Source organism: Meleagris gallopavo, chromosome 2 (assembly GCF_905368555.1).
Source record: "Meleagris gallopavo chromosome 2, MGAL_WU_HG_1.1, whole genome shotgun sequence".
Taxonomy (NCBI): Eukaryota; Metazoa; Chordata; class Aves; order Galliformes; family Phasianidae; genus Meleagris; species Meleagris gallopavo.
Window position 1 is genome coordinate 91,045,046 of NC_139405.1, and position 144,179 is coordinate 91,189,224.

The 144,179-nt window shown below is 37.6% G+C and overlaps 3 protein-coding genes across 10 annotated transcripts; 1 reads left to right on the forward strand and 2 right to left on the reverse strand.

Moving 5' to 3' along the window:
- Positions 1–12,224: 12,224 nt before the first annotated feature.
- SH3YL1 (SH3 and SYLF domain containing 1) lies at positions 12,225–54,044 on the reverse strand. Its single transcript, XM_085217950.1, has 10 exons — positions 53,900–54,044; positions 43,691–43,801; positions 42,617–42,730; positions 42,109–42,173; positions 39,216–39,328; positions 37,030–37,158; positions 35,959–36,103; positions 35,111–35,180; positions 34,355–34,411; positions 12,225–12,773 (listed from the first exon to the last, which is right to left on the reverse strand). Coding segments are annotated over exons 1-10 (1,005 nt in total). The 5' UTR covers positions 53,901–54,044; the 3' UTR covers positions 12,225–12,573.
- A 100-nt stretch (positions 54,045–54,144) lies between these two features.
- ACP1 (acid phosphatase 1) lies at positions 54,145–75,901 on the forward strand. 2 transcript variants are annotated; one of them, XM_085217951.1, is made up of 6 exons: positions 54,145–54,292; positions 67,577–67,650; positions 67,931–68,044; positions 72,193–72,254; positions 74,620–74,725; positions 75,590–75,901. In XM_085217951.1, exons 1-6 carry the CDS (start codon positions 54,250–54,252, stop codon positions 75,665–75,667), a joined length of 477 nt encoding a protein of 158 aa, XP_085074077.1. In that variant the 5' UTR covers positions 54,145–54,249; the 3' UTR covers positions 75,668–75,901. The 2 variants fall into 2 exon arrangements, with proteins under 2 accessions (XP_085074077.1, XP_031408117.2); XM_031552257.2 differs by lacking the exon at positions 67,931–68,044 and adding an exon at positions 67,762–67,875 and having other exon boundaries at positions 54,146–54,292.
- Positions 75,902–79,061: 3,160 nt separating this feature from the next.
- Positions 79,062–91,141, reverse strand: ALKAL2 (ALK and LTK ligand 2). 7 transcript variants are annotated; one of them, XM_085217959.1, is made up of 7 exons: positions 91,006–91,141; positions 90,349–90,502; positions 89,702–90,030; positions 87,254–87,307; positions 87,062–87,142; positions 84,937–85,002; positions 79,062–79,736 (listed from the first exon to the last, which is right to left on the reverse strand). In XM_085217959.1, exons 3-6 carry the CDS (start codon positions 89,958–89,960, stop codon positions 84,938–84,940), a joined length of 459 nt encoding a protein of 152 aa, XP_085074085.1. In that variant the 5' UTR covers positions 89,961–90,030; positions 90,349–90,502; positions 91,006–91,141; the 3' UTR covers positions 79,062–79,736; position 84,937. The 7 variants fall into 7 exon arrangements, with proteins under 7 accessions (XP_085074085.1, XP_085074081.1, XP_085074079.1 ...); XM_085217955.1 differs by having other exon boundaries at positions 90,349–90,537; positions 91,006–91,129; XM_085217953.1 differs by having other exon boundaries at positions 90,349–90,537; positions 90,948–91,090.
- Positions 91,142–144,179: the final 53,038 nt, after the last annotated feature.

Here is a 144,179-nt window from a genome sequence, read left to right on the forward strand (position 1 = left end):
GGATAATTTTGCTATCAAAAATTACAAACACTCTCACTTAAGTGTCATTTTTCTTGAGAAAGCTTCCAAGTTGTAACTGGATTTCTGACTTGACAGAACACTTCACAGATTTCTAGCAATCCTGGAGTGGGGGCCTTGCTAATCTCTGAGTTGCACCCATTTTAGTATATATCCTTTTGGCTTTAAGGAAAAAGGATGAGGAGAAATAAGATAATGTTAAATATCATTAGGAACTCTATAGAACAACAGATTTATCTTCTAGTTTATCCTTAGTTTATGGGAGCAAGCAGACTGTTCAGTTCTTTTACTATCTTCCTCCCAAATAACACTCAAAATAAAATGAGGTTAACACACCAAATGCAAACATTAGAAAAAAGTAAATTTTGGTATAAGCCTTCTGATACAATTTTTCACGCTCTCTGTTCTATGTTTGCTTCCCAAATTTATCCCTTCCTGTCTGGTCCAACTCCGTATTTTCTTACACATTCCAGCATTACCTGATAGTGACACAGCTGCTCTTTTTTACTGAAGCAGAGTAATAACACTGTGTTAGCTACTCACAGACTTATTTATCTTCTCTATTTATCTGGATTCACAGGATCTTCTTCCAGTAGTGCCCTGTCCCTTTCCCTTTGTGCCACACAATTTTGGATTCCTTCTGCCTGATGTACATCAGGAAACTGGTATTCTGGGAAGTTATGGGAAGTAGTGTCCTGACTGGCTTCTCATATTGCCCCAATGATATTAATGTAATTCAGAACATTTAAACAATTAGAAAACAAAACAAAACAGAAGATAAAAGAATGGTAAACATGGGCACAACCTACACTCTTGACTTAACAGAATGCACAGTTGTTCTTGCTGACATTGATGGTATCTTCCCATCTGTGGTTTGCCTGGAGCTGTGATTGTTCTAACTCTATGGGTGTTGACACATTAGCCAACAGCTCTGTAAATTAAATACCCTTTACCACAAACTCTTCAGATGCATTCAGTGAGGCAGCTCATTTACTAAAAGAAGAATGTCATTAGGCATTCAGTATGAAGTTAACAAATTCCTAATGATTTCAAGAGCAATTGGATCAAAACTTTTCAGCATATGAAATATTCCAATCTAGTTTCCACTTATCTTGCATTTCAGCATTTCATCATTTATTTCAAAGGACAACCTTGGAAAGAGAGCAAAAATAAGTTTTGTTTTTTTTTTTTTTGTGATGACAACTCCCTATATAGTGTGCATATACAAGTGCTGCAGCCACTTTCACAGATGTTTCAGGTTAGATCTCTCTAGAACCAAAGATAGGATACTTTCATATAGCATGTGTGCAAAATTGCTCCTTCTAGCTAACAGCCAGCACCGAAACTTGGCCAACTATAAAGTGCCTTTGCTCAACTTGGTGTGGTGCTCTGTTGTCCTTAGACCCAGTAAGCACTAAACTCTGGTCATTTTTAGAGTATCCATGACATATTTTCACAGCTCCTGTCATCTTTCACGTAAGCCAGGTAATGACTTCCCAAAGAAAATCATCACGTACATGGCACAGCTTTGCACAGGGCTTCATTCTACTAGAGGGAAGAGCTACTGCCTTCACTACTCTTCCCCCACCACGTTTCCACAGTTCTCATGCTTATTTTAAATTTTTTTTCCCCTCTTTCCCATGTCCTTGTTTCTTTTTGATAACATTCATTTAATTATAAAAAATATAAAGAGGCCAAAGGGTTGCTCTTAGAATAATGGATGCCTAGGACAGCTGGGGTTTACCCAAGATGGCAAGTCTTCTCAAGGATACGGCTCCAATTATTCCGTGGGTGCAGAGTAACATTACATCTTTTGCAACTTTGACATTAACTTCCTGGGAAATTCTGATCTGCAAGTATGTGCTCTGCAGCAATATGAGAAGTATTCCTGCTCCACATTCAGTATGTGTCCTTGCAGTTTTTAACGTCAGTGTTGAAATTATTTCCAGGAGCTGACTGCAGAGGAAAGCTTAGTAGACACGAATTTACTTTCACTTTTGCCAACACCACTGAGACCACAGGGAGCTCACATGTTACTGTGCTGTGCATTAAGTAAGTTGCTAGCCCAAAGCCACCTGTGAAAGCACTGCACATGAGCAGTAAGTCGACCATTACTGCCAACTCACTAACACAAGGAATGTAACAAGTGTTGCAGAAATAGATTTCCATCAGTCAGAAGTGCTTAAACTCAATTTCTTTCATGGATTAGTCTTTGAATTGTTTGAAACACAGCAAGTTCCTCACATTGCTTGTGGGGAAGAGTAAGCAGCAAGGCTGACTCAAGCAAGGGCTTGTCTCCAACAAGTGGTGGATTCATGAATCAGACAGATTCCCAGCTTTGGTCACTCTGCCCAATGCTTTGCCATTTTCTCAGCCTTTGTTTTCTGGTTCTTGTTCACTTCTGTTTGTGTAAAAGGTGCGATCAGAAAATAAAGAGATTACACTTCATCTCCTGCCATTATCTCTGGTGTGAGCGCTGAATGTAAAACCTGAATTCAGTAGTACAGAAAGACAGGTTGCCAATCTCTGAGAACAAACATACCATTTGCTCAGAGAAGATATAAGGTTAACAGGGGCTTCTCACATTTTTACACTGATATTACCAAATCACTTTATTCTCAAAAGGAGAGTTTTTCTGTTCCAGTTCATTCTTTGGCTTTCTTGTTGAGTACAGTAACCTGGAACTTTGTTTAATTTATGAATATATACAACCCTTTTTATGATTGCAGGCAACTTATTTTTCAGTTCTGTTTTGAACTCATGGGGTAACACCAGTGAAATGGGAAGCAGCTAATGACTGCTTGTTCTGTTGTAAATTTTGCCATTTTGTCTGTTCTCCCTCATTTCTCTTTAAGCACCTTTTTTTCTTTCTTCCCCCACATTGCAATTAATGCTGAAAAACCTATAAGACTAGGAAAGTCTACTTTTTTATATAAACTACTTTGTTTAAGTCTTATAATTCCTAGAAGGAATTACCCAGGCACTCAAATTAAAGTCAGGCCCACATCATATCTACACCCTGAGTTTTATCTGGCAGTGTTCAAGTATTTTGAAAGTCATGGGAAATGAACAGACCTTGAAAAAATATGGATATCCCAAATGTTGATATCATTGCTATAAACTTTTTCATTGCTCTGGTATTTGGAGTACTCAACACTGTTTAATTTGGGCTATTAACATTCCAAATGAAAGTAGCAAGAACTCCACCATGAGTTTATCTTTCTTTGAGTAATCTTAACATGCACCTAAGTCTCTGGTTAAGTTTCCAAGAACCCTATGTCATGGCTATATTTCACAAGCACATTATCTAGCCTGTCTGCTTTAGCCATTTTACTTACACTGCCTAAGTGGCCCCCCCTGGAAGCACCTACCTCTCTCCAGTGACTATGTAGGGAGTTTGGTCTTACAATTTTGCTCTTTTACATCAGAGGAAAATTAGATGTTAGAGCAGACAAAACCAAATTATGCCAATACGTCCAACAGCATCAAGTTAGAGTTTTGATCCTTTAAATCTTATTCATGCAAGTAAATCATGGTTGTGGAGTGGAAAAGAGAAGCTGTGTTATTAAAGGTCACGGGACCAGGGCTTCAGAGTATCTATGGCTTTGAATTCCCATGCTCAAGCCCTTTCCTCTGTTGCTATATTTCAGCCAATTTCTAAGCAATATTTTCAGCATAATAAAATCCTGAACTTCAAAGCAGGCTCTTTCTTTTGAAACAGATGTAGTGAAAGCACAGTTACAAAAATAAACATAAACTAATAATGTAATGATGGAAAGGGCAAGATTCAGTATAGTTTAAAGAGGTTCAGTTCAGCATTATCTCTTTGCTACAAACTGCATATAAATACACACACACAGAGGCATTAATAAAAACTGCTACACAGCTTTATACAAAATATACCTTTAGCTATCCAGTCCCTTCACTTTATTGCGTGCTTACGCAGTACATGCAGTAAAGCCTCCTGGCAATAATTTAATAATTCAATGAATACTTACAATAAAGATACCAAAGAACAGGATTTGAAAGGGTCTTCTTTCTCAGCACCAACAGTTTCAGCTGACTTCACTGTAACATTTTCTTTAACATTCAAGCCTGACACATTAGAACAGTAGAACATAGGGAAAGTCTGCATTTTCTTGACTATAAGCAATTACTAGGCTGCTATTATTGAAATACTAGGATGACAGAACTACTTCATAGGTTAGAAGATAAGCTGTAAAATATTGCTGAACAGTAGAAGTCTCAAGGAGCTCAACCACGTGATATGCATTTGAAGAATGTTTTACTTTTCTTCAATTTATTTTAATTATCTTTCAACCTTTTTTCCCACACTTGAAAAATCCCACATTAAAAAAAAAAAAAATCAAAACACTTTCTATTTTAAAGAGTTTAAAAAATGGGCAATTCCTGTAAAAGGGAGTATTTCATGGAAAGTTCCATTCTGCTGAAATACTTCGTTTTGTCAAAACCAAAACCAACAGATGTTATTCAAAGAATCAGAAAAGAACACATACTAAGAAATGAGAAAATTGCCCTTTCAGGACCCAGGAGTTGGGATGCTGGCCTCCATATACTTCTTAATACTTGTACAAGGGCACATCCATTGCTATCACTGTTTCAGTTATTTAGGTCTGCCCCTGGTATGCACATAGCTGTAAGTCTGGGAGAAGGCTCAAGTGAAAATATAATGCAAGGAAAAATATCTGTGAATGGCTAATGTAAGTGCTTACAACATGCTATATTTGTACTACTTAGTCTGATAGAACTGAAATTCACAAGGTGGAAAAAGTGGATATGAATAAACATTAATTAACACATGCCCCTTCCCCACATAAGTAGAGGAATTCCGTAAGCATTTCACTAACATATATCCACTTGTTTCACAAAGCATAGGCACCCCTGCAGTCCTCTAATGTCTACTGCAGTGTGTGGAACATATCACTTGAGGTCAGCTTGTTCCAGTGCAACATCTTGCAATAGATTCTTTGTAGTTATCTTTGGCCATTATTTGAGTGGAACTTGGGAAGGTTTCATCTCATCTCATTTCAGGCTGCTTTTTCCCTTATGAAACATGCATGGGGCACTCACGGCTTCCTTGTCTTGAGTTTGTGCTGACCTGATCTCCTGAACTAAAGATTTGTTTAAAATATATTGGCTACTACTACTATATTACTACTAAAGTTAATTTTGACATAAAAGAAATGTATGTAATATTTCTGTAATATTTTATCTATCTTTAACTCATTGCTCTTAGTAGGAGTTTGCCATTGAATTCTTTTCAGAAGTACTGGGCTACACACAGTATTATTTTACACAGATATGCAAATCAAAAGATTCTGTAGAAAGAAAAAGGCATAAAAATTAGATAACCTGCTATAAACAACTTCAGATAAAAGTAAAATGCTAGATTTAAATAGGACGACGCTGTTGCAGGATGCCAGCTGTGTTGTACAGCTTTCTCCAGGACAAAAAAGCAAGGGCCAAAAGGATGGCATAAAATTCCTCGGAGGAACAAAAGTGAAGTGAATACTTTGTGGCTGCTGGAGAGGATATTGAAGGAGAGGAGAAAAGGAAAGAGAAAAAATGCAGCCAGGCACTCTGACAAGCACAGAGACAATGCTACACCGAATATACAGAACATGTAAGCAAAGGATAAAGAGAGATGAATAAAGATTTCTTGTCTTTTTAACCTTTCTCTAAATTAGCAAGAGACTTTGAAGAAAAGTAATTCTGCATCACTGGTCATAGGTCCATGGATGAAGAGATATTTTCTGCAGTGTCAAACTGAGCTTTGTTTATCTTGTCTTTCCATCTGGAAATAAAGAAGTGTAACCATGGGTACAGTTTAAGATTAAACAAACTGTGATGATATTCTCAGTTACAGAAGGATGAGAGAGCAGGCTTACTCTGGAGCACCAACAAATGCTTCCCACTATTTTCATTTATCTCACTGACATGCATATTCTTTCTTTAGGCTTTCAGGTTTCAGGTCACACTCCAGAGGAAGAATTCCCTTTTCCTTCCTCATTCAAAAAATTACTAAGGGATGTAATACTATTTCAGAGCCAAGGCACCAGGAGAAATTCATCACATTGTTAATGCTTTCTTTTGGTAAGAATTGTCTTTCACTGCACCGTGTAAATAGGCATAAATACAGATCAAAAAGGATTACTTTTTAATGGAATCTGCAATCTATATTCAATTCTTTAGGCATAAGGAAAATACCTGTACAGGAAGAACATATCTCTGAAGTTCACTAGAGTACAGGACAATTGTAGAAGAGAGAAACAGACATCTGAAAATCCACTTCCTGAAGGAAATCTGAAAGGTGCCTTGAGGAGAACCTGAACATTTTATTTGCTTCCAGAAAAATTGAGAGTCTTTATCTAATATAAACTTAGATGGCAATGGTCCTGTAGATTTTACAAGATATTGTAGAAGAGTTGGACTAGATGACCTTTCATTATAATCCAGCAAGGAACTCTGTCTCTGATGGAGGTGCATGACTTTCTTTAAGAACAACAGCCCAGGCTTTACTAGGGAAGAATGAGTCTTTATCTATGTGACAGAAATCCTAGTTGACAGCCCTGTTTATGCTACAGAAAATAATGACTGCTGACAGTCTCAAAGACCACCCAGTGGGTTATTTACATTTGAAACATTTGAAATCAACTCTGTTTAGATAATGTTTCAGTTTTGCATCTGGCTTGCCTGCACGTGTTGCTTGCATGCTGTATTGAAGTTAGTACATCTTACTGGAACTGTAATCAATAATGTCCAAGTTTCATACTGTCAGCCAGGTTCCATTAATGTGAAACTGCTGAGTTTCATGTTATACATTTTGTTCATTTGGTTTTAAGAGCCCAATTGTTAACAGAAACCTCTTCATGTTTAAAAAACTGGATTTTTAAAAATGTAAGTGAATACTATTTAGGCTTTTTATTCCAACATCACCCTCAAGAGAGGAATATAAATATAGTTTTTAATATTATAAGATGTAAAAGAAAGAAATTCCAGGCTGAGTTCCTCAGTCTTGGTATGTCCACTGTTGTTAGGTATTAAATTAAGAGCCCTAGACTAAGATGGTCAATATAGCAACTTATGATTTGAATAATTCTAAGAAAAAACATCTTTTCATGAGATCTGTATTTTCTTCAGTTCAGGCAGTTCTCTTCTTAGCTTAATATCTTCTACTTTTTTGTTTTGCCAACAATATTTCTAAACTGATCGAAAGAATAACCCGAATGGTGCCTTTTAATCTAAAAAAAAGTTTTGGACACAATTGTCTCTATGGAGAGTCATCAGTTGGATATATACATTTTTATCTAGCACTTATGTTAGTACCAAAAAAGGCAAAGATGAAATAAGATATCTTGGATTTGTCAAAACTAGCAACAAATACTAATATCTCACGTTAATTCCTGTATTTGATGTAGATATGAACTGATGTTGCTTTTAATCACATCTTTCTTAGATTTTCCATTCTTAATTCTTACTGGCAGTGATCCACAGTTTCAGTTCATGTTCCAGTTTGGAAACTCTCACTAACAGGATTTGAAATTTTGTCTTCTTGCTCAATTTAGTAGGTCATGGAGAAAAAAAACATACTACTGAAATGCAAGATGAGAACATTCATGCAGAGAGATCATTTGGAAGACTTGCGAGAAAATGATATAAGGATAATAGTTTCAAGGAACAAGTCAGTCTTCTCTACTGCGGGCTCCAGAATTCACTTTAGAAGGCTTTTCATGTAACTACTCTCTCTTGACTGATCACTTTGGAAAAACAGAGATCTGTCTAGGAAGCATTCTTAAGCCTACAGGAAAGTAGGTGGCACTAACCTAGGTCTATTTTCCAAAATAAAAATACTCTCTAGATGATCTGTTGGTTGGTGCTGAATACTCTTCCCCTACACGTTCATTTTTAATATTTATCAGCAATGAATGCTTTTCCACAGAGGCACTGTCCCTGGAAATCTATGTATTAGAAACAGCCTTGCTACAAGAGGAAAATTCTTGACATCATGATAGAGTCTTACTCAAGCCAAGGTAATGTTACAAACACTCAGAGGACAAAACAAGGAAAAAGCTCTAGGGTTTTATGTTTTATTTAGAAAATTATTTTAACATTATCTAAAGAGCAATTGTGACTAGATGTCTTCGAAAAGAGAAATATGTCTCCTTCAGCTGTCACATTCATGACCATACATCAAGCTGCCTATACAGGAAGAGATGCTGGGCATCACAGAGAAATCTGCAAAGGTCACGACCGCTTCACAGCTTTGAACATTGGCTTAGAACATGTGAGATGTTTGAGACAGCTTTTCAAATGACAACATTAACTAAACAGAAGAAGACATAGATGATAACATAGATGAAAATAATTAGAATGGACTGATGCAAAATAGGTCTGCTTTCTGCTAGTGTGAGTTAATGGAAAGGTAAATTAAGACACAGGCTTGTGTGCATGATGGAGATGGAGAAAATATAGTTTGGATGGTACTCAGAAGCATATAAATACATCGATAATCTTTGTACTACACTGTAATTTGAGTAGCAGCCTAGCTCCCAGTAAAGTCAGCAAAGTAACAGAGATTTTCAGAGAATGCAGCATTGTTTAACGCTTAAAGACTAGTTCAAAGCTATCAGAAGAATCCAAATGATTTCAAATCAGCTGGAGCATGTCCAAGTATTTTCAGCACTGCCACAAGGGGACAAAGGTTTAGCCTGAAAAGCATGTAATCAGATATGCAAAAAGATACTATAAGTACAATTTTAGGCTGAGAAATCTTAAAGCAGATTGTCTTGGTTCACGCTGTAAGAATCTAATGATTGACAAAAAAACAACCTGGAATAAGCAATAAGTGTTCCAAGTTTCTGGCTTAGCTGTGCCCTACGTTTTGACATCAAATATGAAAGAAGAAAATTGGGAACATGAAAATACAAGAGTCGCATTAAAGTAAATACCAAGCTGAGAGGAAGTAATATCCTGAGACAGGTTTCAAAAGGTAATGGGGCAGATCTAGTTTCCAGAAAAAAGGATCACCACAGAATGTATATCTCAAATTAAAAACATTATTTTAACAGCCATAGTCTCTGCTTAAGAAAAGTTCATTTTGCCCCAAAATATCTGTATGAAATAAAATCTTAAGGAATAGCATCTACTGAAGAGATTTGATAATTCATCAAGGATGTCCTGAAACAGCTGGAACTGTCAATTGGTGACAATAACTTTGCATCCAGGTGCTTTATTTCTCTCCCTCAATAGCATCATCTGAATTTATTAGGAGAAATAACATAATAGAAAAAAAAAGCCCAAAATGATGTAAAACTCTCGGGGAACAGAACAACGTTCATTTTCAAGAATGATGTGAGAACGCAGGCTGCCAAAGCCAGCTATCTATGTCTTTCTTTCTTTTCCCATCCTCCTCCCCACCTAATTAACTCTTTAGCTGTACTCAAACATTTAGAGGGAAGTCACAAGAAGGTTAGGCTTAATTCCTGGTTCTTCAGGCAGGTAGATCTTCCATGTTGTACATAGCTGTGTTTATCTCATCTAGGCAGTGCCTGGCACTATTTCTCAAGCTCTTGCAGATTTTTGCATAAAACAAATTCTCAAGATGAAGGCTAGAAATATGCATAAGTCTGCAAAGAGAATTTGGCTTTTCCATAAGGTTAAATGGAAGGTGAATTTTGCCATGCTTCAAATATCATTGACAAGAATCAAAGTCAGTTTTTATAAGGCAGATTCCAAGACTCATCTTAGTGAGGCAGATGGCAGAATTCCTCTGAAGTCTACAGCTACAGAAATTATTACTTCTACTGTTAAAAATAAGACCTAGTGAAAGAATTACAGTAAGGATTGCAGATATAAAAGAACGCTTGGATATGAATTCAGCACTAAAGTTAGCATGCGCTAGTTCATACACTTCTGACATTTAGGCAAGTATTTGCACTTAATTTTGGATGAAATGAACTAAAACCCTTTCAGAAGACTGCAGCTTGCTATTTTTTCTTACATTTCTTATGGCATGGGAAAAACCCAAGAATTTTAATTTGCAATATTTCTAACTCAATTGAGAGCAAGAACCAATTAAAAACTTGGAAATGGTTTCCCATGAACTTTTGGACTGAAGTGTTGGATAAATTTAGATTCTTGAAAAAAAAAAAAAATTGACTTCAAAATGTTCTGACCAAGTTTTTTAGAAATGGATGCTTTGTCTGTACCCAGAAAACACTGAAGAAAATTCTACAGTTCTACCTTTCAAAAGTTCTGTGGATCCCCATATCTGCAACAAATCAACATAGGAAGATGTACGTCAGTTCCCTGTAGACAATCCTGTTACAGGTTTACTGCTGAGGCTACATCTTTTTTTTCTTCCTCTTTACAACCAGATAGACATAAGCTGTTTATGGAATTGGTAGAAACGTACACAATATGGTTTTAAGACTGTAAAGTTTGATGTAATTGGTGAAAATCTGGTTTCAGAATTTGTACAAGCAAGGTTAGAGCTAGTGTGAAATTTATAGAGCTTTTAAAAGATAAAGTAAGTCATTTTTCAAGATGTTAGTACTCAATACTGATGACTTTCTTCAAGATTTCTGATGGTAAGAATACCTGCCATCTGACCCCCACAGCATTAAGGGAAATAGAAGAGAAAATCACTGAGGATGATTGATTCAGTTGGACTGATTGTCTGGAATATGGAAGGTACCTGTATTATATAAAAATTACTGCTGTCTGATTAACAGTGCTTGGGCAATAAGAGTCATTGCTTTACACATTACAAGATGATGAATTGGACCTGCTCAACACCACAGCAGATACACTGCCTGTAATCTCTGCACTCATTATTAAGTATCCCCTACTGTAGAAGACTTGCTGCAGAAAACCTGCTATATACCTACTTTTCCATTATAGCTGTCTTAGTTTAGAAAATGATGCAAGACTGCTTTTTACTGTAAAGCCTGTAACTATAAACACTTTTGGGATTAAATCTTAGTCCACTGTCACAGGCTGATCTAGTTTATGTCAAAGTCATATCGAATCAGGCAGTATAGTTTTGTATTGCTTCGAGTTTTCTTTTTGACAACAAATATAATTCCTTGCATTAGGCTAATCACTGAGTTTTCTCTCCTATACTGCATTTAGAGGAAGAAAAAAAATTTTGAAGTATAAGAGACACTCCTCATTTAATATTTTCCTTTCACATTGGATTTAGTAATTAATTAGTGCTATACTCCAGAGTCTACAGACTATCACGAACGCTTAGATTAGACAATCCTCATTTTTCCTGAAGCAGTCAGTCCAGGAAACTGAATTTACATAAACAATAATAAGATTTTATATATAAAATATACACATAAAATCTTTTTATGTGCAAGTTCATAAATTCCAAGTTTCATGGAAGCAGACACTTGAGTTAACAAGCTGTAACAATCCTATACAAAGGCAACTATGCTGGCTGAAAAAACAGCTAGCATTCTAAAATAACTACTGAAGTACTACAGCACAATTCTGCTACTGGATGCTTCAGCTTATACTGGATAACTGAAGTGTGATTTTTTCCATATGGAATATCTAGCTTTGGGGTCCGTACTCAGAATGAAGTCAAAATATGAGAGCTACAGTGCTACAAACATTGCTAATACTACATATATTCTACAAAAATATCTTCTTACCAATGATTTATTCATAATTTACCCTACTGCTTCTTTAAAGATAAACAAGATCAAATATCAAATATAAAAAAAAACAAACAACCTTAAATGAGAAGAAGCAGGAAGAATTATATAAGATCATTTATTAGCCAGAAGGGTGTTCTTTGTTGCATTTCCCATCTGCAAAACAAGTTCCTCTAGGAATCAATAGACATCATAAGCCTGTATCTTTTTCTGGCAGGTACTATTCATGCATTTTATTTAACAAACTTCTATAAGAGCTTAAATTCTTCAAAGATGAGGGCAATACAGGAGATGTTATTAGAGAAGTTGAACTGCATAGCTGATACTAAGCTGTTTGAAAGAAAGATATTTGTGTGTGTTTAACAATGACAAAAACTGAGGACTAGACATAAAGTAGTTGCTAAGAAAAACTGCAATGCTAGAAGTACTTTTAATATCAAGTAAAGGTAAATTCCTATGCCATAACTGCAAAAAGTATCTGTGTGTTTAGCAAAAGTGAAGAATTCCAACTCAGATAGCTTGATGCAGATTTCAGAATATTTATTACAGAAAGAGACATATCTAGTTTTAAAATATTTGTAACTTTTCCCTCATTTGAAAAATAAAAGTATATAGCATGACAGAATTGAAACTAGACACAAATGGGAGTACTTTTCATACAGCAACATGACTCAAAAGTGAAACTTCACCATAAACTGACCATCACCTAATAATTAAGAAATAAGCTTAAGGGAAAGCTAAGGCCATTAAATGTATTTCAATGTTATGCTGGAATAGTCTTGAACCTCATTTAGCTAAAATCTGAAAAGTTAAAATACATGTTTCAGTGTAAATTTATTGTTGCTTCAACATTTTCTTCTATATAGATTTAGTCATTACTTATGGCAACATAATTGGCTGGAAAGATGCCAGTTTGTCCTCCTATTCTTCCTTCCCACCAATCAAACTGTGAACCTGTTTTGGTTGTGACTATGATTTTGTCTCCAGCTTTGAAAGTCAAGTCACCCGGCTGTTGTCCTTCAAATGAATAAAGTGCTGTTACTTCTACTGGATGGCTTGTGGAATTACCTGCAGTGAAAGAAATCAAATAAAATAAAAATTACTAAATTGCACAGACAATAAATCCTTGAATAAAATATTCGTAAAAGGCAGAAGAAAAAAACAGTAACAAAGATATCAGAATAATTTATCCAAAATGTATAAACTGCAAGTGAAAAAAACCCTTGGTTACCCCTTTTTCTAGTAAGGGCAAATTGGATTCCAGCCTAACAGCACTATGCTTAAGTCTATGCACTATGCACTAAATAAAGATCAGCAGTTTTCTCTGTACGATTCACACAGAGAAAAGAGAGATTGAGAACAAAAGTGTTGTGTTGGAGAAAGTTCAAATAATTCCTGAAACAACTTTAGGTTTTTGTTTAGTTTTAGTATGCTTTCCCTGTGACAGTTTCTTGGCAGAAAGTGCAAACTTAAAGCAGGGATGTTAATTTTTTAATCAATATTCAAGATACAGAATAGTAAAATTCAAAATATTCACAGCACATCTCTTCTCCTTCCACTGGGTCTACAGTATTTAGGATTTTAGTATAACTAGCATGTTGTAAAAAAACCCACAAAAAATATGCTAGCAGAAAGAATGGATTATTGCTTGATGTCTTGGAAGTGACTTGGCTTGCACAGTGGCATTTTAGACCAGTTATACAAATGGTTTTTATTCTCCTGTAACTCCTTCAGTTCTTGGTGTTGGAATCATATCATGAAACTTCTGATCTAGTTTGGAAGTCATCTATCATTATCCAGTCTCCATTCATTTTAAAATTTTTAGGCAATTTCTCAACATTTCATACTATTGAACCTGTAGTATAAATGAACATCTTCAATTTGGTAATAATTGTTTACTCTCAATTCCTTTAACTGCATGAACTGTAGGAGGCAGTCACGTTGGTTTAATATTGACTTACTTTAATCCCTGGCCTTATCGTATCCCAAAGTGAAAATAAGTACCCCAGAGCTGCAATGGAAGACTAGTTAAGAAGAAGTAACGAAGATCTCTACACAGCTATGTGGAAATAATTCAGGACACATTCTTTATATTTTATATGGACATGGTGGCTGCACAAATGGTCAAACATGCAAAATTAAAGGTATTCAGCATTAGCTGCATCTGCAAGTAATGTTTGTTGGCAAAACTCTACTGCAAAAGCAGAAACCCATGCTCCTCTTAGTCTACAAATTTCAAGTAAAGAGCTGGAAGAGATCATGAGAGACGTACCTCTAAATGTTGTTTGGTCAGTCTGCCCTCAGCAATCAATAGCCCCAGAATTGTTTTTCTGGTTGCTTTTATCAATTCAAAAGATAGAGGAAAAACCCCACTCAAAAAAGAATGAAAGGAGAAGATGACGATAACAAATATATATGGAAAAAGCATAGCTATTTTTTCCATTTTGCTGATATACAAGAGCTGCTTTGAAAGTAATGTCTCTACATGTGTATCCTTCCATACATGCAAAAACCTGAAAGCACCACAACTCTTTATGAACACTGATTTCCAAGTCCTTGCCCCATTTGCTACCTACTATCATTTAAAAGCATTATTAGCTTTATTACTGTTAGCTATTTTATAATATTTCCTAGCAGCCCTTTTTCATTTTTCTCAAGATTTTAATCTCTGTGCCTTATTTATGCATGTTAACAGTGTAAACTACATATAATACATACTTACTGTCTTCAGATTGTGGCATCTTCTATCTCATATTTATATGGGGCATTCTAACAAAGGGGTATCTTCAATGAGTGCAGTACTATGAAAATCTGCCAAATCTGCCACGTGTTATAAGGGGGAGCTGATTCATGTTCTTGTCTCCATGCTGAAGCTGTACATAATCTCTGGTGGATACTTAGCATACTGTATTACAATAGATGCTATATTCTATGGATATTCTATTCTATGGAGAAAGTGACTTTTTCAAACTCCACTATAGTTGATTTTTAGACCACACTGTCAAAATCTAAATTGTTTTAAATGAAACTGTTACAGATACACTTGAAGGTTCCTGAATACAAACACTGAAATCACATTCGCAGCTCACACAAGATGGTGCTACAGTGCTACACACAGAGCATGATACTAAAATCACTGAGATTTATGAGTATGCATACTGGATTACACTGTGGAAATTCCTTAATTAGTGGTATCTGAATACACACAGCAACCTTCTACAAGCAAAGTGGTCAAAACAGAACTACAGAAATTTTTGGTTGAAGATCTGTTACTGCAGTAGCCAGCACAGATATCACTGTTTTTGTAGGACAGGGACACTGGCTACGTTTATACTAATTAGCTAAAGAGTGCAAGAGTCTTTGACATTGAGGCCAGCTAGCAGAGACCAGACACACATGCAATAGTAAATGCTAGAGCCACATCTGATCTACAGTCTTCTAGACTAAAGTAACTCCTCAATGGCATCCATCAATTCTCTTGAAAAGCGCTAGGTGAGAATAATGCGAAAGAACTTTCAAAGAACATAACCATATTGGTAACTGAGTTATAGAGCTTGGACCAACGCTGCTTAGTTTACTACTAGGTACAGATATTAACTTCACATTCTAAATCATATGATATCACATGTGCCTGAATGTCTGATGCTGAATAATTTGCAGAATTATACTAAAAATGTAAACTGCTGCTTTTGGCCACTGACACAGTAATAAAACTGAAATAATTTTCATGTGTTTGAGGTTAACGGTGAGTTTGCTAGACATCCACCTTGTAAAATTAGCTAATTGTTAGCAATTACAAAGCTTGCAGGATCTTGTGTGCTCCTGTACAATAAAACCTATAAGTGAATTAACACAAACTATTTCTGCTGGTTTTGAATTCACCTAAACCATAGTAAGGGAGCTTGCAAAATAATAGCCCTATGATTCAACTATCATTCCAGATCAGTCAACTGACCAAGGATACTGATGACTGAGAGAGTACTGACTAAGAGGTAATCAGTGATTGTCCATATATTATGCATTTTCCTTTTGGGAGTGGAAACTAGATGATCTTTAAGGTCCCTTCCAATCCAAGTCACTCTATGATTCTATGATTCTACGATTTGATAAAGTCTCTGCTTTGATAAATAAAACGTGGGTCTGTTTTTTTTTTTGAAGCTGAAACAATGTAAAACAGTTTTCATTGGTAGGCAACATACCATATGAACGTGCAATAGTCTAGGTAGTTTTACTACCTAGGGGACAGTTTTACTACTAACTGGGGCTGTTTAGTTTGGGGAAAAGGAGGCTGAGGGGAGACCTTCTTGCTCTCTTCCAATATCTGAAAGGTGCTTACAGAGATAGCAGGGTTGGTCTCTTCTCACTGGTGACAGGACAAGGGGAAATGGCCTCAAATTGCACCAGGGTAAGTTTAGGTTGGATGTCAGGAAACACTTCTTTACAGAAAGGGTTGTTAAGCACTGGAACAGGCTCTGCAGGGAGGTGGTTGAGTCACCATCCCTGGATGAGTTCAAAAACTGTTTGGATGTGGTGCTCAGGCACATGATTTAGAGGAGGGTAGTTAGAGTTAGGATAGTATGGTTAGGTTGTGGTTGGACTCCATAATCTTTAAGGTCTTTTCCAACCTGTCAATTCTATGATTCTATGATTTTTCCTTGAAAGTGAATAATCTTTCTACCCCACTCAGAATTTCTGTACAACTTGTATAATGCATTGCTAAAGCTTTTGTCACTTAAAATCAAACTGAATGAGTAACACATTCAACATACTAACTTCTACTTCCTTTACATTATGTAAAGAAAAATAGGGAGAAGTGACTGGAACTGCCACACAAAATACTGAGGTTGGATGAGTTTCCAGCATTAGAGATGACAGAAGTTGTATATTGCTGGCATAAAAGCTCTGCCAAAAAGTATCATCTTACAGAGAAGCTCAAATAGAGTTCTTATTGGTTAAATGGACACCTAGGTAATTAAGCAACCACATGAACTCTTCTTGTTCTGTAGAAATTAAAAAAAAAAATAAAAATCAACAGATGAAATGATGGAAAACAAAGGATCTAGGCAGATGCAAACATCTATGCTTTGAAAAACAAGTATATCAAGTGTCACAAATATTTGTTACCACTAGTATATAGTGTTCACAGGGATTGAAAGCCTCAGTTATTGCTTGTGAACTTAGGATGAGAGCTGTAAAAGTGAACAGATACAAATTTTAATGGTTCACCTATTATGGAACACACTGAGCTTTTATTAGAAAGGATTATTATTGTGTTTATAATAAAAATTCATGAAAAAATACAAAGTAGGCTGAAGAACTAGGTTAATTTTTTGGTCCTGCAAATGTTTGAGTAAAAATTAAAACTGATGCCAGCAGCAATGAAGATTTAATTGGTTTTAGTGGCCATCTTTAGCAAACAACTTGGAGAACAACATCTGCTAAGATACAATTTTAAATGTAGATAGTGTGTGTATATATAGGTTGAACACAACAAACTGCCTGAATGATGCTTGTCCAAACTACCATATTAAAAAGGAAGATTATCACTTGTTCCCAAATGAACATGTTAAACCATAAGACGATCATTAATTTGATTCAACAGCAAGAGAAAATCTTCACAAAGACTTTTGAAACAAAGAAGACACCTTAAGAAGTATAAAAGCAGCAAGAAAATTTGCAGTAGCAGGGAGAAAGTTTGGACTGGAAACTTCAGTATTCAAAATCCAACTCAATTCCACTAGAAGCCACCTTGTTGGCATCTGTTCAGGCCAGATTGAGCAGCCTTGTCATTGATACTGTGACTATCCTGCACTCATCTATGGGGGTGACAGCATAGGCGTATCACTTTGTGCACAGCTGGCCTTATGGTGGGGCTTTCTTAGATATCAGTGGGTAGTAGAGGCCTGCACAAACACACACACACACACAACTGGAATACCCACATCTCCAAAAGGAGGCATAGGAAAACATGCACTGTGTACTTTATATGCATGCATGCCTGTAAATGCAATTAAGAATTTGGATGGTTAATCATAAAAGAGCATTTAGGACTTCGAGGTATTCATTAATATGTTGCAGTTGTCTAATGTTGTAGTTCACTTGGTGTAATGCTAACACTGATCATGTATTACCAGCAATCTGTCATTAATGAATTAATAAACCTCTCTGATCGTGGTTTTGATTTAAGCTATATTAACTGAGCAGTTGTGCTCTGTGACAGTTCTTGCATGTGTCTGCGCTCACGGTGAAGACTAATGTTCAAACTGAATGGCTCATGGCCATTGCTGAGTTTTAACAAATAACTTTAATTAAAGAGCTTGATTTAACTTCTGGTCTAGTAAGGTGGACAAGTATGCACTGTGGTAATAAAGCTAGGATGAGAGTGTAATTCTAATTAAAATGCTAAGCTCACTAACAGTCCCATGAGAAGCCAGGATGGTTATTCTTTCTGCAGAAATAAATCAACTTACCTAAGACTGAAAGGGTGACCTGCCTATTGGTAGAGCTAAGATTAGGTCAGAGTTTAATAAAGTAAGGGCCAAAAAAGTAAGGGTGCACTAGTGGATAAACAATATCAAGAATGAGATGAGGCATTATATTTCTGCTTTTGATGTGCACACAATGCTGAGAGCAAGATTTGGATTCTTGCATAGAGAGTAGGAGCAACAAGTTAATTAGGGATCATTCTGAGATAAATATGTTACAGCATCACTGTCAAAGCTTTAAAGGTGAAATCTGAATTTAGTTACAGGACTGGGCTAGCAACAGTTATTATATTTTCACGTTAATTGTTAATAAAGGTTTAATAGATCTAGTTCTTATAGTGATTACTGCTGCCCTTTCTCCTTCATATTTTGAGAATTAAGGCATACTAAGCAATATTTTGGATAAGAGTTAGGAACCACAAACAGAGACACATTTTCTGTTGGATCTATCACATCCCTTTAGAATGTAGACAGCACAATATGGAAAAAGAAATATCCCATAGAAATTTCTGAGGACATCACAGTAGTGCTAATGACAGGGATAACTTTTAAATTAGAGTTAGATCTCAGGTCAGTAGAAACTAAAGACCTAACATTTTGACTTAAGGAACGCAGCAAAACTGGGCTATGATAAGGCTAAAAGATAGATTCAGATAGACTTCAGTTTGAATTAGCAGGTGAACCACTAAGTTCACCTAAGTTCAATCTGTAGTATTCACAAGAACAAGATCAAAGCTGGATCTGACAGGGGTGTTCTTTCACTTCTGTTTGAGCTCAAAGACATTCTTAACTTAAAGGAGGATGATACAAGAAAAGTGACAGGGAAGGAAATTAACTTTGAAGTAAGAACTCAGCCTAGATGAGAGTAAAGGAATATTGAATTTGCAAAGGTCAGAGAGAAGGATATTGCAACAATTGAATCATAACAGAACAAAAGTCTGGACAAAAGTGGAGATGGAAAGAAAAGGCTGCATCTTTGAAACGGTATTCAGAGAACAACCTATAGGAAGGTGAGAACTGCTGAAGAAAATTTGGAAAGTGATTCGGAAATCACTTGCTCTGTAGCAACCAGCAACAGACAAAATTTCAAATTCCATTTTAAAATTTTTAGCTTGAATTCAAATAAGTGACACATTAAGGCAAAAAGAGATGGATCTGGAAAGGGTTGTTATGAGGTTTTTGCACAAAGCAGTATCTATCAACTGAAAAGAGACAGAATAGGTAACTGGTTGGGAAGTTATAACAGAAAACATGGAGGACTGATAAGGAGGATCTCTCAGAGACACTGGAACGATAGATGTAAAGGCAGTTACAGACACAGTCATACAATGGAATATAAAGAGCACCAACATTACAAAAAGTTCTATCAGGTTAAGGCAGGATGCAATGTGATGTCTAATACATGCTTATAAAGGGGTCACTGAAATCTTGTAAGTAGCAGTTATATTTACATTAGAGAACGGACAGTACCAAATACAGAATCACTTGGCACCCATTACCTTTCCCAGGTCGAAATCATACCAGGGACCTACTAACAATGCAGTAGAAATGACTGGATTTCAGTGCAAAAAGCACACTCCCTAGCAATATTTCATTTATCAGCATAACTGGAGTCAGTAGTTTTAGCTGGGTGCAAGAGAAACTGCTTTAAAGAGGGTCCAGCATAATACTGAAGAATTCCAAATAGAAACATAAAAGAAGATTAGGTAACAACAATATCGTAGGGGTTGGAAGGGACCTCCAGAGATCATCGAGTTCAACCCCCCTGCCAAAGCAGGCTCCCTACACCAGGTCGCACAAGTAGGTGTCCAGGTGGGTCTTGAATATCTCCAGAGAAGGAGACTCCACAACCTCCCTGGGCAGCCTGTTCCAGTGCTCCGTCACCCTCACCGTGAAGAAGTTCTTGCGTGCATTTGTGCGGAACTTCCTGTGCTGCAGTTTCTGGCTATTTCCCCTTGTCCTGTCTCCACACACTGCTGAAGACAGCCTGGCCTTGCCACTCTGCCCCCCACACCTTAGATATTTATAGACTTGGAAGTCTTCTTTTCTCAAGGCTAAACAGACTCAGTTCACTTAGCCTTTCTTCATAGGGGAGATGCTCCAGGCCCTTCACCATCTTTGTGGCCCTCCGCTGGACTCTTTCCAAGAGATCCCTGTCTTTTTTGTACTGGGGAGCCCAGAACTGGACACAGTACTCCAGATGAGGCCTTACCAGGGCAGAGTAGAGGGGCAGGATCACCTCCCTCGACCTGCTGGACACGCTCTTCTCAATGCACCCCAGAATGCCATTGGCCTTTTTGGCCATGAGGGCACACTGCTGGCTCATGGCCAACCTGTCGTCCACCAGGTCACTCAGGTCCCTTTCTGCAAAGCTCCTCTCCAGCAGGTCATTCCCCAACCTGTCTTGGTGCATGCAATTATTCCTCCCTAGATGCAAGACCCTACACTTGCTTTTGTTAAACCTAATCTGGTTTCTTACTGCCCAGCTCTCCAGCCTGTCCAGGTCTCACTGAATGGCAGCACAGCCTTCAGGTGTGTAGTATAGTCAGCAGTGGATTTTATTAGATGTAAGATAACCTTCAGAGAGATAAGATTAATTTAGCTGCATGCTCCCACTTTCTGAGGCATAGGCTAGTGTTGTGAGACGTTAAATCTCCTTTTGGCCCATCTTTTTGCCCCCAGAAAATCCTCAGAAAGACTATTTCAGAGCCCTATTCCCCCAGTAGGAGGCGGCATCAAGTAACACAGCTTCAAATAATTCACTACTGGTTACATTCTTCTTTTTGCCAAAAATAGATTTTGGCTAGAAGTTTTCTTTCTTGTTATTTACCCTCATGCTTCTTTGGTCAATTTTTTTTTCCATATCTCCAAATTGTTACAGTAAAAATAACTTAGCAATCTTACATCACTGACTTCTTGCTCCTGTCACTGTGCTTATTTTTCTCTGCATCTGTTCAATTTATCTTAATTCCTCAAGACAATGAGTAACCAGAATATTCCAGGTAAGGTAAATTCCAAACGTAAACATCACTTCCCTACCTTCCCAGTAAGATGCCTGTAGGTAACTGACTGTTACGAGCAGAACGAGCAGAACTGAATGAATACAGTGCAGATTTTGTGGAGATCATGGATTTATTTTTGAATGTGAAAGTTAAAAAAAAAAATTGAGATGAATCAGCACAGAAGACTGTCAGAACAGATCTTCTGATGAGGAGATAAAGTTATGAATGAACAAATCAGCAAAGCAAAAAGAGGAAAAGCATGGACAGCAGAGAGCACTGGAGAAACTGGATGCCACAAACTGCTGAAATGAGAATGAGAGAAGCATTTGCGACAAAGAAAGACGGGAAGGCTGAGTTGAGTGCAGGCCACAGAATAATACAGATAAATAGCACAACACAGAGCTAAGGGATCAAATGTTTTTGAAAGAATGACAGTGGTATTACCCAGCTAACAATGAAGACTGAGAGAAATCAAAAGAAAAAGGATATAACATAGTTAAAACAAACTTCAATATACAGCTAAAGATTGTGAATGCCAGTGGTATATTCCACATATCAGATCTCTGAAACTAGAGCCATATAACGTAATACAATGTTGAACACAAAAAATTAACTTATTAGTTTGATGATCATTAATCCAAAAAAGTCATCAGTTCCATACACTATTTTGACAGTAGTAAGTTTCAAAAGAGGAATGTCTATGCACAATAATGAGGCCTGTTCCAAGGTTACAAAAGAGAAAAAAAAAGGAAGATAACAATCCTAAGGCTGGGGAGATGCAAGATTAACAATAGAAAGCCTCTGCTCTCCGATCATAAGAAGAAATACCAGCATGTTAATTAAATGGTGAAGCTATTCCAAGGAGAGAAAGAAAATAGGCCTAAAACTAACTTGTTGATATTAAATTAGAAAATAATTAAAAGCAGTATTAATCAGGAAACCAAAGAACTAATTATGCTGGACCACCAACATGGACAGAGACATAGGAATGCTCATTGTATGACAAAATGCTATCTCTTCATCTCTCTTTTCTCCAAGGAGTTATGAAGCTGAAACTAAGTATAGTGATAGTGCATTTTTTCAGGACCAGAATCTGAGCCTTTGGTTATACACGATTATAACAGAATGGCTTAGGTTGGAAGGGACCTTAAATATCTTCTAGTTCCAGCCCCTCTGTGCTTTGGACCACCCATCAGTGCAGGCTGACCAGAGCCCCATCCAACCTGACCTTGAACATCCAGGGACGGGACATCCACAGCTTCTCTGGGAAATCTGTTCCAGTGCCTCACCATCCCTTTTGTAAAGAATTTCTTCCCAACATCTAGTCTAAATCTCTTCTCTTTTAGTTTAAAACCATTCCCCCTTGTCCTATCACTCACAATCTACGTGTGTAAAAAATTGGTCTCCTTCCTGCTTATAAGCTCCCTTTAACTACTGGAAGCCTATCAAGATGTGTCCCCAAAGGCATGTCTTCTTCAGACTGAAAAAGCTCAGCTCCCTCAGCCTTTCTTTGTAGGAGAGATATTTCAACCCTCTGATCATCTTCGTGTCTCTCCTCTGCACCCATTCCAACAACTCCACATAGTTTTTGTGCTGGGAGCCCTAGGCCTGGATGCAATACTAAAAAGGGGGCCTCACGAGCCAGAGTAGAAGGTGACCTGCTGGCGACCTGTCTTTTGATGCAGCCCAGGGTACAGTTGGTCATTCAGGCTGCAAGCAAACACTGCTGGCTCACATTAAGCTTTTGCAGATCTTTAGTCTTGGTATTAAGTAAAACAGCACCTCTGAAAACAGTTTATGAACAAAGTTATGCCCTGTAGTGATTTTGGTGAAAAGTGCCAGGGCAAGTCTAGGAAGCATTGTAAGGGATCGGAGAGCATGTGTAAGAATGAAATAAGGCTTACCGTTGGATTCTGAAGGAACCATTAAGTATTCCTATATGCCAGTTTCCTGCAAGCTGTCTAGTCATCTAATTTTATGTAGCACATGCTCTACATCACTACTGAATTTCTGAATTTTGGAATTGCTGTTAAGTGAGAGATTCAAAACAGTGAACACAAGTTTTAAATTCAAGTTATAAAGAGTCATATTCTAATGTTTTAGAAGAAAGAAATAATTAAATACAGACTTAGATGACACTAGAAAAGACTGCCTTAGAAATAGTTTGATTGCCTAAAATGCATGCATGCATAGTCCTACATGTGTCCCCCCTAGAAACAAAACAATGGAAATGATTTGTTTATTCTAGGACAATAATAAAAAATGCACAGAATATTTCTGAAAACACAGAAGATATTCTAGGATGCAAAGAAGCAAAGCTACAGAAGTATGTAATTGTATGTTTATCACAGTGCAGACAAAAGTCTGTTGTTACAGTGGATTTTTCCACTCAGAGTTTATAAAAACAATCAAAACTATGAAAACTGCAACAGAAAACAGTATTCTTTTATGGAAACAGAAAATGGATAGTTTACAGTTGACATGACTACCAGTTTGAATATTACCTCATACTTAAAAAAAATCTTTCATAATTCCTATTTTAAAAAAGAGAGAGAAATAAAGAAAAAGGATTGGCTCATTTGGTTACTAGAATGTAAACAAAGAGAAATAAAATATTGCTATAGTGAGGTTACAGAATACTGAAGCACCACTGCCTCAAAATATTTACTTTATGATCATATGCAATAATAAAAACATGACAGATACAGTATATTATTTCACATGACTTTTGGAAAAGTGTCATCTTGAATTAAAAAATTTTCAAGTACAGTTGACTGGATGTGTATGCTTCATAATATTTTATGGATGTAGAAGTTTAGTGAAGTTAATACTCCATCCTTTGATAATATTAGAACTCCAAGGCTTTGCTATTCATAATAACTACTGTTTAAGTAATGTCAACTTTGGCTCAGATCTATAGGTGATGTTCGGTTTATGTTCATAGCTAGGTAGCACAAAATCTAAGACAGATTCCTGCGTTATCTAGGTTAGAATATCATGTTTAGAAGAAAGAAAGCACTTTATAATGTTAAGACTCACTATAGGGCAATGATCATTCTCTGGATTTAATACCAAGCATAGTAAATGATAGGTTGAACGCAGCAGCATCTTTGAAATGTGAGAATTCTTCTATGTTTAAAGACAAGACAGAAGCGAAGTAAGAAATACTGAAAGGGGAGATAAAAGGAAGTGCAATACAAGTTGCCGCACAGAGCTAAAGAGGACCTTTGGGGCTCTTTTGTCCTGACTTTGGAGCCATGACAACTAGACGTCATGGCTTTCTTCCTTCAAGACAAAATGAAATATCAAATGGAGGGGCAACAAAAGAGAGTAAAGCAGAAGCATAGAATCACAGGATCGTAGCATGGCTTGTGATCATCTAGTTTCAACCCCCCCGCTATGTGCAGGGTTGCCAGCCACCAGACCAGAGCCCGATCCTTGAATACCTGCAAGGATGGGACATCCACAACTTCTCTGGGTAACCTGTTCCAGTGTGTCACTGCCCTCTCAGTGAAAAACATACTGCAGTATGTTGCATATTGCAATTATCTGAAGAAATTAACTTTTCAGATTCTGTCTGGCAACAAAACATTTCATATGTTAATGTCCACTTACAAAAGAGTCTCTTTAAAGCACTCATTCACAAGGCAAAACAGTAGCTCAACTGTATATTAAATGCTACAAGTCAAGAAAACAATTATTTCAGTTCTTGAAACATACCAGTACACACATTAGTTTCTTTTTTAACTTATTGCAATTTTCTGCATTTAGACTACCTCTCTAAGCCTTTAACATGAGAAGAAAAGGTTTTAGCTGAGTTTCTAGAGCAAAACAAACACAAGAAAAAATTAATTTAGTTGTTTCTTGACAAATTATAATCCAGTGTTTGTTCTGGACATAGATAGGAGCTAAATGCTGGAAGTCAGAAATCTTACAAATGAAATCTCAAGTGTTCTATCTACATTGAAGTTCTTTTGTTCTGGATTCTTTCTTTATTTTTTGTTTTTAATTTTCCTAAATGTAGGGTCACCTTAAAAACCGTCAGCATGCACAAAACAAGAACCTCAGATCTCACTGAACAGATGCCTGAGAAGGCCTAAATATGCACGGTAGAATTGACATTTTATATCTACAGGTACTAAGCTGCTATAATCAGATATAAGCATAAGTCTTCCCATACAGATACTTGAAGTATGTCATATGCCACCACTGATCCAATTAATCTCCAACAATGTTCATCTGACGAAAGGTCAGGAAATATGATATTCAGCAAATCACTCTCAGAAACAAATATTCCCTTGTCTGAGCTGTTGTTTTACCTCAAACTATGGCCTCCCTTAAGTAAACAAAAATAGTTGCCTTTCTCTATGCTTTGATAAAAAAACTTAAGATTCTCAAAGTATTTTAATTCAACACTGAAATCAGAAAACATTTGATGTCCACAGAAGCATTTATTTGTGCCACCAGTTACACAAATACTTTCTGAAGGGGGAAGGCAGGCCACAGCTTCTCTGCTTCATTCTAGTACTTGTAGACAAAGAAATGACTCCTATCCAGACGATTCAATGTCTATTTTATTATGGCAGCTGTAGATTCAAGAAGTTCAAGCTTTGATAATAGCAAGGAGAATTTCTTTAGTATCTCTCATGATTAAAAGTACTCTCCAGTCCTGGAAAAGATGACAAAACTAAGCCTGAAGCCCTCATCCATTTTCACAAGACTTGTCTGAGCAAATTTTATTTAGAGCTAGACATTATCTATTTGTTCAAGTAGGTACTTTGCCCAAGTTTTTGCTTTCTGGTGTTCTTTCTGGTTACAAAGCCCTCTAGTTGATTTTGGGAATAATTTAAATATCTCCATCAACACAACAACAACAAAAAATGGTGATGGAAAAAATCATCCAGGTTTAAAATTACATGTTAAAGAGAGCACAAAGCAAAGCTAGACACAGACATAGACATAGCCTACAAAGTACGCTATTCTCAGTTTTGCTCCAGGGACTCAATTTCTATTTCTTAATAGAAATTCAGCAAGAGATGAAAATCTGTATGCATGGAATTGATGTATTATACTCCAACAAACCCCCCAAAGCCCCCAAAAAAGCACTCAAACACTCTGATCTCTTCCACGTCAGCTGGAAACAGACTATCTCAAAGCAGCAGCTTCTATAATATCACCAGTTTCTGCCACATCTAACAGATAAAACCAATGGTTTCATTGGTGGTTGAAGACCTGACTATATTTAAAGTGTAAGTTACTATGCAAATTTAGCTCATTCAGTACGAAACACTGTTCACTGTTTTTGAGTTTCTGGCCTGCTAGGGAACATGCTGGCTCATCATCTTCCTCTGCTGATGGAATGTTTCTATCTTTGTTTCAGCACACTCAGCTTTTGCATTAAAGAAGTGTTTTTTTTGTCAAGCATCTGTGGATATATTTAATATTTAGGATATAAAAAAAAATCCCCTGCTTCTAAGAGTCAATTCCATAACATTTTTGCTGATTACTTAGATTTTTTCTGCCTTTTCAAAAAATATTTAGATTTTCATTCAAACTGAAATGGTCAAATAAACTGTATCGATGTCAAGGGCTTTTACTATGTTCAAGATTACATTAATGCAAATAACGCCTTTTCTGAAATCATACAGCATCACAGAATCACAGAATTGTAGTGGTTGGAAGGGACCTCCAGACAAGAAGTTCAACCCCCTTGCTAAAGCAGGTTTCCTACAGTAGGTCCTACAGGAAAGTGTACAGATGGGTCCTGAATATCTCCAAAGAAACTCCATTACCTCTCTGGCCTTCCTGTTCTGGTGCCCCGCCAATGACAGTAGTGACAGTAAAGAAGTTCTTCCTTGTATTAGTATGTATGGAACTTCCTGTGTTCCAGTTTCCACCCGCTGCCCCTTGTTCTACTGTTGCTTGCCACTGAAAAGAGTCCGCTCCCATTGACTCGACTCCCACACTTCAGATATTTATAAACAGTTATGTGATGAGATGCAATGCTAAGCAAAACATTCACATTCTGAAAAGCACAGTAAAGAGAACTGATCAATGTTTTATTCAGGTGAGTTTGACTGTTTAAGAATGATACGCACATTTTTTATTTTGTTGACAATATATCCCACATTTCTGCAACACATGCTGAGTGTTAACATCTCAACCTGAATACAGTGTCTCTTCATTTTGCTTATTAAATCTCTATACTGTTAGATTCAAAAGTTCTGTCACTGAGTTATTAACACGTGCACTGGTTCACCTGATATAAAGATTATCTTCAACCTAACTCTGGAAAACAACTCACAGCCTGAAAACAAATAAAACCAACAGCAAGCCCAATCTCATTCTATGTCTACAGAGATTCTATGGTGGGTATCTTCGAAATACTGACTTTTTTCTAATTTGACATAGAGACTTTTTTTTTTTTTTTTTTTTTTTTTTTTATGGTAGTTTTGCAAGACTGCTGCTATCAATTCCTAAAGGTACTTTAAATCCTGCTTGGTTTCCATTAGAACTAATGAAGCAGAAGCTCCCATACTCCCAAAGGTTTTTTATACATAAATAGATAGAATAGGAATTTAAATTTGTTTATCCTACTACTACTACTACGACAGATTAAGCATATATATCATAAGCATGCTAAAACATCAGCCTGTTTGTTTTAGTAGGGCCTCAGACAAAAGGCTTTAAGCTATACCATTTAATATCTTTAAGTTCACATGAACAACTTCGCATTTTAACTGCATCAGAATGATTACCCTAATGCTGTTTGCTGCTTAAAAAAAATATAAGCATAAGCTACACTGAGATTTTCCTGTAATTTTTGCTCTAATTTTTATTCCTATTCATTAAATAAATGCCATAAAAAAAATACTGCTCCTTATTCCAGTCATATTTAGCATTATAGTTCTCCACCAACGCGTGCACACATGTCAGGAAGGCACCAATTTCATCCCAACACATATGACCTCGATCTCTCATGCTCTGTTGTATTTTGAGTTAGTTGACTATACACAGTGAGTTATTTACTTCAGCACAACCAGAAAATTCCTGCGCACTACGTTTTCCTCTCAGCTTGCCACAACATAAGCCATAAGCAGCTTGATTATCTGACTTACTACATTCACAATAGTATGATCCTAGAAAAGTGATTCAGAGATAAAAATAGCCTAAAAAATAATTTCCTGGGATTTCCTGGGTTTGGCTAGTATTAAGAAAGAGCTCATAATAGCAAGGAAGTTAATACTTTGGGGACCACCAGATGGATGTTTCATTATTTCAGTAACTAAATATAAACATGTCACAAGCCTTGTCATGAAGAAAACAGAAAAATAGACCAAGTTTAGCTAAAAGTCTTAAGAGAAAAAAAATTACCATAGATAATTTCCAGGGGGTTAGGCCTTCATGACATTGTCTACTGACCTAGTAAACATGAGCTAATGACAGACATCACATATTCCACTATGCAAAAAAGTTCTGAAACAAATATCTATTAGTCTGAGTTCTACCAACAGAAAAACCAAAAATTCAGATATTACACACAGAAAAATGAACTGGAGACGAGAGAAATATTTGAATTTTATTACTGCCAAAACTGGAGATAATACTTTTACTTTGAGGTATTTAGTCTTACAATAAAAATGCCCAAGTCAAAGGATTTGAACACACTTAGATTTTTCTTGTGGTGTACTGTCAGGTTTTTTGTCTGTTTGTTTTTAAATCTGTGGATTTCTAAATGTGGAACTATATAACTGATGTAAATAGTTACATGATAGATTTCCAGTTAAATTTGAGCTGGTACTAGTTTTGTTAAATCAAAGAGAAGACTATCACATAAAAAAAAAAAGTGATTGCTTCAATACACATTCAGCAAAGTAAGCCTGTTTTGAAGTTGCAAGCGCACTGACAGTGATGCTCTCTTTCAGAAGCTCTAAATTGTTACTCTACACTGTGTAGAGCTCAGCAATACACATAATTAGAGGTACTAATGTAGACACATCTAGAATGCTGTCACAGTTCCACTGTTTTATCTTCTTTCTGCATTTTAACAGTATCATCCTACAGAGTAGAATGCACACAAAATGGCAAGATTTTAAGTGTGATAGAAACTGAGGTGTAGAGCAGGCATCCAAGTACAGTAAGTAAAACAGGAGGTCACAAGAAAAAATTTGATACTGCGCTCAGAGAGCTGCAGAACAGATTTTAACTGTGTATCTCAGAAGCATTCTGTTAACTCTTAACTCATTTAATTTTTTTTACTTAATTAACATACATGTAACTGGCCATAGAAAAGGCCATAATATGCGAACAAAACAAACAAATTATTATACAGATCCTAAAATTTCCTTGTCAAAATATGCTTAAGGAGGTATGACAGTTTTTTTTTAGAATTGTCACACCAATCAAATTTTCATAGATTGGCTCAACCAGCTGGAATTCAGAGATTACTGAAATATACATTGAGATCATCCAGAAAATTACAGAGAATTGCACCAGGCCTGATTTCTGGAGAACTGTAAGAATGAAAAGCAGCACCTCTGAGAGGGATTTAGTAAATACAAACTGAGTTTGCCACAACTTCATGGTACTACCTACTCAGAAAGGATTGATACAGCCTCAACTATTTTAACATGGATTAGCAATAAATAGAAAGACGTAAATAAATAAATGGTAAGGAGTAGAGTTTGGCTTAAATTCATTATGCTTTTTAGAAGTCAAAATCCTACTGATCTCAGTGAGTTTACATTTTGCTATTTGTAGTACTATTTAAAATTTGAGATGAAAAAAGAACATGATTTAGCTCATCAATCTGTTTAGCAATCAGAAGAAAGATCAAGAAAGATCAAGAGTTGATTTGGTTACAGCAGAAGTGCCCAAAAGGTAAACTCTCTGGGCAGGAAAGAGCCCTAGTGAATACAGCCACAATAAGCATCATAGATAGGTATTTATTCAGCACAAAAATCAAAAGAAGAGGGCATAATTTCCCAAAGATAAAATCAAAAATATTTGGTTCAAGTACTTATGAAAGGTAAGAAACCCAATGTGTCTGAGAAAAATGTTAAAGAACAGGAACAAAAATACAACCAACTAAACCAAACAAACAAAACCACCAATGAACCAAATCTCAAACTTAGGATACATGAGCACAAGTTTTCATGAATTTCTTAAGCAAATCGTAGAACTGTTATGAAGATGTAAACTGTATTATTGCTAATTATGATAAAGTAATTATTTTGTCACAAATGGAAGCACTTTTGTTAGTAGAAAAAAATATATATTCTTAAAGCACTGCAACAGTAAGCCCACTGTTCATAAACATTCCTGAAAGGGAACACATTACTGAGCAGAGGCAGAATGAAATGCTAAGCAAGTATGCATTCTGAAGGTCAGAGAATTCATGCATCTGAACTGTTTCATACTAACTTATGATGACTGTAAATGAACAGCGAAGGAATAATGTTTAGAAAGTTTTCGTTGTTGTCTTAAGGAAAATGAATTAATACACTCATCCCAAGTCCTATATCAATTCTGTTTCAGCATCTTGGCCAATTTAAGTGATTTTCTTCCATACACGTGAACCAGTCTTTGTTTCAGATTAGCTGAGATGAAGAAAAAGTGACAAAAATATTGACTTCTGATCCTGAACAAATTGCCTGTTAATTATTTAGTTTTCACCAAAATTTCCTTCTTCTACCAGTTCAGTTGAAAAATGGCTGCAGTGTTTTCAGAATTGTACAGCATTCAGCAATCTGTTTGGATGACAGCCAGATAAAGTAAGAGACCATTCATTTACAGTTTTGATTGCCTGCTGTTCTGTAGCATAAAGTCAAATAGAAATAATGAGAAAAGAACGCACTATAAAAAGAATCTAACATCTAGGAGTAGGTATCATTCAAGTGTGACAAGCTAACAACCTTAAGTTTCTTCAAAAAAAAAAAGTCATAGTAAAATAAATTTTTATCCCAATTCTACAATGCTCAAGTAGTCCCCTGAAGAGCCATGAGTCAATTAGATTACAGACGTGGTACAGAACTCTACAGAAACCTTCTATCCAGATAACCTAAACTACATTATGCTTATAAGACTTGGAAGAACCAGTAAGCTCTTTTATTATTTGTATGTAACATACATGGGACAAGCAGAAACATAAAGTTACAAGTCCCTTAAGCTATAAGGGTAGGAGCAAAGAACCTTCATAGAGATGAGCAAATTTAATTTAGCCAAACAGTTTGAAAAAAAACAAAACAAACCCAAACAAACCCACACCAAACAATAAAAACAAAATAAAACCTCTATTCCTCAACTACTGTAAAAACTTTACTCCACTGACTTACAGTATCAGCCGTGTTTTCTTCCAGAATTGCAAGAGGTTTCTGCAAATTATTATTCCTCTTTAAATAGAATGTGTGATATTTCCAAGTGCATGGAAAATTTTAAAGCGTTTCTGAATCTTATTTTCCAGCTAAATGCATTAACTTAAGTATTATTGAGTTACATAAAAACACTCTACTTGCATCTCAGTCAAGTATCACACTATCAGTTTAGAAAAAACATGTTTTTCCATCCATTCTTCTTGTGTTTGAAATAAGCAATGTAATACAACCTTTTTAGATAATTCAGAACTACATAAAATATAATTAAAAATGTCTCATCTGCAAGTCTAGCTCCCCTTTCATTTAATGAGATGGGTGAAATGTTTCAACCTTTCTTCTACTTTCATAACAGTTGAAAACAGAAAACTTCTGACCAGCACAGCCTTCCTGTCACCCTCTTCCCTAACCCCAAAAAAGGAAAAATGAAAAGGCACTTGCCTTGTATGTTACAACACAGAGAAGTTTGTTGCTCATTATCAAAACCTAACCCTGAACTAACATTATACCTATAATGAAGCTTCCTAAAGATTAGTTCCATGCATTCTTCCATTAGCCGTCTAACAAGTGTATTATTTTTTTAAATGCAATTATAAAGATGCAAGAAATGTTAAGTGTTTTTTCAGATCGCTGTGGAACATCCATTGCAGCCACTGATCCTCCAATGAAGTCTGTATAGTACAAGATCTGCTAGGCAGCACTATTAAAATCATCTGGACTATAAACAGGAAGAAACAGATTACTGACAGGAGCTATGGCTTTAAGGAGGCTTTTACCCCATCACACAGCATAAACACACCCTGTATTTCTGTAGGAAAAGGGACTGCAACTCTTTTCCAGACTCCCATCAATGTGCATTTGTACCAGATCTGGAGATTGGTGGCCCTGCCTGTGGCAGGGGGTTGGAACTTGATGACCCTTAGGGTCCCTTCCAACCCAAAAACATTCTATAATTCTATGCATTTAAGGCTTTGGTATTAACAGACAGAGGAGAACTGACTTCTTCCTTGTTTTAGCCCTGTAATAAGAACAATCCTTTATAGCCTATAGAAACATAAACAATACTTTGTAGATTCAGATACCACTCGAACTGTTTCCAAAGAAATTAGAACCTGCAATACAACACAAAATATGCCACATCTAGCTTGTAAGAAAAATGAAATTTACCATAAGATATTTCTTGAAGAAAGTGCTTTTTACAGAAAATTCTACTTCCTCTTATGCTCTTTAGAGATAGCTTTGTGAATTTTTAGAAATTCGTAGGAATCCTCGGTAACAGACTGACTCAGTCTACATTTTGATTTCAAGTCATCTGTAAACTCATCAACTATGAGCTATAGAAGATTTTTACCTTCTCACTTGTGTTGAATAGAACACTCCCTTTAATGTAGCAAATGTATGTTTGAGCTTTTTCGCTATTGCTGGAGAAACTTCTCAGTTGGTCAGGGTTTTATGAAGACCTGCAAATTTTAATTGGCCAGAAGACCAATTTTTTTTTTTCTTTCTGGATGACAGCTGCTGAGTATTCCTTTCCTGGGAAAAACATCATTTTTTTCCCAGGAAAAGCTTTACAGCATGACAGAAAATTTTTCTTCTCAGAAAGACGTTAGGAATTTGCAGAAATAAATTGATGGCTCAGCCTAAGTTCCTGCTACGTTGGTCCCATCAACACATACATACCCCAAAAGCAGGTATGGAGAAAAGATAACAGGGAAGATTATGAAGACAATAACACATAATTGATCTCATTTTTAGTGAAAATCTGTAATTGCATGAATTGAGAGACTAAAAATACAATCAAGATTTTGGCATTCAGACAAGACAGGATAAGTACTGTGTTAAATGACAACACTCTACCTGAATCAGACTCTTCTGTGATCAGTTATCAAGTTTGATTAAGTAAAAAGGAAATCATTTCACTTTATTTTCTATTGGTGTATGAAATATGTGAAGACATGTACATATCCATACACACACATACATGTCACATAGAATGTCTCAGCCTTGGTTTTTATCCCAGCCAAAACCACAAAAACATTAACTTATCAACAGGACAGTACATTGTATCAAGCAATTTGCCTCATTGACTTTCAAATAGCAGTCTTTGCTTCGTGAAAGATGGGATTTTTGATGGGAGAGACCACTATGGCAGCTCCATGAAGATTACTAGTTCAGTCATAACATTTTCCCTAATGAATCACAAGTTTCCAGTTGATGGGCCCCACAAGAGTTACACCGCAAATACTACAGAGTAAGATTCTCTGTTAGAGCTCAGACTGCTCCTGCTTCAAAGTTAAGAGGGCTAAAACATAACAGTGAACAACTAATAGATCTTTGGCATAATGCAGAGATATCTCACAAAAACCTCAAGGACTATAACTGCAAGAGAAATTATGCTTATGCAAGCATAATCAGATACGATCTGTGGAAGTGCTCCTTAATTAAAACTGGAGTTATACTACCTTACATAAGAGGTTGGGCACAAGCTTGTTAGATCAGCTTTCTTCTTCACTTCAGTTAGGTGGCAATGTAAAATAGCTTTGTTGTTTTCAGTGTATTTTTCAAGGTCATTGAGTAAAACAAAATAGCTTTTGCTGTAAGACTTATTTCTGTTGGAACATACAGCCAAGGAATAAGATACACATTAATGAAATATTTTCAGGAGCGCATATACAGTGAAATATCATTTTAACTCATGGACAATAAAGAAATGGGCAAATGTTGATAATGTCTTCCAAAGTACTTTCAATACTTTCATACTGCTTAATAAAATGTGTAAGCTCAGTACTTACTCAGAGAGGCATAATCACTTGGAAGCTCTGGATAAAGCTTGTTTGAGTTCTTTTTAGCTGAAAGATAAATTTAAGCAGCAACTTATACGATATATCAACATACATTGTTATACTTCATACACTTGTTTTCTAATACACGTTCAACAGTTCCAAAATGACTGCAGTTATCTATGGAGCGGTACAGGAGAAAGAAATAAGGGCTCTGTCTTAAATCCTGTCTTACATCACTGGAATAAATCAAGTTAGCAAGAGAAACTGCATACTAACTTGTATTCAGTGTGAATGTATTGGTAGACAAAATGTTAACAGAGTTAAAACTTTCCCCACTCAACTGTGAGAACTGCTTACTTAAAGTCATGACAACCTAAAGGAGAACTAATATTTTAGAAACCAGTAGTTTCTAGAAGCAGGACTAACGGTTTCTGTTAGTATCAGAACTTTTTACTTAAGAAACATCACTGAGCCATGGGCCTTCTATCCATCTAATAAATAAGCATGCTTTCTTCGAACGATTACTTGCTTTTCTAACTAAACAAATATTACTTCTATGGAAAATACGTCACAGAGAAAAATTTGTTAATATAACACAAAGAAACAAAAAACTCTTTACTCTTCATTGCTCATGGCACTTGGAATGAATATAAAAAACATTATTATATAGACATTTACTTTTACAATAACTTCACAACTTTAATTAGTCTTAACTTTCTACTTCTATAAAGAGATAAATTAATCATTATCAAAATATTTTCTAACCTGGTGGTGTTGGCCTAACAGAAGGTTTATGCGGTTCGGGTCTTGATGGTCTTCCAGGTGGGTCATTTACCTAAGATGTACACATTTTTTTAAAACAAGTTTTATCAAACTGGAAATAGATTTTAACTTCACAGTCTAAAAGTATGCAAAGTTACACTGAAAATTTTCATCTCCAGAGAAATTGTATTAACACAAGAAGTACACTAAAGAACTAGTGACATACACATGACTACAGAGAAATTCACTGTGGGTTTTAAAAAGATGACACTAAATGATTACATATCAGTATAACAGCTGAATAAATAATCTTCCATAGTTCTCAGTATTATTTTAAATATGACTGAATGGAAGACAAAAAGTAGAAAAATATGAAGATTATTAACATCAAACCTAGTATGCCCATTTATTTACTCGATTATGAATAGCTTGAAGAAACTTCAACATCATCTCCAGATTTGATTATGTGCTGTTCTAAAAAGGCAGCTATATATTGTTCTTCTAGATGACACAAAGCCAAACCAACAACAATCTTGTCCAGAAAAGCCCACCACTGCACTGGAACACATAAAAGTCTATTTGAATGGACACATTACACATAGGAAGGTGTCCCTGCCCATATCAGGGTAGTTGGAACCAGATGGTCTTTAAAGTCCCTTTCTACCCAAACCATTCTATGATTCTGTGATGATTCTGTGAATTGTCGGCTATGTGTTACATTTATATGCATCCAACAGAGATCTTGTGAATGCCACAACACCAAGATTGCCATTACCCTTGTCTGCAAACAGTTTACAAAGAGAAAAAAATCTGTGAGAAGGAGTTGCACAAAACCTTCCTTATTCCCTTACAGCTTTTCCTGGATTATTTCTTTGCTCTTCATTTTCATATACTTCAGTGAAGGATGCTAGAGTTTCATAAAGATCTTCTGCTTGAGCAGGAAAAGGAACATCACCCAACAGGATGGCACTAGCACGTATATCTTGCCCATAAAACCTGATATCAAAGAAAAGATGTCAGGTATTTGATCGCCATTATATTTCAATGTCTAGATACGTCCAGCTTGTGAAAGTGTTTCCTCTCCAGACTTCTCCTACTGACCAGCTATTTTAAAGCGGCATAACTAGTGAAAAATTTTGAATGATGAATAACTGCAACCAACTTGGATGCCTACCACCACTTTATTTCAAAATGTTCTTCACCAGTTATATTTTGTTACTGGTCACATAGCATGATCAGCCAGACCATCTGAAAGCCAATCACACAACAGACTAAAGAAATACACATTAATTCTACAAAATGTTTTAATAAATTCCTTAATGATGCACTGGAATGGCAATTTTATGACAGGAGATAGCTGGAAGTAACTGATATGCTGTCATTAAAAATCATAGTAGTCTTGCTCATATAAGCAGAATTAAAGTTTTTATAAATATAGAACATACAATGCAATAGACATCTCACAGCTACTGTATCTTAATTCTTGAAATTATTTGGTTGACATTTTAGGATCTGCAACATAGTGAAAGCATTTCAAATATTTCCTCCTACTCAGATGCACTTTAAGTACTTTAAATTTAATAAGCTGCACATCAGAAGTAGCACTTCAAAAATTGTTCTCTCAAATTAAGTGATATCTAAAACATACTTTTTTTTTGTTTAGCTGGTTTGTTTCAAGTGACTTTAAAGGATATTTCTTATTATACAGTAAATATCTCTATAACTATATTCTAAAATACTGAGTCTCTTAACATTTAGCTTCTAAATGTGTACTTAGACAAGTACCTCTCATCTAAATTGAAGAAACCCTGAATTCAGCACGGAACAGTCTCACAACAAATTCTTTTTTTACAATTGAACTTATCCCATTTCATTGCATCACTATTACTTTATTGAATCCTCTAGATTCAGAGAGAACTTACTTGCGATTGGTTTCTTTCCTTTCAATTAAACAGGTTCCTTCCAGAGATACACCTGCAAACAGTCCTCGAGATTTGCAATATGTATACACAGCAGCAGAGCTTCTCAGTGCAACATCCCCTTCTAAATTTCTGGAAAGAAAAAAAAATACTTCATAGTCTTCAATGTGCCTTCAGAACATAACGGCTGTTTGCGAGGGTGGATAGTGATAGAACAAAGGGGAATGGTTTCAAACTAAGGCAGAGGAGCTTTAGGTTAGATATTAGGAGGAAGTTTTTCACACAGAGGGTGGTGACACACTGGAACAGGTTGCCCAAGGAGGTTGTGGACGCCCCATCCCTGGAGGCATTCAAGGCCAGTCTGGATGTGGCTCTGGGCAGCCTGATCTGGTGGTTAGTGACCCTGCACATAGCAGGGGAGTTGAAACTAGATGATCATTCCTTGATTTTATGATGCCCAAAGCAGCACAAAATATTTTAAGTAAGGTCTTATCAGACTTCAATAGAACAATAAGATTACAAAGTCTGACTGACACAAAATCACAGAGCATTTTAGGTTTGAAGACACTTCAGGTAGTTATACGGTCCAACTTTCCGCTCAAAGCAAGTATAACATCAAATTAAGATCAGTTTACTCTGGGTCTTGTATAGCCAGTTTTTAAAGACTCCACATACACCCTGGGCAACTGTTTTTGTGCTCAATCACTCTTACAGACCTTTTTTCCCCCCTCATATCCAGTTAGAACCTTTCTTGCTTCAGTTAGACAATATCATCTTTCATTATTCTGCTATGCACCTCAGTAAAGAGGAGAAAGATAGTCTTCTTGGTAATTCCCCTGTTGGTAAGACAACCTCTTAGAAGGCTGCAGCTAGGTGTCCCAAAGGCTTCTCTCCTCCAGGTTAAATATACCAAGCTTTCCTAATCTCACAGTTCACATTCTCCATGTCTCTTGCCATCTTAATATTTCTTCATTGGAAGCACTCAAGGTTAGACATCTTTCTTGCACTGTTGGGCTAAAATTGGATATTCTAGGCACAAGCTATGAACAACCAATTGAAGGGGAGTAATCACTTTCTTTATCTTGATTACAATTCTGTTGATGCAGCTCCCTATGTTGTTAGACATCTTGCACTGCTGACTAAGCCTGCTGTCTACTAGGATACCAGTAGGTTGGCTGCTCAGTCTGGCAGGCCCCATCTACTAAGGATTCACCTACACAAGGTGAGTCTTGTTTAATTTCATGAGGTTTCCTGATGTAACTTTTCTCTGTACACTCTATGTCCATCCCTTTGTTTGCAGGACAGTATAACCAAACACCCTGCAACAGATGACATTCACTGCCCTCCCTTGGTCCACGTATTTATCTCATCAGACGAACAAGCATCATCCTTTTATTTTGTTAGAAGAGATGACAAAACATCAGCAAAACTTTCATCATAAAAACAAAGGTATAAGGAGGGACATAGAGAAGTCTTAGGAGGGGACCTATCAGCAGCCTTCCAATTAAGGTAATTAAGAATATGATGCCAGGCTCTTCAAGTGGTGCATGGTGGAGGGACATAACTTTTCACTGAGTTGTGGAACATATTGCCCAGAGAGGCTAAGCAGAGGTTTTCATGATCCATTTGGAATAAAGGCATGAGCAACCTGATCTGCAGTCATAATAAACCTTGCTTTGAGCAGGAGGCTGCAATAGAGATCTCTAGAGGTCCCTTCCAAATTAAATTATTCTGTGATCGTATCAACTCATCCTTCATGTAGGGTGGCTTAATCACTTGAGCTTTAAAAGTAATTACTTGGTGTATTTCTTTTACTTATTACCAGGCAGATCTCTGGTAACAAAGCACAGGCCCATAGATAAGTGAAAATAATAGTTTGCTATAGTGCATTTGCTCTTTATTGAGCCCAATCAAGCAATGCCTTAAAAAACAAGAGTAAACCTTCCTTCCACCAATAGATGCCTTTATCATGGAAAAAAAAAAAAAAAAAAAAGATAAAGCAACAAGTAACTAAAACATTATAGCACTATATAACACTACAGAAACAATAAGGTCCAGTCAACGTACAGGTTTGCAAAGATTGTTTTCTAAGATATTAGAGAAATCCATGCAAATGCTTATGTAGCGTAAGAAAAAAATATCTTCCATATTTAAATATCATCCATATTACAAAAAGATTTTACTCTCACCTCCCCAGAGGTCCAATTGCCACAGTAAGATTTCCTCCAAGTGTAAGATTCCCTCCTTTGGCAAAAGCTTCTACTGCTCGTTCATGATTCAATATTATTACTAAGTCTGAAACCTATAAAAACATCAAACAAAAGTACTATGCTTTTTAAGAAGAAAGTCTGAACTGCATGGGAACAAAATCTGTTTGGTGGGAAAGTAGGCAGTAGCATAGAAGAAATTTCCTCCCCCATATGAAAAACTAGCTCCAAACGCATCAAGGTTTTAATTCAATCTAGAATCTGTCATCCTCTCAGATTATTACTTCCATTCTTGCAAATAATCCTTTTGGAATAGTTTTCTGAATGAAATTAATTCTTTTTGTACAAGATGTTTGGAAGCTAAAAATCCTGTTACACAGTTTTTTACTCAATGCAATAAACACAATTATTATAATAGAAACACTAATTTGATGCAAAATTTCCTAATTAACAATTTTTAATTTTATAAAGCCTTTGCAAGCAGTTTCGAAGGCATTTTCAGAATTGAAGAGGCATCAGATTAAGAAAATCCATAGCAATTAATGGTAACAGCAAGAAAAGATAGTAAACAAAAATTACTTGTTTGTCTGTCAAAGAATAATACAAAAAAAACAACAGAACAACAGGAAGGATACTGCTTTTCCTATAATCGACAAAACTGTATTTTCTTGACAGAAAATCGGGATTCTGTAAGACTTCAACTTATGAGATGTAGCCAGTTTCTTCAAGAAACTATTGAGGGAAATAGTTGGAGAGAGAAGGTATTTTTGAAAGACACAAATGTAAAATTTAAGAAAAAAATATGAGTGTTTTTTAAACACCATCAGGGTTATGATACAAAATGCAGAGATAGAAGAACTTCAACTACAACCCAGTAGATGCTTTTTGCCATCAGTACTGTAAAACTAAAGCTCTCTTCGTAAGTTTCAATAGAACGATCCTATATTTCTTTTAAGAGAAAAAAAAAGTCTTTCAAGTCTTTTTCTGTAATGATCATGGTATTGTCAAACACACAGGAATTAAAAAAAAAAAGATAGGTGAATCTGATGTTAAAGCCAGTACAGCAGACTGTTTCAGAGTTCAATAAAGTAGACTGTTACGTTGTTGACTTTTTTCAACTTACCCCAAATTCCAAACAGTGACAGCAGGAAATACAAGAGGAAATATCAGATTATTTGCAAAACAGTGCTAGCCATGAGTATTAAACACAGTGTAAGAGAGGCCTTTGTTATTAACCTCTCATAACCTCCACCCCATCCCATACAAAAGGTCTGACATTAGCAGTTTTTTCATCATCCAGTGATGTAGAGAGAACACAATTCAGGGATGCTGCCATATCTTTTAACCCATGAAGAGGACGAATTCATAGCTAAAGCTAAATGAATTGTGAGGAAGACTTCTAAGGAAAACATTTCAAGAATTTTAAAACAGATTTTCAATTTGAAGTACGAAGCATTTTCACATGGAAAACCATTATGCTAATATCATGACTAGAGAAATCTGTGATTTACTTCTTAATGTTAAAAACCACCCATAAGTATAAACGACTATGTTAACTACAATTTCATTAATGCTCAGAATGCATAACGCTCAGAAAAAAAACAAAACAAAACATATTCTCCTGGAAATATCTTGTGTATTTCAATCATTTTAGTAAATATCAGAAGTAAATGGTTATATTATCTAATATACCACATGGAGATGATTACAGGAAAACTTTCACAGATTAATCAAGACACCTAATGAGTCTGTTTCACTGTCACTAAAGGAAAAGATACAAAATAAAAACCTCCTGGGGCACATCAAACAATATTTTGCAATGTGTTCTAAACTTGTAGTCAAGAAAAACAAAGAAAAACCCTTGCAAAAATTAATTTTGTATTCACAGCATCTTTTAAAAAGTGCAGAGTAATAACATCTGAGATCACATACTGAACTATGAGGATACAAAAAGATACTTATCAGTTACTCATTACTTGAGTACCAGGTGACTAGTTGACATGAGAGGGATAACTGTAGGACACACTGGGGGCTCAGTCTACATCCAGATCAGTTTTGCAGCTTTTCTTCAGAAGAGCAGAATTCTCATAGCAAAAGATCCTGGTGGCAGCACACTGTACATTTGATTTTATTTAGGAATCAGTGGAAGAGAAGCTAAACAAAAAAATGGAAGGATGGGACTAGAAAGCAGGGCAGGAAAGAGGAAGACATGGCAACAAATGGTGAAGAAGCTGTAAGACAAAAGCAGCAGCAGTGGATGATCATTCAGATCAACAGGACTTCTCCTTGGATGTGCTGAAAGTTCCTCATTTAACTGTTTCTCCTGGATGGAAAATCTTTTATTTTCTGTAGCAAGCTTCCAGAGTAAGTACCATCAGTTTTGGCGCTTTCACACTGAAGGTTGAAGTCAAGAATCACAGTTTGAATAAGGAATGCATGAAGTACAGTGGCATTCTATACCTTTAGTTACTTTCACTGTTTATTGCTAGATGGAGTCATTGTGCTCCTTAACAAAACATTTGATAAACTATTAAATATAGTATACTTCTAGTTAATTCTGTCTTACATATGAACTCTGACTCAACTTTTCACCATGAGGGAAGATTTCTGTCTTCTCTTAGAAATCAATGAAATAGCTATTAAATCACTTATTTTCATTTAAATCTCTCCAAACAATTAGATTAATAGGATTAAAACTCCACATTCTGTTTGGATTGCATAAGTGAACTTTAAAAAAGTGGCTTTTTTTTTTCGTCTTCTCTGAAAAACAGATCTCACTATCTCACCAGCATTTACATCTTTTTCAATGCATTTAATTGCTCAGGAAAAAAAAAAAAAAAAGTAATCAACAAGTACTTCAGATGCAAAATTATACCTCAATTCCAATTTCAAATCCACCACCAACACCAGCAATTCCTATTGCAGAAGGAGCAGACCAGGCTGTCAAACAAAACAAAAATTACAAAAGCATTACCACAGATCACAAGAAATGCACATCTAATTATTGCAGTTCCAAATCACTCACAACTACTTAAAACTGTCTTCATAACAACTAGAATGCAATCATATAAAGACACTAGTTCATCCCAGTAAAAAGAATCCAAGACACACAAATCCTCATTTAAACAAATCTCTATGTTACAAATTACTTGGCATACAGCTGTCCATTACCAGATATAATTCATTTTCCTAATGACTTTCAAACTATATGTTTTTATATTTCATCCTTTTCTACAAAGATACCGAGAACATTCAGTAAAAAGCAGGTATAAAATTCTGAAAACAGCTTTCTAAACATTTTCATATGCATACATGCGTGTATGTGTGTATATTTTAAAGCTTTTAATTGTCACATGAAGTACAAAAGGAAAACATCTACTTACTGCCATTAGGAAGACGAGCTAATACAATTCCACTTCCACCTCGAGCAGTCACCAAAAATCCAGCTTTGATAACAGACAAAACTGCAAGGCCTTTGGCTTTAGCTATCACATGGGCTGAAACAGCAAAATTATTTATTCAAAACCTTGTCAGAGTTCAAGGGAAAGGGAAAATAAATTCTGCATTTAACAATTTTGAACACATAGAAGTCAAATAATTAAAGCAAAAGCTTAAAGAAAACTGAACTAATAATGACACCTCCACTCCATAGTCAACTACAAAGCTAGGTGCACTGATCTACACTTCCACAACTGTTCTAGTTATTCTGGTTAGCTCACACAGAATTAGCTTGCTTATTGCCATGAATACTGTGTGTGAGGACCCTTAGTAAGACAATGAGGCAGTAAACAGCTGACATTCGTGACTACCGATTTTTGGAGGGGTGAAGTCTGAATTTAAATCACAGTGACACTCATCAGCCTAATCAGTTTATATCATTAGACAGTGTTTTTGTCAAGTAAAATGTCATCATCCTGAAAGTCTTATTACAGACCTTCTGGAACATAATAGATATAAATTCAAAGCCACAACTAGCAATACCTAGGCTAAACAGAGAATTACAATTGCAAAAATAAGGAGGACAGAAGCATGTAAAAGTGTTTAACCATTATCAAGGTATAAACATACCCTGATCTCTTTCATTCAACTTATTTTATCTAGGTAATTCCAATAAACAAAGATATTCAAAATCTACAGCTACTTCAAAGTTCTCCTTACAAATGGGCATTCACATGGTGAATGAGAGACATTACAGCCCAGAGAGGGGCCTTCCTGTGCAGATAGCCTCCCCGTGTCTATAAACATGCAAAAGATTTCACTCAGAAAGCAATGTCTGCCTATAACCCAGCAAACTGAACACCTTTACTTCCAAAATTCAGAGAACTTACAACAGTCCAATTCTCCACTCCTTTCTGAGTTAACGCTCAGTGAAAACGGAGGGCAGAAATAAAGAGATGGATTTTAACAGAGGGGAGAACTGGAGGTTTTAGTTGAATCATAACATTTCCTTTACTCACGAGGTATGATTTTATCAGGTCCATTTCTGGAAGTTATTTCTGTAAATTCTCGTAATATTTTAGCTGCCTTTTTAGCTTCTGACTTCAAGTTGGAAGGTATAGGGTTATTCACTGTAAAACACAAAACAAATAACTATTATCAGTCTGGGACAGCACAAAAATAAACCAGTATAACTCTATGGGAAATTTGGACCATTTCAGACCAGAAGACTTCCTCTAGCAATCTACTTTCTGTTGAAGCGCTTTGCCGTCTGGAGGTATCAACACACACCATCTGCAAGTTTATCAGCAACAAGGTTTTCTAGTAATATATGCATGTAGTGTTGGACCAAAGATCCAGCTAGTCTCATGTTTCATCTCTGAAAAGAACTCGCTAGAATAGCCCAACAAAATTCCACTGTTCTTCAATTAAAAAGGAATAAAAAAGAAAATTAAACAACTCTGTAGAAAAGCAACTTGCAGTCAACAGTGACCTAGTTTTTTTCAGTTGGTATTCCCCAACATTCACTCACCCTCTCACTCTGGGCAACATTCCCACTCAAAGCTATGGAGGTAAAAAGACTAAATTTTGAGATTAAGTCAGTGAAACCTGGAAAACAAGTGTGCTCCTATTAAGTGAAACATCAGTGGCAAGTTGGCAGTCTTTCCTGACTAAAATACGAATTACACATCTACTATGATAATAATAAAATAATAATTAAATTATTTGCAATATGTTTTTATTTAGTTTTGTGATATGTTTTTAAATAGTGCTTCCACTGTTCTAGCCATGTGGGGACAAATTGAGAATAGGCTTTGAGATTGCCGAAAAAAAAAATCCACTTTCTTTGTGTATCTGTAGTTCCATTTTCAGTCGACATCAATATGTTCCCTGCAAGTTTTCAAATGGAATGCACAGAGTTGCAATCAGACATTCAACTCAAAAATTTGATTACGTCACTTTACTAGGCTTTTATAAGCCCTCTTTTACCACAGAAAAACATCCCTTGGTTCACAATCACGCTTTATTCATGTCATTGTGTCTTGGTCATACATACATCTGTGAGCAACTGTTTTCAAGGATGAAGTACTGGAAGAGTAAAGTTTCATCAAAAACCTCAGACAAATGCCTTCAAACACACAAAGAATTGCAACCATTTCCATTGAACCAGACTGATGCATTAGTTTCACAAAATCAAGGTCAAATATTTCACTAGTCTTACGGGTTTGTTGCGCTCCTTTTTTTTTAATATTTTAATATACATACATAAAAATTTTGTTACTTACACATATTAACTATATATTTTATATGTGGCCCAAGGCAATTCTTCTTTATTCAGTGCAGCCCAGGCAACCCATGCTCCAGTACATTATCCAAGCAAGTAAAGAGACCCTCAAAACAAGAGATTTTGACAGCTGAGATTCTGAAGTAACTTGCTCTGCAAAACCTTGTAGCAACACCTGATTTGGGTGAAAATTGAGTTTTAAGGGACAGAAATCACCACAACGCTGTGCAAAAATAGCACTCTCTGGGAACATAGGGAAACAGATGCATGGAATGCAACAGACTATCCTGCACTGTGATAGCAGATGGAAGACATGCAAATCCTGTCTTCTAATCCCTTCTGTTTGTGTTCAGAAAGTTAGGACAATGGTGTAGTCCTCATTTGTGAAGGGATACAAAGTGAAGGTCTAAGCTCTAAGAATCTAGGACTTTCAGAAAAAAGCAATAGGCACGTGCAGTTCTTTCAGGATGCTATGGCACTGAAATCCTATGCCTATGTTTGCAGTTGAGCACGACTGCGTCTTCCCTGGCTCACCTGGCTGGAACCGGCTGTACTGACCACAGCAAGAGAGTGCAGCTCAGCCCCAGCAAAATGTAAAAGGATAATTGCTTTTGGTAGATCAACAAACTAGATTAAAGCAAATGTCTCCATTACTTCTGCTGTTTGCACCTGACATTACAATTTCAAGGGCAGAGGTGAAATAGTACAAGCACATTGTAAGAGAAAAACAGGATTTTTGATTTTGTAGAGAGAAAACACTGAGTCAGCCACGAAAAGCATATTACACCACCATTCCTCCTATGAAATCAAAAATAACAATTTTTGCATACTGTAAGTTATAATTCATAAGTAATGTTGCAATACAGTGCATGTCCATTTGCATAAACAGGTCAACACTTCTGCATGTGGAGTATTTTGACTTTACTTAGTCTTCACAAGATGCACTTTTCATGGTATTTTAATCTTCTTCAACAACAAAAATTAAATGGAAGACATGCTTCATTTTAACAGTGGTAAAATGGACAGTTGCATGTATGGCCATGTAGGACTCTTAGCAAAGTCATCAAGACTTTATGACACTAACGTGTGTGCACTGATATCTGGAAAAGAAAAACCTGATGAAGCAAAAGCAAGCAACATCTAGCTTTTTGACTGTAGAGAAATAAAAATAACTTCTTTGCTCCCTTTACAGTTCTTTATACACATTCACTCTGTCACTTTATTTCTTTCTAAGGCCAACCTTAGATTTTGTAGGAACATCTCCAGTCTGTTTCTTGTTAGTTCTATGGAGGGGAAAAATAAAAACACACTCATATTTCAAACATAGTAGAAGAGAAATATTTCTCTTTAATCCTCCCCCGTGCATCTCCATTGTCAAGAAACAGGATGTCCTCAGATCTAAAAGTCTGCAAATGAAAGTTTAAAAAAGAAGAAAAAAATCACTTCCAGTTTTCCACACAGTTTCAGATTCAGAATTGCTTCAGAGAGATTCTTTGGTTACCAGAAAAAAAGTGTTCGTGTTCATATAGGAGTTACTATTAGTTATTATTTAATTGAAGACTATCTGAAGCTGAACTTCATGAGCCAGCAAAAGTAATACTGCTACTACCTCACTGTCTCGTCAATTCATCCAGTCACATCCTGTAACAGTAAGCACGAGAATGAACTTCATTCCCACTCTCAAAAAACCAAGAGAACCATCATTGTCCATCTGTATATTTGTTGCATACAACAATATTGCTTCTGCAACCTCTGAGTATCTACAATAATTCAAGCATGCATCATTCTTTCCTTTTTTCTGCCTTGCTACAGACTGGAGTAAACACAGGATTGTTTTTCTGGACAGAGGAATATTAGGAGGGTTTAAAAACATTCAGCCAGAACTGTGCCCATGGAGTCAGAATAATTTACTGTTAGAAGTGGGCTGAAGGACTCCTAGATCACACTAGAGACAGAGAGGAAGAAGGGAAAAGGCTGAACGTGCTGTCAGCTGAAGAGTGGATCTTACAGAGGAGGGCTATAAATGAGATGATTTACATCCAGACTTTAATTTAGACAACAGGAGATGCAAAATTTAAAGGACTTTTCTTTTGGCAAGCAAGCAAAGCACAGAAAGGTTTTAATCAATAAGCCAGCTGATTAAACACTTTCAGTGCTTAAAACCCAGAGTTAGTCAGAGTGACCCTTGGGTCTTAAGGAAATAATGACTTCTTTAAAAAGACAACCAATAAATCCACACCCTGATCTTAACTATGGATAATATGATGCTTGATAAAGCGTGACTGGACTCCTGTTTTGATAAAGTTGCTCATACCAGGCTGCAGTGCCATAGCCAAAGAACACTGGTATCTTATCACTGGTGGAAGAAGGAGAACTGGCTCTCCCTCTTAGGCTACGACACACTCAAAATTTTGTTGATAGAATTCAAGATAAAATAAAGGCATGGACAACAATTAATCTACAAAACATTATATTTAATGGCCAAATATATCGTGTAGATGAGGCCTCCTGCAGTCTATTAGTTTCATTAACATTTGTCCAAGGCCAAAGAACATTAAGCATTTCTTATTAAAAAAGAAAAACAAAACAAAAAAAAAACAGCAGAACAAATAAGTGGAAAAATCATACAAAGACAATCCAAAGATGGTTCTTTACTAGTTAAAAAGTCTATGGGAATTTGTACTATGGAATACTTTGTTTGCCCCCAAATATAACAGAAATACAATGACTACAGGCTACAGTGAAAGTCAGGAATAAAATCGTGATTCCACTGATTTTAATTGCTGAGTAAACAGTCAGAACCATAACTGGATTTCTGTGATATCAAAATTAGGTGAAGTTTCTGTTCATTCATCAAGCTGCCCTCCTCCTTCTCAAGCTTACATTATGATATGAATAGTAAAATTCTTTTCTTAAAACCTAAACACTGCAATACTTTGTTGGAAGACAGAAGTTATGGAAATATCTGCTCTTTATTACAAGTACTGTATAAATATTTAGAGGCAAGCAGAAGCTCCACGCTCAGTTCATCCCACAGTAACATAGGGAATAATACTGTACCGCCGTCCTCCCTATTAGCTTTAAGTATGCATATATAATTGTCTGCTTTGTATTCATCCAGTGCTCAGGAAAGAGGTAACGAACAGCAATAAGACAGTAATATCTATCAGGAGGATATAGTGAGTGATGGATTCGGAATGCCGTGACCAGCAAATGCTCAGCTGGGAGCAGGCTTCATTTACACTGCTGCTTGTTGTTGAGGGGAGAAGATACTGAGCATATGTGAGTCAGAAACACAAACCTCATGGGGGAATATCACACCAAAATTGATTAACTGCTTAATTTGTAAGCTGATGAGGCAAGTGCGTCAGCCCCTCATTTACATTCTGACTAACAGTAATAATGTGTTGGCTGAACATTTGGTGAAATTATCTGAGCAAGGTGTAATAAAGAATAAATAAAGTCTTTTTACTTAAAAGCTAGAACTAATTCTGATATAATCAGAATTCTGCTGAATATGAACAGATGAAATAAAGCTTGGAGACGTTATAAGAACCTGAACATCAAAAATACAGTTTCAAAGAAGAGTGATGACAAAATGGAGACAAAGACTAGCATGCATATTTCATATATGTATTGTGCATGTATATATGAGCTTTGAAGTACTTTTGCAGAAGTAATTTTTAATTTTTTATTACAACAAGAAAAAAAAACAATGGCAAACACCTTGCACAAGTCTAGGGCAGCAATTCAGTCTTTACTCTTGCTTCACTGAGAAGTTCAAAAACAGCGAAACGTTAAAGCACAGCTAATTTGCAAACACCAAGGTTACAGCAGTAGCATCAACTTCCAAAAGCAAGTATGAACAAAGAATGATTGAAAGCATTCATAAACATGAGAACTAACATAATCAAGAACGGTTAAAGACAAACACTTTATGGGATTGAGAAACCTGAAAATCAAGACCAGTGACCTTCTCCAGCGCTGGAGAAGAGCCTAAACAAGAGATTTCAACTTAGCGTGACAATTAGAAAGATGTAATTTTGGTCTCATAAACATGAAACATCATGATACTGTGGCAGCCTGCTCCAGTCCTGTGGGATCCATCTGGTAGTAGAAATCCTTCAGCAACGTGTAAGACATGCACTGTATGCATTTTGCCTAACCCAAGAAGAAGTGAGCTAGACTTAGAGTAGCAGCCAATTAGCAAGTATTAATCAGCAGACTATAAAGTGCATCTCTGTCCAGCCTCCCTCTATTTAATACTTCCAGCACTGAAAGCCAACAATTGACAGCAAAGATTAGATAGATGTAAAAAAATATCTGTGAAGTCCGAGGAAGCGTTGGTAGAAGCTGAAAAAGAACCTGTAGGAAAAGTATGGAATACAATAAAGGTAATAATTACCACCTTCAGCTGGGACCCACTGTGCTCCAGCTGTCAGCACCTGAGTTCCACGCTTCTTATTTTGGAGCCAAGACGGACAGGCAGTTACTGCTTCCATGAGACTTCAAAGTGCATGAGAGAGGAATGCCAGAGAACTTACATATCTTACTGCAAAGCACTGCTGGTATGGCAGAAGGATTCTAAGGAAGCAGTCCCAGGGAGAAAGTAGCAATCATTACAGTGAAGATCATACCAATTGAGTATGTTGCACAATTTTCCAGATGCCTCTGACAGAACAGTAAAAGAGACAACATATGACAGAAAACACATCAAGTAAGGCGATGAAAACAAAGCTGAAGAGGAGATAACAGGCTCTCTGTACAATGAAGCCTTTCTACTGATCCCATGCATTTGTATCACATTCTTTACCACTTGGATTCCTGAAATGTCACCAAGTTTCATACAGCACTGTATGAAACCTCACCAAGCTTGGTACAAATGCTTTGTGCTCTGGCAGGGTACCAGTATGCCAGCAGGAACCAGGTGGCCTTGCAGAACAGCAGCTGAGCAGCACTAAGACTGAAAGACTTTAATGTGCTCCTTCACAGCCATGAGAGGTTTTGTACTATCAAATTTAATGTAAATAATCTTTCTCCCCTCCCCATACTGGATGGGTAGAAGTACTTATACGTGTTAGTTACATCAGTGTGAGTAGTGTCATGTAGGGAGCTCAAAATACAAGGTTTTCACTTAGAAATTCCTGCTAGCACTGACAATCTAGTCTGCCTTTTCAGACTTTGCTATCAATTATGTACGTACTCCTACAGCACAAGAGATCAATATTTTTTCATATGGAATCTTCACTTTGTTAATGCTAGAAAAATGCATACACATAAATAAAACATTCACTTTCACCGTGTGCATATTTTTTATTACTACTCTCAAAGCAAAAAGGACCTAAGTGATCCAAACAGGAAGTGTAACAGTTGGTAATTTTATGGGTTCTCAGCCCTCAACCTCACTTTGAATTAACTATTTCCTTGAGAAAGGAAAATCTTTGAGCTCAAACAACTTTGGGGAAAAAAAAAGACGTATAGGAACTTGTATTTATCAAAAGCATTTGAAGAGTTTGGTCCCCAGCAGTTTTTTTTCTTTTTTTTTTTTTCTTAAGCTGAAGTCATTTTGGAATATTCCTAATTCCTTTCAACTCCTAAAGGGATGAACTTCCTGCTGCAAGTTGGGATTTATGTGATTAATATGATGATACTGACATAGCTGAATAAGGCGCTTTAAAGGAAGATATGTTTACTCTGCATATGCAAGATGTTTTAATTAGATTATGGTTCCTTTAAGGAACTGAGGTATGTGAATATAGTCATTAACTGCCAGAGGCACAGGTGAGTCAGATGACTACTTCTGAGAAGCATACAAAACATCTGGTCACCTGCATGAGAGGCACAGCAAAGGAACAGCTCTAGCTAAAGCCTTCAAAAATCCCCCCTAGAAATGGCAAGGATGCTAAAATCCTAACTTTAGCTGAGTTGTCATCTTGGCACTAGGAGAAAACATAAATGCAAAGGGCAGGGGGAAGAAATCAACACACCAATAAACTTAACATATTATTTTCTTGCAAGTAATACAGGTCTCACTACATTTGAAAAAGCTATTTCTAGTAAACATAATCAACACAAAAGCTTTCTAAGTTGCTAAATGGTATTCAGTGTGTTCCTAAAAGTGGGTAATTGGAACAAAGATAACAAATTACAATAGGCTACTTCAAGTTTGTAGATTGGAGATACATGATGATCTTGAACCAGCATTTAAAAAAAAAAATAGATTTAATGTTTCAAGGCAAACAGACAATACAAGAGGGAAAATGAAAGCAAAAAAAAAAAAAAATTAGCATGACAACTGCTAATTAGGTTTGTCAGGGTGTTTAAAAACAACAAAGAATGAGACCTATTTCTCATCTCAGGAGCTGAAGAAAGTTAAGCTGCTAGAAGACTTTCTGTTCCACGACATGATTTTAGCAGAGTAAATGCTGAGATGTGAAATATGAGACCATGCCATCCAGACAGATATACCATTGGAATAGAAAGAAAATGCACAGTATGTATATAGTACAGAGTTTGTATAAATTATCATCTTCTAAAAATCACCTCTGTCCATAGTGGTATGTCTCAGTATAATAGTTTAGGATTGATGTTAGGCTAATAAATTATCCGTCAACAGTAGAAAACCCACCCTTTTTAGTGTCACTGAACACATCATACTCAAACTTAGCATCAACAAATATCATCTTTTAGCCACTAAAGTTGGAGACATTGTATGAGCACTACAATACCAAGTCAACACCAAGCTTTTCAGTTTAGGATATCCAGAAGGATCAGGCATTAGAAAAGGCCTGAAAAAGAACTGTGTTCCACCTAGAGTGTTAAATATCAGTCACACACATATGAAACAATTCTACTATCCTCAAATGAAGCTAAACCAGCCCAAGACATGAAGAGACTCACCTTTCAGATGATAAAGAAACAGTAGTTTATACCAAGACAGTAAAAAATCTGTATTTTCAAGAATACAGAGACAGTGGAATACTTTACAACAAACACCAAAGGTAGTTACCTTGAGGGCTGTCCGAGACTAAAGAGTGAACTCTTCTAAGAATTTGTGCAACAAGAACAGCAGGCTTTTGCACAAAACGTCACTGCACCTATTCACCATGCCATCCAAGCCTTAGGAAACCACCTAACTGAAGACCTGTTTGCAAGTTTTTCAAACACACTTATTGTAATATGTTTGATGTGTCAACAGTCAGCACCAGAGGGGTTGGGCGCTGCCCACCAAGCAAGATAAGTCGCATAACCAAAGCTAAAGCAGAGCTAGGAATTCAGTTCTGCCTGTCTCCCCTCATGTTAAATACAAGGCTCAGCGTGCTATGCTAGAGAGGAAAAGCCCAAACTGAATAGCAGTTTTGTTTTGCTAACTCTATTTTAATTAACTAAGAATAAACTTCAAGGCAATCTAAGGTTCTAAGCAAGTACATAAACCTTTACACAACGAAGGCTTAACTAAAACAAAGTTGTGCTTTTAAAAACAAAATTCCAAACCCCATCCTATTTACCTTCCCACTAGGGACAGAAGAACAGAGGGGAACAAGCACCTGGTAGCCTACAGCTGCCCCCCACCTCCCCTCACCTTGTGCACTGCACAACTGCCTCATATGCTACAGTAGTAACCCACAAGAAAAAAAATACATATTTGGGTACCTTAACAAAATATATATTCTAGATACTTCCTACAGAAAGCACTTCTCTCAGTCAAACTGGACATCATCCAGTTGTGGCTCTGGGTAGCCTGGTCTAGCACATAGCAGGGGGATTGAAACTAGAGATGATCTTCGTGGTCATTTTCAACCCAGGCCATTCCATGATTCTGTGATCATCCTGTCCCTTTCTGCATATATCTCTGTTCCCTATGAGCACAGAATTGTAGTTCACATTGGAAGGGACCCAATAAAGGTCATCTAGTCCAACTCCCCTGCAGTGAACGGGGACACCAACAGCCACATCAGGTTGTTCAGAGTCCCATCCAGCCTGACTGTGGGTGTCTCCAAAGATGGGGCATCCACCACCTCTCTGGGCAACCTGCTCAAGTGCCTCACCACACCTACAGTAAAAAACTTTTTCCTTATATCCAGTCTAAATCTCCTCTCTTTTAGTTTGAAACCATTTATCCTTGTCCTATCCCAACAGTCTGCTAAAGAGCCTGTCCCCTTCTTTCTTACAGCCCCCCTTTATATATTGAAAGGCCACGATTCTGACTCCCCAGAGCCTTCTCTAATAGGTCAAACCTTTTGGAACAGTTCAGAGAGGACCTGCAAAGACCATCAGCTCCAAAGCACTCACTTCCATGCACAATCCCAGCTTTCCCCCAACCTACAGAAGTACACAGGTAGGAGGCAGAAATCTATTTCTGATTCGAGACTTCAAGGCACTTTAAGAATGCAGAAATAAAGGCAGCGGCTGCTGCTTGGCGTATGCTACATGGAGAGCCGCATGTGAGCAGGACACGGTGCCAGACTCGCCCTGCAGTCTCAGGAGGCTGCGCCCATAATCAGGCGGTGTCACAGCCCCGTCTGGCTCCAACATTGTGCATTCCTCACACCTGCATGGTGCTGGGTGCGTGGGAAAGGCAATAACTGATCTGGGATCACACAGTCTTTTGAGTTGGAAGGGACCCTTAAAGGCCATCCAGTCCAACGCCCCTGCAAAGAACAGGGATACCTACAGCCAGATCAGGTGCTCACAGCCCCGTCCAGCCTGACCGTAGATGTCTGCAGGGCCGGGGCACGCAGCACCGCTCAGGGCAGCCCGCTCCAGTCCCTCACCACTCTAATCGCAAAAAAAAAAAAAAAAAAAAAACACCAAAAACTTCTCGACACCCAATGAATGGCCGCAGCCCTGGGTGCCGCCCGGCGCTCCCCGACCCCGCATCCATTCCGGGGGCTCGCTGCCCGGCACGAGGGTTTGGTGCGGCGCCCACCCCGCAGATACTCACTGCTGCCGGCCCCGGCCTCGCCCCGTTCTGCTCAGCGCCGGGGCGGCCCTGCCGAGCGGCACACCTGCGGCAGGTGAGGCGGGCGGGGCTGAGACGGTCGTCCACCGCCTGCCCGCAGCGATCGCCGCTGCACTGCACCGCCCGCCCGCCTCCCAGCGCGCGTACCCGCGCAGCGTAGTTTTTCAGGGTTTACTTTAAAAAAAAATAAAAATTGATTTATTTTATATATATTTTTTCCGCCTCGATTGTGTTTTCTCAAAACAGGCAAAACCCGCGGCCGCCTACAGCCGTAAAGCCAGGCGGCGCGGCTGCGCGCCAGGCCCGCGTCGCGCGGTCTTGCCCGAGCGAAGATGGCGGCGGGGGAAGTGAAGTCCGTGCTCTTCGTGTGCCTGGGTGAGCGCCGGGCCGCGCCGCGGGGGCAGCAGCAGCGCGGCGGGACGACCCGGGGAGCCGGCGGAGTGCGGGGTGCGCCGGCCCTGTGCTGCGTGTTCCGCCCGGCCGTGGCTCTGCAGCGGTCGCTGAATCGGACTGGGAGCCGGCCGGAAGAAGCGGGTGCCATCCGCTTCTTGCCGCGGGCACAGTGCTGCCGCTGTGTAGATCGAGGTTATCGGTAGGGAATAACGGGTGAAACGCGGTGTCGGTAAGCGTGAAGTTGTTGTGGGGACTGAGAGTGCGCTGAGTCATCTGAGTGTGAGCGCGGTGCTGTGAGCAGCTCGGCTAGGAAGAGCAGCCCGGGGGAGGGCGGAAGGCACGTTGTGCGGTGCGGTCCTGGCCGTCATCTGGAGAGCGGCCCACGAAGAGAAGTAAAGACAGCAGGCTTTTGAACTAAATAAATGAATACATGCACGTGCTTGAAGTTGTGGATTACACATCATGAGAAGTTAGGAAAACAGAAGCATGAAGGGATCAGAAAGGGTTTGGTTGCTTTCCTGAAACTCATTACAGTTTGCTGCTGATAAATTGATTATTTCTGCTCCCCTGCAACCAGCCGATAGCTAACCTGACTGCATGGCTGTGCTCTGTTTGGTGTATTCTCAAAGCTTCTACTCCCTGGTGGGGATGGCAAGCTGTGTGCCTCACTGATCTCATGCGGTTCTAACGTTGTCTGTTCCCTGATTGTTTTAGTCTGACATGGTGAGAGGTGATCCCTATAAGTCCTTGATGTTTTGACAGTTTTGTTACAAAAGCACTGGTTGATACTTTTTAAGCTGTTTATCTGTGTAATAAGAGAAAATGAAATGAGTTGAGTAGCAAAGGAAGAGTATACTTTTATGAAATATGTTCTAGTGTTTCCCTTACAGTAAAACCAACCGTAATAATAACCTGGGGAAGAAGTTCTTTAGATAAGAAACGATCGGTTGCTGTATGTTTGGGAGCCTGTGGTCTGGACAAACATCTCTGTGTAAAAACATCTAACGTGCATCCTTCTCTCCAAATAGTGTGCTCTGGAGGCAATGGCATTCATCACGAAACAATTTATATGTATGCATGGGTCTTTACATCCATGATGGTGTGTATCAAGTTCCTAATCTAGCTGAGAAACTGTTATCAATGAAAGGTAGTTTAGATGTGGATTGAACTATGATATTGAATTTGAGCCAAGGATGAAGAAATTACAAAGGACTGATGTTTCTGACACTAATTTTTTAAAATAAATATAAATATCTTTGAATTTCCTCTTCTATGCTCCCAGGTTATTTAAAAAAAACAAAACAAAACCTAATTGTACATGGCATGTGATGTAAGAGCTACTAAACATGAAAAGCACTTTTTTTCTGGTCAAGTACATGTTAAGATTTGAAGGTAATCTGTACCTCCTTCCACTGTAAGTTTGCTTAATATTTTCTAATTATTCTTGGAAACTGATACTCTGATACAGGCATCTTAATAGATTTTTTTTTTCCTCCGACTTTTGATTAGAATAACCTATTGTTGTTGCTGAAAAGAGCACTACTAAATAGGTATCTGGAACTGCATTTACCTGTAGTGGTCTTTGCTTTTTAATGAAGCATATTAATGCAGATGTTCTCCCACATTCAGGGAGAACTGATCCCCAAAAGATCGTGCCTTCATGAAGAAACACATTTTCTTTCTGCATTATTTTGAAAGAAGCCTATTACAGAAGTATCCGTTTACTGTGTTGGGTCTTTTTTTGTAATGAGATAAGCAGTTATTCAATACACAGTAAAATATAATCTAGTTAATGTAGATAATTACATTAATCATAGGAGTTCCTTATCACTAAGAAATAAACTGAGCATCTAGGAGCATATTTAATTACAGTGTATGAAAAGACACCAGGAAATATTTTTCATTCATTTAAGGCAAAGAAATGATTTAAATTGGAGTTGAACAAGAAATTACTTTTCTGTTTTTACACTTATGCAACTTACCTAATTAATGCTTGAGCTCTAGAAATGAACTTAGAATGATGCCATGTTATGTAAGTAAGCCTCTTTCCTGTCTTGTCCACTGTAACGTAAAAGGCTGTATGGGCATCTTAGACTGGGAGCTGGCTTACTGATCTCCGTATGTGGAAGAACAGTTGCTGTATAAATAATAAAACAGAGTGATTTTGGTAGCGTTCTCAAGAAGTTATGTTTGCTGAGAACTATTGAGTGTGAATGTTGCCATCAGAGATTGCATAAAATCTTTTCTAAAATGATATAGTAGATATATTGGCTATGAGAAAACTATGCTATAGTTAGAGCGATTTAAGCTTTCTGGTTCAGTTTTCACAATCCACAGTATTTGCTTTTAAATGTGGCCAATAGGAAAGCAGTAGCTCTTGAAGAGGCACCAAGACATTTATGACACCAAGTTGGCTGGAAGTGTCTATGTGCCTGGGGGTACCGAGGCCCTTTGAAGGGATTGGACAGGCTGGATAGCTGGGCTGAAGCCAGTGGTATGAGGTTTAACAAGACCAAATGCCAGGTCCTGTGCTTTGGCCACTACAACCCCCTTGTCAGGCTTGGGGCAGAGTTGCTGGAAGACCTGTGTAGAATAAATGGACCTGTGGGTATTGATTGATGCTCGGCTGAACATGAGCCAGCAGTGTGCCCAGGTGGCCAAGAAGGCCAATAGCATCCTGGCTTACATCAGAAACAGTGTTGCCAGCAGGAACAGGGGAGTGATTGTCCCCCTGTACTCAGCTCTGGTGAGGCTACACCTCGAGTACTGTGTCCAGTTTTGAGGCCCTGGAGCAGATTCAAAGAAGGGCAACAAAGCTGGTGAGGGGTCTGGAGCACAGGCTGAAGGAGGAGCGGCTGAAGGAGCTGGGATTGTTTAGTCTGGGGAAGAGGAGGCTCAGGGGAGACCTTATTGCTCTCTGTAAGTACCTGAAGGGAGGTTGTAGTGAGCTGGGGGTCGGCCTCTTCTCTTGTGTAATGGTGATAGGACTAGAGGGAATTGCTTCAAGCTGTGCCAGGGGAGATTTAGGCTGGACGTTAGGAAATACTACTTTTCTGAAAGGATGGTCAGGCAGTGGAATGGGCTGCCCAGGGAGGTGGTGGAGTCACTGACCCTGGAGGTGTTCAAGGAACATTTGGATATTGTGCTGAGGGACATGTTCTAGTGAGTTCTATTGGTGATAGGTGGATGGTTGGACTGGATGATCTTGTAGGTCTTTTCCAACCTTTTCCAACAGATTCGGTGATTCTGTGTTCTTCATAAACAGCTGCCAGAACAAGGGTTCTGACATCAACAGGGGCAAGACATAAATATATTTTTGGAGAAAAAGAGAATGGGAAGCTTTAAGTTTGCCGAGAAAGGCATAATGACCCTGTAAGTAATAACTGAGAATAATTAATCTTGCTACAAGGACAGATGTTTGAAGTGTGAACATTCAGTTAGTTAGCTGATGGCCTGATTACCATGAATCCTGGCAAGTGATATCATTATTGACCTGGATTAAACTGTCTAAACCATTTTTGTCTAGGGACTTTGAGACCTAGCTCTCCTATAAACATCTTTAAGGTATCCTAAGCTAAAATTGAGTTCTACTTAGACTTGTTCAATTGTATGCTGGTGTTCAACTTCTGACAGAAATCTTACTGTGTTTTGGCAGTGAGGGGAATGTGTGGCAGTTAAGTCATTCAGGCATGTAAGGGATGAGTCCTAAGTGACTGTACTGTGAGCTTTAGACAATGCCCCAAGAGACAGTTGAGGCACAGGGAAGAAGCTAGTGTCACTTAATGTAAGTGGTATCTCAGCCACTTCTGGAACTGAAATAAGAGAAGGTCCAGAAACGGTCAAGTCATAGGGAGGGGCCTGGTATCATTTTGATTTGCCTGATGTCTTAACCAATCCTGGAACTGGAGCAATGTTCCAGAAGCCCAGGAATTGGGGATGTGTAAGTAGGGGCTCATGGGATGGACTCTCTCTTCCCCAAACAACCCCTTTTACTGATCTGATCCTGGATCCAAGACTGGTGTTATGTCTCTCTTTCTCTCTTTTCTTCTCTTGAAGTTGCTGAGACAAGGCTTACTTTGATTTCCCATACAACCACAGAGCTTAGGCAGATGTAGCTGTGAGAAGGCCAGTGTCAACAGGATAACTGTTCTGTAGAAACCTCCCATTCTACTTGATGTTTATGCATGGACCTTGAGTGCTACCTTAATCCATTTTGAGGAAATATGCAAATCTCAGTCAGTCTCCCCTCCCCACAGGTGGGATGTGATATATTAGTTGGTGTCACAGACAGGATCGCCTCAGTGTTGAAAGGTATCCCTTAGCACCAACACTCTTCCCAGTAGTTGTGAGTGAAGAGAGCTGGGAATTGGCTTCTCAGCTATAAGCCGGGAGAGGTACAGGCAGTGGGAAGCTGTGGCTGCCCAGGAAATGGTAGTGCTTAACTGCTCCCCTGTTTTTGAAAAATTGAAGTAATACGATGTTTGCCTCACCTCCTTAGGAATAGCATGGGCCCATATTTATATTCAAGGCCAGGCTGGATGTGGCTCTGGGCAGCCTGGTCTAGTGGTTGGTGACCCTGCACCTAGCAGGGGGGTTGAAACTAGATGATATGAACATTGTGGTCCTTTTCAATCCAGGCCATTCTATGAGTCTATATGATTCTGTGATATTATTAGACACGATCCAAATGTTGTGGCAGATAGGATTACAACGCATGTGAAAGAATGAAAAGTGTGGCCAGAAAAAGGAAAAGCCGTAGTGTATACTGCATTGGGAGCAGCATTATTGAAGGCCTGGAAGGGGAGGTACTGATAACAAACTACTGTTAAATCCTTGCAAGAACAAATAAAAACCCAGCAGAGCCAACTAACCACTGAATGTAATACCACTCAGCAACTCCCTGTGGCTCTGTCATATGCATTGGACAGATGAAATTTTTCAGTCCAAATTAGAGGAAGGGAGCTCCAAGTAGGACAGACCTCGATTCTGTTCCAGATAGTGAATAAGAATTTTCAAGCCTTGATAAATCAATTGACAAATGGAGGTTGGATTTAAAGCCTGTATGCCCAATTAAGTAGTTTAAAATGAATTGGGAGATATTTTATCCTGAGAATGCAGAAGCAGTGATGAGGCTGTTAATTAAAATGGAGACTACTGATAATGGCCAAAGTAGGAGACGCCTGCACGTTATTACCTGAATGGTGCTATTCATGTTGGCTGGAATTTTGAAAACCTGGGAAAAATACACTAGCTTGAGACTGAGGTAGAAGGTGTCACTGACCAGTAGTGATTGAGTTTTATTAGCAGAGGGTGAGGCTTGGGGCCTGGAATTTTCTTAACTACTGATGACCCAGCAGAGCTGTGGTCTTCAACAGGATGAGTTGCCTATGGGGCAGGAGGATTGGACCCCTTAGAAAGAGGGATCCAGCGTGTACTGAGACCTCAACTATAAACTTTGACCAGAAGTTTGCAGAAGGCAGCTTGTGTTCATTTAATACGTGATGGATGTTCAGTCTGTCAGCAGCCTTCCCAGATGTTATCAGTTGTTAATCCCAATGGAATGACTCTCCTGAGTTGAGGTCTACCTGATTATTTGAAATTATATGCAATATAGTTACAAGACCGTTTGTGGGATGCATTTGCTCAGTGAGGAGGGAGATGGGGCCCAACAAGGAGAACCTGTGACATGTGGAGAAATACCCTAAGAGTTAATAAATTATGGTGGGAGAGTGTGTTTTAGGGGTGGAGTTACTATTTCTAACCTTGCCATCAGAAGAGTAGAACAACAGGAAAACTGTCCCCCTCCCTATCCTCTGGGTGCAAGGAGAAGTATATTATGGGCTGAAAGAATGGAGAAAGGGGTCCCTCAAGATTTCATCCCTGTCTACAGCAGCATTAGAAAGCCTTATCTGAGTATGGCAAGGTAAACGACAGTGCACCCAAGCAGTGAGCAGAACCCCTTGTGGAAAGTAGAAGGAAGGAGCCCTGACTAAATGATGTAACATTAACTGCCTTTGAGATGCCTACTGCATGTGAAAAGGACTTATCTTAGGATGGGAAACAAGGTTTGCTGTCCCCAGTAAGTGAGCTGGGGATCAGCTGTTGAATTCACAATTCACTTACAGAGCCTCACAGAAAGTGATGAGGGAGACTTGCTGATTACTTTTCCCCTTGGTCTCCTTAAAACCTCAGTTAATGTTTCTAGTAGGCAGGGATTATCAAGTATTAGCATTTAGGACTGATGTCGATAACTGCAATGGCGTAGTTGCTCATAAAAAAAACAGATAAGCATTACAGATGTATTTGTGAATTCTGAACCTCAATTGACTGCTCAGGTTAAATGTTGGTTGCCTGGAGATGAAACCGCAACTGACACTATTATGATATTAGGAGCTTTGCTGACAAACATCCTGGGGCGTGTGTGGTTAGAATGGAAGGAAAGCAGTGGATATTTGATCTCTCCACCGCATCTATGCAACTGCTCCAAAATGCACCCAAATTGCTCTCCTCTAAGATAGTGAATGTACAACCATACCCCCTTCCTCTGAAAGCATAAGGAGAGTCACCCCAGTGATACCAGAATTAAGGGAAAAGGAAGTAATTGTCCCAGTGCACACTGCCTACAGTTCCCTGGTATGGCTGGTCCTTAAACATAATGGGAAATAGTGACTGGCCATTGATTAATGCAGGCTGAATGCTAATGCAGGCCCCTTAACTGCCATGGTACTTAGCATAGCCAAACTGGTTGTAACCATACAGGAGCAAGCTCATCAGCTTCTAGCAACCATTGGTGTGAAATATGTGGGTTTTTTGTTCCACTTATGGGAAGCAGATAGAGAGCATCTTGCCTTCACCTGGGAAGGCATGTAATTTACTTTTACATGTCTCCTTCAGGGATATTGCCATTTGCCAAGTGTGGCTCACAATGCATTATCACAAAAACTTGTACAAATTACTCACAAAAGAGGAAATCTGAGTATACCAGTGTATGGATGATATATTGTTCAGGAGTCCAACTGAAGTAGTACTTCAAATTCCAACAGACGGTAGAACTTCTATCTTCGGAAGTAAAGTTTTTGGCATCTGATGGAGGGGAGGAACAATATGTTCCCTTTGAACAGGTGAAAATGATGAAAAATAAGAAAGAGTTACTGCATGCTCAAGGCTTATTAGTATTTTGGAGGACACATGAGATTTTTCCATCATAGCCTATTCCTTATCTGATTTAACTTCTACAAGTGCCAGCTGGGAATGAACCTCCATTCACGAGGAGGCCTTAAAGTTGATAACTGTTGAAGCAGAGTATACCAGGCTCTTGAGCCATTACACCCAACTGATCTGTTCCACATTATTGATTGCAAAACTCCATTTAGATCATCAAACACATATGTGGCAGAGTGAGCCTGCAGGCCTTTTGGGTTCTATTCACATCTTCAAAGATGGAGAGAAACATTATTCAGACTGGGAAAAGGACATTTTGTGGTTAACCTAGTGATACAGAAAGATCATATTGCAATAGTCCGTAATTTTTAGATGACCTTCTAAGGTCTTAAAATCAGTTGAGATAACGTCACAACTAACCCAGACTCAGGCAGTCTGGCAGGCTACAAGCGATAATACTATCAGGAGTTTGAAATTGTGGTTTAGCTATTTGCCTGAAGGTAAGTCCATTCAGTTGGATAACAGAAGCATCTTTACTGTGCAGTGGTTCAAGAGTGGGCACAGGATGAAGGGACCCAGTGAATTTTGTGTACTCCATGCTATCTCCAGGCATACACGGTGGTATTGTTGAATGTACTAGTGGCTTCTTGAAACTGGTTTTAAGGTCCCTTGAGCCTAGATGTGTACAGCAGGTGACCAACACAATAACAAAGGTTAACAGCCATTGTGGAGTTAATGGCTGCCTGTGCCTCGTTGCATTCTGCCCTAAAACCCCATCCCTGCATCCTGGGAAAGGAAAACATTATCCTAATGGACGTGCCAATGGTAGTACCACTGACCTTAAGAACTCCCCTTAATCTTTATGCTTGAGTTGCCACTGATGCACATGGGAAGGACCGTTGGGTCCTTACCTGAAGGCATGTTCCATCTTTTAAACCATTTGCTTTTAATATATTACCTATCTTTCAGGTTGATAGAAACCTGTTGTGGGACTTACATTTTCTGTCATTGAATGGATTGGCTTAATTTTATTTGGCTTTTTTTTTTTTTGTAGTTTACTAAGGAAAAATTGATTGAAAAATTTGCTTTTTCACAGTTAGCATTGGAATAATAGGATCGCTGGGGGAATCTTCCAGCCTAGCTTGGGAATTGATACAAGGATTTATGCGTATCTGGAATTACACAAATCAAGGGATATGTGTTGCCCTCCCTGATTCCATGTTTGAAGGTATTAAATTCACTCTGATTTGGGTAAATTTTGGAGGGGTATTGACAAAAGAACTGGATAATCTTAACAGAGGGAAACGCTGCACGGGAAGTGGTCACATCCCCTTTTCTTAATCAGAAGGAAGGGCAGCCGTGGGTGAGAAACGAGACCTGGGTAAAGCGTGAAAGAGCCTTGTATCAAATCCCAAGCAATTCTGCTTGGAATCAGTTATAGAATCAAACGTGTTATCGATCACTGATAGTTAACTTGACCGTAATGTGGGAAAATACCACCTCTATTCCTTGCACCATTGTGCCATGGTGGGGTTCTCCTCATGAGGGTAGATACTTTGAATACGAATATAATTTACACTGGGATGCAAACTGGTGTATACAAATTCCTAGCAGGCCAGGTACCACGCACCCCATCAATCATACCAAGTATGAATGGGTCTGGTCCCTGAAACAAATACTTGACTTAAAAAGCCCTCTGTCATCAACTTCTATTCTCTTCAGTGGAGAAAACCTTCACTGAGAAGTTGAAAAGGGTGACTTGTATGGACAATATTGCTTTGCTTCCCACTGGAGAAAAACTATGCTGGAAACTGGATCATAAGTGAGGGAGTGTTCCTCAAAATAATGAAAAACCAGAGGTATCCCTGCTAAATTGTTCCCGTATGTTAAATTGTTCAACAGGCACAGGTGACCTTCTAGAAACTTGGTACATTCCAGAAATAAGAACCTTCATTTGAGATATGTGTATTTGTTGGGAATACCCTAATTATGGTTATCAGAAGAAAGATGACCAATGTAATGACTCTTTTGTAGACCTGAAAACTGCACTATCCTGTGGCATTCCAGTCACACATGGCCCAGACCAACAAAAGAGCTGGACCACTGATGAAGTGCAGCAGGAAGTGCCCGAGGGAGACCTGTACCAATGCGCCACAGGCAAAGTATCTGGCCCCGCAGACTCAGCCCCAGATTGTGGATGGCATTGCTGCTGAAATCTTTTGGACTCATGGGGAAGGGAAGATGGCTCATAAATACCGATCTTATAATGTTGTGTGGATTTTTGTTTCTAATGGTAGGCCCTGCAGTCACTCCCAGAAAACTGCACAGCTTAGTCAGACGTAATTGTGAGCGGGCCACTGCCGAATAACTGTTCCATAGAAATCACCCATGAAAGTTCACTTATGGTTCTTGACTGTTATTTTACCTTAATCCATACTGAGGCGTTTTGCCAGTCTTAGTCACTCTCCTGTCCCCACATATAGAACGTGACAGAGTAGCTGTATATTTACATATCCAATTGAACGTGAAGTGTCTTCAGGTAGACTTGAGCACAAATAAGACACAGGGAACACTGAAATTCAGACAGGAATTTGAGTACGTAGCGGCAGAGAGTAGTTAAATTTTAGATGCTTGCTGATGAAGGGGACAGATGGTAAGTTACTGAATGATGCAAATTACAGTAGGAAGCAGTATGATAGTGACTTAGGTGAACTGACCATGCTGGGAGTTGAAAGCATGTTTTTAAATGTGAGAGAATGAAAGCTGGTAAAACTTTCTCCTTTGTTATTCCCTCTGCTGTTTCTAACAGAAGAGAGGAGCATCTGTTGTCATTTGGGAAGACAAAGAGTGTGAAAGAGTTAGAGAGCTGAATAATGAACAATGAAAATACGAAACAGATTGGAAGACTGAGTGGATGACAAGATCAGCAGTATGTGGAGATGAGCTGTGAACCTGAGCCTGAAAGGCAATCGGGTTGTCTTTCATGTTGAGATAAATGACACTTATATTTCTGTTCAGGAGTAAATCAAGAATAATGCATGGTCTGGAATAAGAACTCAGATACCCAACATTGGTTTTGATAACCATCGTAGACCTCTTGTTTCTAGAAAATGAGTGAGAAAGCATGACTATAAAGGTGTTCAACAAAAGGTTCCACTACTGATTGTGCAATTGAAGTTAGTTAGCTAGTTAATTAATTAGGACTAGTAATGTTATGTTAATTATTAATAAAGTATTAAGTGTAATAATGAAGTTTACTGTTCATTCAGAGTTGTGTAATATTATTCACACAGAGAATAATGTACAGCAAGTAGATGGCCTCAACAGCTGGTGTAATGGAAACAGAATTTAAGTTTAGAAACAAGACTTAAAAGTAGTTTGAAGGAAGAGAAAAAAGACGGGCAAATTAGAAGTATGAGATTGCGATCATAAATTTGATGAATGAAGGAGCCATATATGGTCATAGGAAGTCATCTTAGGTTATTTTCAAAAGAGCTATATAAATATTTTGGAACTTTTTTTTGTAAATTTTTTCCTGGAATATATCCTTTGGTTTTATTTGTGAGTATTCAGGAATTCAGAATTCAAATTTATTGAATTTAAATAAATTGGCTTAACTGTAGTGATTAGGTAAGGCTAAATTCATTTCTTAAGGAAACTAGAAGCTTGGTTAGTTTAGATTAGCTTAACTGTGCTTGACAAGGGTTCTGTATCTGTTGAAGGAAAGGAAGATTTTTAAGTTACAGGGTGATGTTAACCAAGATCAGATAAGCATTGACTTCCATGAATAAATACTAAGTGGGAATTTGAATGTTTCTCGTTACTCACAAGAAATGAGTTTCTGGAGTATCCTTTAAGATAGGCAATGCTTTTAAAAGAGAGCCTGATGATTTAATGAGAGAAGTGATGCTGTAAATGCCTGCGATATGAGAGGACTAGACTCACTGGCTTGAAGGTTCTTTTCTTTCTTATGATGTATGTTACACGTTCTATCTGTTTCCTATTAAAATGATACTATTTAATTCATTCAATTAAAGAAGTAATTTTTAACTTACTACGTTCCTTAACATTTTTTATAATAAATATTAATATCTTGTCTCATTTTATGAATAAAAATCTTTTTCCTCTTTTATTTATTCTTTCAAAACCTATTTTTTAGTTTCTTTGAGTAAACTAGTTTCAAGTAAAGGAAATAGTATGTTTTCCCTGGAAAAAGATCTGCTGCCATCAAAATTCATTTTGTGTTGCAGCACAGTTGTTTTCCCAGTGGTTAGCCAGTTGCTTTTGCCCATTTAATGATTTGATGTTCTCTGAAACTCATACCCTATGTGACTTGTTTCCCCACTTGTTTTTTCAGTAGTTGGCATGATTGACAGCAACTTATTAAATGCTCGGACCATAGCAGCTTCTTCCTCTTCAGTAGTGAAATCTCTAGTTTGATATTTTGCTAAGTACTTGGTCTGTGAATGTCTTGCTGCCAGCAATTTAGTTCTATCTGTGGGCATTTCATTACTGTTTGAAATCTGGAAAGAATTTCATTTGTAGCAGAATGGTGATCTTGGTGATTTTTTTTTTTAAAGATGTAGAATTGACTTCTGCCATTTGTGGTATTTTATACTTCTCAAAAATCAGAGGTGAATAAAGTCATACGTTCTGTTTGGTGGAAAGTGGAGGTAGTATGGCTTATTGTGCATGTGGATAATGTGTCAGCTATAAATGTTTCTCATGTGAAAGGAGAATAGATATAGGATGAAAAGATGCTGACGGTTTGAGTGACAGTTTAGTAGATTTATTTATTTGCTGTTGAGGTATTTGTTGTTGTTTGTTTTTTTTTTCCCCAAAGAGTATATATTTTTGCATGCAGGTCCAGAAGATTGACCTTGAATGCATGACCTAGTTATATACAGGTTTAGCAGTGGAGCAGAAATACTATAGACCTATTATTTCTAGTTCTTAATTGGCACTATTTCACTGTTGAAATAGATCTTGCTGAAAATGTCAGATCAAGTGGCTAGTGTAGTCTGAGGCTGTTTGAAGGCAAGACTCATTATGTATTTATACAGTAAACAACCTTGACTGTTGGCTGATTGATGGTACTTCAGCTTTGCTGTCAGTTACTTTTCATTACTAATCCTCCATATTTTGGACCCCAAAACCCACAAACATCTGGAATACTTCTTTTCCTGAATGTTCATAAACATAGGGATCTTACTAATGTTTGTAAATGTCTTAAGTGTGGGAGGCAAAGAGACATGGCCAACCTCTTTTCAGTGGTTTTTGGGGACAGGACAAGGGGAAATGATAAACTGAAGCATAGGAAGTTCTGCACCAATATGGCAAAAGAACTTCTTCACGGTGAGTGTGATGGAGCACTGGAATATGCTGCCCAGGGGGTTGTGGAGTCCCCTTCTCTGGAGATATTCAAGACCTACCTGAGCCCCTACCTGTGCAGCCTGCTGTAGGGGCCTGCTTTGGCAGGAGGGTTGAACTTGATGATTTCTGGAGGTCCCTTCCAACCTCTGCAGTTCTGTGATTCAGTTCTGTGTAATTGAATTCTCTTCTGAGGTTGGGGAGTTGGTGTGCTCTTAGTATTTGGAAGCTATTTTTGATAAGGGTACATTTTGACATACAGTTACTTCCCTTCAGTGATCAAGATGCACGCGCATTGTTCAGCCTTTGCTCTATGTTGGTTCCATAGTAGTGTTTTGGAATTGTCCAAAAGTTTTCTGTTAGTAGGTAGGTAATAATGTAAATACTCGAGGCAAGTATTTATAGAGTAAAGCATTAGCTGAAATTTACTAGCATGTAGGAAGAATATTTGCTCCCATTTAACATTTGTAATTTTTCTTGATCTTTCCCAATCAGGGAGCCTTTGTATGGGAAGAGTTGCCTTCCTACTTATTTTAGCAAATTGTACATTCTCATTTAATAATATGCATTTCAGGACACAGATGGATATTGCGTTTCCACTTTTGCAGAATCTTCTGGGTTGTAATAAGCAATCCACATTCTATCCAAATAAAAAAAAATCTTTCATCTGAGCTGTGCTGACAAGTCCACACAATTACTGAAATTGTTTTTAACTTTGATTTCCTGTTTCTGTAGGAAACATATGCCGCTCTCCAATAGCTGAAGCAGTTTTTAGAAAACTTGTAACTGATGAAAAAGTTGAAAATAAGGTAAGCTGTTTATTTCTGTTCCTGCCTATGAAATAACTGTATTCTATCCAGTTAGTACAAATGTAAGAAGTGAGAAAGGAAACATAAAAACATAAATTTGTTTTTCTGTAGTGGAGGATAGACAGTGCAGCGACATCTACCTATGAAATAGGAAACCCTCCTGACTATCGAGGACAGACTTGCATGAAGAAGCATGGCATTACCATGAATCATATTGCCAGGCAGGTACTGTACTTTAATTTTCTTTAAATGTGTGTATGTATTTGTTTTGTTCTTGCAGTGGATGACAGACAGTGCTGCTGTTTCAGACTGGAACGTGGGGCGCTCCCCAGATACAAGGGCTTTAAGCTGTCTAAGAAATCATGGCATTGAGACAGCACATAAAGCACGACAGGTAGAAGAGAGTGTATTTTCTTTCTTGTTCATACCCATGCTTTGTTTAGCCCTAACCATTATATTCACAGAAGTAATTTGACCAGTGCATAGATAAGCATCAAATAATAAATGCTGTATGCAGTTTTTCAAAGAACTCTAAAGGTGCCTAAATCTTCCAGTTGAGGTTAGTTCTTGTTGTTAAGTTTGATTGCAAGTATAACTGGGAAGCATTGGAACGCTTCCTCTGTTAATATTCCTACCTTCAGATGTTTAGTATTTGGGGCGTTTTTCAAAACATTTGTTGAATACTCTTTTAAAATGGACTTAATCTAGTAATCTGTGATGCTTTTTTCTGCAAGGAGTTAAATTTTTATGTAGCAGGCCCAAAAAGATGTAGAGTACCTGTTTCCCATCACAAAAATATTCTATTCTTGAATTAAAATCTGTAGAGTCCCAAATCAGGACTAAGGCACTCAGACCCAAGATTAATAAATAATACTGTTGGTTTTATCTCCAGAGATAAACATACCTAAACATACCCTTGAAACATTCTTAAGTCAGAGACAGGTTTCTTAGTGAAATCCTCTAACTTTTACCGAAGTTCATCTCAGTTTTCACTAACAACAAAAAAAAAGAGTGTATTTCCACTATGATTCTGGTGGGAAATAAAGGAGGAAATAAATGTGTCTGCATCTATGTAAATCATTCAGACACTAAAATAAATGCACATAACTTACTTCAGTTAACTACTCTCTGGATGTGGGATATTCCTCAAGGGCTTGACCTTTAGTTAGTTTGAGATTATGCCACTGGTTCTTCTCCTGATGAAAAGATCAAGTAGTTTTGTCATTCTCTTTCGTTTCTGATTCCTGCAGAATTTTACCAGACTTTGTAAGGTCATATTTACTTTCTTCACTTTCAAAAACTGCATGTTCTTTAACTTTTTTTAAAAAAATTCTCTCAATTAGTCTGTTGCTTTCTGCCGACCTTTCCCGATGCTAATCTCTATTACATAACAATGCAAACAGGAACGAGCACAGTACAGCTCCAGATATTTAAGCCTTTTCTATTAAAAAAATTACTAGGAAAAGTCTGTTGTTGTGATCCTCTGGTGGTTCTGCATTTGCTATTTATCAGTGCTTACAAACAGCATTATTTGTCATTATGCAAGCTAAATGGTACTCAGGCTAATCACTGACTATTTCAGTCACTGTCGCATAACTTGTTTGTTTTTTTTAAAAGATGAGCCTTGGAAATTTGAGAATTGGATAGTTAAGCTATAGCAAAGTGTCCAAAAGCATCTGGTCATTTTCCTTGAAACAACTCTATATACCCTCCTTTGGCTGAGAAAGAATGAAAGCACCTTAGTGAAGATAATTGATAATATGTACATTTGGCTAATGAAAAGATTTCAGTAGATGAATCTGAAATGTTAAAATGCATAGGGAGAGGGAATTAAAAAGAATGAGACAATAAATTGAAAGAATAACAGGATGAAAACATAAAATCATCCCAGCACAAGCAGCTTGATTTTATTTTATTTTTAAGTGAAAGAAGTTCTTGAACTGCACGTAGCTGTTCACGTACTGATGTTAACTATCTAATTCCAGTATTTTTTTCAAACTTTTGTCGAATGGTCTCTATTGATACTGCAAACACGGTGGACCTGACATGGTCTCATAGTACCTCCAGAGTGGGACTGAACAGCATGACTTTGCAGAATCATCAGGCTAGTAGAAGCAGAAGTGTATTTGTTCTCTAGCAGGGACAAACTCAAGGATAGAGATTCTGTATGATTTTGTAGCTTCAGAGCAGATTGAGAAAGGTTTAATCCAGGAGCTGCAGAAATAGAAAGGAGGGATTTTTCTTCCGTTGTCTTATAAATACTGTCATAAGATGATGACCTGAGTGAGCTATCTTCTTCATTCCTGTAGAAAACTGTTACCCAGTGGAAAGCAATTCCTGTGCATAATTATGATAATCATTATGATTATCATCTTCTATACAAAACTCACATATGTGCTACAAGAATCAATATTCAGAAGATAGAATGTTAACTTGGTTGCATCCTGCAATCATATACAGCAACTGTTCCAGTGAATTTTAAATGAAAGAGTAAATATATGTATAAAATACATAAAAAAATATGTCAAGATAAAAATGTTTGTTAATGTCTTAGTTTTTGGTAGCTTGCTGTATGTTTATGCACCCACTGAAAGTCTAAGCCTTCATGCACAGAACAGAAGTGCATTAATCCGTTTAACTTCTGTTCGTGCTGAGGCCAAAATTGATTTCAGTATGACTCATATTGAGCATTTGCCTTAAATGTGAAATTGAGATTAGAGGAAAGTTGCATTAAACATTGTTTCACAACGGGATAAATTTGAGGACTGCTGCATCTCTTTGGTTTAGATAGACTAAAGGAGATTACTACCCTGCTGTAAATGAAGGCAAATGCTTATCAGAAATTAGAATGACTATGTGTTTGCCTGTTGATGGTCTTTAATAATGGTTATATACTTTTCTTTAATGTAAAATTCGTAAAATTCCTCTGTTCTGTATAGTTGACTGCTTGAGCTCTTCATTACTCCTCAGAATGCGCATTCATTTTTATGTCCTTTAGATTCTTCCCCTGAAATGGTAGTTTTCATAATATCTGATATCTGCTCAAGAGCACAATCTAACCAATAATCCTGTGTCCAGGGGTGCACTTGGATTTGTGTTAATGCTGGTTCATAGGGTAATAACTGTCATATTGTCAAAGTACAGAGAGGTTGTGGGAAATGTGGCAGATGTATTTTTTTGTTTCCACTTTGTTTTTTTATTTTTTCCCTGTCTGCGCAACAAAGAAATCTATGCCTACTTATTTTTGCAGGGGCCAGTGTTTAGCTCTGTGGAGCAAGCAGGAGAAGCTTGTAGAGGTTCTGGTAGAGTTACCAGGAAAACAGAGCTATTTCCACTGTAAAAATATGTTTATAGGTCAAAGGCACTGCATGAATACAGCAAATATTTTTACAGTGAAAATAAACAAGTCTGCATTAGTTTTCATGATTAACTATTTTCACAAGTTTCCCCCTCTTACATCCCCCTCACCCCATGTGAAGTGCTTCCTTTATGGTCTTAGTCTAGTGATAATTTCTGTAAGTTTTCTGTTACTTTCTGTTATGAAAGTGTTTTTTCTGCTGTATATTTTTGGAAGTTAGAACTCTGGTTTCCGGGGCAATGCACCTGTTCTCTTACTTACTCTTTTTTCTAGGGCATCATTCCCAAAGACACCTGTTAGACAAAACAGAAGAAGCCTTTCAAATTTAATCATAGGATGGCTTAAGTTGGAAGGGACCTCAAAGATCATCTCGTTCCAGCCCCCCTACTGTGGGCAGGGTTGCCAGCCACCAATTTCATCTTTCATATTTAATGTGAACTCACTGTAGGTTTTATTTGATTTATTCTGATTATCAAAGAATCATAGAATGGCCTGGGTTGGAAGGGATCTCAAGGATCATGAATCTCCAATCCCCCCAACCACAGGCAATTTAACACTAGACCAGGCTGCCCAGAGCCCCATCCAACCTGGCCTTGAACACCTCCAGGGACAGGGCATTCACAGCCTTGCTGGGCAGCCTGTTCCAGTACTTCACCACTTTCTTTGTGAAAAATTTCCTTCTGATATCCAACCTAAATCTTCCCTCCTTCAACTTAACCATTTCCCCTTGTCCTGTTAACAACCTTTTCAAAGAGTTTCATTGCAGAAGTTTAATAAAAAAGCTAACTTTTACATGGGAACTTTGTAGAAATGGAGAAATAATTATGGCAGAGTATATTTAAAATTCCTTAAATAGTTGTAAGAGTTGATGAAGATAAGCAGTTTTTTCTTTCCACTTGTTTTTTTTTTTTTTTTTAAGAAATTAGAATTAGAAAACATGAAAACAGTTCCCTCACCTCCCTTCTCTTTCCTTCTCTCTTTCCTTCTCTCTTTCCTTCTCTCTTTCCTTCTCTCTTTCCTTCTCTCTTTCCTTCTCTCTTTCCTTCTCTCTTTCCTTCTCTCTTTCCTTCTCTCTTTCCTTCTCTCTTTCCTTCTCTCTTTTTTTTTTTTTTTTTTTTTTTTTTTTTTTTTTTTTTTGTAATCAAGCAATGTTTGTGGGCTAAAGTACATGTTTTTAATTGTAGGTTACTAAAGATGATTTCCAGACCTTTGATTATATACTTTGTATGGATGAAAGCAATCTAAGGTAATGTATGAAGAAATTTAGAACAAATTCATATGGATTGCTCTAGTGCTAGCTTGTGAGTCACTTTGAAGACAGAAGTCACATTTTATTGCTCAGCTTGTCTCAGCATTTTTGTTTGTGTGCATACGTGTGTAAATGATAGAAGGATTCTGCACTTCTTACATGTTTAATGAGTTAGAATTCCATGTCTTATTTGTGTGGTATGTGCTACTCTAAATTAAGGAAAAAGAAGCTTAGTATGTGTTATACAAGTGCAACTGGTGCCTGTATAGTTATAAATGAGGAAATAATGTTTTTAGATCGGAGTGATCTGGTTTTCTGATTGTGTACGATCTGAAAGATCCTTTGAAAACTTGGAAAGAATTAAATGTGTTGCTTCCCGCACATGAGCTTTTTTAAAATTGAAATAATTCTAGTCATTAGCTGGGGAAATCTTGCTTCTGCTTCCTATGTTTTTAGTTGTGTGTCTATGAGATGGTTTGAGCTTAAGAAAGACTTGGTGAAATAACTGCTAAGTATAATGGTTTGGATATCATTAGAAAAATTTCTGCTTATTATGTAGATATGATTGAGGGTGAGCTTTAATAACTTAGTGTTTTTAAAGACAGTAACACGTAGCATAACAGGGTTTTACTTGTTGTTATTAACATATGAAGACTTTTAGGACCAGCATCTTATATCTGAAGTATCATTTGTTGAATTTTCTGGAGTGTTTTAGGCAACTGCTCTTACTTTTATTCATACATAACACTTCTGTCAGGTAAAGAGATGACTAGCTTATCTATAGTTTCATGCAAATTCTTAAACTGCTGGTACCAAAGTAAATTTTCATTTGTGTATTAACTGCAGAGTACCAGCAACATCAGAACTATAGCAGAATTAAGGGCTTTGCTATGGCCACACTTGTAAATTTCGTCTTGAATGTGCACTCAGTTCAACCACTGTCTTAGGAATGCTTGTTTGTAGCTGGTTCCAGGTACTTATGTCATATCAGCCTGTCATATCAGAAAAGAATTTGGGATATCACTTTTCTGTAGTATTGAAACCAGTTGGCCCCTTCCTGTTCATTAACTGGTATGCTAGAAGCCTTGGAGCAAGTGGTTGGACTTCATCATAATCATATGGACTCTTCAAACAAACATAGTTCTTATTCTCTGAAAGTATTTCCAGCATTCACAGGGATACTTTTTGTTAGTTTTAAAAAAGATTTTTTTCTAAATCAATAAAGCACTAATTTCTTATTTGATAGAAAAGTCAGCACTTCTCTCTTTGCTTAAAATGGTATTGTGTTCTCACTGCTATTTTGTCTTTCTTAACTACATGAAATTAATTCCTTCATTAATTATAATTAATTAGAAGTTAGTTTCTTAAAACTAATTGTGCTTACAAAAAAGTGTGTACTTTCTTTTCCTGTGAAGTATAATAAGTACTGCCAGTTGTAGTGTACTTTGGAATCTGTTAAGGAGAATGTTACATCTAATACATTACATGCACATTATCCTAAAGACCGTGTAAAATTTAGAAATACAATCTGTGCCTTCAAAGGCCCTGCTCAGTACTTAACAACTATTTGAAAGAATACTCTCTGGGAGTTGCTACTTATGACCAGTTAGCTTTGTAAGCATTGGACAAGTTAAATTCTGATTTGGTATGGAAAGGTCTAATATTATAAAATACTGAACGTGTTCCAGTATGTACCGAGCTTTTAATCTGAAGGTGGTTAAAGGTGCATTTTAATTGCATTTGAGATAATGGATGGCTGTTTGCAAGTTGACAAGGAAAGTATTATTTCAAAACCAGTATGCTTTACCAGAGGGAGGCATTGTAGAAGATAGGGTAATTGCTAAAATATTGCAATATATCAAAGTTAAGACAGATCTAAAGAATCTACTATTCTCTGCAAACTGAATGTGGAAGAACTTGCCCATTTAATGCTGTTTTGTAGCCCATGAGCTCATAAATCTGACAAAAAAAAGTCGATAGTCATCATTATTTCTGTTTAATTCAAGGTAAAGATGGACATTGAAAATACTTAGTGAATGATCTGAGGATGAAGGTAAACTTGCTGTCTCAAAGTTCTGCCAAGCCTCTTTGTTCTGGCTTTTTTAATAGTCTGGAATAAGTTTACGTGTGCCATTGATAGTCAGTTAAAAAAACAAAATAGGTAACAACAAATGAGAAAAGAAGCACCACAGACTTCACAGAATTGAGTGAGTCCAGAAACTTATTGTTTTTTCTGTGTTCTCTAGAAACTATCATGAGCATCTAATACCGATGCTGAAAAATTCTGAAGAAATTGATGGGAGTTTGTTTTGTTGTTGTTTGTAACATTTTTTATTTCTTTTTTTTTCTTTTCCTCCCCAAGAGATCTGAAAAGGAAAAGCAACCAGGTTAAAGACTGCAAGGCCAAAATTGAACTGCTTGGGGCATATGATCCACAGAAACAACTTATTATTGAAGATCCATACTATGTAAGAAATTATTTTGGTGGCTTGATTAAAACTTGTGTATGTATAGTATATAGTCTTGCCAGATTCCACAGTTCTTATGTAACATATGAGATGTACATATGTATATTGTATATCTATCTGATAATATACAATATAAATTATCAGAATAGGAAATGAAAACATGTCTTTATTCATTCCATTTATTATTACTTTAGTAATTTAAGTTCATAATACACCTACATTTTGAATATTCAGTGAAGTCCTCTGTGGTCAATTTCCATGCAAAAAGAATGTCGTCACAAAAATAGAGACCAAGACGAGGAAACGGTCAAAGAATTTGAGTACTATCAGCTAAGAGCAATCACTTAAATTAGGATTCTTCAGTTTAGGAAAGAGAAGTGGATGAGGATGTGGTTAAGGTTCTATAAAACATTAGTATCATGGGGAAATATCAGGAATTGCTATACGTTACATAAGAAATAATGAACATCAAATAGATTATAGGAGGTAGATTCAAAACAGAATATTTGTTTCCACACAGTGCTTTGTTAAATAGTGAAACAACATGACAGGATAATGTGAATGTAAAAAAAAAAAAAAAAAAAAAAAAAAAGAGAGAGAAGAAACACCCCCAAAATGCTTGCAAATTGAATGAAAAAAACCAACACCAAGTAACAAAACTGACGGTGAATCAAAGTTCATCCAGGACTGCTGAGTACAAAATCTGTTAGTTCAAATGAGGGGGGAAATACATTAAAACTGTCACCATGTCTTTGTACTGTTTTTGTTGTTTTATTTGCCATTATTGACAGTAGAAAAGACATTTGCAAAATGAGCCAATATGACTATTCTTACCTTCTTTTTCCTCTTTTTTTTTTTTTCTAGGGGAATGAAAAGGACTTTGAAACTGTTTACGAGCAGTGTGTTAGATGCTGTAAAGCATTTTTGGAGAAGCCTCATTAATGTTTAATCATTCTATTTCTAAAAGAAAATAATTAGCTTCTCCTGAAATATGTAAGCTTTCCTTGATTGATGTATTTAAATTGTAAAATTGTGCTTCCTTAGAAGAACAATTCACAACTTTTTTCAGTTTAATTTTTTATTGCAGTTTTTCTCATCTCATTGGAAAAACAGATATTGTAGATGAACCATTTTCTCACATACCAATGTAATAATAAAGTACTTGTTGACAATAAATTTAATCTGTAAACTCTTACAGTGCTTTCTCAGAAGCACTGAAAAAAAAAAAAGTCTTGCTTCTTTATGCGCTATACAGAGTCATCAAGAAGTTGTCTCATTGCGCCATTAGTGAGTTAGTTGAAGCCAACTTTCTGCAGGTGTATGTGAAATAATAGTTCATGTATGTTAATGTAGGCTTGTCATCCCAGTATCATTAGACAACTTTCAGAAAGAAGCTTTTTTATATTGAGACTGGTGAACTAAGGAAACTGCCTTCCCAGGACAGGAGTTGTTCTTAGCACTATTTCAAAGTTCAAGCAAGCAGAACTTGTTATCAGGATCCTGTGAAAATGGTTTGTTATTTAGGTCTAAATCTTCATTTATCAAAGAAGAAATCATTTTGTGCTGATAGATTTTTTTTTTTTTTATGCTCATTAAAATGAAATCAGTTCGGAGATGGTCACTGATGATGGTACGAAGACTTCTCTGGTTCATCTTCCTTTGGTCTTGGGGCCAATTTGTAGCACACTGCTGTACATAAAGTAATATAGCACTTGCTTTCACAGTAGAACAGTTCAGTTTAAAAGTCTAAATGTGAAGTGTATATTTTATATCAGAAGTAAAATATTCAAACATTCAATATTCCTATATGAGTGGCAGATGATATTTTTGTATTTACTCAGGAGAATGGATAGCATCTCAAAAATGTTCTTTAAGAATATAGTTCAACTGGAAGACAGTCATAAGACTGTGATATAATTTGAAGCTATATGAAGGCAGTAAGTAAGAAGTTGTGCTCTTGCACACACAAAAAAATGGAATGCATTATGAAAATCTACTCTTATTTGTCTGAACATCATCCTCAATTTTTGCTTTATGCAGAAACGTGACTGTGAAATGTAATTAGATCAGTAATGTGACTGATGCCATCTTTTCCTATTTCGAGTAATGCTGATATTGATATGAACAAGGATTACTACATGATCTGTAAAACTGTAAAATTTGCTTTCTTATTTACTTGTGTTGCATTTATTTTTCTATTTGCCTTCCAAGCTGATAGGAACAGCCTCTGTATTTGTCATCTGCTTTCCTTCTGGGAAAGGGATGCATTTGGATAGAGAAGCCTGTTCCCTTTAGGGTTGAAGGAATCTTAATGTCACTATGCATCTAACTGCAGCCTTTACAATTGGGATTATATTCTATAGAATCATAGAATGACTTACATTGGAAGAGAACTCAAAGACCATCTAGTTCAACCTTCCTGCCATGGCAGGGTTGCCACCCACTGGTCAGGCTGCCCAGGGCTCCATTCAGCCTGGCCATGAGCACTTCCAGGGATGGGACATCCACAGCTTCTCTGGGCAGCCTGTGCCAGTGTCTCCACCACCTTGAGTGAAAAATTTCCTCCTAACATCCAGTCTACATCTCCCCACTTCTAGATTAAAGCTGTTGCCCCTTGTCCTGTCACTGTCTATCTGCTTGGGGACTTTTCTGGGATTTTTTTGCTGTAAAGCAGCTAGAATATGTGTTAATGAGATCTCTGATCTTTTTGCTAAAATTTCAGTTGGATGTAAAACTTAAGAACCAGTTTACAGTAAGGGAAGTGGTAGATGGAACACTTGGGTACAGAAACTAGGATCTGTGTGTATTACTGGATTACCAATGGTTTTGATTTTTTTTTTTTTTATGAACTTGCTAGGACTTTGCATATTAATAGCTGTTTCGCTTCAGGGACAAATAATAATATAAACAATATCTCAGGATAGGTCAAACATGGACTCTGAAAAATATGATTTTCCATTTATTTTATGAGTACTTGAATATGGGGAAATGATGGGCAGTTAGGGACAAAACATCTAAATGAATTTTTTATGCAGCAGCCTCAGGAGTGGAAGTATTTAGGCACAACCATTGTTATTTTCTGCCAAAAAGACCATTTAAAATATGCCAGTGACAGTAATAGACCTCAGACAATTAAGAGCCCGATGGGTTGTGCTTTCCCATTTGTGACTGAGTAGAAACAGAACCTATAGTTTCCTACATGTTGAAGTTCAGATTTAGAAGTCTTAACTCTGTATCTTTGGTCTGCTGGGGTAACAGAAAGGAGATAGGAAGACATGGTTGCTATATCTTTGCCTATCTTTGCTAGGCTTAGGAACTTTTCTTTAACATGATAAGAAATCAAAACTATTTGTGTTAAATTTAGTTCAGATAAAAGTTTGAGCTATGTTTTCAGCCTGTACAGCGTTGGCTACATAATTCATCAGTTATGCTAGGAGATAAAAGCTCATTCATTCATTTATTTAGTCCTTCATTGGTTTCTTTTGGAGGAACAGGAGGAGAGCAACATAGTATGGTAAAGGCATTTGTAGAACGTAAGAACATAGAATAGGAATTGCCTTCTGGAAGAACATCTGCACAGCACCATAATTAAGCTTCCAAGAGAAACAGTGAACATATGATGCACAATTTGTGTATTAAACATTGTACATATTTACATTATTTTATGTTATATTTTAATACTGAGTGAAAAAAATGTAGAACTGACTCCTCCAACCCGTGGACTGTTTCAGCTTACATAATAAACCTGCACCCAAGACTAAATAAAATCTGCTATCCTATGGTCTTTTTCTTCTGTTACAGCCGATGATTTCTGCTAAAACTAGAAAAAAAACTTCCACAGAATTTAATTTAACAATTAATTTATCAAACCTCTAAATAAATTACCATTTTCCTTTTACGGTGCTTTTTTTCTAGAAAATTCTGATTTAAGCAGATTTCAGTCCTACTGCAAACCAAAATAATCATACTAATTTAAAATCCCTATTATGGGTATTGTGTGAATAGACAATCCTACAGCACCCGGCTATCGATCAAGCACTGTGCAGGGATTTTGTTTGAAACAACCATTTGTCATGAAGAAGAAGTTAAGAATTCTGTATGAAATTGGAGCAGCCTTGTGGTCTGAGCATTTCGTGAGATTTTAATGCAAAAATCTGGCAGTTCTCAGAAGTCCACAGTCCAAAGTACTGAACTTCTCCAAGGTGAGTGTTCCTTTCTTTCTTAACGAAGCAAATTGTCATTGGAAAGAGACTTATGTGTGGATCAATGATAGTAGCTACCTGAAAATTGCATCCGATTATCAGATTCAGTGAACAGAAAGCAAATGGAGGACAACTTAATACCAAACACTTTATTACTTATGCATGTTATTTACATTATTTACATATTGCACATTAGCTGGAATGTTTTATACATTTATTATATAAAGTAAATTAATGGCAGCTTGTGTTTGTGTACAAAATCCATGCTCCACTGTCCCCAAAAATATTTCTACTTGGAATTACATTTCTGGTTGTCATGCAGTTAGTACTCCCAGGGTACAATGTGACCCCAATGCAAGTTTGTTTTAACCAAACTTTAAAAAATTTGCATAAGCATGAAGGATATCAAGTGACCACAACTACTGTGGAAAAGATCTTTAGTAGTTCTAAATGTACTAACAAACATTCCTTAAAACTGTAGAATTAAGCAATAGAACATCAATTTTCTTGGTGAAATATTTGTGTTTATGTAATTTTTGGCAGCATTACACATCAGTTGTGGTGTGTTTTTAAGTATGGAACATTATGTATTACTGGCAGTTATGCTACTGTAAAGAGAATGTCAATCTGCAAACTTGACAACATACAAAATACGTGTTAGAAGAATTATGGGAAGTAGTCAGTCAATTTGCAAAAATAAATCTCTTGTTCACAATGGAATATGTTATAAAGGTAATAAGTTCTATTTCCCTGTTGGTTTCCAAGGCACTTCTCTTGATTCTTGATGTTTCTTTTAATGGTAACAGTACCTGGTAGATTAAAAAAAGAAGAAGAAGAAAAAAATTGCCTGTCATCATTTTTATACTTAGATAAAAGTGTTTAAGGATGTTGTTAGCATAGCTAAAATAGCAAATAAATAATACTGGAGACTTCGATAATAAATCCTCACAAAGATCTAATATTGTGTGTAGCTCTGCTAAATTAAGTGTTTTGTTTTGTTACTCATGGCTGAGTTCTGGAAATCATTCTTGTTTTTGTGCTGGTTCATTTCAGGTAGACAGAAGGGACTGGAATACTACAGTTCTACCAGTTGATAATATGCTTGTAGGTAAGTTTAGCCTGTACCTACATCTGCAGCAGTGAGGTCAAAAAGTGAATAAACAAGGATAGCATTGATAGATTGCAAATTTCTTTCTTAATGCCTTGCTATTGGGAAGCTGTTGGTACAATGTTTAGTAATATAAATCATCTAGGTAAGGTTTGAAGGATTTAGGAAGGATGTGATGTTTCATTGGGCCTGTTACTGAAGAAATTTGGACTGATAAGAAACAAATCAAGTAATTTCTTGAGATTCAGTCATACAGCTATCGCTCCTGGAATCTGCAAATAGTGAGGCAACACAGAGTAGAAGCTGCAACAGGTCAATTGCTGCTAGTTCTAATAACTTTTCCCAGAACAGATTCTTGGAATGAAATTACAGCCATTTCTCTAGCATTGGTATTAAAAATCACTGTTAGAAAATTTCTACATTGTGTATGCACATGTATTGTCTTGTGTAGAAATGTTAATTTAAAAGTTGTGCAGTGAAGCCTACCACAGCCCTTCTCTCCAGTCCTTTAAGCTAGCTGAGAAAATGTAACATGACCATCACTATGTGTACGTATCCTGAAATCTATCTCAATAACTTCTATGTTGACATTTTCCACAACTGTATAGTGATGTGATAAAATGCTGCAAGTAGTATCTACCCAACTTCATGTGTTTCTAAGACCACCTGTTAATGCCCTTATTGAAGGAAGATGCCCTAACTAGAGAAAAAAGGTATGTCTTATGGATGTCAGATGTGGAAAATAAGAACAAAACAGGAGTGGATCCTCTAATACTAGAGTTCTGCTGATGCCACTTTTCATAGTTGTAATTTTCATATTTTGTATCTGCACATACTTATCTCTGTCACAATCACTGTGAACTCTGATATTTTGAGTTTCTCTACATTTTCCACCGCTTAAGTGTAAGTTGTAATGGTATCATTTGAATGCAAAGTCAGACTTGATGTAACCCATTGAAAATCAAGCTATTGATGCATACAGAAATACTCGTTAGTATTATTTAAGCGTATATTTAATTCTGCAATGTTTTTGAAACTATTAGGAAATGTAATAATGTTACAGACAAGCTTAATGTAATTTAGTTTTCTTCTGGCTTTGTGGATAGAACAAATATTTATTTTATGTCCTTAGAGGGGAAAGCAATGTAAATTTTGTCTTGCATTTTGATCTGTTTTCCATATGTGTGTCCATACTGTGCTCTATTTAAAGTGAAAAGTGATGTCTGAAAACAAATTAATGTGCTTTTAGTCTGATTAGAGCGTGATATGACTGACAAGTTAAACACAGAATTTAATAAATAGTTTGTTCATTACTAATGAGAATATGCAGCTTATCAAGGCCGGAAAAACTAGAACTGATTGAACTTATTTGAACCTGCTCTTGTACAGATACCTGATCAAAATCTGTGGGCCTTAGATGCTCAGTGCTCAGGTAAATTTCAGTACATTTCTAAATCTGTAGTTTTAGTTTTCTAAATCAGAGTTTTAGCCTTAATCAATCTGTTGCTGTACTTTTAAAAATTTCTTATAATCTGTGTTACGTGCATCAGTCTGGAAAAATTAGACTGGAATTTAGGGTAGTCAAGTAGTATTGTTAGTGGAGATCCTGAGTGGTACTTGACTGCAATAGGCATACAGCTCCATTTTCTTTGACTCTTATTTTTTGTTTTCCTTTGCTAATGCAAATAATAATAAACATGCTGTAAAGGCTTATTACTGCTTTTCTCATTTGGTTCTATTCATTATCTGTGCATGATGTTAATTCTGAGAAAGAACAATACAAGAGAGGAAGTTAATGTTTTAAATATCAATATAAATTGTAAAACATTGCACCAGTAGGGCTCTGTGGCAGAATTTCCATTTGCTAATATCTGAAATTCCTTTTCCTTTCCCATCAATCAGTGCCTAGATGGAAGGTGCCTCTAGTGTGAGCATCAGGTCACAGAAATCTATACAGCAATGATAAAGCTGTTGGTGTTACATCTGGTGCTAGCCACAGATATCCCCTAGTAATGAAAATTCAAAATTACTAAATTACTTGTTAACAAAGTTGAATGATACCACAGTGGTAACCAAGTTTGCAGGCTACCAGCTTAGTTCAAAGCAGTGGTTCTGATAAAGTCTTAAATTAGTTTCCTTGGGAATTATTTCCTGTCACTAAGCAGAAGTGATTTAATGTGTCATGAGAAGTTGTATGTGACAGATCAACATACTTTCTTGAAAAAAAAAAAGTTTGTTTTCACTGAATAATATGCAGAACTCACATCTGAATTCCAACTTCACTTCCTTTAAGAAATTAAAGTGTCTGTGATGTTTCTTCAGTGCACTTGGTCTTAGTGTGAATAAGAAACTGTAAAAAAGCAATTAAAGACTCCTGTTCTACAGATAGAAAACACTTGAAGCAAAACTTAAGAACCCAATATTTTTGCTTAAAGATCATTTGAAGTAATGCTTATACAATATGGTGTACATGAATGGGATGTCCAGTGTGGTATTTGTTTTCTCTTTATGTATTTAAAGTTTCCAAATTTCTCTTGTACTTTCAGCTTTCTTAACGTACATTTTGAGTATGGTTAATGCATCTTAAGAAGTTTACAGTTTTTTAATTTCCAAAGACATTTTTATTTATCAGTATGCCTTAGCTTACTATGATTTTATAAAGAATCTTCTACCTTCTTATGTATATATATGTATATACTGTATAACTAGTTTTATCTTATTCATTATTAGCAACTGAAGAAACTTAAGGGAAAAAAAAAAGTTAATATATAAGCACTTGTGTGCAAGCACTTAGAACAGAAATATGTAATCATACACTCAGTTACAGTCTTTAGTCTTATGGTACCAGAAGGTGTTAAGAATGTATCATGAGATCACCACTGGTCTCTAGCAAACACGTGGTCATGAAAACGGGAGAGTGCCAATAGTAGCACCTTGTGGTTTTCAAACAAATGTAGTAAAATGTGAAAATGGTAAAATAAAACTAAAAAAAAAATAATAACAACAACAAAAAAGTTAGAGGGTTAGAGAGTTAGAAAAGTTTCTTTTCTATGGCTGCGTGTTTCAGTGACATCAAGTCATCTAATAGTCATTAGAACTTAGAAACCTTCTGCTTTGAAGCTGGGCTGCTTTAGGAAGTCAGGCAGAAAATACTAACAGGAATGTTAAAGTTAGCTTAAAGTCAGAATGCTGAATTGCATCTAATTATTTAATATATTATCTCTGCTCTTACCATTAAAGGAGTATTTTTAAAAATCTAGTTGGAACCTTCTCTTGAAAATTTAAGCAAATTACATTTTATTTAACCACAATGGTGAAGAGAAACTGAATTTATGAAACTGAATAGCTCAATTATGTTTTCTCACACTCATCTTTACTTCCCAGTTCCTTTTAGCTGTTCTTGTAAATTATGTTTTCTTTGGTCACGCATGTTGCTCTTTTTCAGACTCTGACCAAGAAGCACCTGTATGCCTCCAAATGTGGGGTCCACAATTAGACAGAGTATTCACAGTGATTATTTCAGGTGTTTGATAAACAACGTTTTCTTTTATAAATTGTATCTTGTCCTTTGCCTTGTTTTCAAGTGTGACACGATTGACTCATGCTTAGTTTGTGACCCACTATAATCCCTACACTTTCTACAGAACTATCTATTTAGTAATTCATAACTTGACGTGTATTTCTGAAATTGACTTCTGCTCCTTGACTTCTTAATTCTGCTTTCCCCTATATTTTATGCTTGTCCTAAACTATTCAGCTCAAATTTCTCAAGATTATTTTCAATTTCAGTGTTCTTTGCTGGTTGTGTCTGCTACTCTGCTGTCATCAATAAGTATACTAACTTCTACTAAAAAAAAAATAATGAATGTGCTGACCAATGACAAATCTGTAATGTAGCTGTGTGACCCTGTTCAATACAGTCTTCCAGTTTGACACTGCAGCACTAATAATGTGAATGGTTTTCCAAACCATTTTTCCATTTATTTAATAACATCACTGGCTTCTGAGAATGCCATGCAAAATAGTTTCTGTGCTTCAAAAAAATAAACTAAGATCCTTAAGAATTATTGCTTTTCACTTAAGAATTATTCACTTTTACAGTGACTCTGTAAGATATGTGTCTTCTCATAAAGTATCTGATAACATTTGTTACTGACAAATCCATATGGGTTGTTACTTATTCCTTTGTCAAAGGTCACATTTCTGTCTCAAGCAAAGACTGAGGACAGAATGTAAATTTGTCCTTTTGTATCGGTTTTGTGTCAGTCTTCTAGAAGTACAGATCATTTGGAAGAACTGTTTTTTGGAGCATGCTGAGATCCTCAAAGTACTTCTAGGAATTAGTGGTACATCTAAGCAAAAAGGGAGAGAATAACCATAGGCATGAAAATCCCAAGAAATCTGGGCAGCTTAATGTTAGTTTATCAATGCTACTAATACATTTTAAGTACCATAAAAGCACCTGCAGCCTATCTGCATTTATAAAGCTGTCTTGCGTGTAGCTACTTATATATTAGCTTATGCTAAAATGTACCCTGTAGATCTACAGCTGCACTCATAAAAGGGCTGCTGCTGCCAATATGAGTGATTGTATGCTGAATTAACTCTTGAAAAATAAGCTACAGCTGTCTTTTGTTCTATAACAACAAATTCACTATTTTCTAACTGTATAATGCTATAAATAATTCACAGCTGATGCATGTGGACTTTTATATAATGATTTCCAGTAGGGGGTAGCCTTTATTTACTGCCACTGTTTGCCAGATTAAGCTAGTTACTCCAGATATTCTGAAAGAGGAATATCTTATCCAAAGAAAGGTATTATGAGTTTTCATGTATGAAACAAAATCCACAGCTATGCTGTTCAGTAGAATGTCATTACTGCTCTTAGAAAAGCTTACCTTATCCCTCCATGCACATTGGGCTTACTGCCAACCGAGTAAGAAGCCTGGCACATCTTTTATAGTCTGTCATGAAAAAAGAGCATAAATGCAGGCATTACTAAAGTAACCGATTTTGCTTTTAAAAATCAAAGTCAATAAAGGTGTGCAGATTACTGCTGTAATTAAGTTTAATGAACAACTTAGTTTGAAACAGTATAGAAATGTGTTCCTTGGACTTAAAAACTTAGTGTGTAAAAACTTTGTAACTGAAAGTTGATCACAACAGCAGAATAAAGTATCTCCTAGTTGTTAATGCTACAAAGCTACCCAAAATACTAAAAGTTATGACAACAAAATAGTTTTGTGCTGTCTCCCACGTTGTTGCAGCATCATAGATGCTTTTAATTTGTCTTTCAAATGCAAAATAATAATATAGAATGAACAGTAAGCTTAACCTGAAATCAGAATATTATCAGATATTATCAGAAAGTAATATCCCACTGCGTGTGAAGCATTAAAGTTGTTTATTTCAGGTTTGTAGAAGACAGTTACTTTAAGAAGATGCTGGTCAGTCCAGTCCAGTGACTGATGTTAATTTCCATTTGGCATTATTTTTGTTAATTGGTAACTACATCCTACTATCCTAGAGATGCTATGTTAACAGTTTTTTATCTCACAGCATAGATATACTATACAACTATCACTTGTACAAATTATCCTCCGTTATCCAGACGCTATGTCTGGCAGGTAAATCACCTGTCAGAAGGAAAAGGCTAATTCAGACATAAAAGCCAACTAGTTTCTAGCTTCACAGCTTGAAGTATTTGTTAGTACAGAGTCAAATGATATTTGCAATGTTATCCTTATGAAAAAAGTAATACGACCATTTCCTTATTTAAAACACGTTAGTTATGAACAACTCCATCTCCATCAATGTAAACCATTACATTATCTGTAAATCTTTCTGTTTCCAAGGCAGTCTTAATATGAGGCCTTATGAATAGGGAGAAAGTCTGCAGGTCTTGCCCAGTATGTCTTTAAAATATATTTAGCTGAAATATTTATTAATACTTGAAACTTGGAATCAGGAACTCCTGTTTCTATTCCCAGCTCTGCAACTGACCCAACTGGTTGACCTCAGACAAGTAAAATAAAGTGTGCTTCCATTCTGAAAAGGCTGTGCTAAAACTGCATCTTATTCAATAGGTCCATCTTGGTATGAATCTGGAGTCATGTCTACAGAGTGATAAATGTTGATTTCTGATTTAAGTTTCTCTATGCTGCCAACACTGGTGAGATATCATAATATGAATTTGCTTCTTTGTACCCATCAGCTAATTTTTTTGAATTTTTCTTTTTTCATTAAGCCTTACAAAGTTTTATTTTTGTAATTTACTGAAGAGAAAGGTTGCAAAGTCAACGTGACTGACAGACTGGTGACTGAACTTAGAAAATATGTGATGCCTTTAAAGCATGTTATAGAATCACATAGCAGCTGAGGTTGGCAGGGCTCTCTGGGTCCATCTGGCCCCACCCCTGCTCAAGCAGAGACACTCAGAGCAGAGATACCCAGCACCACATCTGAGTGGCTTTTCAGGGTCTCCATGGAGGAGATCCTGTACTTCTGGGCAACCTGTGGCACTGCCATTATGTGTTCTACATAGATAATTAATGAAAAGGAAATAGCCCCAGCTGGATTCCTGTTCCTATTTTGAATTTGCAGCACTAAAAGTTAAATATGATAGGTTTAGGAGACAAATCATGTGATCCTATGAAAAACATACCTTTGATTTTGAACAAAAAGGGTGTATGTATAAATAGCTGAGGAAGCAGGGGTTACAGTCATTCTGCACAGTCCATTCACAGCTAAAAAGTTGTCTTGCCATTTCCCCTCACTGTAATATTAATGCTGAAGAGCACTGCAAGAAATACACTCTCACAGAATCACAGAATGGCCAGGGTTGGAAGGGACCTCAAGAATCATGGATCTCCAAGCCCATTGCCACATGCAGGGCCACCAACCTCCCCATTTAATGCTAGACCAGTACTCTCGCACTGTGTCACAACTGCTATTCCATAGAGTTACTCCACTTTAGAGTTCTCTGTTGTTTTATGAAAATTAGCCTTTGTTTTTAGCACTTACAGGCTGGGATGGTGCAGTCCCTTGTATTGTGGTAAAGCCGATGAAAGTGTTTACTGCATTTTGGGCTGAAGTAGAGTGGACCTGAAAGAGAAGGAAGAACTAACTTAAGAATCACCGTAGCTTGCAGGAGGAATAGCACAGCTTATGATATGAATGCAAAAAAATGGATACCAATGCAAAATTAAAACATACCTGTTAAGTGTTTTAAAAACTTGTCTTTCATCCTCAGATCTCTGGGAACTATTTCTGATGGAAAGAAAAAAAACATAGTCACTGCTGTAGGGATGGTTCTTGGCAAGTATGGGAAAAAGGAATGAATTCTGACCAGCACCTCTTGACAGATGCACAGGAGTCAAACTCATTCACACACAGTAGGCCGAAGGCCAAACACTTGTTTTACCTTCAAAGCCACTATCAAACACACTGTGATATGAAACAGGTGATGTCTGTGCAGTCATCAATGGTGTTGACAGATAACCAACAGTCAGAGTTTAGCTCTCCATAAATTGCGTTTTCCCATTTACCTACTTTAAAACAAAATTTTGATTCACAGTTACCAAGAAATGGATTATTCTAATACTGGTAAGGATCCAAAGGTAAATTCAGGTTTGGTTCCATGCCTCGTCTTCCAATTTTCTTATGCAAACAGTCTTTTGTTAGAAGTGTTTGTATGAGCACTGTCCTGCTGTAATCATGAAACTGGATTGATCTACTTACAGGAATCTTTTTTTTTTTTTCCCCCTCAAGCTGTAAATAAAATTCACAGGAAATGATTCTAAGCAAATCGCTCTCTTCTGGCTCTCTGTATTTGTGGTTTACCACCTTGCATATTGTGTTCAGCAGATGGCAAAATGAAACTGGTTTACTGAAATCCATTTTAGCCCTAACCCTTCTCTGTGTCTTCCTGATTTACAGCTATCTTTGATTGCTTTCCGTTAGAAACTCAGTGCTGATAGCAGAGTGCTGCTTGTGTATGATACCCTACGTGGTACTTTATTTATTTGACCATAAATGCTTCAGCAGCCTTTTTCATTCCCCTGCCACCTCTTATCAGATATAAAGCAGAGAACATTTCCATCCAGATCTGATTCGTTTCTGAGGTTAGACACTTCTCGAAAGTCATTCTTCATTTACTTCTAACTTTAGTCAGTGTAAGTAAAATTGACCTTACCGTATTTGACCTAATTATGTCATGAAAAGCATTAAAACCACACATCCTCCGCTCAGAAATTTCCTGGGGGACAGACTCTCTGGGAAAGTGATGCCAAAACTGAAATGAAGAACTCTTAAGCAGTAGTTCCTTTCCCAAGTTGCTGGGAATAACTCCGTTATGACAGGATGAAAGCTTCTCCTGAGGAGTCAGTGACATTGGTACCGATGTTTCTGTTCTATATTGGTTTTACATCTACATAGATAACTGATCAGTACAAGCCAAATGTTTTGCACTGGTATGCTGATGTAGGATGGCCAAAAACTGCTAGTGTTTCAAGTTGAGTTATGCACATTAGGCTTCACTGCTCAGCCTGGTGTAACTTTTTAACATTTATAAAACAACATGTTCTCACTGCTCTGATCTTAAATGGAACAAAATTGTCTTCTTTTGTATACTGGTTAATCATCCAAATGGAGAAATAACATTTTCATGACAATCGCCAACAAATGCAAATCATGAGGATATTTGAATATGAGTGAGTAAAGAAAAGGTAACAAAGGAGCTCTATGAGATCAATAAAGGCAAAGTAACATACTAGCAAAATAAAAGACAGATTGGAAAAAAGTGAGCAGACATCTGCTGGAAAGTATTCAGAAAGTCACTTTCAGTAGGAGGGGTAAGATAAGCAGCAATGCTCCAGGGGTTTGGGAGCGAACAATAAATGAGACATGGCAGCAGAAGCCACATCAGCTTGCAGCTGGATGCACGGAAGCACACTGTGAAACCAAGCTGTGGACTTCCACCACCCCTTTGTGTTTGGTATGACTGCTTCCGGGCTGCTGCGGACATCCAGCCCTGGATGGGCTTCTTATGGACAAATGGAACCTCATGGAGGTCACAGAGGAGCCACTCAGCTGAGCAGAACTGACTGAAGGAGTGACTCAAAGCATTCAGAGCTTGCGTGGTGACAGAGGAGTACTCTGCTGCAGTTCCCTACCACCTATCGAACGTGTTACCCTCAGAGTACAAATGGGACTGATTAAAGCTGGGCAAAAAGTTAAATGGAACAACAGAGTTCTTGGTATCTATCACTGCATGGACATAGAATCCTGCAGGGGAATCACTACTAGAGTGATTTCCACTTAAACCGGGCATGTTTTAAAAAATGTAAACTAACAAGAGAAAGAACATTTTCGTAGCTTCTTTGATCTCACACATTTCAGTCTTTTCCCTCGTTAGCAGGTTTTGTTCAAAGCCCACACACAGGAAGTCAGACTCAGATGAGTACACTGTCCAGAGGGTATGAGACTTAGATGTGAATGGAGTTTTTTCTATTCCAAATGTGCTGCCTGCATCAGTTTCTGATACAAAAGTGAGGCTGCAGGTATTCTGGGTGGTGAATCCTCGGTCTAAAATTGGTAACCTGATGTCTGATTCCCCAGTGCCCTGCGGAACGACAGAGATCTAAGCCACGGGTTGGGACTTACCAACTCTCTGCTCATCCTGGTATCCTCCGTAGTCAGCCACTTCCCTCCGATCCAAGTTGTAGTCGTGCTTGGAGAAGTACTGCACCCCACTGTCCTTCTCCAGGCGGTACCTCTTCAATTCCTGAATGATCTCCATGATGAGATTTAAGAGACTTTGCCTGTCCTTCAGATCCCCGGCGTCCGTTTTCTCTTTGCAATATCCCGCCGAGAGCACCAAGAGCACCAGCCCCAGAAGCCCAGGAGACCTCAGTCCGCTCATCGCCAGCTGTCCTGCGGGCTGAGCGCGCCGACGGAACGGAACGGAACGGAACGGGAGCTTCCCTGTTTCACTGCGAGAGAACAACAGCGGGAGCGGGTCGGAGGCGGGCGGCTCACGGGGGTGAAACGGGGAATATCGGGGGGAGAGGGGAGACCGCTCCGCAGGTCGCATAACGGGGGGAGCCCAACTTTCACAAGTTGGCAGCCGGCTGAGCCGCGCGGGGCCCGGCAGCACCTGCCCGCAGCCCGCCCGTGGCTGCTGCCCCGCGCCGCCGCCGTTCGCTCCGGCCGCGTGTGCGCTGCCCGCGGGGCGGCTCCGTGGCGGCTGTCAGCCGGCAGCGGCGGGAGCAGGATGGGGAAAGGTGGGCGGCCGCCCCGCGCCGCGTTACCTGCGTGTCCGCTCCGAGGCGAGCTGCGTGCCCCCGGGCAGCGGCGGGGAGTCCTGGTTGCTGGCGGCTCGCCGCCCCCCTCTCGGCCCTCTGCTCCCTCCGCATCCAACACCTTACTCCATCGCCGCCAGCCCCGGCGCACCGCTTATATAGGCTATAGGATGGCCATGAGACGGCAGATAGTATCGACTTGGAAGTGGGTGGAAAACAATAAAAGTCCACTTGGCAACCTCGGGAGCGTCGCCGCCGCACTATTCTCCCCCCCCCCCCACCCCCCCTTCAGCCCTGCCCTCGCCGCTCCCGCCCGGTCCCCCCGTCCCTCCCCCGGCTCCGCGCTCGGGCAGGGCTCAGTCACCGCTCTCCGACGTAAGGAGACGGTCCCCAGCGGGCGTGTGCGGTGCGAGGGGGCGGCGGTGGGGAGGTGAGGAGGGGGGAGCGCCTCGCCCCGGCCTTTAATTAGAAACGCGCGGAGCGGCCTCTGCAATATTCATGGCCCTGGCGCGGCTCCCGCCCGGCGCTCCCCGACCGCGGGGCCGCTGCCCGCCGTCACCCGCCGGGGGGCCGCGCGGCGGGGGCGGGCGGGGAAGCCGCGTGTTTACCAGGAACTTCGGGCTCGGGGAAGGGGAGGTGGTGGGGCGCCGCCAGGGAAAAGGAAACCTATTTCTGCTGCAGCTGGCCGGGAAGCCCACGCAGAGGTGGCGGAGCGGGGTTTGGCTGTATTCTTGGAGCGGGCAGCGCTGGGCGGCGGGGCGGCTTCCTGGGTCGGCGCTGCCTGGAAGCTCGGGGACGGGGATGGAGACGGGACGAGGGCTCGGCACGGGCTGCGGGCAGCACCGTGTCCCGTGTGCGCGCCCTGCCGCTCTGGCGGGCAGTGTCACCGCGATCCTCTGCGGGGCTGTTCACGGCCGAGCCCCTCGAAACGTGTGGAGCTGGAGGGATACGCGGATGAAACTCGATCCGGCTGAACTTTTCTATTTACTTTGATTGTGTGTATAAACCTCTCCCTTGGCAGACGAAAAACAAACAAACAAAAAAAAAACCCTGGCAAATACAAAGTTGGACCGCGGAGCGGGAGCGCTTTCCAAACCCTGAAAGTAGACGGGGGGGAGTGGGGGGGGAAGGAACCGATCTCACAGCAGCCGCGGGGCAGGTGAGGCGGCGGCGAACAGTGACCCGCAGCGGCCGCTGCGCCGCGAGGCGGCCCCTCCAGGCGGCGGGAACGGCGGAGCGCGCGGCGCTGTGGGGGGCGCCAGGTCTGCCCGCCGCCGGTAGGAGCGGAGCGGGCGCGGTCTCGCGGGCTCCGTGGCTGAGAGAGACTTTCGGGGACGTGACTGAGCAGGAAGGGCTTTGACTGAAGTCCAGAATCCCATGTTCTCTTTGGCTTTACCTGCCATCTCGAGGCTCAGGGGAAAGAATTAATTGGAAGAGTAGCTCAACAGCGACAAAGCATGGCACTTGTCATGACATAACTTGATGCTGTGTATTTACATGTTAGACACGCCAAATATTGACATTCTGGCTATGTGCTGGGGTCAACTATTAGACATGGGCAAGATCGAGAACCAATTAGCTACAGCGTGGTGTTCACAGAATCATAGAATCGTTTTAGTTGGAAGGGACTCTTAAAAACCATCGAGTCCAACGCCCCTGCAATGAACAGGGACACCTACAGCCAGATCAGGTACTCACAGCCCCGGCCAGCCTGACTGTGTCTTCAGTGCCAGGGCATCCACCACCTCTCTGGGCAACCTGCTCCAGTGCCTCACCACCTTTACGATAAAAAACTTCCTTATATCCAGTCTAAATTTTCTCTCTTTTAGTTTGAAACCATTTCCCCTTGTCCTGTCCCAGCAGACTACGCTGAATTCTTTCTTTCTGAAAAGATACTGAAAGACTTGGTCCCCATGCCCTAAGAACAGAGCAGCCTGTGCTAAGTGTGCACCAGGCAGCACTGCACCATTCAGCTCACAAGTTAGCCAGAAGTTAGCAATCCATATGTACCAAGGCAGGTCTGGCATGGAGAACAGCTGCCATGGAATGATGAATTGTATTCCTTTCTTCGTCTGGTTAAGACATGACATATCAAAAACTGTGTATTAATCCCTTCCATGAGGTAACTTCATAAAAAGGTGTCTGGCATGATCCAAAAACATGCCTAGGACAAATTAACATCATAGACAATTTCAGTGCTCAGAAATACTACTTTTTAAATCATTTGTATAAATTCAAAGTACTATGGAAATACTAACTGGGATATCAAGCAGATAAGTAACTCTACTGTCTTTTTATGCACACAGAAATTGAGGCAAGGGTCTGTTCTGATTTGTTTATGCTAACTTACACAAATAGGTGTACAGCTCCCATGGCTTTGGTGCAGTTAAGTGAAATTTACATTGATCGATTTGGACCGGGTTACATTTTCTTAGGGTTTAATCTAAGCCAACTACCTAAATGCTAACTACTTAAATGCTGCCAACTGCTCTCCAGCACATACATAGCCAAAACTGACCCCCAGGACTTCCACCCACCCTCAGTCTGACTCCTGAGGCTTCTGAAGTGAGTAGATGCACTGTTTGCCATTAAAGATCTTGGATTTCTTCCTTGGGTACTGGGAAGCACCTGAGTCTTGTCAACACTAAGCAGCCAGGCTGCTGCAGAAGGCATTCTTCCAGGATTTACAACATGTAAGCTTTAATCTCTTCAGGTAGAAATGAAAGATGAACACAGCTTCGCAGCCAGAACAAAAAACAGCTTGCTTTCCATGAATGAAGGTTGAGGAGATAGGAAACCTGACTCTGAAAGTGCAATCTGAACCAGGAAGAGCAGATCACAAAAGCAGTGCTACTCAAGCAGCATTTTGGCTTGTCCTGCAGTGATAGATTTCATTTTAAAATACCTGGTGTGATTCCATTGGCTTATTTTTACAGGATGTAAAGTGAGTGAACTCAAAATCTATGAATAGATCAACCTACAGTGTTATTGAAAGACTTATCATTAAAATACTCATTGTGATCTTTGAAATAAACGAGCACATTCCCATTAAAGGATCACATGCTGTATTTGGTGGATAGATTTAACCACTGTACTTTTCCCACGTTCCCTTGGTGGATTACGAAACAGGGGCACTACATTTGGAACGTGGAGCAAAAATCAAACAGAATTTTAGCTTTGTTAAATAACACACATTACTCACTGTTTTTACCAGTTCCACTCTATTATGCCTTGTTAAGATAGTAAAAGGAAAGATGTCTTGACTTTTTTTACTTATGTGGTGTACATGAAAACAAGAAAATGTGTACTCTTTGGTTCTGTCGTCTAAGAGTGGTGAAATTTTCATGCTAAGAGCCCTACGGTTTCAAGCATGCTCTTGTTTCAGCTGATTATAACAGACATAAAGGTTCCTATCTATATTTAATAAAAGTAAGTGCAACATTTTCTTCAGTGATTGCAGAGCAGAGCTGATTGACTAAATCAGTCTCATAACCAATACAGTGTATGCTTAGGAGAAGATTCTGATGGACGTTCTTACGACTTGACAATAAAAATGCTCCTTGTGTTGCTCTTTATTGACCTCTGAACCTCAAAATAAGATTTCAAAATGCTTTTTTTTTTTTTTTTTCCTTAAACATCACAACTGCTTACAGTAATCTTAAAAACAGAAGCTACACCATTTGGTTAAAACAAACTTTTAATTCCTCTTGATAAATCTAGTGGAATAAGGTGGGTCTGGTAATTCTGAATTGAGTGGGTATTGGCTTGTTAACATGGTAACTGGACTTCCAAAATATTAGAAGTCTGTTATAAAATAAGGATTTGATAGCCATGGATACTTTTAGAATTTAAGCTTCTTATCCCAATAAAAGTTAGGAATTTCTATCAAGGAGCTTTTATCCCACCTGATGTTTAAAGAATAATTGCACAGGCAGGTGGCAAGCTGGTTTCTTTTTCTGGCCAGTGTACTTGTACTACTTTTCAATCAATATAATATGTAAGTAAGCATTACTTTGGAATTAAAAGTATAATAGCTATTTTAAAAAATCTATACAGAAAAGACATATATTGCATCCAACAGACAATGCTTTCCAAAATCTCTCCTCCAAGTTACGAAAATGAGTAATATGTTTTCAATATAATGCATTGTGCATTGCTATAAAATAATATTTATGCACCTGGCTCAGTCAGCTCTGTGAGCCTCCAGCTCTCAGAGGCAATGCCCAATGACAGCTGCTGGGGAGAGTAATGATGAGGCATTAAGATTTCCTGTAGCACTGAAATCAGCCAGAGAATATATATAACTTGAACAAAAACTTCAACAGATGTTAGGGTTATTAAAGCCAATTGAGCATTTTAAGGGCTTTCCCCAACTTCCTACCTGATGCAAATGTCACAAGATTAAAATCCCATCAATCATCACTGCAACCAAAAGTGAAGAACTTTGATATAGTTCCCAAATATTTTATTGGTATTATGATCAGGGCCAGCGTGATGTTTGGTAGAAAGTTTAAAAAATACCGCAAAACAGATTTCTGGCTACAGCTTTTCTGTACGTGTAAATTCAAAGGCAGCTTTGTATTGGCCAATACATCAGTCATTGAGCAGTTTCAAAATTATCCTCTATCAGTTTTATCTATCACAGTTTTACAGTGCAAAGCTGCTGTGGAAATTGTCCTGAACCAGCAGTAAAAGGAAATGTAAATGTTCTGAGTCTCACCTTTTTTAGCCACCTTGCGTTGTGTTCAAAGTATCCCCTGAAATCTCAAGGTCCAGAGATCGCCGCTCTGAATTATTCTCTATATGGTTTTTCAAGTAAGGATAAATGCCTCAGAGAACTAAGTCAAACCTCTCTTGACAGTTGCCCTCAGGAAGATGCTAACATAAACCAGAACTTTAACTTTTAAGCAGCTGAGGAGGTTAATTCCATTTTAAGAAACTTATAGGCCATAGGAAGTTCTATAGCTACTGTACAGCAGTAAGCCTACTATATGTGTGTTCACTCTTGACTCTTACTTGTTCACTTACAGTCGTATAGCTGCAGTTGCAAGAGACTGCCTTACCATATCAAAGTAAATGAGTAGAAGCTGATGTCTCATTAGCTGATAGAATGCATTATGTTTGATCACTTGCTCTGATCTCTGTCCAAAAGGAAAGAGGATTGCTTCAGTGTACCTAAGAACTCAGTAGAGGCAGAGTAGCTTCCTGTTTCCTTCCCAGCAATGGTTCTTAACTTGAAGAGACAAGCGAATCACACGTGTTTTGTAGAGCCATTGCTGGCAAATGACATATTTTGATTGTACAGTCTAAACTCACTGCGTGTTTGCACCATTTCTTTAAAGATTTATGCTAAAAACCAAAAGTCATCTCAGGCAGCATAAGGATATCTCACATACGCCTTGTTAACAGCATCTGAATGAGAAGCACAAACATCTAAAACTTGAAAAGCAGTGATACGTTTTTCCTTATGTGGATCCATAGGCAGACATACTGCTCATCTACTGAGCAGGCTCTGTGACTGTCTGGTGGACAAGTGGCTGACTTTTTACAGTTCACGTGTAGAGCACACCTATCAGCAAGATCATGGTCCAGAGACTGCTTGTAGGTAAGCTTACTTTTTGAAAGACCACAGGCCTGCAAAATAATCACTGGTTCTGTCCTTCCAGAAAGCAGCATTGCAGACCTTACCGTACACTGCAGCCTCTTCACGATCAGCTTCATAGTAAGAAAAGCTGCTTTCTACGAGAAGGCATGAAGTTTATTCAGCAGTAGTTCAAGACCATAAGGAGCAGCCTAGAGATTGAAGACATTGATTCCTAGCCTTTCTTGTGCAGAATCACTTCAAGTCCACTGGAAATTTTCCACTAATCCAGGCTTGTGATTACTGTCTCTTCTTGTATGGAAGACTGCCATTCTTTAGAGGAGAGAAAACATCTTGAGTCAGCCAAACTGCGGGAAATCCAGGACCTGACACACACAGGCTATGTTTCTAGGAGCAAATGTAATGTGCTCAAGACCATTGCTAAAGACTGTGTTACTTAAGCCAGCTGGCACAGGATAGGTCTCATCCATTCTGTCCATCCTTCTTATTCCCTATGAGAGGACAGCCTTACGCGAACTACTAATTACTTCCTGTGCTTCCTAACTTCCCAACAGTACCACAGAATCAATGGGGAGAGTTGTCACAACCACGTGTCAGGGTTTACTATTGCAATTTAACAGTGCACATGGCTGGATTCCAGTGCCAGGAACCCTCCCTAGCAGCATTCAGTTTTGTCCTCTCGTGAAGGCGCAGCCTGTGAGTTCTGCCTGTATTTCACTGATCACCAGCCATCCTTTGAGGACTGCTACCAGTTGGAAGAACTTACAGGGGCTTTTTTGCATCATGGCCTAAACTGGAGTAAAACAAACATCAAAATCTGAGAATTCATAAGCAGTTTCGAAAATAGTTCTGTCTTTACTGTCAGGCAGCTGTACAAAGCCTCCACTGGAGGCAGCAAAGGCTCTATGTAAATCAGCAAGATTCACAGTGAAATCATATTAGCAGCAAAATAGAATAAAAAGGGCCTAAAAATATCTTTCTTTTTTTCCTCTTGTGTACATTTTCTTTTGAGTAGATCCTATATTGCAATGAAATAAGAGAGCCAATATTTTTAGTTTTAGCCTGAGGGAAAAGAAGCGTTTAAAAAGCAATATTGTAAGATCTTGGCAAGATGGTCATTCTACTAAGACAGAAAATGACTTTGCCTCACATTACATTATTTTTAACAATCTATACTGTACTTACTGAATTCTTTACTAACACAATTGCTCTCTTCAGCCTCTTTCATCTCATTTCCCTCCAGAAACTTAGAACCATGCTAAATGATTCTAAAACTGAAATTTGTCTGTATTTAACATTCATTACAAAGTGGAGAAAATCTTCAATTTACATGTGGTGTTTGTTGTTTTTTTTTGTTTTGTTTTGTTTTTTGTTTTTGCTGGTGTTAAATTTCTGTGTTCCAAAAATCATATTATAAAGATCTTTTCTACCATCTTGCGTCTAATTTTTTAAATTATCACTATTTTGGAAACACAGCTTGATGAAGGAAAAAAAAAAACACACCACAAAACATCCATGTAACTTTGAAAAGACTTTTCATTGCTGAATTAGTACTTAGTTAGTTAGTTAGTTTGCTGTCATCAAAAATAAAAATCTAATTGACAATCCACTGTTTACATTATTCATTCAGGTTTTACATGGGGTTCAGCATAGATAATAAAAGCATCCATTTTCACATTTTCCAGTTTGCACTCTTATCTGGGGAAGTCTTTATGCATTTTTATAATGAATAAGAGGAAAAAGATAGCTCAGGGGAAAGGCATTTGTCTTAAAATGTTAATTTCCAAATAAAATATTGAATGCAGAGATTATTTCTCTTGTATGCAAATTTTGTATTTTTTTCTTTTTCTGGTAAAAAGAATTTGGCTCAGTAATGAAAGAAATGCAGATAGACTTCTATCAGTGCCACCAGGTATTGCATATATATATGTTTACACTTTCTTCTTACTTGTTTTGTTGTGCAAATTTAGTGGAAAGACCACTTTGGTAGTTTCGGTTAAGTCAGAAATTGCAGCCAGATGTTTCTATTAGGGCTGTCATACTATGGAGGGGCTGTTAAAGAATGAGAGAGCTCCATGGTCAGCTTTGACCAATGCAGCTGTGATCTTTGCAGTTATTCCTTTTGAAAACACATGATCTGAAGTAAAAACAAGTAAAACCAAAAATCAGATGGAGAGATTTGTCTCCTTTTCTTTGTTGGTTTCTTGCTCTATATGTTACAGGAGCAAGAGGATAGAACCTGAAAGAAAAGGCTTTTGATGGTAGTATTTATGATTAGAAGCTAGATGAAACCTAGAATTTTTGTTGTCTGGAAAAGTTGAACATTTCAAAATATCTTTCTTTTTATTTGAAGACAGTCTCATAACAAAAGCTTTCAAAAATATTGACAGTAGAAAATAATTATTAAAAGAATTTCAGGAAATCACAGCATATCCTATGATTTATTCTAAAGTTAAATGAAGCACCCTGCTAATTAAGAAGTGGGAGCACTCTTGGGAGTTCCCAAGAATGATGACTAGCACAAGAAACACATAGAACAGGATGTTTAATGAATCAGATCTTGAAAGGCCTTCCAGGGTCTTTAAAGCTGGGGTCTAACTAGATTTCCCAAGGCTACTACTATGTTCTTGGCTTCATGATGTCCTGCAACTCCTGACTGTGCCAAGAAACTTGATCCTGAGATTGGCTGTTAAATCCCCAGTTGCCTGACTGAGGCAATCTGTTTGGTGTGACCTACTAGGAAGCTGTGTTTGCAATTTGTCAGAAGTTGACAGAAAGTAAAATATTTCAGCAGAACTTTGTTTTTAACAAAGGAAGGGTATGCTAATGAAATATTGCCATGTTTGAAAATGTCTCACTAGTTTTCCTCATATATTAGGAAGTTCTCAGTCCGAAATTGGATGAAGGAGTAGAAATTAAATGAGTGCAATCTATCTAGGATATTTCTTAGTAGAAAAGCAGAAAATGTTACTACTTTTTTACTGTTTGTTTTACTTTGTTTTCTTGATAGAGAAGGTAAAACACACTATGTTTAACAAGTAAGTGCTAGCGTATGTGAGCATTTGCTTACCAGCCGTTGGGGTGCATTGTGAAACACTTGTGTATTTGTGGCAAAAATAAGCATTTTCATTTTATCCTTTTTAGTCTGTATTAAAGGTAGGATGGTGATAGCAGAATAGTTATCTGCCAGCAGGATCCTTTTCCCAGGAGAAAAGCAAATGGCAGTTTTCTATAGCATTCTTTGGAAAAGAAACATTATGCCAGTATTGATCATGTATGCATCCAGAACAAATGGATAGTCTGATTAGTTATTCTAGGTGACAGGGAAAACAAGTATATTTGTCATGTCGTGAAAGGGAAACTGCAAATTTCTTTCTGATGTTACCCCAAGGGAATGCATACGGAAGATCAAATTTAGATGATTTTTAACTCAGTGGAATCACATTAACCTTGAAGGTTCTACTTCTCTCAGTTGATGAAATATCCATGTACGTTATAGAAGGGTCTTACTTGAAGCCAGCCCCGATTAACTACTCAGATAGCAGTGGATTAATCATAGCTTAACAGAGGATAAAACAGATAAATTATTGTTTTTACTTGCCCACTTTAATAGATTTTCATATTATTCAAGGCAAGAACATCTGACTACCAGTCTTGTTTCAATTTTTATTCAATTATTTCCTTTGACAATTTATACAGCCCTTAAAATATTTTTATATTCTTTTCTGTGGTTCTTCCACTTTATTTTTTCCAAATTATTTTGGAATAGGAAAAATCTGAAGAGTTTGTAGCGTGTCAGTAACAGTCACACTCATACTGTGCATGGACTTACAGTGTATCTTTATGTCTTTCTCGTATACTGAAGTGCCAATCCATTCTATCATTTTGCTACAGGTTCTCATAGTAACACATATTTAGCACATTAAACAATATGATATCTGTGTGGCTTTTTGTCAACAAAATCTATTGTCTGAAAAAAAATCCATCTCTCATCTTGTTTGATAAAATCTGTTTTCTTATAAAACCCACACTGACTGAGATGAAGCAGAATTCCATCTTTTAATTCTTTATATATTGACTTTTAAATCATTTTCTATTAATTTATCTCTGACTGGAATAGAGCTAATCAATTATCCATATCACTCCATTTCCTCATCCTGAATGGTGACCAAAAAAAAGAAAAAAAAAAAAAGAGGTATTTTCAGTCTCCTACAGTTTCATTGCCACTGTAACAAATAAATAAAATTAAATCAGGAGACCAGATATTTCCTCAGCAAACAATTAAGTGTTACTGGAAACATCTTATGAGCCTGTAAGATGTTTATCAGTTTTTGAGGTTGTCTAACATCTTTTTCAGTTACTAGTGAAGTAAGAATCTTTCCTTTTATTTCTATGTGATCCCTGTATCTTTTCCAGCTTCCTTCTGAAGACAGAAGTATTAATTGAATAAATGTTCCTTTTCTGCACTATTAATAATTTAACAATTCATGTCTAGTTAAAAGGCTCGTTTCATTGCTATGATTCATTTCTTTAGCAGTGCATTAGAATTCCTCATTTTTATCTGTGCCACAAATAGATTTTTTTCCACTGTTATCAGCTTTCCTATAGTTCAGGTGGTTTTAGCTGCCTACCATTTTGCTTCAACATTGTTAGCGCAAGTTTCTTAATGAGAAGTCATGCCTTTCAAATCTATTGTGCTTTTTATGGAGGAATCAACATTTTTTAGAGAAATCTGACTGATACTATCAAAAAAGCCTTTCAAAGTGCTCCTACATAGTTAAAACATCCGTGGAATAAGAACGAAAGTCTTTGTGTAGGTAAATAACTGTCTAGAATACAAAAAATAAAAATAAAAGAAAATGAAGTTTCGAACGAGAAGTCATTTTTTGCGATGCAAGAAGTTTATCAGTAGAGCCTTTTAGGGAACTGAGCAATGACTGATTATTTCCAGGGTATTCATTAATGAGATGTTCTTTGGAAAATGTGACAGTGTTTACTGACAATAAGCTATTTAGGAAAACCTGACTATGAAAAATCAGGAAGAGAGCTCTATGAGATCAAATGTGTGGTCACTATAATGGCAGATTAATTTCAGTATGGGTACATCCAGAGTTAAGTAAAAAATGTGGGGAAATTGATCTAAATTTTACACAGAGAGTAGATTGATCTCTGAGCTGATCACCATTCTTATGGAATGAGATCTTGGAATTGTAATAGTTCTGTCAAAAATGTCATCTCAGTGCTCCAAATCAAAATATTAAGAAATATTTGATAAAAAGAGCAGACAACAAAATGGAAACTATTCCTTCCCTCTCCATGGAGATGTTGATCTGCCTGCAGCTGTGTTGCATCCTCCCTCTTCATTGCAAAAAGGAACTGAAGAAGGTTCAGAAAAGTTGCAAAGAGGTGACCACGTACCTGAAATAGCTTCTTTACAGGGAACAGCTAAGTAGATTATGAATCTTCAACATGAAAATTACATGACAAAAGGGATGTTTCTGTACATGATAGAGGTCTATGAAACAATGAGGCTGTTCCCTATGAGTCTTCTGTTAGACTCTTCATATTGGTGTAGATGCAATGTTGATTTCAACAGGTATGACCATTCTTGAGGAATGTTATGGGGGAGAGCAAGTAATACAGCATATGGTAATAAGAAACTCAAAGCAATAGAATTTAATTTGAAACAGAAAATGTAAAACACATTGCAGTCCAGATATGCAGTCCAAATTGCGTTTTGCATTTTTGACAATAGCTTGCTGCTACATTTTAAGCCTGTCTAGAGCTTGCTTACCTTCAATTACCTCAAAATCAACTACAAACTGCTTTGCTGGCTCTAACTTTTCTCCTAGCCCTGAGGATACCATAAAACAGCAGTGAATAAACATCTTCAGTCCTTATTTTTCCCAACTGTTATCTAAACTGCTATCTGTTCCCAAATGTTATCTAAAACCTAGTCATGTTTAATCGTAATATGACCAGTGTTAAATCTCATAAAATTGAGTGAACCAACTTTTCCCTACTGTTTCCCTTCACCCAGTCCTCTCTTTAAATCAGCATGTCTTTGAGTGCCCTGACATTACCTGGAATACCTGTGCAACCAAGCCATAACACAGCCCTCATTTTAGCGATAGCAGGAGAACCTGGAGTGAAAATAATTTTGCACCTACCAGCACCAACAAACTTCCTGGATGTTGGGGTTTTGTTTCTCACTTGCACTGCTCTAAACTGTCATCATAATTCCACCTCTCATGTAAATCTTAGTTACAAGCCTACAAAGCAAAAGATCTGTGAAAGTGATTGATGTGAATAGAGGGCAGCTGAGTGGCCAGCAATGGATGTTACATAATTTCTTCTCCAGCATGTATTTGCTGCAGAAATACTGGCAGTAATAATTAGCCTCCATTGACAAGATGTGTTTATGATTGATGAGCCGGATGTTTGAGGTAAATGAAGAAGAGATCTTTTGGAGGTCCTTGCAAATTCAAAGTGTTCATCACTTAAATTAATCAATAAATAAATAAATAAATAAATGTTCTTTTCATCTTTAATTTTTTTTTTGTTTGTTTCCTTTTCTCCGCCCTCAGTGACTGCTCTTTCTCCACTGACTAGTATTCCAATGTTTATCTTTCAAAGGACTCTTGGTAGAATTGTGCAGTGCCTTTCCTTGTTATTTGCATGTCCTGAGCTCTAGCCCATCTCCAGACCAAACAATTTGCTTAATGGTTACCGTCACATACTTTATAACCCCATTTGCTGAAAGCCAACTATATTCTTATATGATGTGATCCTACCTGCTTCTGCTGTCAGTGTCAGCACAACAACTCCAGACCTCCAACCATTCCTGAAGATCCTACAAAATCTAAAGAAAAGTAAAAATATATACATTTTTTTCATCAGTTTATGTAGAGAAGACTTATTTGAAGAATTAACTCTAATGTAGGCCGAAGAGCTGTGACTGTTGTTATCTCTGACCTTCATTATAAACCTATGGACTAGTATGCTACGATCCTTAACTCTGTTACCTTTATAAACCATCTATCAAAACTTGCCAGAAAATAATTTTAAAAAGTCGTGTTCCTTCTGGTTACTTGTTTTATCCTAGCCATGTCAGCTTTGCAGGCTTCAAGTTTAAAACTAAAATATCTATTCTTCCTGTTCCAAATACTTTCACTTTACCAGCATGCAGTGATGACTCACAAGAACTAATTTTGTTAGCTCCTTCAAATATGGTTCATGTGTCTTTTTTGAAATCGAGCAAATCGACTGATTTTGCTCTGTAATAAAATGATACATGCTTGCAATAAGCCCAGGAGGCTAATTCTTACCTCAGTGAATTAAGGTCCAGACTGGAAGGAGCACAAAAGCTTGCATATAAATTTTTCAAGTATATGTGGATTTTGAAATTTTGGGGCTGTCATTGTAACAATCATGTGTCATGAAACTGGAAGAACTTCTTTACCTGAAGAAGAAGGTTTTGTAGTTGTTGTTTTCCTGGGTAGAATTGCTGCTTTAGCTTTGTTTTGAAACTGTGATCAAGAGCTGTCTAGTGGAGTGAAACCAGAAGTCCTGTGACGGCTGTAGGCAAAACCAGCTCACCTGTGATGGAGAATGTACTGCCAGGATGATGGCAAAAGAAAATACAGATTCAGAGTTCCTCAGAAAAAAAAACAAGGTTAGCTTCAAGCCATCAGCAACAATTGCAGAAAATGCACTTATAGCCACAGCTAGAAAGACAGAGGCAGCAGTCCTAGTAGAAGCTTCAAGAGCAACTTGAGAACAGGTGCAAGAATGGCACAATAAGAGCTGCAGCTACAAGAGCACTAAATGCAAGAGAATCCAACTGAAAGCTCTTGTTGTGTTCAATAAACCTTGTTAGAAAGAAAAATTAATGTATTGGGCAAGAATAACGCTTTCAAAATTCACTGATAAGCCTTGATTCCCCAAATCATCAGCCTGACGATGCAACTCAGAAGTGTTGCTAGAGTTTTCAAGTGGCTGACTGAGATCCAGACACCATTCAGTTGACAAACCATCCAATTTGTGGAAGATAGAGTAGAAAATCCTGACGTGTTGTAGGATGTTGAGTAGAAAAAAAGATCAGAAGTCCAAATGTGGTCTAACATGCAGTAAAACTGAAAGGATGGATATTGTTACTGGGTATTGCTGAGGATGATTTGAAAAGGATTCTCAGGAGCTATTAGAGCTAAACCAGTTTTTCTTCATTAAGAGAAGGTGAGTGAATTTGTTGAAGGGATGTGATGGTGTTTGTGGGATTCTGTGACGTTGTAAGGAATGGCTGTAATATACAGTGCCTGGATCTATTATATTTAGCAAGATCCTGATAATTTCAAATGACTCCTTATTTGCAGAGCTCAGACATGGTAACAGATCTAGAGATACTGTCCTCAGGATATCAGAGGAGTATTTGTAGCTGTTTGGAAAACTTTGAGATGTTTGTTTTGGTGTTAAGGACATGGATTTATTTGAGCACTTCTATACAGATGGTTGCACAGCTTCTGAGTAGAGAAATCCTACCGCATACAGTAAAAGAATAGCAGAAGATTGACGTTAATAGCACTGATGAGTTACATAATCCATAATATAGCTCAAGGGCATTGATTACAAAGTGTGATAGAGATCTGACTATGTACCGTGTTATAACTGATGTAATAATTATATTTTGTGAATGTTGAAGCATTTTAATGTATTTTGCTTTTACTGAACTATCAGAAGGCTAACCTGAGGTTTGTCTTTTGTTGGGCTATGACAGTGTTAACAGAGGATGATACTGCAAAGGTAACTAATTCCCACTGAAAATGAACAGACAGGCTGATCTGTTTACTTAGGTGTCTCTTTCTTGTTACCATACAATCAGTCAGCTCTTGTGGTAGGAGTTTATTGTGAAAATATTAGATATGTGTTCCTCACCTTGCTGTCATGGCCTTGAGCTTACCAACAGGCTATGCAGTCTTTCTCTCTCTAAGGTATTCAACCACCTGTGGTAAAGGCCATATCTGATGCAGTCCAGTCACATGACTTGGGATAACTGCTGTGAAAAGAGCTCTGTGAAAGCTCCATGAGAAGCTCATTTGGAGGCCTCATCTAGCCCAGGAGCTGAGTTTCAGTCCAGGCACTTTCCTCTGGCTCTTACCTGAATGTAGGTTTGCCTGTGGTTGGCTATGTACTTGGTTGTATCCTGCACAGAAACACAGAATTACAGAATGGCCAGGGTTGGAAGGGACCTCAAGGATCATGAATCTCCATCCCCTCTGCCACATGCAGAGCTACCATCCTCCCCATTTAATACCAAACCAGGCTGCCCAGGGCCCCATCCAACCTGGCCTTGAACACCTCCAGGGACGGGGCATCCACAACCTCTCTGGGCAGCCTGTTCCAGCACCTCACTACTTTCTCTGTAAAGAACTTCCCCCTGACATCCAACCTCAATCTTCCCTCCCTCAACTTAAAACCATTTCCCCTTGTCCTGCTGTTATCTACCCTTTCAAAGAGTTGATTCTCCTCCTGTTTGTAGGCTCCCTTTAGGTATTGAAATGCTGCAATGAGGTCACCCTGCAGCTTTCTTTTCTCCAGGCTGAACAAGCCCAGCTCCCTCAGCCTGTCTTGGTAGGGGAGGTGCTCCAGTCCCCTGATCATCTTTATGGTTCTCCTCTGGACCCTCTCCAACAGCTCCCTGTCTTTCTTGTACTGGGGGCTCCAAACCTGGATGCAGTACTGCAGATGGGGCCTCACAAGAGCAGAGTAGAGGGGGACAATCACCTCCCTGTCCCTGCTGGCCACCCCTCTTTTGATGGAGCCCAGGATACCATTTGCTTTCCAAGCTGCAGGAGCACACTGCTGGCTCGTGTTAAGCTTTTCATCCATCAGGACTCCCAGGTACTTCTCTGCAGGGCAGCTTTCAAAGACCGCTCCTTCCATCTGTATGGATGCCTGGGATTCCTCCGGCCCAAGTGCAAAACTTTGCACTTTGCCCATCACTTGGGCCCACCTTTCTAGCCTGTTGAGGTCCCTCTGAATGGCATCCCTTCTTTCCACCGTGTCAACCGCACCACTCAGCTTGGTGTCATCAGCAAACTTGCTGAGGCTGCACTTGATTCCATCATCGATCTCATTGATAAAGTTGTTAAAGAGCACTGGTCCCAAGACAGACCCCTGGGGGACGCCGCTCTTTACCAGCCTCCACCTGGATATAGAGCCATTGATCACCACCCTGTGTCTGCAGCCTTTCAACCAGTTTCTTATCCATCGAGTGGTCCACCCATCAAATCCACATTCCTCCAATTTGGAGATAAGGATGTGGTGGGGGACCATGTCAAAGGCCGTGCTCAAGTCCAGGTAAATGACATCGGTGACACTGCACTCTCTTTTGACTTTCTTGCTTGACCTTAGACCTATCTTATCACAATGAACTTGTCCAGTTGCCATTGGTCTACTGGATGACTCCAGTTACTGTCAGCAGATTTTTTTTTAATCTGTTCTGGAGTACTGTGGAACTCTCAGTCTTTTCAGTTATGTTACTGCTCCATCTGTTTTCCTTCTAGCTTACCCTCTGCAAAGCAGCTCACTTTTTCTGCTCCATGATATGTTCTTGCAAGAAAACTAATTCCCCTAAGCAGAACTCTTTCAAAATAAAAGTCTGTATCAAATCATTACGACAGTACAAAGGATGCTTTTTGTGTTTTTTTTTGTGTGTGTGTGTGTGTCTGTAGATATGTTAATCTTATATCATCCAATGTATTGCTTTGTAAACAGTTCATTGAGGTGGTTTGTGAAAAACTTGAGAAATTGTTTTGGTCCAGAAAGATCATTAATATTCAGCTCTTCAGTCATGATTTACAAGCATAGCCTGAATCCAGCCTTGGTTCCTCGACACTAATAACACAATAGCCTACTTTTGGTTATCTTTGGCAAAGACCTTGGCTTACATCTTTGTTCTTTCTATCATCCAGCAGTAGACTTTGGTTTTGTAATTTGTAATGTGCAGAAATCAAATTTTAAACTTCTTTACAGGGATCCATGGCAGAAATGTAATTCACTCTGTTGAGCTGTTATTAGAATGTAAAAGTCACCTGTTCTTCAGTCTTTGCTGTTATCCGCTATTATTTTAACTATAAGCATAATCAGGTATTATCAGATCCATAAGCATAATCAGGTAACCCATATTTGGCACAAAGCTAACTTGATTTTGTTATTTCTTCCCAATAATTTTCTTATTCAGCGGACTTTGGACAGGCTACAGATAAAGCTAGCTTTTCAAACTACGTGTATTAAACCCCAACATTCAGCCCAAACTCATCTTTACCATGTTGAAGAGTACCTGCAGTGGTTAGAGGAACAGCTGTAAATCATTTATTTGCACCAACTCTTACACCTGTCTCATATTGAATTTATGTCTGTTATGCCCATAAAGTGGAACCTTTGTTAACGCAGTACACTTATAACTGTCAATAAATCAACGATCCTGAGAATTCAGTAGATGAGAATTATACACTGGAAACAACTAAATTGAACATATCTACCTAAGTTTCACACTTTTTTGAGCTTTTGCTGACTCTCTAGAACTCAGTATTAAGTTTTTATTGTGTCTTACTTTGCATCTTTTTCAAAAGCCTACTATGGCCAGGATATTTCTCACTTCCCTAAATCCTTAGGTTAGATATTATTGCCCAGTAGTTTCATAGCATTATAAAGTGAGTCTAAGTAGCTGTTAATACAGTATTAGAAAAAAGTTTTGTGGTATTGGAATAAAAGCTGGTGCTAACAGAAGTGGGGGGGAGTCATGATTTGTTCTGTGACAGTTATGACTAGTAGATGCAAACTGAGAGTAAGTATTAGGAACAATGTTAATGCTGACAGAGTAGACACTGAAGAATTTTATTTGCAGGCATCCTGCAAGCCATGCAGAGCTAAAGTGAAGATTGAAACCACCAGGACAAATGCTTCATTTTTGTTTGTGGGTTAATATAGATGTGCACTTTGACTTCAGATTCAGGTTAAGAAGAGAAACATTAAAGGCATTCCAGACCCAGCTTTCATCTGATTTCTGCATGTCCACCAGTAACCTTAAGAAATATTTCCATTCTTAAACTTAAACACAAAATGTAAGGGTACAGGTGGGTGGGAAAGGAAGTAAGAACACAATGCAAAATACAGCAATTATCCCAAATTTCCATCATTTCATCTCCCCACTGGTATTACCAACAGCAAACCCAGTTTTTACCCTCAGGTTTATTATCGGCCTACAGTAACCCAGGAATTGACTGTAAGGTTGTAGACGTTGCCAGGTCAAACCCAAATCCCAGTTTTCCAAGTAGCATGCATTGACAATATAGTGCAGAAAGATGTCATTTTTGCTTAACTTCAGCCTTTTCCTTTAGTGCACACTACTGTGCTGGAATAGCCCCTAAACCATTTCCTAGATTACACTTGTACACTTCTTTATGTGGATGAAACTACTCTTTAAAACTTGATTTCTACACAAATTCTACGGAAAAATGTAACGTCTGGGCTAATTTTATGGAATGGACTAATATTAAGAACAGCAAGGACTGAAGTCTTTTAATATATTTTGCAGTGGCAGAATGAGATTGAATACTGTTAGAAAAAAAAAAAATACTTCCTTTGAGTCTATGATGGTTGTGGTGGAGGATTTACTTTATAATGAAGTGTACGAATAAAAGAAATTTAAGATGAGGGAAGTAGATGAAGAAACTGGGTTTATTCCTAGACCAAGAAAAACATACAGGGCCAGGAGAATATGTAAAGGAGTCTACAGGACCTCAAAGCCTATCAGAGGGAAAGATTAGAAACAAGGCTAGGAAACGGTCAATTAAATGTGTTTTCTATACAAGAGGTGCTGAAAAGTTTTAAGAATATTGTGTTTCCATAATGCCTGCAGAATTAGGGTGTTCAACAGCTTGGTTTTATTTTTTATTTGAAAATGCTTCACATAAATCTAGGATGGATACCATAATGAATATAAAGGACTGTAACAGTTTATAAGTGAACTTGCGAAACTTAATTGCTGCATCCTGCGAGGACTAACACACAGCCTGGCATTTAGAGAAAAACTGGTAAACACAGGAGTAATGACTGGCTCTTTTGCTTAGAGATTAAACAGATGATGCCAAAAATCTATGTTCATACTGGAATTGGAAACACAAACATTACAGAACTATGTAACAGTAAATATGAGTGGATTTTCAGTTGATTTGAGGGAGATTTAGGTTGCAGATCCTTACTTGAAGCTTGTGTTATAGATTAGGCACTGTAAAGCAGGACCTCTAGAACTTAGCTGATCACAGTATAATTCAGGATAAGATAATCATAGAATCATAGAATGGCCTGGGTTTAAAAGGACCACAGTGATCATCTAGTATAGAATTGTAGAATCATAGAATGGCCTGGGTTGAAAAGGACCACAATGATCATCTAGTATAGAATTGTAGAATTATGGAATGGCCTGGGTTGAAAAGGACCACAATGACCATCTAGTTTCAACTCCCCTGCTATGTGCAGGGTCACCAACCACCAGACCAGGCTGCCCAGAGCCACATCCAGCCTGGCCTTGAATGCCTGCAGGGATGGGGCATCCACAACCTCCTTGGGCAACGTGTTCCAGTGTGTCACCAGTCTCTCGATGAAAAACTTCCTCCTAATATCTAACCTAAATCTCTCCTGTCTTAGTTTAAAACCATTCCCCTTTGTCCTATCACTATCTACCCTCGCAAACAGCCGTTCCCCCTCCTGTTTATACACTCCCTTCAAGTACTGGAAGGCCACAGTGCGGTCTCCTCGGAGTCTTCTCTTTTCCAATCTAAACAAGCCCAGTTCCCTCAACCTTTCTTCACAGGAGAGGTGCTCCAGCCCTCTGATCATCATTCTGAGTCAAGATGAAGGATAACTTTGGAAAGCCTAATATCTAATACTAATATGGGCATTGATTGTTGGTAAAAGTAGGTTATATATTATGAATAGTTTGATTTTTTTTTTTTTTGTTTTTGTATTTAAGACAGAAGATCAGATATGAGAGACTTTTTTTTTCTACAATTTCCAGATCTGCCTTTCTTGCAGCTTTCAAAAATAGTCTTACCTGTTTAACACCTGTCTCTGAATCTGTGACTCATGTGGGTTCACTCAGTATCCCCTCATCTTGATTCTCAAATTGAAATGAAATACTAACCAAACTTTAGTAATAATCTTATTGGCTGGGTGCAACTGTTTATTCTTTCTGACTTGTTTGATCCAGCTAACCACACAACATCAGGCTTGCAAATCATACATTTCATCATAATAAAGTGAAAAATTAAGTCCTTACTTTCCTGAAGTTAAACTGCCACCCAAACCAAAAGTCTTAATTCTCCTCTACTCTACTCAGAATTGCTGATATTTAACTACTGGATAATTTTGAGTCTATATTCTCAGGACCAAACTTTATTCTTATTGATAATTCTACTCAGCGTCCTGTAACATCTTAGATAACTAACCAAAACCACTTCCAGGTGTTTCACAGCCCACTGTGTTTTTCAAGTGCCCTTTCTAACACTGTGCTCTTTCATCATCACTCCAGATCCTAATCTTACACTTTAACTTAAATAAGCAGCTCACATAGGTCTTCAAACTAAAGCCATTCTTTCCCGGCACTTTTAAATCCCTGTTTTAGCTTCCTAGACACTGAAAGTTCTGAAATTTAACCTAGATCATCAGTCCTCCCTGTCTCAGACACTAAATCTACTTCTAATCCAGTCTTAGCCTTATAAATAGTCTAAATTCCCTTCTTTAACTCATGTAATGACATTTTCTCATGCTCAATTTTTATATACCTAAGTGCATTAAGAATCCAAAAATAAACTAAGCACTTCAGTCCAACTGTAATTGTCCTAAATTTAGGTAAACATCTCAAGTATGGTGTTCAGCTACGGATCTCCCAGCACAAGAAAGATTTGAAGCTGTCGGAGCAAGTCCAGAAGAGGGCCACAGAGATGACCAAAGGGCTGAAGCAGTTGTCTGGCTGAATAAAGGCTGAAGGGACTGAGATGGTTCAGTCCGAAGAAGAGAAGTATGCGGGAGACCTCATTGCAGCCTTCCAGTACCTAAAGGAGCCTATCAGAAAACTGGAGAGGGACAAGGGTGTATAGTGATATTACAAGAGATGATTTTTTAAATTAAAAGAAGGTAGATTTACCTTAGATGTAAGGAAGAAATTCCTCACTATGTGGGTGGTGAGGCACTGGAAGAGGCTGCCCAGAGAAGTTGTGGATGCCCCATCTCTGGAAGTGTGCAAGTCTGGCCACAGCAAGGAGTTTGGAACTGGATGAGCTTTAGGTCCCTTGCAACCTAAGCCATTCTATAGTTTCTTGGTTCTGTGAAAAAAGAAGGAGCTAGCTAGAGATGTTGTTGGTTTCTACTGTCATATCAACTCTATAGTTATGTAATTTCAAATAAATGAAATTTCCAGAGTCAAGAAGATGTGCTAGTAAAACTTTTTCACGTCTAGTGAGAAATTTCTGTAAGATTATTTTGTTTTAACATCATTGATACCTACATAAATTTCTTCTGGTGCCAAACCTGGAATTTGCCACTACTGCTACAAGGAATGCAGCTCTGAACCAGGTTTCTGTTTCTCAGCTGTATGACTTGCTTGATATGTGATCTGAGGTAAGTTCACTTGTGAAGTGGGAGGGATGTTTATTTCCACTTCTTAACTAAGAAAAAACTGTATGAAGTGGGGGTTGTATTATGTAGACATCCTTTTATGCATCCTACAAAGTACATGATTCTGGTTTTTTTTTTAGTTATTACTATTATTTTATTTTAAAATATTCTGTGGTCCAAAAGAAACTGTCAGAACTTCTCAAATGCATTCCCACTAAACTTTCAATGCCCAATCCACTACATAAACTGGACTGTTAAGAATTCAGTACTCAATTGCCAAGCTTATTTCAAATCAAATTATGTTTTCCATATCAGAATGATGTTTTTGCCTTTTCACAAATGCTTCATTGTATTTTCTGTTCACGAGTGAGTTCTTTAGTGACATAACATACCCAAGAGACTTTGTAATCCAGAACCTATGCATATTAAAAAAAAAAAATTCAGTGTTCTTTTGCTTGCTCATGATATGATTTTACACAGATCTCAGAATTCATGGACAAAATTAAGAAGTTTTTTTTTTTTTTTTTTTTTTTTTTTTCCCTGTAATAACTTGGTCTAAATTTAGACCAAATTAAAAATTTGAAATGTGAAATTTGTAATATTTCAGAAAAAAAATATTTTAGTACTATTTTGGTTCAACATAAAATGTTATTTTTCATGTTACTACTGTAAACTGTATGCAGACATTTATATATATATATATATATCAGATGAAATTTCAAGTTTTCACATATTTCCTTCATTTCTCTAGTCTGTAATTAAAAAAAAAAAAAAAAGGTTGGAGTTTCTTATCACACTGTTAAAAAAAGACACATAGATCTTTGAATAATTGAGAGATAGAGTTTTAGATTCTGGAATGCTAACTTGTGTTACCAGTCTACCCAACATTTAAAGTGATGACTTAATGGTGGGTTGAACTTAAAACTAAATACAATTTCTTGTAGACCATATGAATAATTACAGTTCTTTATTAGCATTTAATTCTTACAGTTCTGTCTTTTTTTTCTTCAATTATTTTAGTTATAGTACTTCCCTACTTTCCTTAAAAAGAATCCAAACCACAGAACGTAGCTGTAAGAACGATCTATTCCATACATTAACTCAGCACTATAAATGGATGGAGCTTATTAACATACGCTGAAGAGAAAATCATCCTAAGATTGATATTCTGTTCACAATTTCAGCATCAACAAACAAATAAAAGAAGATTAATATCAATAAGCATTGATTTTGTACTTAGTAATAATTGAACGTATCTTTGCATACTCCGCTCACAGCTGAATAAATTTAGGAAAAACACAGATGATCATTTAATAAACATAAAGATGTAAAACTGAGATAACACAGGAAACCTTAATTTTGATATTTCCCAATTTTTGTTTGTATGAATTTGAAAATAATGTTGTTTTTCTGAAGCTCTTTCTATATACCTGAAGATAATTTTTTCCCCAAGAGCACATTATTCCTTTTTATTATACCTCCCAAAATCTTTAAGCAGAATCAAATTTTTGTACATCAGGACGATTCATTTCAACAAGATCTGGGTACAGTTCTTATGTTCTTATGTACCTAGCCCTTCACACTGAGTGCTTCTTTATATCCTTTGCCTCTGAGCATAATGCTGTTTGGTTATAGTTGAAGTCTTTTAAACTCTTTCTGCTGTCTTTGCTTTCAAGAGCATTTAGTAAAACATGTAGCCCCACTCAGTGTAATAAGTATAACTTTTCCTATCAAAGCCAATTGAAAAATGTCTTTTCAGCTTTCAAAATCCCTTAGACTTACAAGTTCGTCTTTTGAAATAGAAGGACAGAAATGCACTTTTGAATATTTATCCCACATTCATCTTAATAAATAAAAATATAAATCTATAAATACAAATCTATACATTTATTTTACTAAATAAATGTGCTTATAAATGTGCTTTTTCAATTGTATCCAAATGAGAGGGAGTTATTAATGGTACTTCAGCCTACATGTAAAAAGCCCTCTATTATGAACAGTAACAACTATCATTTTAGTCTTCCCTTGTAAAATAACTGTATTATCTCTACCAACTCTCCCATGTCCGTATAGCCAATGTTGCTCCCCACATTGACTCCATCAACATTTTTTGTATTGTAATTGACAATTTACCTCAGTTTTGCAGTCTGTAGCATGACAATAAAACTGCTTTTACAAATGAGATATTTCCACATCGTTGCATTTCTTCATTTAAGAAAGGTGGAATTTAACTCCCTAAATGCTAAATTAACAAGTAGTCTCCCTTTTCCTAAACTTTGTCCATTTGTTACTTACTAAGTCCATCCAAAGTGTGGAGAACTCTGAGCAAAAATCTATCATTTCTGTTCTACTATGTAATGGGGGTTGGTGCTGAGCCATTACAAGGTCTCATTTTATAAACTGAGCCTTTGCAAATGTGGTACAGTTTTATGCTGAACTCAACCCAAGCTCAATCCAATGCCTCTTCCCCTCTGTTTAGCAGCATGTAGATAGAGCATCCATCCAGATATCAGAGAACCTTAATTGTATGCCATACACAGCCCAGAGGGTGATCTTGCACTCCATGAGAATACATTCCCATGAGAATATTATTTTACAGGCTGCTTTGCGTGGTTTTGAGCATCATTCTTCATCTTCAGAAGTTTTGTCACTGTTCTAGGAATAACAACTATAGTGAAGCACCCAAGTCAGTCTAATGAGTGTGTCTGTGTATATATAAGTACCCTTCAGATTGAAGAACAGTAAGGCGTATCCACACTTCAGAAGGAGTATTTGAGTACATACGCACATATTTGCATTAATCAGGAAAAGATGGAATGATTGCATTCTTACCGTTTCTCTGAAAGAAGACATGAACTCCCTCCTAGCCCTTTGACAGCAAGGAAATAATCATGTCAGGGATAATTTAGGCACTGGAGATGTTCAAACACATGTTTTTCTCCTCATAGTTTTTCTAATAGCTGCTTTGAGCTGTTTCATGTTATGTGTTTTGGGTCGGCAATCCCAACTACTACTGAGAGGCTAGATGTGAGTTTAAGTTTCAGGGAGCTAAAAAATTTTTGCAACATGTAATGTTATTGATCCTAACTGAAGTATGACAGGGAAAAAAAAAAAAAGTGCTTTTGTTTTTTCTAAATTTAAATAGATAACTGAAATTTTGTTTTGAGAATTTACTAAATTAATGTGTTTAATCAATTTACCTGCCACAAAGGGAAACTTCCTACCCGAAATACTTACTTCCTTCCAAATCCAATGTCTTCTTAAAGGAACTTTGGCAGATTTGTTTCCCTTATTCACATGTAAATTCTCCATGAAGTTCATCATAAAAAAGAAAGATAATCCTGGCAAATATCTGCCTCCCTTATATGTTAATGTTTAAAGAAGTCTGACTAGACAGAACTTATACCCCACAGGCATTTTCTTTTTAATACAAGACATCTGTTGAATGTGTTACAGGGAGCAGGATTCCATGAGGCTAACAGGAGTTTTTTCTTTATTTAGTACAAAAAAGCATGGCAAAAGCCCCTTGGCAATTGAAAATGCAAGAATATATTTGGACTGTTTTTTCCAAATTCCTTACAATATGTGATCTAATTTTCTTCAGGAAGTAAAGGTTTTTAGCTGCTTTTTATTTAAATGAACTGTTTTATTTCTCTTTAGAATTTTTCTGGCAGAAAAAAGACAAAATGCAGATGTGAGAACCATACATAACTTAGTACTTCAAGATTTCTTGGTCTGCAGTTCTGTTATCTATGTTGCCAAAATATTCCATGCAATAACCTCCCCTGTTTCGGGTTATAGGTGGAAATAGTGGAGTTGTCTTGTTGCCAGATGACCAGACATGAAAAGCACTTTTCTTTTCTCTGTCTCACATTATTGGCTTAAATTTGGATCATACCCTGTGAAAAATAATCTCTGAATTTTTAATGAAATATGTTCAGAATTAAATAGAGTTTCAATAAACTAGAGCACTCAAAGAAGTTTTCAGGGAAATTCTACACATTAACTTGTATATCGTAGGATCATGGAATGGTTTGGGTTTGTCAACGGTTTACGGACTGGTTCGGCCTGGTTCCGTGACTAGAAGGGCGGAGGGATCCGCGGATCGGCGCCCCTGGAAAAGGAGAATAGGGGACCCCGAAATAATTGAAAACAGCGGCAACAATCTGAGGTGAAACAAACTAATTTACTAAACATAGTATCAGCAGAATATAATGAGAGAGAGAGAGTGTGTGTCTGGAAGGTGGATCGGCCTCACCACAACGCTGAGATGAGAAGTGCAGTCCAGTTGAGCCGATGAAGAAGTGCAGGCAGAGAAGCGCAGGCAGAGAAGCGCAGATGGAGAAGCGCAGACGGAGAAGCGCAGGCAAAGAGAACATCAGGTGACCTTGCCGGGAGTTATATCTCCTCGCTGACCGCAAAGCCCCCTGGGGAAATGTAGCTCTTCTTCTCCTCTGGACAGGCACCCGGAACTTGAGCATCAGCAGTCAAACCCCCAGTGCATTACATGATGTTATGATGTGGAATACTGATAACCAAAAATCATGAAACCATGACAGGGTTGGGAAGGACCTTTAAGATCATCTAGTTCCAACTCCCTGCTATAAGCAGGGACACCTCCCTCTAGACCAGGTTGCTCACAGCTCCATCCTGCCTGGCCTTGAAAGCATCCAGAGAGGGACATCCAGAAAATTTGGGGACCAAGCAGAACCGATGAGAATTCTCGATTGCTATCTTCTCTTCTCCACCTAGTGTGCTTTAGTGCTGCACCAGAGGAGACTGGTCTCTACTGTGTTCTTTGTGAAGTGTTGAAGTTTACATGTTCTGGAAAATAATTCTTTTGAAAGCAAATTTTATCATAAAAGGTCATAAGTAGGGGCTTAGAGATTAACTAAGCTACAGTGATTTTGTAAATTATCTATTCTGTTATATCTAATGAGAATTAATTTGAGTAACCTTAGTTCTCACGGAAGAAGCTTTTTCAGATTATCTTACTGAGGCTACATACTTATTCAACTCAAAGAAAAGGTGACATAAACATGTGCTAAAGCACTCAGACTTGTGGAATGAAAACTGGCTGAATGGCTGAATGGCCTAGAGGTGGTTATCAGTGGCACAATGTCTAGTTGGAGACCAGTAAATAGCGGTGTATCCCAGGGATTGATATTGGGCCCAATTCCATTAAACGTCTTAATTACTGATCTGGATAATGGGGTAGACTGTACCTTTTGCGGGTTTGCAGATGACATTAAACTGAGATAAACAATAGTTCAACAACTCTTATCACCATATTTCCTTCTTGAATATAATACTATTTGCTCAATTCTTTATTTTTTAAATAATTATTAAATTACATGTTCAGAAAAAATCAGTGAAAAAAAAAATAGTTGTCAAAGGCAAAAACAGTTTCAGTTAAGAAATAGAAAACTTCAGTTAAGAATAGAGAATTTGAAATGCAGCATTTAAAAGAACTTTTAAAACTTTTGCCTTGTTTTAGCTTTCTAAAGTTTTCCCTCAGGCTGTCTTTTGGAAAATGAATGCAGCAGTGAAGTACTAGAAATCATATATTTGTGTGCAATATTGGATTAAAGCGTGGAATCCAAAGCTGCATTTATGAAAAAAAAAAAAAAAAAAAAAGAAAAAACAAAAAAGTGTAGAGTGGAAGTCTGAGAACTAGCTGGTAAAACAGGAACTGCATTAAAAGAATGCAGTCTTAAAGAATGAAGTTTGTCCCAGATGTAGTTTTAGATCTATTTCACTGTATAAGTGGAATAGGTTTGTTTTGCTTAAAGATTCTAATTTCAATTTGAAGAAAGGCTTTTGTGATTTAAGCTTGTTTTTTTTTTTTTCATTTATATCAGTTATAGTTCTCTTAAGTTTGAAAGGATGCTGTACGGACATCTGTTCTTTTCCACTCTCTGTTTTTCACCCTACTTAACGACACTCGTACAGCTCATCCTTTGCAGTAGCCACAGACAAGTAGTTCAGAAAACCAGAGAACAAAAGAGGCTAGATCACAGCGTGAGAAGTTGCAACTGTTCAGTTTAGCACCGATTTATCATTTAGGTCTCTTTAAAGCAACACCATGATAGGTTAGACAAAGTTAAAAAGAACATCTGAATCATCAGATTGAGTGTTTCCTTTTAATGGGTGGTTTAGAGGCCAAGTTATAATGGTCTTGAAAAGAAGGCATGCTGAACTTATGTAAGTAGAAATAAATAATGGGATTGAATCAGAATTAAAACTCATTAATTTGTCTTTCTCAAGGCTGCTGCTTGAATGCTGAGTCTTCTGAGTAAAAGATTTCAGCACTTTTTACGTGTTTGTCGAGATCACACATTTACCATTTATAGCTTTGTTCTTTCCATTACGTCCTAGACAAGATTAATTAAGCTTTAAATGACATGATTTGCCCATACCAAATTTGAATCATATCACTCTGAATCTTTCAGTAGCGTACTAAAGAAAACCTTGTAACAACTGGATGTAGAAACGTAAACCTTTGCAGCAGAGCAGAGGAAGATACCTTGTTCTGCATATGTTTCCTTTACTAACACATGTTGAAAGCTCTCATATGTAGTTTCTATCCTATTTTAGAAAACTGCTAAGGTTAGAGAATTGACATAACTCATGAAATGCGAAGCTTTCTTACGATCTATGACTTGTGGAAGACTGTAAGTCAGTATTAGGAATCTTCAGTTGTCAACAGTCCATTTGTCAAATGTGACAAATGCATCAACAGTCTGGATGTCTGATATACGAAGGACTGAACAGACAATTAAAATTGGAAGGGACATGCAAACTGAAAACAACAAGAGCTGTATATTTTACAGTAAGCTTTATTAACCATAGTCACAAAGCGTGTTTAAGAAATAAAAGAGCTGAAGCATGAGAGAAGTCATCAAGCAGTTTGCATTGGAGTATAGTTAGTTAGAGAAGCGTAAGGTAACAGAAGAGATTTTGAATTTCATTTTTTTAAGAGAAGGTTACTTGCAGTGGTGATGTCCCATGTATTGATGGCCCAATTTATCGCTATCTCTCCGATACTGGGAGTAACAGCATGATTTAGTAGAGATTAGGGTATCACCTGCTAGAAAGGAGCTCTGCAAAGAACGACTAGGGATCGTAGTGGACAACAGGTTGGCCATGAGCCAGTAGTGTGCCCTGGTGGCCAAGAAAGACATTACAAAAGCCTAGCTGGCAAGTTGAAGGAGGTGATTCTCCCTGTCTGCTTTGCCCCAGTGAGGCCACATCTACTTTCCATTCTGGGCTCCTCAGTTCCAAAAATACAGGGAAATTCTAGAGAGTCCAGAGGAGGGATACAACAATGGTTAAAGGCCTGAAGCATCTCCCACATAAGGGAAAGGTTGAGAGCCCTGGAACTGTTCAGCCTGGAGAAGAATGAGAGGGGAGCTTATCAGTGTTTGTAAATATCTAAAGTGCAGATGTTGAGTAAATGGAGCTAGGTTCTTTTCAGTGATGAACATCAGTAGAACAAGGGGCTATGGGGAAAAACTGCAACACGGAATAGTTCCATATATGAGGAAGAATTTCTGCATTGTGAGGGTGACATAGTACTGAACCAGGCTGCCAGAGAGGTTGTGGAGTCTCCTTCTGTGAAGATAGTCAAGACCTGCCCAGACACTTTCTCCTCTGAAGGGCTATGATCCTGCTTCATGCTTTTTTTTTTTCCTTTTTTCAAGATTCTAATCTTGAAATTCTCATGGTCAATACAGTCAAGGCTGTACCCAACCTTCAATACCCAATATCAATTCTTGATTTGTAAGAAGAATGTCCAGAAGAGTACCACTTCTTGTGGGGTCCCCAATCATCTCTGGTAGGATGTTCTCAAAATGCACTCCAGAAATCTGGTTTATTGTGTTGCCATTCCAGGATGATGCACTGAAGATTATGGACTTCCATGAAGAACAGGAGCTGTGAATATAAAACTTCTTTCAGTTTTCTGAAGATAAAGTTTTCTGTAGCAGCCACTCAACACAGTTTTGCCTACAGTTATCTGTCCTGTTATCCTAATTGGTTAGTTCTCAGCAGGGTTAGAATCTGTTCTCACACCATTCTCCACGTGTTCCTGCTGCTCTCTCACATAATGGGTGACTTTTCTTGCTTTGTCTTTCTTAGAGCACCAGTATCCACACATGGTAGCACTCTACTTGTGGGATTTATTCCACCACATTTCCACATTTCATTCACCTGATCCCAGTGAGACTACATACAGGCCTTTAAATCTTCCTGTTTGTTTCCCATTCTGCACGCATTAGTGTACAGGCACTTCAGGGAGGTCCCTTGTTATGCTGATTTCCCAGAAGAAGTGTGAAATACTCCCATAGAGCTGCCCTTTCATCACTCCTTTACTTATGTGCATATACAGTCACTCTTCAGCCCTATTTTGATGATTACAATATTTATCCTGCCCACATCACCCTGCATCCACTGCTTGCCATCTTGGTCTACCTCTTCTACTTGTTGATCTTAATCGCTCTCCTCCATACTTCCTAAGTATAAGTTTTCCTCAGCAGGTTGGCAAGGATGCTTTAGTCCTACTTGCTGAGATAGTCCTGACTCTTCCTAGCAATCCTCAAATCTTCAGAAATGATCATAAAAGCATAATATGTCTTGCCTATACCATCTGTGCAAACAGCTACTTACACATGGGATCCATCCACTCTTCCTTGATCTCTTCCCTATGTTGGAAAGATTAAAAAGAAAAAGCCCTGGGGCCCCATGCTTTTGATCGTTACCCCACCAGCAGTGTCCAGTACATCATTTTGCTCTTGTTGTTCTTAATGGAATTTGTAAACATATGATCACCAGAAACTCTGATCAGGGGATTGTAAAGGGAGCATCCCAAACAAATGTGTGACTGGTTACCATTAACGTAATGGAAAATTTATTTTGAGACTTATGGGCAAATTTTCACGGTCACTAGAAGAACAAGAATAAATTGTACGGCTCTGAAAATAATTTAATTTGTAATGATAGCAAAAACCTTGATGATATGACACAAAATGAAGACAAACTAGTCCACAGAGAGATAGATATTGAATGAAACACCTGAGATCATACTAATGAATTTTGTTCGTATTTGCGGATGTATATTAAGGTGGACAATAAATTCTTTTGGGGAAAAATATTTCCTGTTTCTTGATTCTTGTGTCTTCCTTGTGTCTTTCAGTGCCAACAGTAACCAGGAATTTGGGATAATATTTTATTTATAAGCTTACAATGTCCTTTGTGTTTTCAGGAGAGAAGAAGTGGCCTAGAAGATGAACTTTCTGTGCAAACTATTAGAAGGTAAGGGAAGACAGAACAGAAATAGGATCGTTTTATAAAAAAAAAGGAAATACACAATTTCACAACTAAGTGCAACAAATACAGTGGGATTCTGGCTGCACTAAAGTGATAGTTTTCCACTTAGTAGGAATTTCATTTCTTATAACTTGTCAAGGAATCAAGGGGCTGGTTGTAACTAAAATAGCTCTCTTAAATCCTTCATACAGCTTTATTGATTTTCAGTAGTCTATGTTTAAATTTCCAAATTCATTTTCATCTGTGAAATTTGTCATATTCTATCTAAAGCTAAAGAATGAAATTTAATCAAGCAATACATTTTAGAGCAATAAAAGGATTTTGGAATCAGTCCAGTTTGATATTAAATGTAACAAAAATGACAGAAGTTCATCCAGTCATTCTTGTGTTAAATTAAGGTTTCTTGATCACATCTGGCTCAAAAATACAATATGTAAGTTCACCTGCTAAAAACTATAGTAGAGATCGTTCCATTTGCTTACTGCTTGTATAATATACAATATAAAATACACAACATATTGGAAAAAAAAATATTTTAGAGTGTCCAGACAAACAAACATGAAAGATTTCTGTATCAGCAGTACTTCGTGTAATAATTATATTCTGAAGGTTTTTGTATTTTTTCAAAAGTCCTCATCTCTTTCTCTCTATAGAAATAATTGAAAGGTTCACGTAGTTAGTAAGTGCCATGACATTTTTCTACTTTTGGATAGAAAATTTTAACCTGAGATCTAGGCTTTTCTAGTGGGAAGGCAGACATGGGATTTTGTAATTTCTCCAAGATAAATATAATCTATGTGAGCTGCTCTGAAAGCAACACCTCATATTTTATTATGTTGGCCCATGACGTCAGAGGTGGATGGTGGTGATATGACAGTAAAGGTTGAACATTCCCACCCATATTCCACTCCGTTTTGTTGCCATGTGACAGGTGGCAGCAGAGATGCAGTCTGGCAGTATGAAGTTTGAAATGGGAGTGCAGACGAAGCAAAGATGCGTCACTGAATTCCTCCATTTGGAAAAAATTGCACCCACTGACATCCATTGATGCTTACTGAATGTTTATGGGGACTAAACAGTGGATGTCAACAGTGAGGCATGATGGTGTTTTTCAGCAGTGGCAACAGCGACAATGGGTCACCTCTTCTGGTGCAGATTTTTATCAGCGTGGCATGCAGACTCTTGTTCATCACTGGTGAAAATATAAAGCAAGTGGTGGTGACTATGTTGAAAAATAATGTTTCTCTCTGCTTGCTTGACAGAATCCAAATGAACTATTTGGCCTAGTAGCTAGCTAGTAACGGGCTAGCACAAACTTTTAGTGCCCCACTGAAACCCAAAACATCTGACTTATCTAAGACGCTATCTATGCTAGTGGCTAACAGTAGGTGCTTAGGAAATAGCATTAACAATGAAAAAGTACAGACAGATGCTTTCTGAGTATTTTGTCTCAGGAACATGTGCAACAGAAAATTCTTGATTTATCCCTACCATTATTTATAATACTGCCAGGCAGTATTACAAATTTGGAAGAAGGTATCTTTCTTCCAAAAAATATGCCTAACTACTTTTTGAACCCATTTTTATTTCCTTGCTGCCTGCTTACTGTTGCAACGTGTTACCATTGTGAAAAAATAATTTTATTTTAAAGTGATCAGCTGTGATTAATATTCAAGGTACTTTTAAGCATTCATTGGTGGTTTTCTACATAAGGATTGGCAGTGAAATACTTAAAAGCCTATAGGCATGGTTCTGACAGACAGGAAAGAAGTTTCACCAAATGTATATTAACGTCAGCCATTATCTACCTTCTAATTCCTCTTAAAGACAAATCCATAAGAAGAATTATTAGGGAGCCAATAGAAACTCACCCTTCTAAATCCCTCTAGATTTTTAAAGAGTTTAATGAGCATTTTCATTTCCCATCTTGAGACACTGTGTGGTATCTCTTTACATCCTTCCATCATGGCCCTTCACCCTTTTCAGAAATGAATGGATGAAAAAATATCTTCTGTCTTTTCAGCTTCTAAGGGCACTGTTCAGCTTATCTCATTAATATTTGTACAGTGGCTGATCAGAACTACAAATCCAGAGCTCGCTAAAGTTAATGAAAAGCTTTCCATTGTCTCCACTGGGTGCCACATGGCTCTCAGACTCCAGAAGGGCAAAGACCTGACAGCCTTCTTAAGAACACCTCGTTTTATATGTATCATAAACTGGAGGCTTTTGTTACAAGGCAAGGTTCATCCTGCCTGACATCTGCTCTCTGGTGCTACCATTGAAGATATTGCATGAGCGTAATAATATACTGTGAAGACTGCTTAGCTAACAATAGTAGAGAAAATATAAAACTGCAAAAACATCAGTGCAAAAAAAAGTGTTTAGCTTGGTTAATGTATTGCAGAACTCATACAGTGCAGGGCACAATATCTTTCCACTTGGCTCAATTGTATTTCTGTTAGCTAAAATGTTGTAAATGCAGAAATAGTGATCACAGCTCATATTGTAGTATATACATATAAATATTATAGCTGATGCCAAAACTGTAAATTTACCTTGACGTTTCTCTGGAAGGAAAAGAAAGAGTTCATCATGAAATTCATAATCCCATAATGCCTCTAAATGAGGAAGTAGCAAGGAGGTAAAAAGTATCAGGAAGAATAGTTTCCCAGTAATTTTCTTACTTGTCCTGTCTTGACTCAACCATCTGCTGGGGTTGGCTGTCTTTATCTCCATAGTAGGAAAATTCCATGTTTAACATATAACCCTAGCCCAGAGTCCAACACAGAACACATGATGCTGTGTTTGTCTTTCAGGAAGACTGAAAGTCAAGAAGGGAAAAGAGGCATCCATGTATTACATAGGAGCCTGGTACAAGACTGCCCAGGCTAAGGGTTTTAACCCCAATAGGCAGCTAACTATACACTCCCTCAGCGGAATGAGAGAGAGAGTTGCAAGGGCAAAAGTGAGAAAACTCATGAATTCAGTCACAGAATCACAGAGTCACAGACTGGCTGAGGTTGACAAAGACCTCTGTGTCCATCTGGTCCAACTCCTGCTCAAGCAGGGCACACCCAGAGCAAAATTCCGAGGACCATGTCCAAGTGTCTTTTAGAGATCTCCAAGGAAGAGACTCCACAGGCCCCCGAGCAACCTGTGCCAGTACTCAGTCACCTGCACAGATAAAAGCAGTTTAGAGATAAAGGATGTTTAATAGGTAGCGAAAAAGCTGCATGTGCAATCAAAACAAAATAATGAATTATTTCATCACTTACCATCAGCAGGCAGATGTTTAGCCATTTCCAGGAAAGGAAAGCTTCATCATGTGTAATGTTACTTGGGAAGATAAACACTATAATTCTAAATGTTCTCCCTCCCCAGCTTTTATTACTAAGCCATGACCATATCATACGATATGGAATATGCTTTTGGTCAGCTTAGTTCATCTGCCCCTAGCTTTCCTGTTTAACCTCCAGACTACTTGAAAGTGAAGAGAAAGCCTTGATATCGTGCAGGCAATAATCAAAACTCTGGTGTGTTATCAACTCTGTTTTAGCCACAAATGGAAAGATTAATTTTACCTCAGCTAAAATCTGTGCAAGTTTACAATTATGTTTAGGGTTGTGTGCATATCCTTAATAAATAAATACATGATTCTTTGTTCTTTCTGGTAGTTTGAACATCTATTTCCTGGTAGAATATCCTCTTTGAAGGGCTATAATCAAGATTGAGAAGATGTGACAGTAGAACTGTAACTTTTCATCCTGAAGTCATGTCACTGACTGGATGAAATCTCAAGAACCTATAGAGTGAGAGACAGTGAAGATGCAAAAACACATTTCCACTGTCCAATGATATTGTCTTTCTGCATGGAGGAGGGAGTCATGATATTTTCCTTTCTGTTTTGCCTACTGTGATAATTTTAAAACATTAAATTTCTTTTACTTTTGAACTTCGTTGATAAACAAATAAAAAAGAGATCAAAGTCATTTAGAACTGCAGATGGACAGAAGTTTCCCTGGGGAAAGGGTGCTCTGCCAGCATCTGCTGCCAAGTAAAGGTAGCTGCCAGGGTAGAAAAATCCTCATTTGTAATAAGTTATGTAAGAATTTGAGGCAATGTTAGCATTCCAATACATTTTGATGCTTGAATTTTAATTAAGAACTGAAAATGTATGGAAAAGCGATCTCTGTTCAGTGTGCTCTGTTCAGAGTGAAGAATCGCATAACCATGTTGCAAGCTGTGGCATGATCAAATTTAAAAAGAGTAAAGTTGAAAAAATGGGAAGGAGACACCAGTTTCTTTTCTTTTCCCTGGCACATCAGAGAAAAGGATATAGTTAAGACCCCCAGGTTTTACTGCAAGAAATGAAACCTTGCTGAGTTTGCTGTAAAGAGGTGAACAGAGAAGATGGGTGCTAAGTGCAGCAGTAGAGAGAGATTATGATAATGGTAACATCACAACTGAATTGAGACCAGCCTTGCCAGAGGATGGACTCCTCTATCATAGACTTCAAAATAGAACTGGGGAATAATGTAACAGAGATACATAGTGAGTAGTTATTCTGACTGTTCAAACATCCCAAAGGGTTTAAAAAAATTAAATATATATATTTAAAGATATCTTCAGAAACAGTCAAAGGATACCATACACAATGACAATAATGCAAAGGTCAGTTGCTGGGGTTTAATGGCAGGTGGCATCTAGTATGTGGTTATTGAGATCCATTGCTGATGGCAGTGTGCCATATGATAGAGAATGGCAGAGAATGAAACAGGGGAAGGCTATGTGAACTGAATTAGGAGAAAAAACAGACAGCTTGGTTTAAGAGAAGGAAAATTAAAGCCAATTTCAGGAGGAAAAAAAGATGTTACCGATTTCAGGATGAGTGTGATTTGTGCTTGATAGAGAGTGATTTTTATCTACTTGACAGGTAATGCTAGGGGAAAAATGAGAATGAACAATGGGTGATTTTAGTTTTAGTTTTACAGTGAGCTTTCCTGCACTTGCACCTTTCAGTTTAAAATTAATTGAATATCTTGTTTTTAACAGTTTTGATATTCAAACACTTCCTTTCCTTCCCTCCCCTCATCTTTTTTTTTTTTTTTTTTTTTTTTGGATGCTATAGAGCATCTTTCATTCCAGAGCATCTCTGGAATCCTTTATGATCTGTGAAATTAGGCAATTCAAATTGTGCCACAAACACCAGATTACAAAAACTACTCAGCCAACAAAATATTTCATTGCAAATAAGCATTTAATGTACATTCAAAGAATTAAGCACCAGTTACAAAAATCTTGACCTTCATTCTTTGCAAAAGTTAGCCATGAATTTATGTTTTTCAGTGTGATGAAATTAAAATGCCCATTACTTGCCCAAGCTGAATTTTTGAGTGACAACAGCTCTATTATAATTATATTTAAAAAATAAGTACGTATTGAAAATGACAAAATCTGAACTGAGGATGAGAAGGTTTCTCTCTAGAAAAGGAGATGCTAAACAAAATGTGCTCTGTCAGCCATTACGTTAGCATTATGTAATTTTCTGCTAATACCTACTTCTTGACCTACGGTATTAGTAATTGATTATACTTTCAATATTGTTACCTTGGGATTTTTATTTATTTATTTATTTATTTATTGGTCTGTTGTGGTTTTTCTCTGCTCCTGACAGAGCTCATAAAAGACTTATTTTCAGCTTGGTTTTCTGTGAGACTTCAGGCCTTTCCTGAATTCTTGAAATGGATAAATCCACAGAGGTTAATATTTCTAGTGCATCAGAAGAACAGCTTAGCTTGGAAATGCAATTGGTGATGAAACTCACTTTCGACACAATTCTTTCCATCATTACAAAGATAGTAGTAAGATAGAAGAGAAATCTTTGTCCAAAAGTAAACATGAAATTGAATGTAGATAACATGAATATTCCTGTCCACACGGAGAAGGTGTTTAAATGGCCACGTTTCTGTCTCCACTCTCAGGGAAGATCTACTCTGGTTTTGTTGTGTTAATTCATGAGCAAGCTGATGAATGAAGAACAATGCAAACTGATCATTGTTGCTCTCAGTCAGGTAGAGTTAACATGGCTTGATGGATCAGAGTTATTCAGTTGTGCTGTACACCCAGTGTACAATGCTGTGTATTACCAGCCTGTCTCAAATGTGATTAGAGTGTATTAGATTAAATTTCTTTCTTTGAAACTTCAGAGAGTACGATTGTCTTGCATTTGTGAGGATTAAAAGTATGTATGTGACAAGGCACAATGGTTCAGTTGTCAATGGAGATTTCTGCAGGTGATTCACTCCACCTGGTACCCCATTGTAATGGGATTCAGTTTTGAATTAAGACATTCAAGCGCTGGTGTCAACCAATCGATGTCTATAGGGGTGCTGTTTTTAAATATTCCTTTACTAGCACTAAGCTATTGTTCAACATAGCTAAAAAGAAATGAAATAGATATCTATTTTATAACGAGATATTGAATACACAGAATCATGGAATCACAGAATTGCAGGGGTTGGAAGGGACCTTAGGAGATTGAGTCCAACCCCAATGCTAAAGCAGGTTCCCTACAATGCCATTACTAATCATCAAGAAAGGAACCATCTCCATGAGACTATTTTTCCGGACTCCAGAAAGATCCTAGACAAGTAAATTAGTCCAGATGCGTAATTCTTGTGCAGCTGGAATTAGGTGAGATCAGTCTAACCAATTTTACTGCAAGCTTTTATGTCTATTTCTCTCACATATTTATGCTGTGGCTATTATTTCTGTGATTTTCCCTGCTACATTTGAATTCTCTGCTAACATTTTCAACAATATTTTAAAAAATAATAGACAAGGACTTACTCTGATCAAGTTTTTTCTGATTTTTCTGAAGACTTTTTTACAGGAAGAAAGAGGTAAACAGGTTGCAGTTTCTCATTGGCAAATAATTAGACAAAGTGCAGTTATCCTAAAGACTGTGGTTTTGGTTGCTCAGGAAAGTAAGACTAGGGAAAAAAATCTTTGAAAGCAAAATGACTTGTAATAATGAATCACAGCTGAGAAAAGGAATACACCAAATAATCCTCTTGGCTGTATTGATTACAGTGTACAGACAGCTCAGTCTCTGATGTAATGGGAAGAAGTAGTCTATGACACTTCCCCAATGACTATGGGACATTATGTTATTGTATGAATGTCTTCCAAATAAGAATGAGGATTAATTTTCAGAACTCTGAAACAAAAGCTAAAAATAAGTTTTTTTTTCTCATGTTTTGTTGGATTTATTACACAGTAACACCCACCACTTTCTTCTGCAAACTGCAGCTGAATTTTTTTAGAATTGCCCTTATCTCATGCAACCCCCAGATTAGCTCTTGTTTTATTTTGCATTGTTTTCTAAATTAAAATAGCAAGTTATACAAAATACAGTCCCTCAAAAGTGCTCTCTTGAAAAATGCACCTTAAGATGCTGAGTTGGGAAAAATATGAACTGTTCATAGAATCTTCATAGAATGGCTGGGGTTCACAAGGACCACAATGATCTGTTTACATGGTTATCAAAATGGTCTTTCATCCTCAAAATATTATTCTTTAGTAATCAGTTAGCAGTGCTTTTGCTGTTGGTATATCTTGCTGTCTGAATATCAGTATTGTGCATCAGAATCATTCTCTAGAATCTGCTGCCAGCTTAGAAAGTCAGGGAAAAATTTGTCCTAAATTAAAACACGAAACTCTTCAGGACTGTGAATAAGCATCTAGAGCACAGCTGGAATGTGTAATTGCCTATCTAGGGAAATGTTCATTTGCCTTTAATGAAAAGGATTTCAAAATGCAATAAAATAAACATTAATTACATTAAATTGGGAACTGCTTACCCATGGAGGGAACAAAGAAATTATGGAAAGTGATTTTATTGTAGAAGTTCTACTTGAAAGAGGTACGTTCAAAATCCACAACTCATCTAAGTGACTGTGATGATATCTATTACTTAATCAAACAAAACATCCCCATTAAAACCAGGCACACTGTCAAAAGCAACTGTATACATGTACAACACATCTGCACCAGTTTCTATATGTGAAAATAGAAAAATCTGAGCAATCATACATAACTAATTCTATAATTACTTCTCAGATTTCAGTAGTAATCTATAAAGAGCTATGAAGTGTAGCTAAGCTTCTTATGCATGTACATGCATAACATATACATGTATATATATACATATACATGTACATATGTATGTACAGTAACATTCTGCATTTCATTTTCTCAAAATTTCATAAATCTATAAAATCTTTATGCATATAATCATTTTGATATATTGAGATAGGGTATCATTGTATCCACCGAACCATTATCTCAAGCATATTTTGTCAGCAGGACATACCATTTACACTTAATACTTTTTAATCATTTGATGAGGATAAAAATAATTATCAGAATCACAGAATTAAGGAAAGGATGACATTGGAAGGGACCACTGGAGATTATCTAGCCCAACTCTCAGCTCAAAGTAGGATCAACTAGTGCAGGTAGCTCAGAGCTGTGTCCACTTTGACTTTGAATACCCACAAGGATGAAGCCATCAACTTGGTTGAGTGTAAATTTTTTTCTTACTTTTAAACAGTTTTTTTTTGTGTGTGTGTGTGTTTCAGTTTCTTCCCATTGCCTCTTGTAATTCTAGTGGGCACAACTGAAAAGTGTCAATGTCACTCTATGTTCACTCCCATTAGGTATTTATACTTATTGATAAGATGCCTCTGAGCTTTCTTTCCTCTCCTGAAGAGTCACAGTTCTCTTAGTCTCACCTTTTTGTATGTCAGGTGCCCCAAGTCCTTAATCATCAAGGCTCTTCACTGGACTCACTTCAGTATATTCATGTGTCTTGTACTGAGGAGCAGAGAACTGGAAATAACATTACAAATCTATTTTCATGAATAATGAGTGGAGAAGAACAATCTCGCTTGACCTGTCCATATCTACTGAGTCAGTCATACAAATATGAAAGACTATGACTTTGGACAGATATTATTTCTCATTGGCGAATCCAAGATGACTACTCCCAGTCACATTTTTGTCCATTCTATGTTTGGAAATATTTTCCAATAGGGTTTAGTGCACCCACTTCTGAGGATCTTCAACATTTTTTCCAGTAAAATTTTTTATTAGTAAAAATAGATGTAGCAGGTCAGATGTGATGTACTGATTAAAAGTATCGGTACTTTACAGGAAAACACAAAGAAAAAAATATAAAGAAAAGAAAAAAAAAAGAAGTTCAATAAATGGATATTAATCTATCATATCAGTAAGACAAGAAATTAATTTTATTCTGACCAGAAAGAGGAATAACCTCTACGGATAACTAAACTGTCGTCAGTAACACCTCTGGGTTTTGCCAAATTTGGTTCAGTGACCACATCTAATTCATGTTGTTTCACATAGTTTTCTCCTTACCAGCTCAGAGGAAAATTTGTATGAAGTGCAATTTTTCATAGATATTATTTTTTCCTCTATGAGGCATCCTTCAGGTTATGCTATTGCTTTCGCATTTGTTTTATCATCATTTTTGGACACACTTCTTACTGTTTCTACAATAGAAGCCAAGAAGAAAAATTGATGTGGAAGACAGGAAGGTTATGAATTTGGTCAAAGACATTTCCAAAGGGAATATAGACATCAAAGTCTAGCCCAGTGATTTGAAAAGTAAGAAAGCTAACACCTATTGCTTACACACAGGACTTCTTAGGGCTTAAGCTTTGAGAATTCCATCTTTGGGATTGACTAAACTTGTAGGCACATTCTTCTTCCAAGAGCTCCTTAGTGAGATGTATAAATGTGCTCATATTTTTTAGGAAGCCTAAGGCAGCAGCCAGTTCAATACTTAGTTAACTCATTAACAGGTCTGAATCCGGAACAAGGAGTAACTGTTGAGAGCTGAATTTCTGTGTTATTCAAAACTGTCATATAAGCCCTTGTCTTCAGCTGGATCATATCTCTTACACTACTCTTACGCTTCTCTGTATAGACATTTGAATCACCCCTTATATATCTAAAATCTATCCTTCTAAATCTAGAGTAATTATTATTTTTATATTCAGTGGAAAGAACATACTTACATATGGTGACTCAGTTAACTAACTCAACTTGAACACCTATTTTATGATGCCATGAATCATTTTGTGATGATGCTTCTTGTAATCCATTGCATGTAAAAGGACTGGTTCAGACTTAGACATCTAAGTTTTTAGACTTAGTTGTTAGGTTAAATTAATTGCTTCTGTACTCCCAACCAGCACAACAACTTAATGACATATTGTTACTAACATATTTTATCTCTTATTTTTGACCTAAAACCCAGTAAGGTGAGCTTAATTTTTCAACTGAATTTGGTAAATGTTGGATCAAACCTAGACAAAGAACTCAGGGAAAAAAAGAAAACACAACAGAATTCTGAGAAGGGAAAATGATTTTGTAAGTGGAAAGAAGGAAAATCAAAATACTGAAAGTAAAATGTGTGTTTACACAAATTGTTTGGTTTAGCAGCTCTAAATGTCTTAATTTTAGGATAGGATAGAGAATGATCATTTCTTCTAAAATCTTACGGTTACTCTGTTTTTCATATTGTGTTGTCAGCAAGAGATTTAGAAAAAAATATGGACAGTGTGAGCCTGCACTCTGGCAACTGAACTTTGTACAGCAAAATCAGCTGGCACAGCAAGGTGTGGAAGAATGGGCTCAAACTAATGTAAAGCTTGTTCAGTTGTTTCTCATCTATGCTGCAATGGGAAAGCAAAACAGATCTGCTCAAAAAAAAAAAAAAAGTGAAAGAGTGACTTGACTTTCATCTATAAACACATACATAGGGAGCAGACATCTGTTAACAGAAAATTCTCCAGATCTCACAGACAAGGAGATGAGGGCTTGAGATAATTCAAGAAAAAAGTTGGAGACAAGATGTTATGGAGAATTGATTGATTTTCATGAATAACAAAGCTCAAGAATGATCCATCCTGACAATGAGAATGCTAAGGAAAGATGCCAGGAGGTCTGCGTGGACGAATAAGGAACTCTTCAATAAACTTAAAAACAAAACATACAGGAAATAGAATCAGGGACAGGGGACCCAGCAGCAGCATAGACACAGTATTCATGCAGGGAAAGGTTAGGAAAGCAAAATCCCATTTGTTCTTGAATTTTGCAGGGGATATAAAGGACAAGGAGGGCTTCCTTCTGTGACTGTATTAGCAGCAAAAGTAAGGACTAGGAAAGATGTGAACCCACTGCTGAATGGTGTAGGGGCCATTGGGACACAGTGTTTCAGTGCTTCTTAACTTTAGTCTTCAAAAACCTTAGGGCCCTGAGACAAGTCAGAAAGACTAGGGCAAGAAAGACTTACAATTGGTGAAGGACAGCTGGATTAAGGTACACTTAATAAAAATGTCCAGCCACAGACCATGGTCCCTGATGAGATGCACCACTGAATGCTGAGGGAGCTGGCTAATGTCACTGTGAAGCCACTCTCAATTTTCCTTGAACAGTCTTGGAGACTGGGAGAGCAGTCTCCATGACTGCAACAAATGGACCCCACAAAGGAGTGCGGGAAAGTCATGGTATAAAAGGAGCAGCAGAATGAAACCTCCATGGCTATGACTCTCTGTAATTCCCTCCCCATCTCTGCTGCTCTGCATGAGCTGGGGTAGAGGACTGTGGAGTGAAGGAGTGAAGTAGGAAAAAGTCTGGGACTGTTCAGCCTGGAGAAGTCACAGCAGAGATGTTATCTATGTGTACAAATACATACTAGAAGGGAATGAAGAGAAAAGAGCCATGCTTTTCTCAGTAACCATTTGGATCAAGTTTGGAGATTGTCAGGAGAAACCTTTACAATCTATTTTGAGTTACGAATTTTTCCAACCAGATACTTAATTTCACCAATATTCAACTCACAATAATCAGTCCACAACAATTTGGTGTGAATGTTAAGTTCTTTTTAAAAAGAGCTGTTATGATTATTACTATTTATCTCAGTTAGTTAAGCATGATGCTTTCATTTAGCACTTTGTCCAACAAAATGAAAGCCCTATCCTGTTACTCTACTTTTTCACAGTATTGGATTTCAAAGTAACACATTGGTAATGTCCATTATAAAGCATAAACTTAACAAATGTGAAGAGTGAAGACAACTTTGAACTATCATTTTATTTATCATAAAGAGAAGCACGAAGAGAAATGATATGTGTTCAAACAGAAGACTAAAACTGGTTCTTGTTCAGCAGTGCAATATCCATAATTCCAGCAGGACATTAAAGCATACCCTTAGCATCATTTAAGGTGTGGAGTGATACTATTGTGGAGTGAGAGATGTCCCGGATTTTAGTTGCTTAAATGAGGAGCTCTGCTTTTCAATAAAGAGAGGAAATGATAGGTATTTCCAAAAAGTAATTCACCTATATTCAAGTTCCAAGACGGATTGAATTACTGAAGATACCTGTTGCTCTTCATCACTGAGAAGGAAAGTGATGGTTGATTAGATAACGTAGGCATCTCAGTTGATTATTTAAATATAACGTTAATTGCTTACATATTTGACTTAGCAGTGTACCTGAATTTTCACAGGAAGTAAAATTTTTCCTCAAATTCTATCAATGAAGGTTCATTGATACAAATGAACCTTCAACAAATGCAACTCACGTGAATTTTTATCTGCATACATCTTTGAGAGGCATATTTCAATGGGTCCAGAAAAGGGGCATAGTCACAGTTCTAAATCATTACTCCCACCAAACTTGTTTAAGAGAAGTGCCCGGAAAGACCTACCAACAGTAGATCAGTTTTAATTCCATGTAAAGCGTGGGTGTCCAATCTTTAGGCTTGCCTGGGCTGCAGTGAGTGAAGACGAATTGTCTAAGGCTGCATCTACGTAGGTTGCTCTGAACGTAATACCTCCAAATTATTTCCATGGAAACTACAACAAATTCAAAGAGAACAATAAAAACGAACTAACACAGCAAATTCTCAGTCACTAAACACTATTTTTCAACAGTCACCACCATTAGATATGAGATTTTTGATGAAATTTTACTCTTGTTTTAATTCATCCTTGAAAACAATTGTTCACAAATGTATTTCCTTTCAAAAAGTGATGACATGAATAAACTATGATTGTGAAGCAAGGGTTATTTGTCTCTGGTAAGAGAGGGCTTGTAAAAGTCTGGTAAAGAGACATGATTCAATTTTAAATTACAATTCTTTATATTCCATTTGAAAATTCACAAATAATATTTATGTTGACTGAAAATGGAGTCACAAATAAACCAAATAATTGATTTTTTTTTTTTTTTTTTTTGCAAACTTGAAGCCTGTTCTCAATGTTTTTTTTATCACAATGGAAAGCATAGCTGAATATTTTCCTGTCCTCACAGGACTGTGTTTAGCCAGTACGTCAAAATCCATAAACCTATCTGCCATAACTTGAATCAGCACTGCACCGTGCCCTGCTTGTGCTCTGGTTTTATCCAGATAGGTTGAATAGTGAACTGATGTTCAGTAGATGCTGATTGTCATGCCTGGAGTGGAGCTGCCACCATGATGGCACATGGCAGGGGCAGGCTGCAGTGCGAGCTGTGTTGGGTCGTGTGCTGCCTGTGGGCTGTAGGTTAGGCATGCCTGATCTAGTGTTTAGAAATACAGTGCTTTCTCCATGGCCCCTAGGAACTGACATAGACCTTGTTTCTATTTTCTGCACTGATAAAATGCCACTATTTTTTTTCTAGCTGGTGACTGCTAGGCATTTTTTTCCGTGCTAGGAAAAAAGAAATATTTCTTCTACAAATTAGGACTCCTCAAATTTTTGTTTAATATATACCCAAGGAGAATCATTATTGTGTCAATTGAAATGTCGCTTGCCTGATTTTCATGTGTCATTTTGTTTTGTGCTTAAAAAAAAAAAATCTAATTTGCTTACATTTAAAATCTGGAAGGGGTTTCAAACAGAACAGCTACAACTTTGCTCCCTTCTGCTAACAATACAGATGTCTAATTTTTACTGTTGGTACTTTCAACACAAATATGAGGCCCATTGTTGTGTTACTTATACCCAAATATTGTTAGTACTGTCAGTAAGGTAAATTTTAACTGCACAGCAATTCAGGATAAGAATAAAGTGCATTAAAGGTTAGTTCAGTTGCATTTCAGAATTCACTAGTGCATCATTTGAATGATGCATCATTTGTATGATGCATCATTTGTATGACTCAGTTCCTGTGTTGCTTTTTAGAAAGCATTTCCAGAAAGCTTTCACCAATTCACTAAGTGGAAGCTAGCTCTTGTTTCTATAAAATGTCACATCCTTGATGCCTGGCTGGTTTAACAGTCCTAAGTCAATAGCCAATCTTGTAAATTTAGACCAGGGTTCCACATTTTATTTCTGTAACATGTTATTGGAGAACTGTGCTGTCAGCCAGATAACCAAAATAATAATCAAAATGTAAGACCTGAGTATCTGTTTAATTACCTGAAACTAGAGACAAAAGTACATAGTGAGATACAAGATAATATAACCTACAGCTTTAACTCATGTAGTAAGTCAAAATAATCTTCAATGTTAAAATTACTGATAGAAATGCTTATACATGTTTCAGTCATCTTGACAGAATAGTTAGGAGTTTGAGCGATTTCTTAAAGTCTTGCTGCAAAAGGTTGAATAAACTTTTTTTAAATTTAGCCTTCTGTCATCTGTGAAGAAAATGTGAAGACAGCAAAAATTCAGGAGACATCCTCTTTGGTTTAACATTCCTCTCCCATTCAAAATTACAATTTAAAAAATTTTATATAATACACATCTGTGTTCTTCAATAGAATAATTTTATTCAAAGGGTGCTTTGGTGGGGTCACTAACACTTATTTTGTCTAGAGACTTGTTTAATTTAAATTCTATAATGACGAATACTTGATAATTTTCCATTTGAGTTTTAGATTAAGCTGCATTTGCAATGGAACTCGAATGCAATAAAACGTATATCAAGACAGTGTCTTAAAAATTTAGAAAAATTAATCACACATGTCCTGCTATCTAAAGTATTAAGTTCATTTTACAAGTGTAATGCTTTTATATGCAATCAATTTGTTACATAAAGAGAAAATTAGCTATCACAGTTCAGTAAGAGACAGGTTCTTTCAGGTTTTTGTAGCTGAAGTTTTTCAAAGGAATTAGATGTTTAAAGGTACAGAAAAGACCAAGCAGATTTATTAGATTTGTCTCACCTTCCCTTAGTCAGGCAATAAGTTAAAATGGTCATCTAGGCTCAGAGTAATTAATGTAGAGAAAATGGTGCCTCCAAAGGCCATTTCCTGAGACTGATGCCTAACATGAGTTGGATGAATCACTACTTCTAGGTGCCCATTTCTCTACACAATGTGCACAGGCTAACTTGAGGACTTTGTCCAGGATTATATCCAGACGACTTTTGAAGGTCACCAATAGGTGATAGATAGGGAATTGAACAACCTCTCTGGAAAACCAGTGCCAATGCTGAGTCAGCAATTCAGTAAAAAAGGGTTTCCTGATGTTCAGGAGGAACATTCTGTGTTTACGTTCCTGGACACCCTGAGAAAAACCTCTCCATCTTTTGATCTCGCTTCAGATACTTGTATAGATTAATAATATGCCCTCTGAGCATATCTTGAGGGTAGAGAGGCCTTGCAGAGAAATCTCAACTAACTGGAAGGCTGGGCAATCACCACATTAAATTTATTTAACAAGAGCAAGTGCCAGATTTTGTAGCTTGGATGGGGCAACTCTGGCAATGGGTACAGACTGGGGGATGAGAGGCTGGAGAGGAGCCTTGTGGAATGAGATCTGGGGATTCTGGTTGATGGCAAGGTGAATCTGAGTCATAGTGTGCTACGGCAGACAAAAGTACCAGTCTGATCTAGTAGGTGGCAACCCAGCCCACGGCAGGGGGCTTGGAACTATATGACCTTTAAGATTCCCTCCAACCGAAGTCATTCTATGATTCTATGATCTCTGCTCTCTAGTGAGACTGACAGGACCCAAGGTAACGACATGGAGCGGTGCCAGGGGAGGGTCTGGTTGAGTGTTAGGAGGAGGTTCTTCACCAGAAGGTGGATGGGCACTGGAACAAGCTCCTCAGGGCAGTGGTCATGGCCCCAAGTTGCTGGAGTTCAAAGAGAATTTGGACAGTGCTCTCAGACCTGAGGTTTGAATTTTGGGTGGTCCTGTGTGGAACGAGGAGCTGGATTTGATAATCCTTGCAGGTCTCTTCCAGCTTTGGATATTCTACGATTCTATAATTTTATTATCTCTAGGCTGAATAATCCCAGTTGTCTAAACTTTTCCTCATGTGGGAGATGTCTCAGTCCCTTCTGACTTGATCAAACTATGCATCTAGCTTTAAGATGGCTAAAATTGTAAGACATATTATATCCATTATTAGTATCCTATTAAATCAGCTAACCATGGAAAATTTTATTAGCCATGAGTATTAAACTTAATTTAAATGTTTAAAAGTAGATTAAAGCTAAAAAAAAAAAAAAAACACACAAAAAACACATACAAAAAAAACAAGAACAGCAAACAAACAAACAAAAAAACAGCAAAGCAAAGAAAAAATCTCATGCCACTTTATGCAATTAAAAAATCATGGTTTTATCCACCTGGTTACTAAACATCATCTAACAGGAGCTGAAGTGACAGTGTGCCCAAGCATCAGAAGACCTAAGGATATTCACATATTTGCATGCAATATACTTCATGTGACAAGATCAAATGCTTCAACTGTTTCAGTTTTCTGGTGTTTCATACAGATGATCCCTTGTTAAATAGGTATCACAAATTTCCAGATTCATCTGCCTTCTGAGTGACTTGTTCAAGAATTCTGGATAGATCTAATAGAAGAGGTATAACTCTAAATATGCTAAATATATTTCAAAATCTTCCTTCTATTAATAATAACCTTTCTACTTAGTAGGGTGGTAAGTAGACTGAAATCCTAGGAAATGCAACATAGTAGTACCTTGCATAAAAAGAGCAAGAACACAGCAATGAGGGAGTTGATACTGTTTGTTGTCTGCTAGAAACATCTTTTCTATTAATTCAAAACAGTAGAGTCAGCTTTATATGATTGTTTGAATGAGACCGCTATGAAAGATCTTGTCTACGATGGCACTCACCTGCTCTTCTCTGGATGGACCTTGACCTTTCTCTTTGTCAGTTTTCATGTGGAATGACTAGAGAACTATGTTTCTAATAAATTCTAATAAATTCAGACAGCTGCTTAAGAAGTGATTTTTCTGTCATTCCATGTGCTGAATACTGACAGATGCAGGCATCCTGGATTGAACACAATTTATTCCAGTGGTGGACATCTTTCATTCAAAATTTATTCTGTAAGTACCTACTTCGAGTTTTTAAAATTTAATTTACTTTATGAACCCAGTTAATGTTTTCAAACTTTTGTGAGTCTAAATCGGTATTTCATTAACATATTTTAAGCAAAAATCCTGTATAATATATAGTCTTGTTTTTCCTTACTATTACTTCCAGGAATAGAGCCATTATTTTTCAAGAATGTTTTATTTTTTATTATTTTTCAAGAATTTTTCAAGAATTTTTTTGAAGATTCGAAAGCAATTTCTTACTGTATTTCCATATAAAAGTTCATGAGGTACCCAGGGGGAAATATGCAGGGGGAAATTTTAGAGTTACAAAATGGCAAAAAAACAAAAACAAACAAACAAACAAAAAACACTTTTAAAGAAGTAATTTCATTAAATTTCTCTTAATTTATTTTGCTTCATTCTATTTACTGTTATACACAAATTGAAGAAAAATATTCACACTCGAAACAGTGCCACCAAGTGAAGGCAAGTAATGGCAGAGAATTAAGCTATGCACCAATTAGGACAAATTTGCTAATTAATCAGTCCAGAAAACTTGCCTTTACCTCCTGAAGAACATATGGACAAAAATCTGATGTCCTCAAACTTTAGCTGTAGGTGGTATAGTTGTTTTCCTTTCTCCTTCATCTGTTTCAAATCATCTATAAACTAAGGTCTCCTAGGAGGCCAAACAGAAATAGAAGAACTTTAGATTTATACCTCTATGGTCTGGTCTTCTACCACTGAAATCAACAGGAGTTTTGTTGGACAAACAATCTTCTTTGGTGGAAAGTTGTCATACACATTTCTAGCATTACACGTTATGTGAATTATGGCTCAGTGCTTAAACTGATGATTTCTCTGTTTCTAATTCTAACTCTAATTCTAACTGTGTTGTGTTTAATGATTATGGATCTGTTCGTATTACTGGGTATAAACTGAATGAGTACTCTGCAATTTCCAGATGAACCATAAAGAGAAATCACATGGAAGATACAATTTGCAATGAAAAGCCTCTTCATTGTTAGTCCAAATATTTTCTTAACACTGAGGTTAACATTCCAGTAATCTTCAGATATAGAATTACTGTGTTAGTATTTTTATTATATGACTGAGACTGAGGCAGAACAGAACTCTGTTGTATGCAGTGGATGCTGAAGTTCCAAAACGTGCCTCTCTTACTATGGTAACATTGAGACATTTCAAAAATTTGTGAGCATGAATGAAGGTAGGTTTGGCTGAACCTTCCCCAGACTTTCTCAGCGCATCTTTGCCTGACCCGATCTAGTAGAAGCGTATGAATTTAAAGCATAGGATCAGTTCTGGGAACCTGTGGTCCATTTATTCATACCTATAATATTGTCCAGAGGACAAATGCATAGCCCAAGGTCTTCCTGAAAGCTGACGGAATCTTTCTTCTGAAGCTGTAAATTCAATCAGGAGCTGTATTAGATATTGTCATAGCCTTCCCTCACATAGCCACACAGCTGAAATCAGACTAGCTTTGGAGAATGCAACAGATGGGCATGGATTTGAAAAGGTCACAACACTTCTTTGCTGCAGATTGATACAGATTATTTTCTACAAATGATCTGGGAAAAAATGCAAAGACTTTTCAAGGCAGCTGCAGAGATGAAGGCGGGTATTCATGACTCACTATTGCAAAGGCGATTGCAGAGATGCTTGAAGTTGCCTTCAAGAGGTCATTAAATGGGTATACTCAGCTTACAGGGTGAGTACAGAAAATGTTATGATCCTTGTCTGTTTTCCAAGCAGGCCATGTACAAGATGGCTCTGATCTGATAATAAATTAGGTACTTCAGTACTAAACCATTGCTAATGAGAGCAGAGGAGCGCCATTGTGTGTGTGAACGTCCAAGGAAGCCACTGAATATTCCTACTCAGGTTGCTAGAAACGGACTCATTCATGCGGATTCCTGAGTCTGAATCTTCACTAACAGAATGAAAATAAATGTAGCTCACTAAAATTTAATAATGTTGCAAAAATTTGCACGTAAAAGGAATGTTTCTTCAATGAATACTTGCATCAACACATAAGAAAACGAAGAAAAAAATATAACTGTCAAAATAAGTTTTGGGCTATATCTTTTACATGCTATTTACATTTTCTTTCTTCCTTGAAGTTTGTGTTTTTTTCACCTTAATATAAGGTTTTTTGTTGTTTCATTATCTGCACAGAATTATGTGCTTCTTGAGACAGGAAAGTATTGACTGTTTGGCCTTTGGAGGAAAGGTTTCGTTTTCCCAGTGCCTGAATAAATACTCATATGGTTTTATTTTATAATTTTACAAAGAACTCATAGATTTTGAATCTGACCCTTGTTGCTGCTGACAAAACTTGGCAGAAGTGGACTAGTGATACAATACAGAAATGCTATGCTGAGTTGTGCCTCTCCCTGTGATGTAATGCACCTACACTGACCTTATGAGAATGACTCATAATATAGATTTGTCACAGACTTAAAGAAAAACAGCACTGTTTTTATCTGAAGGAAAGGTAGAGTCAATAATTTTACTGGGAGTACAGCAATCTTCTTGCATCCAGGAGGAACAGTAAAAATTATGCTTCTTGCTTTGCTTTATGAAGAGAGGAAACTCCAGTTGTTTTATTTCATTTGTTGCAAATGATGTGATTTAGGCAGATTATTTCGTGTTTCAGCAGTTGATCCACTGCATACAATGGAGAATGGGGTTAATATCAGAGGCAGCGGAAAAAAAATCAGTGTTGAGAGGAAAGGAGGAAGATACTGAAACAGATATCTCCTAGTCAGAGGGACAACAGATAATAACCCTTTGTCTAAAACCATCCATGGACACTGAACAATATGAAAGCAAAGAAAATATGCTAATAGTGATTTCATTAAAATTTTGAGTGCCTATTATTATTAATTATTTTGAAGGATGAAAAAAAAGGTAAAAGTCATTCAACTGATGGTACAACTCAGAATTGGAATTTCAGAAGGAAACTGAATTTCTGAAGGAAATTGAATTGTAGAAAATGGCCTAGGTTTTGTGTAAAAAAGCACTTGAGAACTTTGATGAGCTCTCAGAGAAATTTTAAGGGAATATTTTTTATTAGATGACTACTGATACGTCACCTAAGCATTAAGATGTGTAAAACTCACATGCCATGCCTTGGCTAACAGTAAGGTTCCTATCCAGCTGCTCACTCATTCCCCATCCTCAGTGGAACAGTGAGAAAATTGGATGAGACAACTCTTTGGTTGAGATAGACTTAGGGAGATAACTTACCAATGATTGCCATAGGGAAAACAAAGTTGGCTTGGGGAAAATGAATTTATTGCCAATCAGAATAGATTCAGATAGTGATTGAGAAATAAATATTATACCAATATCCTTCCTCCTCCCTGTCTCAACACCTCTACCACTCTGCTGATAGGTGGGGAATGGGAGACCAGGATCAGTACATACGGGTTCCTCTCTGCTGCTCCTCCTAGAGGTGCTGCCATCTTGGCTGAGAGGAACCACAGAGAAGCTTAGGAATACTTCTTGAAAAAATGAGATCCTCTTTGTGTTCTCTGTGTCTACTCCAGAATTCTACACATAATAGAAGTCTCAAGGCAAGAACATATTTGAACAGTTTCAACATATAAAAAGTTTCTCTCCAAGAAATCTCCATATAACATAATGTTCATCTACCCTTTTTGAACAAGTAATAGAAAGCATAAAAGTTGGAAACTTAAGCAAAACATCTCCTTATAATTTCTTGAAACAAGCACATAATCCTCTTAAAACTTACAGCCTCAATATCGTAGATGTATTGTCAACCTAAATGAGATGCAGAGAGAGTAGTTTGACACCAATTACTTTTTAAATCTCTATATGTACAATCACCATTGCATGTCTTCTCATCTCATAATGGTAGTAAAAAAGAATTTGAATAAATTTTTCCAACTCAAATTCTGTATACCCATTTCGTTAAATAAAATGTGGACTCGAATATCTGATGTGATCTGGACCTTAGCCATTAGTATTTATAATGTTTCTAGCAGTTACTGATTTAATTTTTACTTATACCAACTCCCTTCATTCTTAAACAGATCTGACAGTGCTTTTTCTAGAGAATGTACCTAATCAAGGAGAAGACACGCATCCTGAGTACTTCTGCCCAATCTGTGGTACCAGGTTTGCTGTACAATAACCAGAAGTGAGACAAGGATATAAGGCTGTGACCCTTCAAAATGCTTCATGCTATACTAGCAGGGACAAACCATTAAACAGGACATTACAAAGATTGCTCTATTTCCCATTAATTTCATAAGCCTCACATTGAGTTATCTGTGAATGCATGTGTATCACTTACAGTCACTTTTCTTAATAAATGATTCATATTTAATGGGAATAATAAGTGTTGCTGCAAGTTTGTAATATGATTTTTTTCACTGCAATTTCCTTCTCACTGTTCTTTCAAAACACTTAATCTTCCATGCTAATAATTAGCAAATTCTTGTTAGCTGAAAGGGAAATCATATCTTACGGTATTTGCTCCAGATAAACCAAATCCATTATAACCCATCTCAGTACTATATTTTGAAGGACATGGGAAAAGAATTCCCACAGCATAAAACTATGCTTTTTTTTTTTTTCTGCTTTTTTTTTTTTCTTTTTCTCCATGAGTCTAAAAAAATGCCTTTCCTGATCTTGCACTGAAAATGTTTTCCTTTGTTTGTAGTAGTAGCACCCTGGTTGAAACAACAAAGTAGAAATGCAATACAAAAAGCTGTAGAACTCAATAATAAATAATGTACAGTACTTGGGGCACATTATGCCCTCAGCTTTCTAACATATGTATTTTGCATATAAATTTCAGAACTAGATTTAGTCTGGAATTCTTTAAACTAATTGCTTCTGAGAACAGTGGCAACGTACTAAAATGAATCTGCTTATAATGGACTTCAGTGTGAATAAACTTTCAAGCCAATAAACCAAGCCAAAACTTGAAGCCAAAAAAAACTCCACAATAAAAAGATGTGACAGAACTATCTGCAGACCGTGCGGTTAAGTTTTGGACATTTTCAACAGTGTAGACCCTGCAAATCTCTAGGCAATGTGATCATGCTGAACAGTGTTGGTATTATTATCAATTCTTATGCTGCATCTCTAATGAATGGTCTACAGTTGGACTTCCTACTGATTAAAAATCAGTAAGCTCAGCAATGTCAGCTCAATTCATTCATTTAGTCTGTACTTCATTAGTTTGTCCATGTGAAACATGGGAATGTGAAAAGTCTTCTGAAAGTTAAGGTGAACAACCTTCACTGCCACTCCCTTGACTACTGATCAGTTATGTCACTGTAGAAGGATATTTGGTAGGTTAACATCATATAGCTGAACATATTATGTGTTATGGAGTTTCATTATCAGACTGTTCCAGATCTGGATGTCAGCCTGAACAAAATGAAATGCTTGAAAATGGTTCTGACTTTAAATAAGGTTGGATTCAAAACCTTGGATCCAAATACCATAATCATGGACTATACATGATTAGAAATGCACATTCAGATCCAGATGTGGCAATCCAAAAGATCACGTAGGACTGTCTCCAGAAAATATTTTACTGGATATGTAGAGTGTATACTTTTCTTCACTGTATGGGAACTGTTAGGTCACAGCCTGAACCAGTGATTGTGCACCTGGTGAAGAGGTGTGGCCAGCCCTGGGAACCAAGGTGCAAGCAATTCACCTGCACAACTGGAATTCACCTGCTCCCTAATCTCATTTAAAGGCTGGCAGCAAAAAGGAAAGAATCTCTACTTGGACTTGTATACGTAAAAAAAGAATAAATCTTAGTATTTTTCAAGAAAAGGAAATG

Coding starts and splice junctions, on each gene's coding strand:
- SH3YL1 (XM_085217950.1), bottom strand. Junction 37,159..39,215: donor GCAATTGGACCTCTGGGGAG/GTGAGAGTAAAA, acceptor TTTTCTTTCCAG/AAATTTAGAAGGGGATGTTG. Junction 36,104..37,029: donor AGGAAAGAAACCAATCGCAA/GTAAGTTCTCTC, acceptor CTTTGATATCAG/GTTTTATGGGCAAGATATAC.
- ACP1 (XM_085217951.1), top strand. CDS start 54,250: ATGGCGGCGGGGGAAGTGAAGTCCGTGCTCTTCGTGTGCCTGG. Junction 68,045..72,192: donor CAGCACATAAAGCACGACAG/GTAGAAGAGAGT, acceptor TTTTAATTGTAG/GTTACTAAAGATGATTTCCA. Junction 72,255..74,619: donor ATGGATGAAAGCAATCTAAG/GTAATGTATGAA, acceptor TTCCTCCCCAAG/AGATCTGAAAAGGAAAAGCA.
- ALKAL2 (XM_085217959.1), bottom strand. CDS start 89,960: ATGAGCGGACTGAGGTCTCCTGGGCTTCTGGGGCTGGTGCTCTTGGTG. Junction 87,143..87,253: donor GTTTTTAAAACACTTAACAG/GTATGTTTTAAT, acceptor CTTCTCTTTCAG/GTCCACTCTACTTCAGCCCA. Junction 85,003..87,061: donor GGACTGCACCATCCCAGCCT/GTAAGTGCTAAA, acceptor TTTTCATGACAG/ACTATAAAAGATGTGCCAGG.